This window comes from Diadema antillarum, unplaced genomic scaffold (genome assembly GCF_040938485.1).
Source record: "Diadema antillarum isolate AM-2024a unplaced genomic scaffold, OU_Dant_1.0 seq00001269_RagTag, whole genome shotgun sequence".
In the NCBI taxonomy this organism is placed as follows: domain Eukaryota; kingdom Metazoa; phylum Echinodermata; class Echinoidea; order Diadematoida; family Diadematidae; genus Diadema; species Diadema antillarum.
In genome coordinates, this window is record NW_027272051.1 from 107,863 (window position 1) to 252,041 (window position 144,179).

Consider the following 144,179-nt stretch of genomic DNA (forward strand, 5'->3'; position numbering starts at 1 on the left):
ACAGCCCAAATTTACCAAGATCAGCTTTCTAGACAACTTAGAAATCGAGAAACAATAGCAAATGTATGTCGGCGGCCATATTGGCGGCCATATTGGATTTCACTGCAATCAACATGTTTTACCAAAAAAAAAAGCATGGTAATTCTTAACCCCCAAAAACTATGTCAAAACACCAAAATCAACCTCCTAGGTGAATTAATTACTGAGATATAGGCAGTGACAGCCATTTTGGTGGCCATTTTGAATTTGGGGCTGTAAAAAAAATTCCCGTCATTTTTGTGAGGTACATAGGAGCTCATTTTCCTTCAAAATGATTAAGAATGCCAAATCCACTGAGAAAAAAAGGTTCAGAGAGGTTGGTCACGGAACCACCCAAGATGACTCTACTATTAATATTCCTTATGCAGTATCAAAGGTTATTATGTTTCCATTGGAAGTCACGAATCCCTAATGTAGTTTGTAGTGATAATGAATATTCTTTGATGATGAATAAAGTGAGTCTTGTTGGGTAAGAAAATAGTTTTTATTTTTTTACTCAGCATATCACTTCAGGTTTCTTTTGCTGTTTTTGTTTGTGTTTTGCTTACTTCCAAAAAGCTGTTGAAGTGTAAAGATGGTAATGCATCAGATTTTGCACCATTTTAGTGCAACCTGAATGATTGAAGTGAGAGAATGGGGGTGTCCTATATACCCCTCTCCCACTTTAAGGAGCCTTAGCATTTTTAAGCCTATATAATTCTCGTGATCTGGTGCATACCAAATCAGGGCTGCACGCTAACCCATTTTTTCCACTGGTCCAATCTGTCTTTGGACCAGTAGGACCCAGTTTCTCCATTTTTTACTGCTCCATTCCTGAAAAAGTTAGTGGTCTGACAGTGATTTTACTGGTCAGGGACCGTCGGACCGTTGCCAGTGTGCAGCGTTGACTAAATGTAATATTTAGGCTTATTCTGACAAATAATAATGTATACACTTTGTCTCAAAAAATGTTACTCTATAGATGGTTTGAAATCCATGTTTTGTGTGTGTGTCTGTATTTTAGGGGTTTATTTTGTGAAGCATTAGAAAAAGTTGACAGGAGTGTGAGCCAAAGAGATCCCATAGGCATGAGACTTGATGTGATAGGTAGAGAGGTCTTGCGGCCTGAAGACTGTTTTCACAGGGGCAGGAATGCGTCATTTGAACAATTACGGATTCTAGGGATGCATCATTAGAATCATTCCAATGAGGCATTTTGCGCATGTGCATGCAAACTAGAATCACAGAGGGTAATTTGAAAGATGCAATTCAAATGACGGTCAGGAGGCGTATTTTCCAGCAATGATTCTCCCGAACAACAGATCTTGAAGTACGCTATCTTCACAGAGCAGGCAAGTGCCCTGAATAGCATGGTACAATATGGTATGGTTCTGTTTGCTTTTGAGTGCTCGAACATGTCCAAAGGTTGTTTGTGAAAGCAGGTGCAAGGATGTACACTTCTGCTGAAACAGACTTATGTATTTTAACTATATTTCTTCAGTCTGATGGAATCTGTTTATCATTGTTCTTATCAGTCATGTGCTAAAATTTCATGAAGAAGAATAAAAGCTGTTCTTTCAGGTTAACCTGTTTGGTCATAAGAGAAGAGAATGTATAAAGAAACACAAATTTTCACCCATGTCATAAATAAGCAGAATGTGAACCCAGCTTTAAGAACTTGTTGCTTGAGATATTAAAGCTATGATAATGATGTAGATATAACTCTAAAGCTGCGTTTACACCATGTTGCCGTCGGCCACGGCAGCCCCATTTGCCCGAAACGTAGTGCGCAGTGGGTAGATGAGACATTCTCCTGTTTTTCCCCCTTCGCATTCTAGTCTTCTTTGATTCAGTCCTCGCCCTGGTAACCATATTGCTATCAGACGCTGTTCTCATGGTGTCTGGTCAGGCTAGACTATCAATACTTTCAGTCGTGTCCTGCTACGGACAACATACAAGTTTTGTTACGGCCTATTATGTGCTGCCCTGTTTTATGTTTACCCCATTTTATCTCTGCATACAAGATTTCTCATTAGCACCGGGACTACAGTGGCAAAGTTTTTTGACAGTCTAAAAATCTGACACTGCATCCACACGGCAATCCCGTTTTGAGGCGTTTCAAGTCCATCCTGTTTGTCCACGGTGGCCTGTAACGGGGCTGCTGTAGTCTACGGGAACATGGTGTATACACAGCTTAAGATTTGGTTTGTAGTAGGATTGTGTACAGCACTCAAGTTTGAGACAGACAATGTGGCTGTGCTAAAGTTGTCATTCCTTTTCATAGTGGCTTATAATAGTTTATGGTACATTGATTTTATCATGCAAAATGTTGCCAAAACTTAGAGGAGGCAGTTTGTGGAAAGGCAGAAAACAAACTTATAATTCTCTCATGCTATTGTGATGATAAAGCATGAATCAAATTCTTTCAGACCTCATTGATTTAGTTTTCTGGATGAGTTCCACCATGATACACAATAACAGATGTTCTGTTTGTAACTCCCTACTGTGTAATTTTAGGGTTGTTGCTCATGGCAGGGAGTGTTTGTTTTTGTAAGACTTGAACTGTAATTCCGATTACAGCAGAATCGAGTGTGTCACTGAATGGGTTGCTTGAAAAGTTCAACACTAATTTGTCAGCTAATGTAGCTCATTAGCAGTTGAAGGGCACAGGAGCTCTTTGGCTTTAATGGGGGAAGTCATGCCTAATGAGTTGTTTTTAGGGATAGAAAAACACAACAAATCATGGAAAGTTTGAGCCAGTAGGTAAACGGGATTCTCTAACATCTGTATCTGTCACCTCGTACCAAAACTCCTACCACTTTCATCTAGAGCTTCTCTCTTCAAGTTTATTCACTCTGGAGGAAAACAACCAAGCAAGATGAAGGACATTGTACATTTCAGATATCTGATTTTAGATGAGGATTAACCTCAAGGAGATAATTATGAATAAGTCAATCAAATAGAGCAATGAAGAAGGACAATTGATATAGGAATAGATATTTGATAGGGAAAAAATATTATACCATAAAACTTTTGGCTGAAAAGTCATAACTCAAGACTATCCCCAATTTGGGTATGTTGAAATACATTAAAGCAACTTTTAGTGTACTATTAATTGACACAACTTAATTGAATCTGCGTAGGTAAATTTTAGAGGTCAACAAATTTTCTGCCCTGGGCAATATTGACAGAAATGCGCTATGATGTGTTCTGGTACATGAACAGTGGCGGATCCAGAGGGGGGCGCAACCGGCGCACGTCCCCCTTTATTTTTTGTTAAAAACAAAAGAAATAAAAAGAAAAAAATTGAAATGAAACCCGGAAGTGGCACCAGAAATATTAGTCACGTCCCCCCCCCCCCCCCCTTTACAGAACTCCTGGATCCGCCCCTGATGAATGTGCAAAAAGTAATATTTCACTGTTTTCTTTCTGTTGGCTTGTGCATAGATCGTGAGGGCCCGCACTCATGCTCCTGATACTTGCTTTGTGAGTGTGTCAGGTGGCTTCACTAATAATCTAGCTTAGCAGGATGTAGCATGACAGAAAAGCATCCCTCACAGAGCTATTATTCCTGGCTCAATATATATCACCAGGGATTGGCCATGTTTCATTGCATTAGAACAGGACAGGCTTGCCACAATCCAAACTTTGATTATTTACTGACAATGCACACTCAAAACTACACTGATCAGAGTGCCATGCAAGCTGGTTACTCGATAGATATTCTTGAAGAGAAATTCAAGTCTGATATCATGTTGGTATGTATGAAAACAGAAAAAAACAGAAAAAAGCAGTATTTTTAGAAAAAAAAATTTTAGAGACATTTAGAGAGAAGGGCAAGTACTTGGTAACTCCATGTAACGTAAACTTGTACAGTTCATACCCATTAATTTTGTACTTGTCTGATTTTTAAAACCATATTTTCACTGGTTTACTTGTCTGATTTTTCTGTTTTCATACAAAGCAGCATGATTATCAGGATGGAATCTTCCTTTAATCTGCTTTGCATTTTGAGTGCTATGATACGTGACTGCCTGCCTTGATATTTCTCCAACATCAACAAACTTTATAAAATTCAAAACAATTCAAAACATTCTCTCTTGGACGAATGCCTGTAGTATACAATGCAGTCAAATAGACTAAATCATGTTCGTTCATACCGCTGTGCACATGAGAAATAATGTATTGCATATGCTATATATGCTTATAGTTTTGTGAAGGTCAACTAATTTATTTATGTAAAATTGACAAATGATGACAAATATTGCTTCTGGTGATAAAAATACATCTCGTAATGTCTGCAAGGCGGAAAATTGTTCAGTTTTTTGCTTGAATGGGATGATATTTTTTCCTTTCATATGCCATCACACTAGTTCTCATTTATGAATTGAACCACTGGTGAATCGCCTATCTGAGTCCTAATTCTCGACAACTGTGCTTTGCAAAATCTATGATGTATCAAGAATTTTAAGGTCACATGATTTAGATGAAAGTGGAGCTTTGTTTTTTAGTAGTGTTTATCTATTCTAAATAAGCATTACATATGTATTTTCATGGGTTGCCTCCTGCTGGGAGTGTTTTGACAGTATCTTGACAGATACTTGAGGTGGTCATGCAAGTGTGTACAAAACACACTAAGCCCTGATAGCAATTAGATTTTGCTCTGCATGTTGTGTATTGACATTGCCCTGCTCTCAATTTAGAAAGATTTAATCAGTACTTATCAAGTAATGTGTACTGCAGACGTTGATATTTTTTCCCAAAAAAAATTTGGAGTAGATCTTAAGGCAGTGTTTTTTATTCATTATGATAATATGGGCATAGTGCGTGGGTTTCTTATTTGTTCTTTTTATTTCTGTAACTCCTGATTCTTGTAAAGATATCAGCAAACGACTGGTTAGCACGTTTTGTATCTCAGCAACATCTGAACGGTATCTCGGAGCGGAGATCGGCGAGACGTCAAGAGGCACATCCTATAAATATGCAGATACTTCCCAACTAATTTCCCTGCAGGTGTGTGGATGGTTGGGGGGGGGGGGGGGGGCAGAGAATAGGAGATTGGAGAGGGATTAAAGGGTTTAATCTATGTTATTTCGTCAATAGATTTTGTTGCGATACAATGACTAGTTGTGATACATACAACTGATTGCAGTCTGCTTGCCAAGATCTCTTATTAATTTGCAGGAGTGTCAAGGTTTATTCATTTCTAATTCTCATGTCCTCGCAATTTTACTTTTTTTTCTCCAAATGTTCTCTTTTTGTAAGAATTTTAAAAAAAAGCAGTAATACTATTTCCATCATAATTTTGTGATATTACTATTTTGGGGGTAAGAATCCAATAAGAAGTAATTCTATTGCCGTCGTGATATTCATTTGTGAAATTATTGGGATCTAGATAGTATGATTTTGGGGATCTTAATCAATGACTCACACGTACCGTATGTCGTTTTTGAAGATGCACAATTCACTCAGGGAGTAAAGGATACTACAAGGGGTGAGTCGCAAATGGGATTGTGACCTTAAGTTGTGAATTATACAGAATTTTATATTTTCTGTTTAACATTAATGCATCATATAATTTCAGACCACTTACACATGAGACTGCCTTAGATGCAATATTTGAAATACGGTGTCCCCGCCTAAATATGGAGGAGTTGGTGAAACAAACTTTTCTCCCTTTCAAGCAGGGCTCCCACGAAATCGACTCCTACAAATTAACCCACACAAAACCCAGTATACAGTTCACGTTAAATCATGATGCCCTTTGACTCTGCCTTTGCCAAGATAAAACAGACTGTACTGCTAAAGACTCGGTAACATGGCTGGCCCGATTGAATCAATTTTCTTTTGCTGCCCACTGGGGTACATTTGAAAACCACGAATAGCACCTGTGAACGAATACCAGTATGTACATTGTAATGTATGCTCATTGGTTGACTCCAGTCAAGATTCTTCAGCTGTGTGTGTATATACTTACATAGAGATCAGTGATAAAAACATACCTGATTGGTTACGAGAATTCTCGAACATATCCGAGCCGGGCCAGCCTTCCCACTACAGAGTATCCCCACGCATTGGATCTTTAAACTTGAAACTATTTTCTTAGTACAGTTCTCTCCGCATAATCGGGTAGGCTCGGGCGGAGCGTTTCTTACCCGATTAAGCGGAGTACCCGATTAACGGAAGAACACGCGTCTCATTCAAAATTGACAAACACAATGTGTATTTATATGCATTGTACACTTCACCAAACACCTACACTGTATGCTTAACATGCGTGCTTGCATTGCACATTATGCATACCTTACACTTGCTCAGTCACGAGCAATGATTTACACTCTTTTTATGGACAAATAATCATGTCTTCAGAAAATTTTGTCGTTTGACTATAGACTCCTCGCTAATACATTTCCCGAAATGAACACGTCTCTTTGCGTGCACTATTAACGTAGAACGTCACGTTACTTTTCGAAAATTGACTGGAGAAAAGCAAAATTATGGAGCTGGTGCATGGCCTGATTTTCGTTGCAAACTTCTCGTATTGTGAATGTTGTTGCGGAGCAAGGGAGGAGTGCAAGTGTTCAACTCCTGTCTGTCTATGCAATTGCGAGTGCCAGCTACATGACTGTGTAATGTTCGTTTACGTGTGGCAAGTCCGTACGTGTACATGTGTTTTCACGTTTAATCATTCCCCAAATGATCGGTTTTCTTTGTAAATTAAGCAGAGAATGCGATTGGTCGTAGAAAATTTGACATGCATGATTTCTTAAAGGGTTATATGCGACAAAATGTGGGTAGAAATTAGATTAGAAGAAAATTATTTACCCGTTTATGCGGAGAGGCAACCCGTTTATCAGGTGATTTTATTGTGTATTGGAACTGACTCTGACATTACTACCCAATTAAACGGAGTACCCGTTTAAGCGATACCCGATTACGCGGAGAGTACTGTAACACCATTTGAGAGTGAGTAGTGGCTGATGGCACTCCGTATGGCCACCAGCACAGTGCAATCCTTCTACATGTATGTTGTCCAACGAACTACATTTTACTGCCCAACGGTGAATGTTCAGACTGCGCAATCATCAGAATCTACCTAGGATGGTTTAGAAAATCATTGTCCTTGTGAGGAGTGAAATCCCTGTGAATATTTGTCTGTATTTAGTCATCATTTTAAAGATTAAGCAGGGACATTGAAAGCTTTTCAGCCTAAGTGGGCCCTATGTTCTGATTATGTAGCTTAGTGGTTCAGTTTCAGCAGTGGGAATAACAAGTGAATAGTTTACTGGGTTGGATTTTGTTGCACTTCAGCTGTGTTCTTACTTTTATGGTCCTGATTATCATGGGAGCACTATACTGTCAATGGACCAACTTTAACATGTGATATGGAATAGTTACAAGTAAGAGCATATTATTTTGTAGGCTTTATTCCAAAAAGTCAGTGGCAATCCCGAAGTGAGACAGATTGCTCTTCCATATTACAATGTAAGATGTGAGTAATCTTGTGTCATACCGGTAATAATTATATAAATGTGTATCATGTAAATGATGGTACAGAAAAGTTCAAAGATGGTGAAAATATCCACAACTATATTTGCTAAAATATTCAGCTTTTTTTTCTTTCTGCTCTGTCTACATTGCAAGAACGTGAGCCACATGTCCAGTTGATTTAAACTTATGAATTTCACTTCAATTCCAGCCCTTTAAGACTGATCTGGCATGCCCCTGATTTGGGAAAGGTTGTGAGTGGGATGCGAAACAGAGTTTTGCAGGTGTGTTGCTGGAGTCAGCCAAGTCTTGTATGGAGAGAGTCTGTCGTTCATCGGGCCTGGCGTCCGTGCCAAGTTTTCGCCATCCCTTTAAGTCGCTCCCCTTTTCCTGTCAGGGCTAGGCTGTAGTCGGGGCTAAGAAGAAGAAGAAGAAGAAGAAGAAGAAGAAGAAAAAAAAGAGGAAACTCTGTGCTGCTCAACTGCTCAAACCAGGAGGTAAATTCAAATTTCATGTAGTTTTTGTGCCCTGAGGATATTTTTACATTTTTTTTTTTGGTTGGATTTCATTTTTTCCAGAAAAAAAAATATGAAGAGCTGATGATGTGCATAATTTCATGTATTCACAACCTACCCACTTCCTCCCCCCCCCCCCCCTCAGGACCTGTGTGTGTGTGTGGGGGGGGGGGGGTGTTGACAAATTTCTTATTGCAAACAGCAAATGACAAAAAACATTTTCATGTGAGGTGGGTGAATAAATACATCTTGCTTTTTTCCCCAATTTGCCTCTTGGAAATGTATATCTCTTTGGAAAAAAAAAAATAGAGATAAGAATTATCATTAATTTTATTTCTTGTCAAGTATAACAAAATTTCCAGTAGACATGCACAGATGAACTAACCAATCACTTTCCAGTATATTATTTGAGGTATAATGCTGATTTTAAGTCAGACTACTATTCAAGCCTATCCCAGGGACTCCAGTACTATTTTCCTTTTTTTTTCCTAAGCGCACTGCTGTCTTAACTCGAGGAGTTTCAGATTTCACTTTCTGAAAGTTGACACCAGGAAAGCAAAACTCATGACCGCAAGTGACTGATTCTCTCTGTGAAGATAATCCCTTCCTCACTCTCATATTTATTAGTAATGTTCACATGCTGTAAAGTTTAGGTAAAAAACTTTTATGTTTCATGAGAATAACAAATGTCTCACAACTTTTGAAGAGAAGAAACTCTCGATTGCATTCTCATTACGAAATTACTGTGCAAAATACCGTGGTATTTCACCATAAGTGTGAAGGGGCCTATGTTGATATCATGTTATCACTATGATCGTTTAGAATTTTGTCCGTTTGGCATCTTCATTTGGTTTTGATATGCAACCCAATACCCTCGATACCCAGCACCACGTATGATTCATGAGAATAACAAATGTCTCACAACTTTTGAAGAGAAGAAAAAAGATAGGTATTTCAGATCACTTAAATAGCCAACTTGGACTACTCTACAACTTTGCTTTGCAGAAATCCCCAAATTTGTGTGAAATACTTTCTCATTCTGTATCAATCTATTTAAAGAACAGAGGGTTACCATGTTTTAAGAAGCCCCTGCAATACTGTAAACGCCTAGCAATTTTATGCAAGAATAGTATATCAGGAACTGTCAGCAGTTGAAATCACAATCGAAAACCACAGCTCTAGGCAGAATGAGCAAATTTTATTTTTCCTTGTCTGGAGAAAAGTTGGGGATTTTTCATACAGGAGATAATTTACAAATAATTCATTTTATGGCAGACAATATTTGCATACACCTCAACTTGCAAAATTTAAAAACATAAAGCTACCACAAAATATACTAGGTATACAGTATATTTCAGTGTCTTCTACTTTCCACACATATCCAAGATCCTACAATATGAATAAAAGCAAAAAATAGTAATCTTCATAGTAGCATGTGTCAAAAACTTGTGCAATTTTATATGAAATGTAAGGAGATTGGAAGATTTCAGATCTGTGGATTTTAACTTTACTGGTTAGTCATTGTGTCATATGTCATATGAAATTTGTGCAAATTGGAGCTTATGTCTTTTTCTCGGCATGAAATTTTCGCGAATTGCCACTGGCATTCAATGCATACGAACTCATAAAATTTGTGAAATTGAAATGCACACTTCCCCTTCATGTTTTACAGTCCTTTTTCAGCTCGCTTCTACAGAAGTGTATGGTCATTGTATCAACAGCATAGGCCCTTTTAAAGGTATAAACCTGGTACAGAGTAGACGTTCAATGTGATATGTATGTTTTGCAAATTCTTTGTGCCAAATGGACTCGTCTCTGTGAGATGATGTCATCAAAGCTTCGTTTAAAGGAGGGATGCTTCCAGCATTTGAAACAAAGATAGCGGCTATGCATATTTATGTCAAGTGATTATTATTCTTTTTTAGAAACATCATAACAAATGATGGTGAGCAATCTTGTCATCAAGATCTGCAACAATTTCTTATATGTAGTCATTCTTCCATGAAGGTTGCAGGTTGCAATTTCATGTGTGGGATGCGCGACGGGAATCTATTGTGGTGCCTAAGGAGTTGGCCAAGTTTTCCATTAACATCGTCCCACTGCATAATATCTGCAGGAAATGTGGCAAATAGTTGAGGAGTTTCATGTCAGACTGAAATGCCAGCACCAGTGATCAGGCAAGAGTGCCTGCTAGCATCATAAAGGAAGTATCCCTCAGCCTAGATGATTTCATATACAGATGACATTTGGCTTTAATTCTGTCAAAGCTTCTCAAATAATAGTGTCTGTTCTTACACTGAAAATGTGCGATGTAATAGCAGACTTTACATAATCAACCACAGGAGTCTAGACAACAAGTGATTACTCAACTCGGTGGAGAGAGTATTTGTCGCCTCAGAAATTTACTTCCTGATTAGTTTGTTCTGAACAGTAAGGGTGTGAAACTGTGCCTGAAAGTAACTGTCCAAAGATAATAGTTACATTCACACAAAGATTAGATGAAACTTTTAAGCCTTCACGACTAGCTTGTAGTTTAGCCCCTTGTAGACCCACTACAAAAAACCAACAACAACAACAAAAAAAAAAAAACCACCACCAACAAAAAAACAAAACAAAAAAGCAACAATCGTAAACAGTTGAACACTAGTCCCAAGTACACTTGGGCAGGTGCTGTGGGAAATGCCTGTTACAGCAAAATCAGTTCGTCCTCAATGGGTTAAAGTTAAGATGACGATTGGAACCTCAAGACTTTGAAGAGTTTATGCTCTGTCTGCAATAAGACGCGGGGGGGGGGGGGGGGGTTCCCACTTGAAATTTAGCATTGTGTAGACACGAGAATCGACAAAATAATTAGAAAGTTAATGTGACCTCTCTGTAAACCCTGTTCCCCCTCAGCTTCCAGGTCAACCTCCAGAGCTTGTTGTACACTACTGTATTGTCGCACCATGATTGGGCTTATCGCTAGTGCTGTGTGCATGTATTTCTTTTGGTTCTGTGGCTTTATCATTGAGCGGGACTCTCACTCTAAAGTTCAGTTTTGAGAATTAGGTGTTGTATGGACAGGTGGCGTAGTTAAGGGGGCGAGATCCTATCATCGATGATTAGCTACCGTTGATGATTAGCTTCCATGTTAACCCATTGAGGATGAGTCCCGAATATACTTAGGCAGGTGTCTATGGGAAATGCATGTTGTAGCAAAATCAGTCCATCCTCTACGGGTTAAAGTTACTATTGCTTTGAAATGTTTCTCTGCACTTGATAAAGTGGATAAGTGGATCTATTCATTCATTGTTTATGATCAACCATGTGTTCATTTAGGAAGGAGCAATTGAATTATTGCATGGATTTTGGTGATTTTGTTCTTTTTACCTCATGGTATATCTATTTTTGAGAAATCCTTTATGGGCCTTAAAGAGACTGATATACCATTTTTAGGTTCTGATATGATAAAGAATTTAATGTTGTTATGAGCACATGGCAAAAAGTATCATTTAAAGAAGATAAGTATTAATTCAAGCTCACCAACAGTGACCCATACTGAAGGTCAATTTCTGTGAAGCCTTTTAAATGATATACAAAGTACATGACAAACATTGCCACATTTGACAAATCAATTGAATAAGCTTGAAAAGTCAAGTTCATATTTATAAACAGTTCCATGACAGAGTAATGTCTTCAAATAAAAGAAAAAAGCCCTATTTTATGCTTGGTCTACACATCCTATATTTTATTTTCCTCTGTGCTTAGCCTTAAACATCATTTTTTGAAGGTCAGCAGAACACCAAATTTTTACTATGTGGTGCATTATGTCATGGAATAACTGAGTTATTCAGAAACAGGTAGACAATATAATTATGTCAAGATTATTTTTCTTTGCAGCAGCTGCATGTAGGACTTGGGCTTGATCATCCAAACAACAAACTGTTTAATCCATTCATTGCAATTTTTTTTTTTTTCTAATTAGAAATACACTACATGGTTAATACACCTTTCAGTTTATATTTATCATGAACACCATGTTTTTAGATATTCATTTGTAGTCATGGGCATTTAGCCAACTGATATAAAGCGTTTCCTTGCATGGATCGATGTAATGATTTTAGTATGGTTTCAAAACCATATTTAGTTTTCAATTATTTTTGGCATTTCCCTAGCATGACAAAATGACTCTTGAATTTTTCTAAGGGGAATTACATATTGTAGATAGATATTTTGCTACATTATGGTGATAAATGACCTCATGAGCAAGTACGTTGTATGAAATTTATCAAGAATGTTGAATTCGTGGACCACTCTACTGGGCACTTACAACAAGACCCTGCACTTGATGAGATAACTTCGGCCTATAGGATAGGTGAAGGCTGAATGCTTTCAGTCGGTTGGATATATATCACAGTATATTTTGAGTGTGGCGTACACAAAGAGTCCCGAGTACTGTATATGCCAAATATTTTGCGAGGTTTTTATTTCGCGAATTTCACGAGTCAGGTGCTATTCGCGAAATTAAAGACACGCGAAAATATTGACTCTGATCCCGATGTGAATGTGATGTACGCATGTACACTTCTCCGTTACAGGCCTCCACGATCACAAATTTAACCACTCGCGAAATTGTCCGGAAGTCCCGATTTGCGAAAATTTAGACTCGCGAAATATATGGTGTATACAGTATACTAGGGCAGGTGTCTATGGGAAATGCGTGTTGTAGCAAAATCAAACCGTCCTCAACGAGTTAACCCTTTGTTTGCTTTGAGTATTGATTGGCACAGAGTATTGTACACACTTTCTGAAGTCCCTGGCACAGAAAGGATTAAGAGACAAGGATGAAATTCACAATATTGCATAGGCACAAAAAGCTGGAGGCAATTCAGTTGACAAAATCAAAGGCAAAATTGCTGGATAATTACTTCCCATAAACTTGCTGTGGACCTGCACCTGAATTGCAGCATGTGCTGATTGCGCAGCATTCTCGATTCATGAATATAGTGTATCCAGTGCAGACGTGCAGCTCGCCATGTAAGCACTGCAGGTATTGTTTGATAATGAGGTTGAAAAGATGCACCGTGAACATATTTGATTATGCAGTCAGTACTCAATATTCAAATAGCTGGCTATGATCCTGATGTCATACCGCCACCCCCCCCCCCCCTTTAGTTTGTAGTTCATGAGCATTTTCAGAATCACCCCACTTCTTACTGCATGGTGGAAGTACGTGACTGGTTCCACCTCAGTGTAGTGACTCATTCTGCACATGGTTGCTAACAGATGGGTAGGATCCTCTAACCACTTCTTTTTTCTCTCTCTCTCTCTCTCTCTCTCTCTCTCTCTTTTTTTGGTCAGAAGACACACAAACTGGTAGAAATCACTTAACACTTTTATCCATTATGCACCAAATATATATTTGTGTATGTGCTTGAGTGTGTGTGACTTGTGTGTATGGATGTGTATTTTCTCAGTTACCCTGTCCCTCTCCATACCCCAGCTATGGATGCATGCGAGAATGGAACATCCCTGGGTCAACAGTCGGCTGGTCCATGTTGTTCGAGCAGATGGCAATCGCAGAATGTATCATGATGTCATCACTTGCAGGAGCGGGAATTTTTCTAGCACAACTTGTATTCCTGTATAGATCATGATTAGAAAAAATTAGATAAATCTTGAGAAATCATCAGTCTTGTGTAAGAGCTTTCTTACAGGAAAGCTGTACATTCCAATATGAAACTTCTGTAGTTGTTGAGAGAATTTTTCTGTTCAGTAGTATGACATAAATATGAACATTTCCATATATCAAAGTTCCATTAAATCCTAGCAAATGCCTTGGAACCTAGTATTATTTTGTGTAATTAACCTATCGTGGCAATTAATTGAAAAGAGAATGTGAACATGGAATATTCAGTAATCAACACAACAACATCACAGTCCTGCTGATCACCTTACAATTTTGAAAACTTCCTGTAAAAATATGTAATTCTAAGAATTTGTGTTTTCTGTATGGTGGATGATTGTCATCTGTGTTTCATAGAAATGTTATTTTATTAGTCTGGCAACTTCAGAGTTTTTACTGAAGTCATATAATGTCTAATCCTCTCATTCGTACACTGTAGTCCGTGGGCAGAGCTAGTAGACTATTTGATTTTATGACAATCAAAATCTTTTTCTTTTCTTATCAAAAGTAAAAAAATATATATATGTTCAAAGCATTGTTTATTTCATTTTTATTTATTTTTTTTTGATTTACCACTTTGTCAACAAATAATGATATTTGCCTTTAGATAATTTGTACATCTTTTCATCTACATGTCACTACATTTACAGAAGATCAAATGGAGTGAATAATCAATGTGTTTTTGATTTTGATGATCCCAAAGTTGTAAAAGAATGACAATGTTTTCTTTTATGTATTTGTTCATCTAATCATTCTTATCTAAAAAAAAAAAAATTCAGATGCCTGAATTTCTTATTGCACAAACTAGATTTAAAAATGTGCCTTGTGTGCAGTCAAAATATGGAAGACTACTGAGACATGAATTACAAGCAAATAATGAAGAATTGAATTGCTGCAAGTAAACCATTGTCACAATGATAATAATGATAATAATGATACATTAGATGTAAATCATCATTGAATGTTTCCACACAGAATTCCTCCTCCACATAGGCCTCCAAAAGAGATTGTGAGTTGTACAGTCACGTATTTACTGTACTTTAAGTAGATAAACTGTGTCTGTGTGCAGAATTGTGTTTGAATTGAAAAGATCAAGATAAAATTGCTCAACCACAAAACACAACCACTAAAAAAACAAACAAAGAAACCTGTTTCCAATATAAAACGCACGCGCGCTCGCACACACACACACACGCACACACAAACTCATTCACGATCTAAAATGATACACTACTTTACAAAAAAAAATAACAAAATTAAATAAAAAATAAACAAAAAATCTACCTTATCAAAAGGAGATATCAGATATTGCCGTTGTTATGATGAGAAAGGGGAAAAACAAAGACGCGGGGGATGAAAGTTAGAATATTTGTAATTTTCATATGAATGCAAACACAATTTATTTCTTTTAAGAGATTTTCTTTTCTTCCTCACTTCACACACACACACACACACACACACACACACACACACACACACACACACCTACATGCACCCCCACATACGCAAAATATAATTTGGAAGAATGACGATAGACTGATTTCGAAGGCATATTTTCGAGATGTTTCCGCATGTTTTGTTACGAGAAATTGTATTAGCGGAGTAACCGTGAATACAGAAATAATGCAGGGCTCCATCTCCCCATTATACTGTTGCTACCTCGCACATCAAGTTTTCCGTTATAAATATCGATGCCAGTGAACTTTTACCCCAAGGGTCCTGGCTTCACGCAATCATTAGCCAATAAGCAGCTGTCTCTATGTGAATATCATTTTACGTGTGTTACAGTGACCAATCAAATGGCGCTGTAGTTCTACCTATTTTCCCAACTCGGCTCAGCTGATTGTTATTTGATTTATTGGACTCGCTGATTGGTGGGCTCTGAGAGGTGTGTCGGCCCATGTGCATTGCTGTTGAATATTTATTAAGAGTCGCAGTGGAAGATTACCAGCTGGTGCACAAAGATCGTCTGCTAAGCTGTGTAGGGTGCTCTGCTGCACGTACATGTAAAGCCTGCCTGTATTACATGCCTGCTCTGTGCGGGTTGCATGCTGTGTGCTATAGCTCACAGCTGGTTCACTTGCTCTGCAGTAACGGACAGAAGTAGCAGCCATCAGCTGACGGGTCAAGCTGTTTGGGGCTAATAGTCTGAAGCAAGCAATTGCAAGTGGGACATCCAGCTTATTTTATCTTAGAAGCCTGGAATTTTGTGTGGCAGAGGGTATTGTCAACACTAGCCCACTGTACGGATGTTTGAGCGAATTTTCTTTCAACACCATTCCATCAAAACCGTGAGCTGTGGTGAATGCAGTGCAGTTTCAAGGGCAAGGCTGAACAAGGCAAGGGGCAATACGACGGGACCGAAAATCATTGCATCATCTAGCCTTTATCGTCTACTTGTGACTTTGAACTTCTGACATTTATATCGTTAAAGCGCTTCCAAAGACACGTAACTACAAGTACTACTACAGTCAACGAATTTACTATTTGTAAAGCATCTGCAATATCTTGTCTGAAATACGAAGTGAAAGTACGGCAAGCGAGGACATCGACTTGCTTGCTTGAACAGCACGACTCAGCTACTACAGGCCAGGTAGCGGCAATCACAAGGGGATAAATTTCGCTTAAACCTTCATTGCTTTGTTGGCACCAGATCATTAAAGGACGTAACAACAGACTCAACCAAAGTTGTCACCAAGCAGTTGAACTTGAGACGTTTTTAAGATCTTTTTGACAACGATCTGCTCTTGTCGATTGTGAAGCAACAGTCGAACACTGTCAGTGAAACAATGACTTGCTGCCTTACCTTTATTTCACACGCTCATTCCCAGGGGCTCACCTTGGGAAACCGTCCGTTTTATTCTTTCTACCAAACAGGTATGTGCATGTAAAGTAGTCAGCCCTGGCCCTGCGTCTGTGCAAACTTGTTTTCTTCTTTTTTCCCCCTTTTTATTTGTGTGCATGTGTGTGTGTGTGGGGGGGGGGGGGGCACATTAGTGAACGCTTAGATCTAACTAAAATAGACATCTACTGTTTCTATATAAGCTTGGATTTCACCCTGTGAATGTTTGGCAGAAACTAACAGAGGCTTGATCGAGTTCTGGGCAAGTTCTGCATCGTGTGAGATCATCTTACTGTAGAATCTGATATCATGTTTTATTTCCCCTAAGTTGTCATCAATCATTTGGAATCATTCTATACAAGTGAATTATGCCCTATGGACCATGGTAGACCTGTCAGACTTTCTTTCGACTTTCTTGAGACTTTCTTGATTTTGTAAGTTAGAGGGCCAAATCGTGATATTGGTCCCCTCTCGTTCTGCGTGTGCATCTCCACTATGTGCAAAGTCTATGGAGGTTGAAAAAAGTCCCCGGCTATGACAAAATGAATGGCGGTGAATGGAGTGGTGGACTATTTCACGATAATGCCAATTAGAGCATTGTATATGACTTAAAGCCCTGTAAAATTTGTAATCATTGATCATGATATTGCCATTGGTCTTTAAAACTAACTTGATGCAAGAATGTGTAGCTCTTCAGCATAGCAATACTCAACTCTGTAACCCTGAAATATTACTATAGGTCTAGTATACACAGCCCTGTCGCTGTACAGAAGTAAAACCCTGAAATTGCTTTGATTTTTCATTGAGAAACCAACAGTCCAAATGCTAGATTATATCACAATATTGTGTCTGTCACTAGTGTCAGATGTTAATGGCTTTAATCAAAGAACAAACGTACCACTGCACTGAAGATAATATGTTGAATTCAGTTCATATTATCATACTATGAATTTCAGTACCAGGTACTATGAATTTCATATCAATTGTTTACCCTGCATGTAGGTAAACAACTTGTTGTTGTCTAATTTTACAGCATGGAATTTAGAGGAAGACTTCAAATTTAATCATTTAAGGAATTGCCCTAGCTATTCTTTGGCAGAGGTTCTGGTAAGGATGTTCAGAGTTGTCTTCAAGACGAAAATATGATTACTTATGAATCCTTGCATTTTGCTAGTTATTGTAGTGTAGAACAGTTTGGATTTTACTTAATTGTTCTAACCAAATCTGGTCAAAACAAACAGTTTTAGAAAATAATGTGACACCAGTTTCTGCCATGTGATGCATGCTTTTCCATGTGAGAGTGAGAGTACGGACAGACATGTGCATGGCTCTTTACTCTATTGGAAGAGAATCTCAAGTGTTTATTTTAGCTCTCCGTGTGTAAATGTTGATTGTAGAGTCAAATTGTGTTTGCACTTACCTATGCTTCAACTTGGCTGACACATCATATTTACTTGCATCCTTCGCTTCCCAAATTTGCATACAATATCATTTGGCTGAAATACACCCCAGTCTCTGAAGAGTCTTCTATTCTCCAGTGAAACTGAAAGGCAATAATAACCTGTGCAGTGAACATATGGGCTTCAAATAAACTGCCTTTGGATTTAAAACAAGTAAATAGGTTACAATGTGATTCAACTTTGTTTTACAAAGTTCATTTTTTTTTTTTTTTTAAACTCTCCAGAGATACATGTACATTATGCTGTTGTTTAACCCGATGAGGATGAGTCCCTAGTAAACTCAGGGAAGTGCGTATGGGAAATGCGCATCGTACATGTAGTAAAACCAGCCCGTCCTCAACGGGTTAATTGCAATATGTACATGTACATGAGGAGTCAGGAGTAATGTCAGTTGTTCAGGTTTATCTCACAAGTGTCTTAACAGCATACAATGCAATCTTGTTAAGATACTTTGAACTCTTTCAACATTGCAGCAAGATAGCATTAAACTGTTTGCACACACGTGCGCACACACACATGCACCATTACGTTCATGTACATGACAGATGCAGGGCTGAACTTTTGCCTTTCTTTAAAGTTTAATGAGACTTGAACTTCAGAATTGAGGTAATTAAATTTGTCAAGGGCTAAGGTTATCTGATATGAAAAGATGTATTGTTCCAGAGAGCAGTTGGATCCTATATATCCAAGATTACTTCCAATAAAATGGCACAAGTCCATAGCTAGCTCAAGTCTCAGTGTTGCATTATTTTTCTGCTCTGGGCAGCAGGAAATTTAAACATGCTTGCTTTACTTCTGCATCATGTGGAGTTTGGTGAGATATTCCGGCTTAGACATTTGAATGCATATCATGTTATTTTGTGAACGCACAATGTATTGAATTGAGTATGGTTGTTGGAATCTACCATGATATTCAGCAGTGTACAGTTACTACAAAGAAACAGGCTTTCCCCTGGACTTTCCTTGATTATATGATTCCCACTTCATGAGGATTCTTCGAGTAGGATAATTTATGTGTTGAAAACTTTGCTGTTCAAAATAACTCTTGTGAAGATGTAGTTGGAATGAAAATTTGCCTAATGTACATATTTGTAGTGTTGCACTCTTTTTAACATGATTTGTATTTATTTTTGTTTCTTCACAGCTGGTGGTGACTATGAGAAGATCTGGAATGAGCACTGCGAAGATGAGGAGTCACTGGGAGAGTATGCCTATGCTATGCAGCATCTTGCCCAGGAACACTGGTCTACAAAACATGCAGACGACAGAATAAAGTGGTGTAGAGACGCATGCAGAGACTATTTCTTTCTTGGAGGCATGAAGAAGGTGCTGGAGAAAGATCGGAGGAGGAAAGAGCATCATCACAAACGGACTGAGGAAGCACGATGGCTGTGCAATGGCTCAATGAATGTGAATGGCAATACCAATGGCAACAGCATATCAACTTCAATACTCTCAACACTGGAGGACTTTCATCATAATTATTATGACCTCTCACATCCTGGAAGTAACAGATACAACACAATGTAAGTACAAAAGGAATAATTGGTTTGCAATTTAACCCTTTGAGGACGGGCTGATTTTGCTACAGCACGCATTTCCCATAGACACCTGCCCGAGTATACTCGGGACTCGTCCTCAACGGGTTAAAAAATCCATTCTGTCTTCATCATAGTTTTTTTATATTGTAAGAATAAAGATTTTTCTTCTTTTTTTTAGAAAGAAATGGCTCAAAGTAGGAAAATTAACATCTATCACACATCAATCCAAGATTTTTTTCCCATCTCTGATAGACTTTGTAACAATGAGGAGACAAAAAAAAGAAGTGATTTGACATGGAAATGGAAAACATTTCTCTTGTTTCAGTCAGAATGTGACATTTTAATTACATTCAAGATAATGGTATAGGCCTACACCCCTGGGGAAGACACACAAATTCATATATTTGATGGGGTAGTATTTTTCTGCACTAAGCATGCCTGAGTAGCAGCTTTAATGTTGATATTTTTGTCTGGCTAGAACTGTAAAAGACATCCTGGCAACCTTCAACACAGGAAATGCTGTTAGCTAGCCCCTTCCCCTCCATGCAGTGGCTTGGGAGTGGGTATGCCAGCATTTTGTACTACAGCTCGCTCATAAAACTGTCATCAAGTCGGCAGTCATGCATGACTAGCCCAGTTTCCCAGGCAAGCTCCCATGCAAAGCTTTTTGATAAGTGTGGAAAACAATTATCAATTAGTCTCTCATAAAGTGAGTAGGAATAATGAAAACCCCACCCTTGCGTAGTTTCACATTTTATGATGAGAATGGCCTCTTCAATATACAGTAACAGGTACTCAGAAATCTTTTTGTTCAACAGCAGCATTTCACTTTGATTTTTTTTTTCCAGGAAAGAAAAATGACTTGTGACTCTATCATTCTTTCATTAGGGGAGAGGAGATACTGGGCAACTAATAACATCCTTGTTTAAGTTTCACCTGACTAACTAAATTCTGTCAGTGGACAGTAGTCTGTCAGCACTTCTGAGTTGATCAACTGGCTAGTTCAAATGCAAAGCTTTATTGCACCAGTGCTGCAGTGGTGCCTGGGGTTGATTGTGAGTTTTTATTGTTCGCTGAGCTCCACCAGTTCCCCCAGAAGTTCTGACATCATGCTCCTAGGCACATGACAAAGATAAGGGCTTTAGTCAACACCTCCCATCACGCCCCTAGCCCTCCACCAATCACAAGCCTACCAATGTCAGTAGGTCACCAGTGCTGAGTTCAAGGAACTTGTTTGTGCAAGGCTCTTGCTGGGTCAACACCACACGTGTCCATGTCCATTTCTTTTGCCTCTGTGTTGGTTTGAACAATGAATTTGTGTTTCTCGAGTCATATGTAGATATCATACATTTCTAGTTTATCTCCTTGTGTTCATAGCTTTATTTGTACTTACAACTGTAACAAATCTGACTATTAGTGTTAGAATTTTTCAATTCAATTTCCCTTGTCCATTTAATAATGGTGCCCTTTTTTAATCGGGATACAGTAGTACATTGTATGTTGTCAACATTATATTACAACTCAGCATTCATGGGAAGTGTGTAATATGAAATATGTTGATATGGAAGGCTTGCATGCTTTTTGTTATTGTTTAAAAAAATGGACAGGTCTCCACTGTGATCTTTCCATAAGATTTGTGTAAGATATGCACTGTTTTAGAAACTTAATACAGCACTTTTTTTTTTCTTACCTCTTACTACAGATCCCTCCCATTCTCTGGCCAGTTACGACTACTAGATGTTGGCAGCTGTTTCAACCCTTTCCTGGACTATGATGAGTTCCTGTCAGTAGGAATTGACATCTCACCTGCAGTTGAAGTGAGTTCAAAAAATTTTCAATGCATGGTTTTATGTAGTGTTCTGTATACAGGCACATATATTTCCATCTTGGTAGGGCAACTCTTTGGACCGTTGTGTTCATAGTCTATTGTCCCCCAAAAAAGAAAGAGGATATGAATTAAGACAGCTGTGCATAAACTCTGTTTTGTGTCATGTCGATGAGACTTGACTCTTTGGAGACATGCTCCTTTTTTCTGTCAGGTTCCATTTGGGAATGAGGGTACCTAGCATTGCCTGGAAACCAAGTCGGCAATTCTCTCCTTAGTGCTGAACACGTCATGTCAGGAAATGGGATCCATGCCTTTTGTCAATTCATTTCCTCTGCTTACTCGGCCTTTTTATTTAAGTAGTTGAGGCCATGAAGAGGTCTGTCTGTTCTTTCTCATGATGTACAGTTGCATTTTCTATATTTTGTCATACGTTCAGTGGCTTCACTAATATAGTATCTGCTGTATGGAATGCACGATGGGATGTAAGAAGGGGCTATATTTTCTTACAATGTGTAAATGAATACTGCAGAACTGCAGGAAAAGTGCTAAATTAAGGGAGTGAATAATACAAAAAGTTGAAAGTCAGATATGGATAGATTTGTACTCTACATGGTATCATCTCTTTTTTGTGTGTGTACTGTATAAATTAGCTCATTGTAGAAATATGTGTAAGTAGGATTTCATTTTTCTTTCCCTACTTCCTGAATGCTTACTAATGTGATGTCATTTCTCACCTCTCTCCTTTTTGCAGAGTGTCCACAAATGTGATTTCCTAAACTTACAACTTCAGCAACCTCTCCAGGTAGCACCAGACACAGTGAACAGGTACTTGAGAACGTTGAAAAGTCCAGTGGAGACCCTTCCCAAGGAGTGCTTCCATGTCATTGTGTTCTCCCTTCTCCTGTCCTATTTCCCCTCACCATACCAGAGGTGGATCTGCTGCCAGAAGGCGCATCAATTGCTGCAAATGAACGGACTTCTCCTCATCATCACCCCCGACTCGTCCCACCAGAATCGCAATGCTGGCATGATCAAGAGCTGGAGGACTGCCATTGAGTCGCTAGGCTTCACGCGGTGGCGCTACATCAAAGACACACACCTGCACTACATGGCTTTCCGCAAGACATCACACGATCCCCCGTCAGACATGTCTGGGAGTGAGGGTGGGCCGGATATGCTCTTCATCCCTCAGGACTTCAATGAGGAGGTTGAAGAGAGCTTCTTCTCAGACTGTCTCCCCAAAACAGAGTCTGAAATTGCAGACTTGACTGCTGCATTTAGCGAACTACCTTCCCTCTGTCTTGGTGACGCTTCAGAATTTTGGTAGAATTCTGACTTGAGCATTCTAAGAACAATCTCTGCGAAGACTCTGTTACATTATTTTTGTGTAGAAGCATTGCCAAATATACCATATTTCAAAAGAGTGCTATAGACTTTATCTCCCACATGCTAAAGTGCCTTGATGTAATGTTGTACCAGCTGTCAAATCTTGTCACTCGATAAAACAACATTTGTTTGTCCCATTCTCTCGTCATTTCAGTGAGGATAATTAATGAAGGAAAAAGTGAGGCACTGCTATGTGCAAATAGAGAAGGGTAGCAAAGATTTAAAATAGAAAGGTTTACATAAAAGTACTTCGATGATGATCAAAATAATGGTGTTTGTGTTATTTCTAAGAATGTAGGACACTTCCCAGATCAAAATCTATCAGTGGGAACTATCTCTCCTTCATGATGGCAATGGAAACATCTCAGTATTACTGCAGACCTTCTCTGAAGGGAATGGTATGAAGTTTAATTGTGTACCCAGTCATTTAGTATCTATTAATTGGCTGGGGGAAGTATTTAAATTGATGTTATCTATGCTATGTTCCGATGTTTTGCCCCTTTCCATTCAAATTACAACACAGCTTTTTGTGGGGTAGCACCAGGCTTTAGATGCACATTATGCTATGTTGCGAATGCAACACTGGAAAAAGTTGAACATTTGACCACATCCTATGAAGCAAATAGATATGTATTTGAAGAAAGGTGATGTTCAGCATGTGATGTTCAAAGTATCACAAGGTTAACAGCGATTTCACATGAATTGCAGTCTGTGTACTGTAAGAATGATAACGTTAGACGTCTTGTGATTATTCCAGATGTTCATTTGCTTTAGTGTTTTTGTACCTTTACTGGTGTTACATTTCTGCTGAGCAAGGAAGGTACTAGAAAAAAAATACTGTGATCCTTGTACAAACTAAATGAGATGTTGATGTCAAATGCATCTCTGTTCATGCATGGTTTGGCTTTTCTTTTTAAATCAAGAGAAATCCATACTGCAGAGATGAGAATGATATTGAGAAGAGAGCTAAAAGGAATTTCTTATTGGTGATTGGCAGTAACATCGCTGTAACATAGCTTAAAGCATGTCGGAATTGTAAAATTCTCATCCTGTCTATACAGTTCATTGTTGTCTGTGCCATTGAATCCCCATGAACATGACTTTCGTATTGATTCTGGTTTGCTGCTGTGGGCCTTATAGTTGAGGCCACTAAAGCTTCATCTGCAGATAACGCAGAAATTTTGTGTGCATCATGTGGAATTGCACAAATGTGGAGTCCATGTTCACTTCCAAAATGATTTTAACTTAAAAAGGGGGGGGGGGGATTGTGCCAATCCATCAGAAGTTCTCAGCATTTCAGGTAAAATTATTGAATGGTCATTATTCATGGATTCATTATGTAGCACTCCATAATTCCTCAAGGTTTTGTTTGTTTGTTTTTCTGGGGGGGGGGGGCATTACTAGATCTGACGTATTGTATCGCCCTTCACTCTATTATGCTCTTATCATTACTTCACAACAATTTCAAAAGCATGTTTTCTTGTCTCCCTCTCTGTGATACCAAAGATGCGTTGTCATTTTTTTTAAAGACATGCCATGTCTGCCAGTGTTTTTGGTGAAAGAAAACTGTTCACTTGTATGAACTATACAACCCATGATTTGTATGTTATATTAACTCATCTTGGCATATCATGGCCATTTTGAAAAAAAAAAGCATTCCCTGTTTTGTTGTCATAGCAACAGTTAAACTTCTTTCAATTTATTGACTATTGCCATGCTGCATCCATGTAGTAACTATTACTGTAAGTTTGTAGTATTATACAAGCGCTGTTTGACATGGGGTCCACATAATATTGATATAATATACCCTGATCAATCATAAGGGCTTACATTTTTTTTATCAAAACTATTTAAAAAACCCCAAAATTTATGTGTTTACTGAGTAAGTTTTTCACACATGAATTTTAATTGTGATGTGTATCAATGTGCAAGCCTTCAGATAATACATGTTTCAATTTCAAGATTCATGAGTCACACGGTGTCACTTGGATCATTGGGCTGGGGATGGTTATTTGTCTTTGGCATATTTTCTCAAGGCAATTGCTGCATCAATCTGGTAACTCCCTTTATACACACCTCAAAATTACAAATCGAAGCATTTTAGGTTCCTTATTTATTAGGGGAGAGGTCATTGCTCTGAGAGACCACTCTTAGCTGCAGCTATACTTGACAGTACTTGGACATGATTGGGCTTGCACTTAAAACTGACAAATACTTGTGCTGAGGGGTCAAGAGCACAGATATTTTTCTCTGCCTTCCCAACATTTTTTCATTCATTTCTTCTTTTTCTGTAGATAGCATGAGACATTTGATTTGGTGGATATAAATCAAACTTCCATACTCCCTGGAAATTCATTCATGTAGCAGCTTGAATAATGGCTCTATGTGACTTGCCACATGCGAATTGATTTGTTTGATCAATTTTGATATATGATGAGCCTTTTCTCTTTAAGGACACCTCTACCCATGCACACAAACATACATTACAGTTCATATAAATGGTAGAACACTGTATGTGTTAAGGCAGAGAATGTTTGACAGTTATCTTGTTTTGTTTACTTTAATTTTGCACTCTGTTTATACTGTTTGTATACATGCAGTTTTGTATTATGTGACCTTCAGTTTTCAGTGACAGGGTTTGCTAGCTGGGTTATCAATGTCAATCATATTGTCCACAGTGACAGTATGAAACTTGTCATACATGTGTTCGTTTGTATTTTGAATACTCAAATTTGTTGCAATTAGAATATTTTATTATGAGAAAATTAATAAACTTGGTTAAAACTCTACATCCTTCGCGTATGTCTGTGTGTCCTGCTGGCATTGTAGATAAATATATCCAGACTGGTGTACATGCTTCATACATTATGAGATTACAGAGTACAAAGGAAGTCATCAATCACGCAATTACTTTTACATTCAGCCGGAAAACGTGAAAAGTTCATGGCACTCACATTTCACAATTCAATGTGTATACAGTGTACTTGATCTTGCATGGATGGTTTGGCCCTGAATCAATGACCAACTGCAACATGCTGTGTAACACTTTACTAGACATCTTGTGGTAAAAAACAACAACAACTACAACAACAGAACTTAAAAGGCTTTGGTATACTAGTACCCCATGTTCAGAACAATCAGTAATCAAGCCCTACTCTGAGATTCATGCCATGCAAAAATGAAGAGATGAGGAAAGTTCAGTCTATCAGCTGTAGCTAATCTAAATACAAACATAATCAAATACTAATACATGTAATCACAAATATCAGTACTTGAAGAGTTTGTTTGCAAAAACCGATAAGTCCATACACACACACACACACACACACACACACACACACACACACACACACACACACACACACACACACACACACACACACACACACACACACACAACTCTTGAACGAGAACCAACCAGCATACAAGCTCTTTTTTTTAATGGCATGCGTCTCCGAGCGCATGAGGAAGACTGTAATGCAAATAGGAAAATCGAAAGATCCAAAGAGATTTTGAATAAAAATCCACCCTACGTTCAAATTGACTTCAATACATAGGCAAAAATAGGAACATTGAAAAGAACTTTCCACTAAAATCGGACACAGAATGAAATTTACGGAATGTTACAGTTTCAATGTTGTTGTTGTTTTTTTCACGTTACTTGAGTGTCGATCACAGCCCATTCTTAAATGACCTGTGATGATGTCATCTGCAAGCAAATAATTCTCTAAGTTCTTTTTTTTTCCAGAATAAATAGAAAAGATTTAATGACATTGTTTTCATCAACCCGTTTTGTAATGTTACGGTAACTTTTTTGTTGTTGAGGGGGATGGGGATAATTGTGTCTAAATATTTCACCAATCATTATAAGTATATACATGTATATTTTGTGTAAACCAGACAGATGATTAAGAGGTGATAAGATCATAGCCTTGTACTTTTATTCAATTTCTGTAATATATTTATATGTTTTGGGAATGAAAAATAAATGAATGAAAATGAATGAAATAGCCTCATCTGATTAGCTGTGTGCACACTGTGCTAGTGTGTGTGTTTGCGTTATGTGTGTGTGTATACACTGTGCCAGTGTGTGTGTGTGTGTGTGTGTGTGTGTGTGTGTGTGTGTGTGTGTGTGTGTATGTGTGTTGTATCAATATAGATTCAAAACTCCAATCCAATTAAAAGAAAAGTCCTTCCTGCTATTATTATGTTGCTTTGTATGAAAACAGAAAAATCCGAGATGAGTAAGAGGAGTGAAAATTTGGGGAAAAAAATAAGACACACACACACACACACACACACACACACACACACACACACACAATTATGAACCGATTATAGAGTTTAGAGCGTATAAAGGCAAATTGGCAACCGTGCAGTGACGCATTAGTGTTAAGCAGCTCTTCATTTTCCTCCAAACTTTCACTGATTTATTTTTCTGATTTGTCTGTTTTCATACAAAGCAACATAATAGCAGGATGGAATGTCCCTTTAAAGTTGTGCAATAGTGAACCGACACTTCATGCAATATCACAAGCTGTTGCTGGTTAGTGTCGAGCTCGAGAGAGCCTATTGGAGTTCCAGCAATCCTTCAATCCTAACGTCACTATGCAACTTTCGATCAAAGTAGATGCTCTATAATTGCCTCTTGATAGTGATAGATCTGGTATCGAAATGACGCAATTGAAGGTAGCAAAACGTATGGGGTTATAAAAAGTAGGTCTATGCTACGTGGTGCATGACACGCTTGCATGCCTGAATGGTTAGCATGGAAAATCGAAACCAAGGCATGTTATGTTTTCTGAAAGCCACCTCGATGTCTGGAAGGCAATCAGTATAAGCGTTAACATTAATTGCACAATCTAATCTTGATCATTCGAGCAAAATGTGACAGAGATTGAGAAACATAAACCCAAATGGAAAGCACTGGACTGTACAATGAAAACATACTTCGATAGATTTTTTTCGCTGTCCTTATGTTGAGAAACTACAAACAATAAACATAATTTATAAACATGTCCTTTTAATTCTGCAAAAATACCCATACTCTGATTGATGGGTCGCACATGCATAGTAAGTTAACAGCATGATTGCAATAATTAATTTCTTTATCTGTTTATTTTTACACTGCTTTAATAATGATTCGAACAGCTCTTCATGTGAGCGCAGATATGGAAAGAGGAGACCTTAATGACCTATTTTGTGTTTAATCCATACGATGCTATATCTCCTTGTCACGGTTAATCCCGTGATTTACTCAAATGACACGCCAGAAACATAAGTCAGGAAGCTAGCACGAGCTGAAAGGCGATACATCCAGTGCTAATTACGGCTAGGATTACCACGTGCACTGCATATTGAATATCGGGTACTATTATACTGGCTTTGTGAACAGCACGGCTGCTAGAACCAGTACTAAACATTAAAGCACAATCAGTCCCCAATGCGAAAAACAGTCCACCTCTCAATATGCGCAGATTAACCATATAGGAGGTGAGAGCTTGCATTACATTATCACCCTGTTAATCCGCGTCACACCCGCTATTACAAACAGGACAAAATAGGGAATAAAGAAAATAATAAGATATATTTCTTCAACACTTTGACGTGGTCTGCTTCTTAAAAGCTCAACTATAGGAGATTAAAATTCAATCACACCGCCTTTGAATGGCCGGTGATTGCCGATTCAAAAATTTGCACCGTTTCGCTTGATCAACTATCCCCACTAATGATGTTAGAAGTGAAAAACGTTATGAAATTTGGTTGTTAACATAATTGTCATTGTCAATACTATTGTTTTTGAATAAACATATTGATAATAAGAATAAAACTGATAATGACATGGTTAATTTTATCTTCATTGTCACTATCTTTTGAAAAATGAATATAATCCCTTTGTATAGTTGTATAGAGCCTCTAGCATTCCACTTATATATATAATGTACTTTTAGTGACCTCTGCTTCATGATAGTCGGTTAGCACCAAATTTCCTTTTGTTTTTTTAACCATTCCTTTTGATCCATGTCATCCCGCAGCGAGATTGAAATTCCGATATATTGCATTATCAATCAAGCGTGGCAGAACACATAATTGCAGAAAAATCTCTTCCGAATAAATCATCAATAGATAAACATTGTATACGTTATATCCTCACTGATATGTAAAAACGATAATGAATATCATAGATGTATAGAATGATGGAACAAACTAGCAAAGAGGTGGCTTACCATTGTTAGTAGGGAACCTAAGCGCCTTTGAATGAATAATTGCTCGCTTTTGCAGCTGTTCATACCGCTATGGCACCCCACCCCACCACTCCCCTTTCTTTCTCCCCCCCCCCTTTTTTTTTTAAAATCATGACAGGGTGCATAAGGATGTAGCACGCAGCCACATCGTTGCACCTCCGCGCTATGCTCCCATTATACCAAAATGCCGAATGATACCATTCAAACGCAAAATATTAATAATTATCATGAAAGTATACAGCATGCTCTTTTTTCGTTTCTACTCCCCTAACTAGACGAGTCTTCTCCCATTCTCAACTATTATGTAGGCCTCTATATATCTTTACATACACTGTAATATCATTTTTATGGTATGACAGGCGACAGGTAGAAAAATCACCCAAAGATTGCTTGACATACCAGTTACTAATGCTTGCAAAGGGGTCAAAATTTACATAATATCCTTTATGGTATGACAGGCGACAGGTAGAAAAATCACCCAAAGATTGCTTGACATACCAGTTACTAATGATTGGCATTGCAAAGGGGTTAAAATCTGATTCATTAAAATGCACTGTGCCGGTTGATGAAACAGCATGATAGGCCTACCATTTCTTCAAAAGAAACATATCCATGGAGTTCAACACAGTAGACCATCCAATGACCTGTTAATACGACTGCGAGAACATCCACATAAAAGCAAACGGAGCTGTTGTTCGTATGTTTTAGGAAGCAAAGAGAGACCGCGTAAAATCATCGACAAAGTAGGCCTACTCACATCAGATAATGAGAAAGCAGTTTCCTCAGTACATGCACTTGTTCTACTATACGGAAGTTAAACATGATACAAAACCGCAAAGTATAGGACGCGGTCTGTAGTAGTCATAAATCAGCGCCTTAAAGTCGCTTTGACAGTCTGATGCCCAAAATGTCATTTGACATGGTTGCCGATGCTCGTGACAGCTCTCCGTGCCATTATATACATGTAGTATGATATTGATCCGAGTCACAAATAAGGTGAAGCGATGATGTCATGAATTCTATCAAAGGCTTTCCATTCGCTCGCACACGAATCCCCTTCACATTTCCTTCTTGATATGAGTTCAAGAAGAAGAAGAAGAAGAGTTTATTTTGTTCACAGAACTACTGTTTTTCCCCTTCTGTCGCATACTAATTACTATGTGAAGGGAAGGGATATGATTGCCGAAGAGTTGAGAAACGCAAGTTGTTTTCTAAAATTGTAACATAAAAACAGTCTGTAGAATTGAGAGACAGTGACAGTTATCATCGATCCTTAGCTTGATTTTCATCATGTCATCGTTACCAATTCATTATTGTGTTAAATAAAATAAAAAATGAAAATATATAAATCTTTTATAGGCCCTACTAAAAAAAAAAGAATTCCACAACTTTTAAATCAAACAAAGAAAATCATGATCATGATACAGGTGTACAAGAGATTTTGTATAGATTTTACTTGCTTTTGTGTCGAACGTCCTCGTTTGAAAAGCCTATATTTTTCAAGGCTCACAAATCTGGAATTCTATACCTATTGATGTCAAATGTAATTAGACAGTAAAATGTTTGAAGAAAGTTTTCAAGAGGCTGTTAAACTTAAAAAGTAATATAGTCTCTTGAAAACTGATTCTGTGTATGTAGTGAATTGATATGACATTATAGCGTGACATAGCGTGTTTATGAATAAAAGGCATCTTTTATTGTAAATATAGTCGCGCGTGTGTGTGTGTGTGTGTGTGTGTGTGTGTGTGACAATGATTGTGTTAATTATATTCAACAGAACGAAAAAGACAAAACACTTCATTTATTTTCCCGCGGGTTTGTTTAATACATTGCCTTCTCATTAACCCCTTTGTCTTATATGTCATTTTGTCACGTCATATTTGTCCATATTTTTGTCACTTTTCGCATGTATGCATGTTTTTATTAACTGAAAATAAATGAATAAAGAAATGAATGGATCTGTGTGGACTTTATCACGCGCCCACCATGCAAAAAGCAAAGAAATGGATAACTCCCTCATATAAATATACATGAATCTATATTGTTCTGTTGATCGGGCTAGGCCTATTATAATTTTATGGAATTCCAGTGTTCTCGAAATACGCTCCCTCTTTCATCAAAGCATGCACTTTTTATGCTCTCATGCCTTATACCTAGAAACTCAAAGGGATGTAGACAGCTAGAGGTGCAGTGGATATGCCTTCGGCGGCATGATCTGTGACAAATTCATAGTCTTTCGCTCATCTTGGAATTAGCGACGGTCCATCTTTTGCTGTCATCATTGTAAACAACCTATTTGTTATTCATCATAATACTATCCAAAAGACCACATAATCATTTCCGCTTTAAGTTTGATCATCTCATAACCTATACTTCGTTGCCAGGTCTTCTCGGGGGCATGTCCTGCGGTATAACATACTTCCTGCGATTCACGGTCAAAGAGGGATTTTTACAAAGTATTTTTTTCCTCATTGTAAACATTATAGGCTACCTTCCAGACGTTTTCTCTTTTACAAGAAGGTTTCACGAGTCTTGTACAGGTAGCAAAAATGCATGGTATTGTATTTGGAGTATAGGTTACATGATGAGGGGCATCTCGTCTTTTGATTTGACAGCCTCGATTTTGTTGAGCGGCACTAAAAGAATAGTAATTTCTATGATTACTGACGATTATTAGCATTCTTGATTTTAATGATTCTTTGATTTAATGAAATAGTAGGCAAAGTGTATAATACTGCAACTAAATAATAATAATCATAATTATTGTTCTAATTACTATCATTACCATTATTATCAATATCATTTTCATCATCTATATCGTTACAATCAATATCTTTATCACTTTTATATAAAACAAGTAACCCCCTTGCTCCATCCACTTCCCTCCCCCGGGCAACAGAAGCGAGTTCAGCATCAATGTTGGTCTGCATGGATATCAGGCTAAGAGCGTTTATGATTGTTCTTTCTCAGCGAGTCGCTGAAAATGTTGTAAGTCCACGTGAGGGCTGGATTATTGCTCGGAAACATAAGAGGAAATGAAGGGATTTGGTTTTCCTATTGTAAGCATGATCAAAATAGTTTTAGTCGCAACTATGCCATCATTAAATATATGACAAGAAAAAAGTGCAAGAGCCTCTCAAACTGCCTATCAACACCCCCCCCCCCCATACACATCCACAGACACATCCTTCGAAACACACAACCCCATAGGCACATACATACTACCTTGTGTGCACGATGGGTGTAAAATTAAAACTTTCTAAAATGAATACTTACGTATTACTGAATGATAATCTAATTGGGCCTGTACGTTGTGCAGATGAATATATAAATATATATATGTATATATATATATATATATATATATATATATATATATATATATATATATTTGGGATATGTTTGTGATTCAGACTATATATATATATATATATATATATATATATATATATATATATATATATATACATATATGGTAGTAATCAACGAAACTACGTGAAAGACGTTATTTCAACGTTATTTTCGCTCATAGGGTTTTGTCAAGTCAATGGCAGATTTTATCTTTCATTTACTTATATAAATAAAATCTGCCATTGACATGACAAAGCCCTATAGGCGAAAACTCGTTAAAATAACGTCTTTCACGGCGTTTCCTCAATTACTACTGTTGTGAACTATCTTCTTATAGACTCCGAGCAGAATCAGAAACATTTTGCTGTATATATTCATAATATATATATATATAATTTATATTTAGGCCTACTTTGAAAATTGGTTCAGCGTTCACTTTCCTTCTTAATCACCCTTCCCAACAACACTATAATCCTCGTCCCCTCCTGTGTTCTGTTATACTCTTCTTCTTCTCTTCTTCTTCCTTATCATAGCTTGTAAGCCTCCTAAACAGACGTATAATTCTGAATAATCCAAGACAATAGAAGTACGTAGTGTACTCCCAAGATGTTTACATCGTACCCATCAACAGACTTGCTTCTGACACACGGCTCATCACAGTCATATGACATCACAATTTTAAATCGAACCTGAATAACACAGGTTTTTAAAGTCCCCCAGGTACGTCGCCATTGTACCCATCTCTTTTTCTTCCTCCTGTGCATTCAACCTGCATTACATAATAAACGTGTACAGTCTCTTCAGTGTTATTGCCCCCTGTTGTTGTTGGCTATAGCGGACGAACTCTTCACTTGCATAACGGATTACAGCTATTCGTAGCCATTCAACTATTCAAAGCCTGATGAGCACACGGTGGACAGCAATAATCCTTTACCTCTTCTTTCTTCCATATACGTACCTGGCTAATCTCGAATTGTAAACAAAATTGGGGCACGAGTTTGCTTATAACTATAGCGTACAGAGTTAGCCTACAGGCCTTATACCCCCGATGTTAACAATACATTTACGTGCGTTAATTTTGTTCTTTTTTTTTCTATTCGAAATATACTTGTTTGTTTACTTTCAGATGTCCCCAAATTTCTGGTGCAGGCTAGGGGGTTTGTAGTCATACTGGACGGGATTGTTATAATTATTCTTATTATGATAATCAAACCTACTTTTAATTCTACTATACTCGTATCTATTATGAATCATGAATATCATTATTCTCGTAATCCTCTCTTTTCCCGTGTACTTAAATACACAAACTCGCAGCTACAGCATTGCAGGGACATTAAAAAGGCTGAGGCATAATAGTCCAGCTCCTCGGAGCCTGCATCGAAACGTATAAAAGTGGCAGTTATTCACAATTCTTGTTATTACATGATATAATGATCATCATTATGATCATAACACTATCTCAAGTAATAACAATAATAATTTTTCTTCTATCACAGTAATAACAATCATTATCATAACAGCGTTTTGTCGTTATCATTATTACATCACCAGGAAGATTTTTCAAAAACTTCATAGAATAAGTCCCTTTATCATTTTGTGCACTCTGCGCGTTACTTTACAAGTCATTATGCGTATATTATGAAATATCTGTGATTATATTCCACTCATACACAAATATACACACACACACACGCACTCGACACACACACACACACACACACACACACACACACACACACACACACATAGAGCCGCACGTACACACATTTAATGATGGGACGACACGTACACAGTGATTTTGACAACATTAACAGCAATGTACAAATAAACACGTCATTGTCCTTATTATCGTATCATACGATAAATTGCAGTTCTTCATCGCCGTTTACTCTATAGGTACAAAGTCTGTGTCCTTCATCCAAGATGACCATGGTAAAGCATTGTCCAGCAGTAATAAATGACCAGTTAATAAAGTTCCTCCCGAGATAAGTCTAGCACTTTATATACTGTTAATTTTGCATACACCTATGTCACGGTCACCTCCTCGACACAGTTTTACAGTACCACACTTCCGCCCCTCCCCCCTGTACCCAATCAACACTAAGAAAGGCCAAAGCAATATCTTGTTTGTGTCGGTTTCAGCATTTAGTAATCTCCGTCTACCAAATATAAGATACGGGGATTTTTTTAGAGCCTTGATAACAAAACAAAACAAAACAAAACGAACTAAAAAACAAAACCCAAAACCCACAGACAAAAACACAAATATCAACCTTTTTTTTTCTTTTTTTTTTAAACGGCACGTATTTGGTTTGGTGATTTGTGACCATTAAAATGACGACAAGTTGTTTACGAACAGAGAACAAATCTTCACTTTCTAGAACTTTCCGCCTAAAATAGGTCTGAAATATCAAACATCGCATGATAATTTTTTTTTGGTATTGATATTTGACGCAAACATAGTTGCCCATGGTTGTGCATTGTTCAAGAGAAATTGTTGATTCTTTGCTTTCTTTTTACATTAGGCCTATATCATAAAAAAAAAAAATCAATCAATTGTAAATGTGCTACAATCTAATCAAAATGAGACACTTAATCACAGATCAAAGCAATCCTTTTTAATCAGCGATATCTGACATGCTGTTAATATGGTCTCTTGGTTAAACCTACAGCCGAATATTTTTTTCTTCACCACCCTTGAGGTGGTACAGAAGCTGTGGCATGGTAACACAAGAGTGTGTTCGCATGCCTTCTTAAAACTGGTATCATTTGTAGAAGATGGACATTCTCAAAATTCAAATTCAAATCGTTACGCAAAACTCATCATTCAACGAAAAAAAAAATCAAAAGCACAACATGCCATACAGATAAGCAAAAGTTTGACAAACTACGTACATGTATTAGCGGACTTAATCAGCATACAGTGCTCAGACAATAAACTGTCAACCTGACGGATAAAACTGAAACGGTATCGGGGGGGGGGGGGGGTATTCCTCTGCTCTTGTCAAACATTCTATAGGAGTGTCTCATCTCTCCCCGATATCAGCCTCTTACAAAAGTCTTGTCTGCTATAGGTATTATCTGATCAATCTATGCCTTGACTTATTTTTCGCAGACATAAGTAAAGTGTACACTGAACCACTAAAAGGCACATTGTTACGTCAGAGATTTAATAGAAGTAGAGCAATGATCTACATGTCTCTCAGCCGTTTCTACAAGGACAAGTGATGATACAATTCTGATATTGGGTGTGAAATCTGTCATCGGGGCCTTCAAAAATGCATCCAAAATTGTTCTCCTCCCCCCCCCCCCCCTTCTCAAACAAGTCTTGAGCAAAGAATAGATTTTGTTTGCAAACAGAGTAGTGGAAACCTATTGTGGGCCACACTAGCAGCCACTGGTCAAGCCACAATATCCCCGACAATAAGATAATGTTCTATGTTCGTACATACATGTACATTGTACATGAATTTAAATGAAAGCCAGAATGGAACGAATTTGCAATTATACTGCGTGGATTTCTGCTTTTTTTAATGTAATTTAGTTCTGCTTACTCTCGCTTTTCGTACTGCAAAAAGAACCGTTGCCACATAGCATATACCTTATGTGAAATACCTGTATATGGATTTCCTCTCACAATCGCTGTACTATTCCAAATACTACTCAGTGGCGGATCCAGAGGGGGTGCACCGGGTGTGCGCCCCCTGTTCATTATTATTTGTTTGTTAAAACAAAAGAAATTAAAAGGAAAAAATGGGGGGGGGGGTGGCGAGCGGGCCCCTTTAATTTTGTGAAGGTGCCTCCCGTTCACGGAATTCCTGGATCCGCCCCTGTTATTGTATGTTTATCAGTCATCAGTTTCAATCTACAAATAAAAGTGTCATTCCATTTCCAAAAATCTGCACTAAATTCAGTGATTGTGGTTCCCACAGCAATGAGTTTGGTTGTTACACATGCTGCAGGCATGTACAGTAATGTCTGTTATCTGTGCTGTGTGGTACATGTAGTTGTTGTTTCGAGGATTTATCTTACAATCAAACACATGTCCAAACAATATGTAATGAAGCTAAAATTATTCGAGCGTGAAACCTAGTAAGAGGCATACAAAGTTTATGGGGGATACATGATCTCATAAGGAACATATGAATTTTGGGGACTATGACTCAAGTGGACAACGACCCGCTGGAATTAAAGGATGACCTATAAGAGCAAACGCACGATGATTGAACAACAGAGGGCGCCATCCACAGAACTGATGACACACTCACAGGCCCAATGAACCACCGCCAGTTACACTGGAGTGATCAATGTACAGTCGTTGGAACCCTAGTTGGAACCCTAGGGCCAGGTATGGGGAGATACCTGGGGGGTGTTTCATCAAGTTAGTCAGCGCTGACAAGTTGTCAGTCTCTGACAATCACCATGGTAACAGTCAGTGACCAGAGCATCTCAGCCAATCAATACCAAGGATTTTGCTGAAATTGTCAGAGCTGACTAAATTGATGAAACACCCCCAGATCACATAACAGCATACTGTAGCAGGTTCCCTTTAAAGGGATTGTTTAGTTTTAGTTGAGACCTAATTTTACGTTTCTGACATTTTTTGGTGAGATAATGAGAAACCTCTTATGAAATATGAAAGAGCATGTAATTCCACGAGGAATTCAACATTTATTTGATGAAAATTGGTTTTGAAATGGCTGAGATACCGTATCCAAAAAAGAGCGCTTCTGATAAGTGTGTGACCCACACTTTACTACGATCGCTTTGTTTTACTTTGTTTTTGGATGTTTCGGTCATTTCCAAACCTGATTTTCATCAAATAAACTTCAAATTCCTCTTTAAGGTATAATCGTGATATAGTCCCCACCGCTCCCCCCGCCGCAGTGCGCGTGCACCCGTGCATTAGGGTTAGGGTATAGGGTTAGGTAGGGTTTTATTTAGTGCGGACACGCAGCGGTGGGGACTATATCACGATTATGCCCTCTTTAAATGGTATGCTCTGTACTATATGTATTTCACAAGTGTTTTCTTGGTATCTCACAAAAAGTTAAAAGCCCAATTTCATCTCCACCAAAACTGTACCATCCCTTTAAACTTTTATATTCTTTTATTTTCATCTCTGCTGTAAGCAGTGACGGCAGGTAGCATGAAAGAGAGGGCCTGAAATATATCTACTAAATTGAAGCTACTTTGTATACCAAAGGGTCTGAACTTTGACACTCTGCTACCAGCAGGGCTTGCATCGAGGTTTTCGCCTGAAAACTGGCATCCCTGTATTCAAAAACAAAGAAATTTCATTGGTCCCCAAAGTTTGTTTTAACAGGGTTCCCCAGTACAAAGACTATGCCCATGGGCTGAAAGACGGACAAATTGATGACCGACAAATTGAGTAGGACCCAAGACTCATGGTGCTGATGATCCTTTTGATTAGTGACCAACACAAGTAGGCCTAACGATTACTTTTGGGAGCAACTACAAACTGGACTACGAATATGTGGGACTAACAACAACTGTACAACACAAGCACACTGAAATCTACATGTATGTCAAATAAATGAAACAGTGAAGCCGGAGAGAACAGAAGATCACTGCAACGGACTAGAATCTCAGGTTTGTCTTAATGAGCTACCCAGTTGATCATTTAATTGCACTTATATTTCTTTTATTTAATCCATTTTTTTTTACATGTAAACAAATAAATAGAGTGAAGTGACACTGTACTGTGAAATACACTGTATTCTGCTTACAAGAGGTTAATTTGCGATGCCAATGAATTTTAGCCACCTTTAATGATTTTACAATGTAAGAAATGACAATGCACCAGTGGTAGTAGTACAAATATATGCAAGTGTTGCGAGTTAATGCATGGGCTCTGAAAAAAAATGTGCTTTGCAAGTTTACAACACAGCTTATTCAAATTTCTTGCATGTACCACATGTTACCTATCACCAACAAATTCCACTGGATATCTATGATGGTCACAAACAGCTGTATAGTACATGGGAAGCAGCTTACATTATCAATGAAAGTAAGATGGCGGTGGACAGCACAGCTTTCTTATCAAGAAATGAGGAGGAAATATTCTCACTTTACTTTTTGTGTTTGTGAGGCAATTACCGAAGAAAGGATTTATTTGTCTGACAAAGAATAAATAAGTTCTGAAAGAACATTTGGCATAGATATGTGGTGACATAAGTAAATATTCCCCTGTTATGTCACACTTGACCATTTGACACCGAAAATCAATATACTGTACTCTTGATCATACCTTGTTATAGTGCACTGTGATATGGGGGGGGGGGGGGGGGCAAACTTACTTCCAATGTAGCACAGTCCCAAACCTCTGTCTTTTTTTTTTGGGGGGGGGGGGGAATGCCTGAAGCATTAGGATTAAATTTCTGAGCAATACCATGAAGGACTGTAAATGCTATATATTTTCCAAGTTATTATCATTTTTATTATTTCATTTTTTATTTTGCTAACTCAAGATTTAGGCTGATCTGGCAAAGGATGCTCCAAAAGCTTTAATACATCATTACAGGTGTCCAACTTTCCATTCCTGCAGCGGTTGTAATGTTTTGCTGCTGGTTACGAGCACTGTACACTCAGGCCATTCTTACATGATGACTCACAGTACTAACAGTACTACACTGCTTCACTTACTAATTCTTGGATACCTTCATAGCAAAGGTTGTGAACCCGAACGTCTGTATTGATAACTTATTCCCTCCAGTTACTAAACATATTCAATTCTTGTTGAAGTTGCATTTGAACTGCTTTCTTCAGAGCTAAATACCTGAGTGACACATAGCCAGTAACTTGGTAGGACAAGATGCAGCAATACATTAAGATTTCTTCTCTGAAACACCCTTTGCAAAAGTATGAAATAAAATGATTCAAACCCTTCCCCCTCCCCCCCCCCCCCCCAAAAAAAAAGAAGTTTCAAGAATATTTGATAGTGAAGCAATGAGAAAACTTCTACAGCATGGCCAACACAATCAGAGTTAGGCAGGAAAAAGTTGGTTTGAATTGTAATGTAATGCATAATTGTGAGTCGCCATTATGATCGCATCTGTTTGCAACTGGGCCTAGAAAGTTTGCAACATCAGTTTTGCACAGGATTTCTCATGGACAGTCCACAGTGAAGTAGTAAACGTATCAGATACTGTGAATCCAAGCCAGTGCGCACATCAATGATTTGGAATTGAAATGTTTGGCAGTAACTGTGCAAATTGGAGTGATTTGCTAATAATCTCCAAAATGGGTAACATTGATATATGAAGACTATAATTCCATTACAAAATGTGTACCTTCATAATTTCAGTCTTTCAAGTATTGGCTAATATTTAGTTCTTTATTCAATATTTCATTCTTTTCTTCTTCCTTTTTTTTTTAAAGTCATACACTTGACTCCAGAGGGAGGATAACATACAAAGCGTAGGACTGGTAATGTGAATTGCATCCAATTTTTATGTTGCAAGAATATCATCATGTTACCACATGAATGGGTAAATATGAGCTATGCAAACATGTATTAAAATTGATCAGCACTTTTTTCATCTTTGACAGAGGAAAAATGGTTCCTCCTCACAGAGACGTGGTATCCACGTGGGTCTTAATGCAACTTGTACTGACATTCAAGGCTCATCAGGAATTGGGCAGCACAGCATTCGAGAAGAGCGAACAGCGAGAGTCGATTTTGGTTGCACAAACTGATGTATTGTAGATAAAACTCCTGTAGGGATAAATCTTGTGTGTCTTTTCACTGAATAGTAGTACCAATGGCAAAAAGGGTATAAATGCTACTAATGCTGACATCCACTGTATCCAGAACAAAGTTTTCTTCAGATTGCTTGATGACAAATAGTTCTACACGATTTTTAAGCAGAAAACCACAAGGGCACATTGCAGTACATGCAGCAGAATGTGGACAATACTTCAAATGAATGGACATCACAGTAGACAGTTTGAAATCACAATGTAGTCTGTGTTATAAGACTGGGTTTCACAACATCAAACAACCCCTGCGTTTCTGATCGAATATTCAAGCTTGTTTCAACTGCGATACGTAATTTTGATGCAAATTCAGACCTGTTTATAATAGTTCACTTTTCTGGTCAGGCATAAATAATCATCATAATAAAATAAAAAAAATCTTGTAATTTGTGCTTCTGGTGTTCATCAAAAAGCAATGATTACAATCAATAACCTGGGACATGCACAAAAATAATTAGCAAGGAATTCAATTTTAGCATTCCTTTCAGTATTAGATCTTTAGAAAGCATATTGATATACTAATTGAGAATACTATGATCACACACTGAAGTCTGCATGTACCATCTTATCTTTTTTCCCATGTTACAATGAGTTAATCTTGCATCAGAGCACTTTATAGTCACACTGGAAAGCCTGGAGATGAGGCAATGCCATGTTCCATAACAGATTTAAATTGTAGGATGTTACAGCCAAACAACATGAACTAATTGAACTTCTCATGTCTCACTGAAGAGTAATTCATCTACATTGGAAAAAGTGCATTAACCTGTGTGAAGGATGCCTCGCTGTACATCCTAACCCTTCCCCAGACCAGCATCCCTACAATGCCATCAACACACACAGAGAGACTAGTAGTGGTAATGAAGGAGTTAAACTCTTAGGGTGAAATGAAAACATGCAACAGAGGTAGGTTTGAAGAGTACAGAGGGGACCGTGGCATAGCTGGTAGCATTTGCCGCCCCATTTCACACTGTTCTTGTGCCAAGAAGCATCGTATGTACTGGACATAGAGGGTCTCGCAATCCTCAATAGCGGTATGCTGCTGCTCACACTGAACACATATTTCACATGATATCATGCATTGTTATATTGTCAGAGTAATGCGTTAGATAATCTAGCTGCCCCCACAAAAGCTGATGAAGTTGTGAAGACCCTTATGTTCTCTATCCCTTGACAGCCCCCCTAAAAAAACAAAAACAAAAACAAAACAGAAAGAAAAAAGGATAAAAAAAGAAGCAGTTCATAAACCATCTGTATTAAATTCATTCCACCAGTCAGAAATTTTATTGTCGGTTAACAGTGAGCGGGAAACTCTCAACAAAAGTTAAACTTGAACGTTGAGTCAAGATGATGGGAGGGAGCAAACATGACTTGACTCGGTGAGGCTTGACTCAATACTCTGCATTCTTACTCCTTTTTTGATTAGCTTATTACTGGGCAGGTCAGTAAGCATTCATAGGCATTCCTGTACTAATGTTAACCTCCACCTTATTTGCAAGTATTATGCAAGATTTTACACATCTTGGTCTGCGCTACGTCCCTTGTATTTGTAAGTATATGTAAAATATATTTCCCAACATCCAGTAGATTGGAATATGCATTTTGCTTTGAAGGGACTAAAGATGTTACAGTTTTGGTGGTTTGCTTGCTCTACACTTTATATAGAAACGACAGTATCGATGTCTCTATTATTATTTTTATCTTCCTTACAATACGTAATAATGATACTACTGTACTCATCTTACATGAAGAGTGTTCTTGGTGTGAAATAAACTGTACTGATAAAAGGGCATTTCCTAGAAAAAAATAATATATATATATATATGATATACACTTAAACTTCATGCTTAAGATTGGGACATTGTGCTTTTTCTCATGAAAAATATTCATGTACAGACTAAGTAATAAATTAGACATGCATTCTCCACTCAAGTAAACATTACTGCAATGATGAGGTGGGTAAAACCCCACAGCTATTCTCTCTCTCTGGTAGAACAGGTCTCACACACACATTATACATGAATGCATACTGTCTTCTACACATCAGTTCTCTACTTCTCCCTGCCGCTTATTACACTCCTCAAACAAGAGCCCCATGCTCTTCTCTTTGCCACGTGTTATGAACTTTGACATCAAATCAAACTAAAAATGAAACAAATTTGGGTTATTCCAACAGGATTGCAATCATTTCTATCAAGAGCATACATATACATATCATTTCACCACGAAGGGGACGTTGACATCTGATACACTTGCCCTTTCGTCCAGTAAGCAGCAAATCACTGGACGTTGTACAAGCAATTAGTGCGTTTGATTGAGTTTCTTGCATTAGCCACAGACTGATCAATGGGCTTGATGAGTGTTATCCCCCTCCCCCCAACAATGGCTTTCCTCTGTTCCACAATAAAAGAAAGAAAAAAGAAGCATACTGTTCGCTAGAATCTAGCAATGCAACACATATATTCCAAACTACCGAGGTGCATGCATCTTGGTGTTCCTTTGTGATGCCCCCTTTCCTAGAAACTCTTGTTGTTGCTCTTTATTCAACGCCAATGAAGACAACTGTTGTAGCTCAGGAGCGGAAAAAAAAGTCCCAAACTTCCGCTTCAATCCACTTTCCAGGCCCAGCACGGAAGTGACGAACAGACATGACGTTTTGCAGTAATGGCAGAGAGGAGGGGTGTAGGTCAATTCGATGGTTCAGGTAAGTTTCATCAATTCGTTTCCATCTCCTCCTCGCTGTCGGAAAGTCCAGCATTATGCCGTTTACTCCTCGCCCCCGTATGACTTCGCAGCTTCCTCTCGCTGGTATCCGTGGCAACCTCATTCTCATCTTCCCCGTTCTCCTCCATCTCCTTGCCCCGCCTCGCGATGGTTTGTGACAGAGAACTGTTGAACTCTTCAATACTGTCTTTCTGGAGGTAGAAAAGGACGTACGCTGCCTTGGACTACGTGAGAGAGAAAATGAGCGTACATTAAGGCATTTCCCAAGTAAAACTTGCACTGATGCAACTTCAGAATACTAAGTACATTGTTCTTTAATTAATGCACGAAGAATCACATCGGAAGCTGAGAGAGAAACGTGTAATCACAATGGCTGCATTACCACATCATAACAAAATCCAATAGTTCATGATTGTGTTGGTGCCAACTGCTGTGCAACCCCCTTTATAATAGTAAAAAAAAAAAAACACTGACAGGCTCATAATTGTTTTGCCAATTACAGTGAGTGTAGTGACTGACGATTGTGCACATGGCTATATCTCTTCTTCTTCTTAAATGTGCATACAATTTGATTATGAATGCTAACTCCTTAAATGTGCATACAATTTGATTATGAATGCTAACTCCTTAAATGTGCATACAATTTGATTATGAATGCTATGAGAGAACAAGTCAATAAAATAGAAAGGGACAACAAAATCTGTAACATGGCCAGAGGATGACCTTACATCATAACATCAAAGCGTAATCAAAATAAAAGGCAATTGTAAGCACAAGGCAGTATGCCGTAATGATCCATGTCAAACTCTGCAAATGATGAGGACAAGAAATCATCACTTTAATCTAAAGCTCGTCGCACATGATACGATCCGACCGGTCTAATGACCGTATGACCAGAAGTGTGACGTCACCAGTCTTGCCAGTTTCCAGTCGTACGACTGGGTCTCAGCGCCAGTCGTAGAGATTTGACATGTTGAATTTCCACGACCGGTCGTGGGCTTTCAGCCAATCAAGATACAGCAAAATGCAAGCGTACGCAGTGCGCATTGTCTGCACTTTAATACTCATTGGTAAATGTACTGCAGACAGAACAGTCGTATGCCTACTCGTAAGGTAAGTTGTATAGTGTGCGTTGGCAGGTCGTACGACTGGGTCTTATGGTCTTAAGGTCGTACAGTCGTGAGTTGTATAGCATGCGGCGGGCTTTACTTGCACTGCTAAAATCTTGAATACTGAGTGAACTTACCTCCACTTGGTCTCTGCTAGCATCTGACACAGAGCTGTCGTCAAAATAGTACCAATTTTGTGTGCATGCATTCTGGGCGTATGCAGTGTCTACAGTGGGTGGGAGAAAAGAAGAAAGAATAGAGGTTTTTTTCCACTGACTGACAATTTACCTTTTTACTGACGTAAATAATCACTGTTCGAGACCTACATTCTTTCTGCCACCTTTGTTGATCAAACCCTCTGAAATGGTTTGCTTACCTACAAGATATTTTTCCATTTTCCTCGAACAAGTAGTAACACAATGTTATTTCCACCAATAAATAACCCACAATCAGTTACTTGTTTCAACTCTGTGCTAATTATTGCCGCATGGTAGAAAAAAATAAAAGAATGGTCATGTATGATTGGTTGGTTCCCTGCTGCTACCATGGTAGTGTAAAAGTTCTGCAGGCTGCCCTATTCTATAATCTTGCCTGAACAAGGTTCATAAAATGATACAAAAAGAAATACAGCAAGTATGATCATATTTCTAAGTACCCAAACAACAAGACAAAGCTTCCCTTGCTCCTTGTACTGAAGAGAATGCTCTTTATGGCCAGCCCCGTGCTGAATTCATTTGCTTCATAACATTATGTGACTGCTACGGAAACAGCTAATGCTTTTATAAGCAAGCAAGTACAAAACCGAGCGATTAAGGTCCCCTCCGGATGACTATGCAATGAGGATAGAGCGTATTGCCATGGGGCACAACCGTGGCAACCACTAGACTCGAACCAGGGACCTGGTGAACAATAGTTTGTGGTCTTATTCACTGTGCCCTAGCAGTTCCTACAAACTAATGTATACGCCACATTTCGTGAGTCTAAATTTTCACGAATTGGGAATTCCCGCCAATTTCACGAGTGGTTAAATTCGCGATTGTGGAGTCCTGTACGGAACAGAGAAATGTACATTCACATCGGGATCAGAGTCCATATTTTCGCGTGTCTTTAATTTCGCGAATAGCACCTGACTCCCAAAATTTGCGAAAATTAAAACCTCGTGAAATATTCGGCGTTTACAGTACATTGCATCAAGGCAACGCTGCATGAGGAGTCCATCATACTTACAGTGTCCCCCGCCCATTCCTCCGTAGTGATTGCTTACTGCCACAAGGTCGTACACGTAGGGACCACTATTTGGACATTGGACAAAATTGGACATATCTAGATTCCTGGAGAAGAGAGATTAGGAGACAGGAAAATAAGATTTACAGAGAGATAGGTAAGAAACCATGCGTGAAGTTGCCATGAACATCCTATAATCATTCTGAGAGTTTGTAGGAAGTTCAAGACTTTGAGGCAAAGCGACATCATCATGTGCTGAATATGATTCTTTTTTTGTGTGTGTCAAAATTGAATTTTATACATGTGTACATCCAGCCAGACATTATCTCTCCCAAGAATAAAATAACAAAATACCCAAAACATAATAACTCTCAAGTGCATGTTCTACTTGAAACAAGCATTGAACAAGTGTGCTTTCAGATTAGACATAAAGGCATGTAAACAAGACATAGCATGGACATGCTGTTGTAGTTCATTGCAAACGGAAGCTCCTTCATGATAATTCCAGCATTTTGGCCTACAAGAGAGCCAATTATGATTGAATGAATTGGTTGAAAAGATTCAAACAAGTAAAGAAGGCTATTGCAAGAGTAACAGTGGAGTCCCCCTCCAAAAATAAACACACAAACAAGAACTCACTCCGTGGGAAAGGTGACCATGGTATCGAGCTTGTCGCGGAGGAATCGGTTATAGGAGAAACGCTTGAGGTGGATGATGAGTACTTTGGGTAGCTTCCACAGGTCAAACTTCTTGGTGGCCTCCTGGTGTTTCTTGCAGGCTGGACAGTACCTGCAGAGAGGACCACGAACAGAAATAGAGTTCATCACATATGTATGATTCACATCATGTTGCAATGAAGCATTATTCCTTTGGAGCAAGTTTTTTCATTCATCACCGACATTATCCAACACATGACAAGACAAACAAGAATTAGAATGATAACAATATTAACAATATGGCAGCGTTCCTGCACCTTTTACGTAAATAAATTCCATGACTTTTCCATGACTTTTTCCATGTTAAAATTCTAGACCTTTTCTGGGCTGTAACTTCAAGAAAACCTAAGATATTGGCAGATCAACAAAAATCTACTATTAGATAATAGTGTCCATGTAAAATGACAGTGTGTACCATCATATCACCCCAACACTGTCTGTAGCGAATGGCTTAGTCTGATTTTATTCAATAGCATGTTTTCCTCAAAACAAAATTACATCACAAAAAAAAAGAAGGAAGAATTTAACTAAAAGGCGAAAAATATACAAATTTCTAAATTTCCATGGCTTTTCATGATACATCTACAATTTTGCATTTTCCGTGACTTTTCCAGACCTGGAGAAACATTTTCAAAACTCTATGACTTTTCCAGGTTTTCCATGAGCGCAGGAACCCTGTTCATCAGACCTTTCGCACTGACAGGTCACATACAAGGTTGATATGTGACAAGGGGGGTGTTTCATAAAGCTGTTCTTAAAGTTACGAACGACTAAGAACGACTGGTGATCGATTCTGATGTGCTATACATATCAGAATTTCAATAATTCAGCACAAGAATGGATCACCAGTCGTTCTTAAGTCGTTCGTAACTTTAAAAACAGCTTTATGAACCCCCCCATGGAAGGCCCCGTCTGTCTATCTACTCACCACGAGTCTTCCTTCTCCAAGACCTCCTTGGTTAGGAAGAGGTTGAGACACTCACTCAGGTCCACCTGTTGCTTCCTTGACACGCTACGTTGAGTCATACTCTCATGGGTTTCCAGGTCCTGTGAGGGGAGAATGGATTGAGTGTGGTACTGGTAACGCGGAAATTTTCACGGTGTTGAAATTTTTGTGCATTTTGCGCAACCAGAAAATAGCGCAAAAATAAAAGCATGTGAATATTTTGCTTGCTACATGTTCCAGTAGTTCATGTCTTGATTTTGCGGAATTTAAAAACATGCGAAACTCATCTTACACAGCTGAGCACGAAAAATTACTCACACTAATATATCCACTTTCACAGTAAACAAATAGCGAATGGTCACGAGTGCAATGGTACAAGATTTCGCACAAGGTGAAAGATCTTTCACCGAGTGCAAAATCCTGTTCCACTGCATGAGTAAAGACCATACACTATTTGTTTTATACAACACCTCGAACGTCAACAGATGTGGTCTATACAGATTCCTGAATTTAGCACAGAAATGGCAACCATTCTCTGTGAAAGACGAATGAGTTGCCGCACAGTCACCATGTTATGTATGAACGCGAAACCGATCGATTGAAGTTGTTAACAAAAATGAGTGACAAAAGTTCGCGCTTGTAATAGTTGAGTGCGCGTGACAAATGTTTGTTTATTGTGACATCAGAGCCGTGCAATGGAACAAAAACTTCGAGTCAAATGTGAGTTTAACACGGGAGTTAATGGAAATGGGTGAAGTCAGCCATGCGCTATCCATTTTTGCTCAAACAAAATTGCACGGCTGACAACCGCAGTTCGTTCTCGAGGTTTTAAAGGGAAGAAAGTAAACCACGACATGCTCAATATACCAGCAATCTTCAATTTATCTGACTGATTCTCATAACCTCCCATTCCTGAACCATGCAACATTTATTTCAACTTTGACTCCACTTTTCAAAACATGCCAATTCATCTTGCACCTTGATTTAAAAACAAAAAGTTCAGCCACACTGATTTCCAATGACTAACCTCTGCTTTTGATTCACTGTAGAATTTCTCCTTCGCTTTCTCTTTCCAGTCTATAGCTATATACGTACGATCTGCAAGAAAATGAAACAATCAGCAAGCGGTCATATCTTGTGAATCAATAATGGTTAAAAAATTGGGTGCAGTATTATACAGATATTGCCTTTATAGAGGTGCAATTTTCCCCAAAAGATTATATTTATATACTGTATTTGGTCCAGAGGGGAAAAATAACTTCCAAGGTACTGTTCATGTTTTATATTTCAACGATGGACAAGGCAATATTTGTCATATCACACGAGATGGCATTACGACTAACCACCAAACTGTAATAAGTGGTGCGTCATCACGTTACCCATATAAAGTCGGAGAGCATAAAAGGAAGAAAATGGGTATGAAGCTGACTTTGGCAATATAACCTTCACAGTCTTCTTACTTTTAATGCTTTAAAAAACATATTTTCCTTGTTATTTTTCTTGTAATGAAGTGGGGCAAATTATGTAAGTCATACATTGATGGAAAAATAATATTTTACTTTTCCTGCAACAGTATTGTGTAGTAATACAATTTGGAAAAACCAATGTTTTCACTGAAATCTGCAGTATTTTTGGCAAAAACCAAACAGACAGAAAAAAAAAATGGTACAGAGTACTGCAAAAAAAAAGAAAAAAAGTTGGATTCCTGCATCACATCCTGGGGTGCTTAAAAATGAGCCACTAAATCTCACCAAATTTTACCTCACAATTAGAGGAGAGGACATGAACAAAAAGGAAACTGAGGAACTGTTTGCGCCTGCTGCAGCTACTCACGGCTGAACCTGAGTGGCGTTGCGTCGTCCTTGAGCCGCGCCAGCTCAGCGCTCCCGTACGAGTTGACAAGGGTCATCCTGAAGAGTAATGACCGGTGGTCCACTGGCTTGACCTTTGACGTGCTCATCTTCTTGTCTTTGGTGGGTGCATCCTCTTTGTCCCGGTGATTCTGGGTGGAGTCCTCTCCAGAGCTGTACAACTCCTTGGAATCCGAGTCGGAATCCATCTCCGTTTCTGGGTACAGCAAACCAAGAATACAAACCAAGGGGTGTGTAATCACTTCACAACCTCATTCCAATTCCATATGTACAAACACTTGCATTGAAGCACAGTTAATTTTTTTTTTTTTTTTAAATTAAGTGTACGCCTATTGATACCACAGCCCTAGTAATCATTATATGTATTGTTTGGGAATGACAACTTTGCACAAAATATCAACTGAATCTTAATTTCACTGAACACTGAAACAATGCAGAGTGATTGTCTGTGTCAGGTAAACAAAGATGGACCTGTTGATGTGATAACTCTGTAGTACATCTTTAACCAATTACAGGGGAATCCCGTTAAAACGAGATCGGATATAACGAGAATCCGCTTATAACGAGATAAATCGTCCGGTCTCAAATAAATTTGCGTGTTAGCCTATGGGGATTCGGAGTTCCGGTTATAGCGAGATAATTTTCGGGCCTAGAAACAAAGAAAAACAAAGATGAATTTGTCCGGATATAACGACAACTTTTTTTCAATTTTTTTATTTGAAATTGAACGAAACAACAGAAATCACACGCTATCTTAAAACCAGAAAAGGTCAAATCTCCGTGAATTGTCTGAATTATCGTTGCGTGCAAGCAGAGACTAAGATCTGCCAGTGACAAAGAGAACGCAATCAAGGTGACACGCCGCAAGTTCATGAAGTTCTCTTTCCGAGGGCCGTGATGGAACGGCATCAGAATATTTAGAAGCTGTAGCTTTCGCTAAAGAATATGCCTAAATGTTATCACCAAACGCTACAATTTGAATTAGCGTTCTTAAATGGTGCACATCTCCAATTTTTGTATCCGAAATGTTAAGTTAACCTTTCCGAAGATGCGTAAAGGGAGTATCTAAGGTGAGCGGGAAATGTTTACGAACATGCGAATTGTAGTAATGTTTCGGGAGAAATTTGAACATGTTTAACATTTTTTGGCGATAAGAAAAACTGGTTGCAAAAATGAAAACTGTTTTTGAGTTTGATTGCAACTGTTACCGAACCCTAACGGAATTTAAAATCTGCTATTATTCGCTACTTTTGCAAACATTAGCTGCTCAGTTAGATTCCCCATTTACGTAACTTTGATTATGAGAGAAATTGAATTAGATGTCAAAATCAAAGTATGATGAGGTCGTAAGCTAAACTTTGAATTAACTCAACTCTAGCTAATCAAAATACTATTTCAGTTCACCAGTTACCAGGTACTGGTCTTTGTTTTCATAAACGGCATGCACCCGTCAATCTCGTCGGGTAAAACATTCATGCAAAGCACGCATTCGACCTTGTGCTTCGCAACAAGCTGGCAGCACATGGCGCTCTGGCAGTAAAAGTCATCACGCATTTCGCGCATCGCACTTTACAGTAATAGCGAGAGAAAATAGCATGTTGGGCACAGTGTCCTTGAAGGAAATAAAAAATGAGAGTATAAATTGTGATGTTCACTTTCACCATAATACACGTGATTTATATCATATCAATAATTTGTCATGGAACGAAAGATAAATTCGGACTTTAGTCGCAGCTTTCATCCATGCAAGTTATGCTAAACGCAGCGTTGATAGCACGATGACCTTACCTATAATTGCGTAAATTTTCCTTGATCTCTCTCTTCTCAGATGTGCAGAATGATTAGCATGCGGATAACAAAAAGCAGGCCCCATTTACGACATGATTATATATCAAATCTAAAACATTTGATAACAATTAGGCGTCGGGGAAAAAAAGAAGATGACTGTAATAATCGCGAGAATGCTCTTACATTTTCGAGTAGCACTTCCTGTTTTGCTGTTCATCAAAATGAAGTCGTCATATTATTTGATGCATGTAAGAGCATGTTTAAATAAAAAGTGTATTTTCCACAAGTGTTCGGATACAACAAGAATCTGCATATAATGAGAAAAATCACCCGGAACCGACGATCTCGTTATAATGGGATTCCACTGAAGTAACTGAACTGCCCGAAACAGCCCTTCAGATTACTCCCTAAACTGCCCATCTGCTTTTGTATAGTTTTATTCTTCATTATTTTTATTGTTTTCATATAAAATATATAATTACATAATTTGAAAGAGGTCAAAGGGTTAACAAAAGTATGTTGGAATTATTTCTGTGACACACAAGTCCCTTGGTAAAGTCTTAAAAGGCTTTCAAATAAGCATAGTTCAAAAAAACAAAAAACAAAACAAAACATGCAGTGATCCATTTTTCATAATTTAGAATGTTGTCAAAATGAGAGTATTTGCTTTACCTTCCAGGGAACATTAGGCAATTATGTATGAAACCTTCAGTTGCTAAAGGGTGAAAGGGATGGTACAGTATTGGTGGTGATGAGAATTGGGCTTTTAACTTTTTGCAAGATACCAAGAAAACATCTATGATGTAGTACAAAGCATATCATTTTAAGAGGAATTCAAGTTTATTTGATGAAAATCGGGTTTGGAATGACTGAAACATCCAAAAACAAAATAAAACAGATTGTAATAAAGTGTGGGTGACACACTTTATTAGAATCGCTCTTTTTTGGATATCTCAGCCATTTCAAAACCAATTTTCATCAAATAAACGTTGAATTCCTCATAGAAGTACATGCTCTTTCATATCTCATAAGAGGTTTCTCATTATTTCACCAAAAAAATGTTAGAAACCCGAAATTAGGTCTCAACCCATACCGCACGATCCCTTTAAGGTGTACTCTAAGAACCAGTACCATGGTGAAAGTTGTTCTCACCTCCATTCTCTACCACTTCATTGCCCTCCTCATCCTCCTTCCACCACTCATCGCTGTCTGGTCTCTTGACGTATCGACTGCACACAGAGCACGAAGGAAACACGACATGAGCAAATACAGAATACAATCTACGGTAAAGTCTGCTCAATTGTGTTGCATACAAGACAATCAAAATTAAGTTTTTTTCTTTTTTAAAGTGAAAGCTATTTCTTGAAAAGTCACAGCAGATATTCGAGCACTGGAGGAGCACCACTCTTGTAAAGTCTACTTGTCAGACAAATGTTAGCAGTTCAGACAGTTCATTTTTTTGCTGGACTGTGCAATTTGAATTTTCTGTGGTAGCCATTTTCTCTGCATGACAGGCTAATTGCACAACCATGCAATGCTTCAGTGTCTTAGCACCTCATGTGTGCAACTGTGCAACCAAGTTGCATGCTCTAATTTCATTAAAGGCTGTATCTTTTGTTTGCCATTTGTTTACATAAACATATTCTTCCATATCAGACAATATCCGTAAGAATGTTCCACCCATGGGAAGATATTACAAATGGTCTGCTGTCACAAGACTGCGTTAAGCTTGGTATCATACTGACCAACATGACAGTTCATTCATTCATTCATTGATTGATTGATTGATTGATTGATTGATTGATTGATTGATTGATTGATTGATTGATTGATTGATTGATTGATTGATTGATTGATTGATTGATTGATTGATTGATTGATTGATTGATTGATTGATTGATTGATTGATTGATTGATTGATTGATTGATTGATTGAGTCAGTCAGTCAGTCAGTCAGTCAGTCAGTCAGTCAGTCAGTCAGTCAGTCAGTCATTTTCCATTTCAAAACATAACACTTACAAAAATGAAAATGCAATTGCTTTGGTACAATTTATACATTTTGAATGGAGGAATTGTAAAAAGCACACAAGAGGCTTGTTGGAAATGATCCCCTACAAACAATCATTACATTCTAACTAAGTCTATTCTGCTAATTTTCCTGTGTGCCTCACCTCATTTTTTTCATGATGATCTCATAGAGATCTTGGTATGTGGTGTGCTTTCGGGGCACGGCGATCAGCATGGGCTGGCCAAACAGTGTGTAGCTGCTTGACGTATAGCTGTAGGTCTTGGTGCTAGGTAGATACGAGGAAGAATAAAAACCATCACAATGTTTAACAAAATTAACTTCTTCCAACACTCTCATCAAAATGCAAGGACACATCATACATTACCAAGGTTTAGAGAAGAATAAATTGAGTTACACAGACAGGCAAAGTAATAGCAAAGTCCTCTTGACCAGCAGAGCACTATATCTGCTTCAGTTTATTTGACCATTATGAAAGAGTGGCATCACACTGACAACGACAATTCCCATCAGCTCTGCCACTTTAGGATACAGCATAATAGTACATATGACATACAGCAAATAAACAACAGCGCAGTGCCCGACATTAGCGGTGGCCCACGGCCAGTAAAACTTGATGTTGGGCCACCAAACTTAGAAAAAGATATCTTTTGGTGGTACAATCTGGCAACTTAAATGCAAAATGGATCATTACGCTTGTTTTTCTTTCGAGCCTACATTAAACTTTTTTCGGGCCATCAAAATGTCAGATTTAAAGATTTTAGAGGCCAGAATTAATGGGCCGCCATGAAAAAAAAAGTTAAATGTTGAGCCCTGAAGTGGTGGCTAAAAAGTGAAATTTACAATTAGTTCCATGTGCAGTACAAATTTTGCTGCTGCATGTCATCACAATAAGAGATGTTTCTTTATACTGAATTCCTACGGGCATGACAGCTGGTTCTATCATTGCAAGCTACCTAAATTTTCTGGGGGAAACCTGAAGCAACATTGTAATTTATTTACTGTTCTCTATAACATATTCCATCACCGCCCTACCCCTGCCTCCATAAAAAAAAGTACAACGATCTGAAACTTTTGAATCATTATTCTGATCACAATACCAAGGACTATTTCTGTATACAAGAAAGTGCAAACAAGCAAGCAAGACCTTGACCCACTTACTGACTGATAACAACAAAATTCTGTCTCTAAACAAGCAAACTACTACCTTTGTTTTTCTTCTTGCAGTATACTCACTTCCTCTCTCTGAGATAGACTGGGATGATGATAGTATCTGGGTCATCTGCACTGTTGACAGGAACCTCATATCTGGGTCAAAGAGAGGGATAGAGGGAGAGGAAGAAGAGATCAGAATATATTCTGTGCCTCCATTATACCCCAACACAAATTTTATGGCAGTTGTCCTACTGTAAAAGTGGTTCCTTTCGCGGTGGTTTTATTTTCACGCTTTTCGCGCTTTGAGGTTGAACCGCAAATTTAACATCGCACGAAAATGTTTTGAACTCGCTGCTTGTTACAACGCTATTGCGCACATGCACACACAAAGATTCCGCGCATTGAGTGTATTGATGGTCAACACAAACACAGCTATACCGCGCAATGTAGGTACAAACATGTCATAAAATACTCGAGAGACGGGATTTCAGGTAAGCCTGTGCATTAAATTCTAATTTCTATTTAATAAATAAAACAATAATTGGATTAAAGTTTTGGTTTTCATGTGCAAATTAAAACATTTTTTGCCGACTGTGAATGCACAGATTTTGCCGACCACGAATTTAAACACGCGCGAAAAAGTCGGCACCGATGGAAACCGCGAAAGTATCTGTACGCGAAAGAAACCACTTTTACAGTACATTGCAGTATCACTCTCTGATGGTTTGAATACAATGAAACATTACTATGCGTCACTCTTGACATTCTTGGAGCATCTCACAGCTTGTTTCAAATGTTTTTCTCGTTATCTTTGTTTCCTCCGATAAATGTATAATGTTCGCTTATAGCAAACTTCTGTATCATTTCACAGTTTTGGGCACTGGCGTAACCCATATGGTGCAACTATGGATTGTTTTTCATTCAACAGTTTTGTGTGTTCCAATATAACCTGTACACTGAGTGTTGGGTAATGCAATATTTGCATATTCTGAATATCTGCTACCTTGGCTATTGACATTACAGAATGTGTCATTATCATTAAATTGACTGGCTGCAATGCATACCTCTATCAGGACACAATTACTTTGAACACTGCTGCAGTTTATCATTGTTGCTCACTTCAATGTACACACTGAACAACATATGAGACACAAGACAGAAACAGAAACAAATAAAGCCTGTTACCACATTACTCTGATAAAGTCCCACACATTGAAGTGAAAAAAAAAATCAATTTAAAATAATGCAATTTGTTAGCATCATAAAACAAATATTTTTTCTACAAGATAATATCATATCTCTGGTATTTTAATTACCCTGTATCCCACTTCAATTCTCAAGTTTATTAAAATATTTTTCATCTTTCAGCTTGTACAAACCAGATACCATGGTGCTTTGAACAGAGATATTACGTCTAAATGCCTAGATGCTCCTGCGAACTTGCTTGCGTCTAACATCTAAAGCCAATTCTCTACAACCAATGGTCATCTAGTGGATACCTTTCTCACCACTTTTTGCAATGTTGCTTGCAATGTTGCTTGTATGTTGTTGTTATTGTCATCTTTGTAGTGGGATGAATAATATATCGTTGGAAGTTCTGCAATCATGAAATCACTGTTAGGAAAATTTGTCAAGATTTAGCAGTGACAAGTCACATCAAGCACTCACACAAAAATGTCGTCCCTCTCTGTAATGCTCTCTACCCTGTCGCTGGGAGTGAACACTTTGTGAAAGCGATGGTTGTAGACATCGGTTACTGCCATCTACACAAACAGAAATCAGAGAGTCCAGATATGTTTAAAAGTAGTAGTCACTCTACGATGAGACCCCTGATAAGCTGTCTGTCTACTCATCCATAGACCACTAAAGTTGGCTTCCTGCATAGCAGTCACTAGACAGTTGAGCTTCTCCCGCTATGTTAGCAAATAAATCCCACCACACAGTTACTTCTTCACAATTACTAAAGTACATTGTTTAACAATCCACCACTTAAGGTATGAGTTCTTCAATTTGTCTGCCCTCTGTTACATTACTTTACCCCTCTGCTAAAAAATCTCTTGCTTTCAATTCACCACTTGTCTGTAGCAGCATTTCTGGAACATTATCCATAATTCATCACTGTAATATTAACATAAAGATTCATTTAAGACTCTTTTTTATTACCTTTGTAATCTTATTCAAAATGGAAGGAGGAAACCTACACGATAGTTGCCAAAACATTGATCATGAAGATATACCTTCTCAAGAAAGGATTCTGCACTGCACTCCCGTTATAGCACACACAGTCATAATGAAACTCTTGTTACAACAAAAGAATATTCAGGTCCCAAAATTATTGTCTATTTATAATATGTGCTTTATCCTTAAGCTATAACAAAAGTTTGATACCACAAAAGAAAACTGTTGGTCCAATGGATTTCATAATAATGGGAGTCGCCTGAATAACCTCAAGCAAGCACACTTACCTTGTCAGGTGATATACCAGTGATTTTTGATATTGCTTTGCACAGATCAGAAACCATGCCATGCTTGGGTACTATCACCTTCATCTGCAACAAGAGTGAAATAACACATAGAATAGAAATTTATTAAAAATGTACAACTAAAATAAAAGAAAAAGGTAACAATATTAGAGTTTTCAAGTACAGCACTGTTCACAGTGTAAATATTCTGCACATCTAAAGTGTAGCAAAATTGTGTTAAACTCCACCTGCCCCCATTCTATTAACGTTATCTTGCTTTTGTGCAAACAGGCACTTTGGCGAAACATTGGAAGTAATGATGTGTAACTTAGTGTAAAACCAGAAATGTTTCAGTGGCATCAAATTTTCAACAAATTGAAGCCAATGGCCTTTTTGGCAGCATAAAACTTTCACAAATCGCCAGTGGCATTCAATGTGTTGTGTAGACATACACTTTTGCACGCATTATAAGTTTGTGAATTTTGTCTCCTTGCAAAAGTTTCAAGTGTGCAAAAATGTCTAGTTTCATCCAAAAAAAAAAAATCCACCTTCTGTCTGGTCACATTTGGCACAATCGTACACTATGTATGTGGCAACAGTGCTGACTATGCAACGTTAGTCAGCATTTCACACGGTTGGTGGCATCATTTCTGATTCAGACATGCTTGACTCTATCTGAGAGTCTCTACTCTACAGTTTGACAGAAAAACTGAAAACACTTGATGCCATCATTGGAAAGTTAATGCAGGAAATGGGCCTCACCTGTAGGGGCTTTGCATGGGGCTCCAGCCGAATGAGGAACACCTCCATGGTCCGCTCCTTTTTCGTCGGCAAGGGCAGGCTGAGGAAGCTGAAGGGGTCAAAGGTCACGGACACCTTCTGGCACTCGGGGCAGACCAGCGTGGACTTGAACTGGCCGTGGAAGAGGTCCACGATGATGGAGTCGTTGCGCTTCAGGTGGTTGCCCCACGCTTCCTCTGCAACAACCTGGATGTTCACATTAAAGAAAAGGCACAAGGCATACCAGTGGCAGTGGGTATTAATCTGACTGTTGTTGGGCTGATGCTACGAGATCCTCAAAATCTTATGTTGCCATAAAAAGCAGTCCCACTAGTCACAAGTGCATATTCATCTGCATATTCACCGAGTCGACATGCTGATGTATCTAAGGAAACACTGGAAGCTATGCTACTTCGCCAAGACATTCTTTCACATAAATATCACTTTACTGAACACAATGAACTCAATATGAACACAACAAGCTGTTCTTGATTGATATAGTAACACAAGTGGCTGAATTTGTGACATGGAACAAAGATGATGAAATGCGATATACTAGTATCAGTTTTCACGTGGGGAAAAAAATTGGGGTTTTCCACACCCTAGAGATGATACACAGCACATTGTGCTATAGGAGACAATACTAGTACTTTTGCCAGTTGCTAATTCATCAATTATTTGTTGACTCACAATGTTGAAGATCAAAAAAATATTTTAAGAAAAAAAAAAGGAATACTTTAAGTAGTGCATCCTGTATGCTACATCTCTACACACAAGACTGCACTTTTATCGAGTCTGCATATTATTTCCTCAAGTTCTAGCAAACTGTATGTTGGACAAGTATGAAACTGGGACTCTACAACAGCACTTAGTAGCAATACATAAATAATTCTGTCATACCGCATCTGGCCTTCCGTCGCTGTCTTTCAATTCTATGTACGGCTTCTTGTGTATCCTGTTCAGGTCTTCATGGAGGCCATCACAGAGGAAAGCTAGGAGTTCTTGGGAGTCGTGCTGCTGGTAGCCTGAAAACTGGGGGGCAAATCTGCCCACTTGCATCTGTGAATGAAGCAATCATGATTTTCTATGATAGGAGTTTCCGCATAATCTAATCCTGTGTTTTGTTTGCAGATTGACAAGCAAGACGGAGTGCTTTCTTTGCCAAGTGGCATGGATATCTGGACACAAATTGTCGATGAACGGAGATTACCTAATCCTCTTAATCCATATTGTGTCACCTTGGTCTACCAGTGATGACCTATGCCCATTGCTACACTTAGTGGGCTTGCTAACTTCACACCTAGGTCAAGTTCGTAAGGCTGTTGGGGGGGGGGGGGGGGGGGGGAGGGGGAGGGTGGCAATATAAGCTGAGTGCCTGAGCACATACAGAATTCAAAACATTTTCAATCTGAAGACTTCTTTTATGATGAATTTACACACACACACACACACACACACACACACACACACAAGATAAAAGAAAGATTTACTGCGGTCACAGGATTGGTAACTGCCCAAAGAGGCTCTTGGGCAAGACAGGAAGAACAACAACAGAAAGAAAATTGCTTGCATTAATGGAGAGTTATATTAGTTTGACGATTACAATCAACAATAAAAGAGCAAGGCCATGCATCAAGTATTTGACTTGAAAGGAAATATTGAACGATACCAAGAGTATGTTTACATAGCTCTTAATCATGTAAGTATGTTTCAAAGAGTAAATGCAATACATTTCAGAATGTTTACGTCACTTCCGGGGCAGGAGGTCGGGGGGGGGGGGGGGGGGGGGGGGGGGGGCAAAGGAAATAAATATGAAGAAAGTCAGAAAAGGAGACGGAAAAGAGATCTATTACAACTAGAAAGTGAAAGCAAACTCCAGACTAGAAAGGGATTTCTCACCTTGAAATTCCGTGGTACTGTGTAAGTGTGGTGTCCCGACCAAATCTGCTTGATCAAGTCTGCATAGGCTTTGGCAATTTCACCGTGCATTCCAAGGGGATTTTTAAAGTTTAACTCTTCTTTGTACTCTTCACCTGTGTTGAGTAAGAGAAATATATACAAATGTCAGAGATATAGAGATAGAGAGAACAACAGAGTCAAAGTGGGAGAGAGATATGTCACTCAATAATGAGGGCTGAGACTGTGATTTGTGATATATCTTATTCAGTTTTATATCACATTCGTTTGGTTTGTAACATATGCCAGTACAATATCACATTATCTCAAAAAGTTGTCAATTTTGTTATTTAAAAGTGTATAAGGACCTAGTAACTGGTCCTAGAACAAGGTAAAGGGTAGTCATACAGGCATGAAATCATTCATGAAGTTTTTAAAAGTCATTGTTACCATTCCCAATCTCTACAAATGTCCTCATAAATCTCTGTATTGTCAATATCTAATGTTGTCTAGTCAATCAAAAATAGTACAACAATTATACTAATGATTGCAATTGGTACTGATCTTTGGAACTATACATTACTTTCACTTTGATAACAGCATTTTCAAACAAGGAAATGCCTAACACGGAAATAAAGATGAATATAATTCATTTTTAATCAAACACTCCTATTACATGTATATTTCTGGTCCTTAAACTGTGTAGGGCATCAAATAAAATATCTGAAAAGAATACAAAAGCTGTGGCCATTATGAGGTAGAGGAAAAAGTCCACAGAGGCCCTTACTCTCTAAATATGTTAAATATATCAAGGAAACAGGTGAATATTTGAGAGACACCTATACATACATAATGCAAATAAACTATGTAAGGTTTAATTCAATGGAAACTAGAAATGTCGCTACAGCGACTGGTTATACCCCCGTCAAACAACATTTGATAAGCTTTGGTCAAAACAACATTTGATAAGCTTTGGTCAAAAAACTGAGGAAGTAGTTAAATCCGCAAGATCTTTCCTTGATCTTCTGCCATTAATATGCCGTTACCATGGCAACGTACTTTCGGGTACTGTCGAATAATGCGTTTTACACATCTACAACCAAAGGCACACGTCTGTACCAAGTTTCATGGAAATTGGGCAAAAACTGAGGAAGTAGTTTGCAACACAAAATTTTCCATCATTTTGGCTCATAATATGTGAGCTGTTACCATGGCAACATACTTTTTGTCACTGTCAAGAAATGTGTCATGCTGACCTATATCCTAAGACAAACATTCAATATGAATTCCATGAGAATTGGAAGAACACTGATGAAGCAGTTTTGCCATGAAGCATTTTGCCCTATATTTTACCAATAACATGCCGTTACCATGGCAACGCACTTTTTGTCACTGCGGAAATATGTGTCTTGCACATTAACATATTCAGATGAACATCTGTACCTAATTTCATAAAAATTGATCAAAAACTGTGGGAGGAGTTCGCGACGCAAGATTTGTACCCATTTTTGCCCATAATATGCCGTTACCATGGCAACGTACTTTTGGGTACTGTCAAAAAATACGTCTTGCACATCTACAACCCAAGGCACACATCTGTGCCAAGTTTTATGGGAATCGGTTGAAAACTGAGGAAGTAGTTCGCGACGCAAGATTTGTACCCATTTTTGCCCATAATATGCCGTTACCATGGCAACGTACTTTTGGGTACTGTCAAAAAATACGTCTTGCACATCTACAACCCAAGGCACACATCTGTGCCAAGTTTTATGGGAATCGGTTGAAAACTGAGGAAGTAGTTCGCGACGCAAGATTTGCAACGGACCGTAACATGCCGTTACCATGGCAACGCACTTTTTGTCACTGCGGAAATATGTGTCTTGCACATTAACATATTCAGATGAACATCTGTACCTAATTTCATAAAAATTGATCAAAAACTGTGGGAGGAGTTCGCGACGCAAGATTTGTACCCATTTTTGCCCATAATATGCCGTTACCATGGCAACGTACTTTTGGGTACTGTCAAAAAATACGTCTTGCACATCTACAACCCAAGGCACACATCTGTGCCAAGTTTTATGGGAATCGGTTGAAAACTGAGGAAGTAGTTCGCGACGCAAGATTTGTACCCATTTTTGCCCATAATATGCCGTTACCATGGCAACGTACTTTTGGGTACTGTCAAAAAATACGTCTTGCACATCTACAACCCAAGGCACACATCTGTGCCAAGTTTTATGGGAATCGGTTGAAAACTGAGGAAGTAGTTCGCGACGCAAGATTTGCAACGGACCGTAACATGCCGTTACCATGGCAACGCACTTTTTGTCACTGCGGAAATATGTGTCTTGCACATTAACATATTCAGATGAACATCTGTACCTAATTTCATAAAAATTGATCAAAAACTGTGGGAGGAGTTCGCGACGCAAGATTTGTACCCATTTTTGCCCATAATATGCCGTTACCATGGCAACATACTTTTGGGTACTGTCAAAAAATACGTCTTGCACATCTACAACCCAAGGCACACATCTGTGCCAAGTTTTATGGGAATCGGTTGAAAACTGAGGAAGTAGTTCGCGACGCAAGATTTGTACCCATTTTTGCCCATAATATGCCGTTACCATGGCAACGTACTTTTGGGTACTGTCAAAAAATACGTCTTGCACATCTACAACCCAAGGCACACATCTGTGCCAAGTTTTATGGGAATCGGTTGAAAACTGAGGAAGTAGTTCGCGACGCAAGATTTGCAACGGACCGACCGCCCGACCGACCGTCCGCTGATTCCTATATACCCCCTTCAAACTTCGTTTGGCGGGGGTATAAATATAAACAACACAGTGCACATCAATTTTCTTTCCCCACAGGATTACTGAGGTAGGAACATAAAAAAACTTTTTTTTGAAGGCAAACATACTCACATAAGAAGTATCTTGTAAGAGGTGGTACATTGCTCATGCACTGGAGAGCGGAGTTCATGAAGCATGTGTTGCCAAGATTACTAAGACCACACAGGCCTTCCTTGACCGACGGCTTGGCCGAGCGACCATAGTCTACGCTGGTGCTGTTGTTATAAGATGGATAGCTGTAAGAACTGGTTGGAGAATAAAACAAAATAGGCACAGACATGATCAATTCTATTACGTAATACTCGTATAAGTCTTCAGAGGTTAGCATTTCCCAGGTGTTTAAGGCAGTGAAGTCACATAATGAAATTCAAAGTAGGTAAAAATTCCAAGCAGTCCCAGTTGGCTATAAATACCCGTGTCAGTGAGCAGCAAGCATCTTTTTCAAGTGTGACGGCAGTGAATTATACCAGGGAGGTGAGACACCTCCCTGATTATACATCTCAAACTCCAATGTCTAGTGATCGGGAAGACGACGCTACCTCTCAACCCCCATCCCCGCGGGGAGATCAGGGCATGGAAGGCCGCCTTGAAGCTCAACTAAAGAAACCTTTCATCTATCCGAGATACTCTCCCGCTTCATGGATAGGGCGGCGGCACACCGTTGTAATGACAAACGGCATGCGAGCCATGCCCGCTGGTGCAGGAGAGCTCCTCCTCCCGGCGACTAGTCCGGACATGCGAGCCATGTCCGCGGGGACAGGGGCGCTGCCCCGCCCATCGAAGACTTCAGCGAGCTAGCCAACCCCTTCGGCAGCTCATCAGACGACGATATACTCATGTCAGACTCCTTCCCGGCAAAACTGACTGCGTTGCCCTGTATGGGTGGCCTTGACTCTGCCCTTGTGGTTATGGTCATTTTGACAACCGAATTGATCCGGATGCCATGCCCTACAGCCAAACTCTTTCAAAGCCTGGTACCAAAATTGATATTAACTTAAATTCTGATCTTATTTGGGCCAAATTTAAAAACTGGCTGATTTGGTAATGAAGGCAGTCACACTGCCACATCAGAAGGTAAGTCTCTAAAAAATCGCGAAGCAAATGCTCAATTGCCATCGAATGCCCAAGCAGTTCTCGCACCAAAAATCGAGAGCAAAATTGGGCGATCCTCCTTCACGAGGACTTGGGTCTTGTGAGCTCCCAACTTCTACAACAAAATGTAGTGAAGGGACTTCTACCACATGTAAATCCTTTCTGAAATTCACAGATCATGCACGGATAATCATCCATGCAACTGACACAACGAGAATTAAACAACTCATGTCACCATCGATGGCCTGACACTCCCAGGCTTTGCTTATCATATGATCTGAGCATGCACCATCGAGGTATCTTGAAACCCCTTCTCAACCCTTCTCAACAACACTTGCGCAGCAAGTCGATTCCACTTTATAGAAAGTTGTTCAGAAAGACATCTGAGAAAAATTGACAAGTGTCACATAAGCATACATCATGGGTCATGAATGTCTCTATGCAAGCCAGCAAAATGAAAAAAAAAAAAAAAGGATGAGTACTGTCCAAAACCGTTCATTGCTGGAAATCTCAAGCTTTCCAAAGATGACTGGTCAAAATAATTCCTGATTCTTGGATATTGGCCACAATATTTGGCTATGAAACCAATACACGTAGTTTCATTTCAACCCCATACCAATAAATTTTTCCTCTACAAAGTGTACATTCTACCGAGGAGGAAAAGGTAACCCATGAAGAATTGTCTCTTAAGATTCTCGCAAAGCAAGCTATTAGAGAGATTCCTCACATGGAGTATCAACTCTAACCTAGCGCTACCAAAGACTGGCGGTCTAAGTCCAATCATAAATTTGAAAAACAAATTTGTAAGATTCGAACACTTCAGAGTGGAACAGTTTCGCTTGATTAAGGCTTTAATTTTGCCCCTCCAAAGGGTGCATATTTATCGGTATCCGTTCACCTTGTTCACCTAGCAAAGTCTTTCGAATGGAAATAGTATTTTTACTGCATTCCTTCAGTGCCTTCTATCTGGCCTTAATTCGACCCCACAGATTTTCCTTAAAGTTATGAAACCTGTCTTTGCCTCGGTGAGGAGTAGCGACATTAGAACAATCACCTATTTCGAGGATATCCATTCTCTTTCTTACACCAGAGAAGAGTGTCTTGACAAAGCCAATTTTATGATCAACATGTTGTCACCCATAAAGAGTTTCAGTAAGGATTTCGACAAATCCAGTTTCAACCCAAAGCACGTCGAGACCTCCCTTGGTTCTCATATTAATTCCCAGCAAATGATTTTCAATTTTCCTCAGAACAAGATTGACAAGGTTACTGCCCTTGGAAATTCAATCTTGAATGGCAACGTAACCAAATTTCGGGATTTTAATGCCTTCCTCAAAGAAATTTACATTCTCATCACTTGTGACTAGAAAAAATAAATCAACTAATGCTCTGCGTAAAGCAGACGATGACTTTGACACAAAGTTTGGTTTCATTACCTAGTCATGCAATACAAAACATTCTTTGGTGGTGGCTGTCTCGCAAGACAAAGAATTATTTTCCACCTTCATGAGCATGATAATTTCAAGGGATGCTAGCATCTCAGTATGGAGAGTAGTTAATTCTGAACAATGACAATTCCTTTGCTCATAGAGTCGGGAGTGCCAAACAGAATTCCCCGCATAGCAATATGTGTGAACCTCTTGCAATTCAGAATGGTCTTGAAGCCCTGTGTGGCTCGTGTACAAAAAAAAAATGTGCTTATTCATAATCCGGTCAGACATTTCTACAGCTGGTAGCATACCTGACCCGAACGAATTCACAGCCAACATTGGAATTGGTGTCTAGCAATCGGATATCAGCTTCACATTCAACAGAGGTAGATAATTCTGAAGTTTTCTGCTTGTTTCGCAGAGACATGAACAGCTAATTACTATGCGTGTCTTTTCATCACATAATCCACAAACTCTACGGTAGATTAGCAGTGACGCTGACGTTGCATCTCGGTTCCCCTGACCACCAGTTCGCTCCTCATGTCAAATGAAAGCCAAGTTTTATTGCCCTGAATTTTGAGGCCTTTTTCCTTACCCTAGAACATTCTCACTTCTCCACAAGCTTCAACTGAACAAGGTGACCTGAGCAATCCTCACAGCCCCAATGGTGGCGGCAGCCATGGGTCTCAGTATTGCTCGAAATGCGAATAGCCCCACCCCTATTACTCAGCGAGAAAATTCTTGCCCCACACCCTCACCCACCGACTAGCCTCCAGCTAGCCGCCTGCATGGGTGCTCTCTGCTAGCGATGACAAGTGACAGACACATCGCAGCACGCTGCAAAGTTCCTTTCATCATCATGGCGAGACAATACCAATAAACAAAACAGATGAGGGTGCTTGAAGACAATAGCAATGATTGTATTCTGAATAATCTCGTGATCCCTTTTAACCCATCTACAGAACATGTTGTCAACTTTAAGCCTATAGCATAGCTTTTCAATAAAGCCCACTCCACGATTAACTCATAGACCTGCTCGGTCTTCTATACTACCTGAAGCCGAGAGTTATGACATAGGCAAACAGCCCCTATAGTCAGACTTATGAAGGGCGTATCTAACTCCGACCCTCGCAAGCCTAAATACAACAAGACTTGGGATGTTTCAACTGTTTTGAATCACTTTTTATCGTTCCAAGATACCTATGAACTATAGATTCCTTCAGTGCCTTGAGCCAAAAACAATTTCCCTTACTCGCACTCGTTTCGGCAAAACGTACACAAATGCTGAGACATCTTGTTCTTATGACATTACCGGAAGACGAGGCCACGTTTGCACATAGAGATATGAAAGGTATATCTCTAACCAGGTAATTAAAGTGCCTTCTCTTTAATTCCTCCAATCCTAAACTCTGTGTTCCGATCAACTCTTCACGAGTATATTGAATGCACAGAACACCTCCAACGAGCAAGTTCAGAAAGCAAAGTCATAACTTCTTCAAAACACCCCAACAAATCGGTGACGACAAGCATCTTGGAGCGGAGACTGAAAGCCAGTCCTTCGCAGCTGCTTGTATAAACACTTAAAATATAAATAATAATACTGTCAATGGCTATACGTATACATCCCTGTACACTGTACTGACTGCTGCATACAAATTATGTATGTATTGTTGCTATGGGAACATGTACCGAGTTTGTACTGTCTTCGAGATCAGTATGAAAGGGTACCACAGGACGTACCTCGTGTTCACATACATAAGGATTTTGGAGCACAGTCATCCCGCGTTCATCACAGACTCTCAAGGATGCCAATATGAAAGGGGTACCACATTCTCAGCTCATAGCTACAGAAGCACCGCAACTTCTAAACTTTTGCACATTGAGTATAAAGGTCTTAACGAAATCTTGTCCACAACTGACTGGACGAACGCTGATACATTTTGAACCTTCTAGCTTCTAACAATTGATTCCACATTAGTTCAACAATTCTCAGTTCTGCTGAGTTAGAAAGAGACATGTCAAATTTGATAGTATGTGTATACCTGTATATCAGTATCTCAATTAAGAACAATAAGACACAAGACCATAAATCACGTTACGTTGGGCATTGGAAAATGGCGACACATTATTCGGCCACTCGTTTAGGAGATTCGGTCCACCAAACTGATGAATTTAAACTCTGATATCAACCCAAAATGGCAATGGAGTTGCCTCTAATCATTGCTGCAATATTACTTTGCCGAGTATGAACTGGTTAATGTCCAATTCTTCCTTCAAATGTACGCGAATTAAGGAACATGATTATGATTATGTCTTGATTGGAAAATCGGTACAAGAGGTCCATTGTATTTGATTTGTCTGTGCGCTATCATGCTTAATCCTGCTCCAGTTAAAGCACGCAAGGTATCAAAATGATATCATACTCAATGCTATGCCTTGCACCTTATACTAATAGGTTCTCAAGCAAACTTTGCTCGAGTTCTTCTCCTGTTTGCGACAATGTGTGTCACCATCGATAGACACCCTCTACGCATGAGGTGTCATGACTAAAGTTTCAACCTTGTGAAAACTGTCCATCATCCTTCTTGTCCTCTTGCCCTCACTCATGTCACTAGACTGACTTCTGTACGGAACTTTGAACATGCTAACCTCTGAAGACTTATACGAGTATTACGTAATAGAATTCCTAAATTATACAAGTAATAACAAGTATAATTAGAATTCTATTAGTAATAATGAAGTATAAGTCGAAGAGGTTCCCACCCAGCATCTCATTTAATCGATACTCTTCAGTTCTGAACCCTCCCTTTCCAACACTGTACAGAAGTCAAAACTGCTGGGCCCTACTGTATGCTGATGTTCTGCTTATCAATTGCTTGACATGAGATGTCCATACGTATAAGAATGCTCCGTACCTTTGGAACAGCAATGATTGTGCTTTATTTATTGCTTGTCTGTATGATGAGAAGAACCAGTTAGCTAATTGTCTGCATTGCACCCAATACTGGTGTTGCTGGTCTGTCTAAAGCCGTATTCTCTTTGAAAAGATGCTTGCTGCTCACTGACACGGGTATTTATAGCCAACTGGGACTGCTTGGAATTTTTACCTACTTTGAATTTTATTATGTGACTTCACTGCCTTAAACACCTGGGAAATGCTAACCTCTTCGACTTATACTTCATTATTACTAATAGAATTCTAATTATACTTCTTATTACTTGTATAATTTAGGAATTATCCTACATACACATTGTTACAATATGGGATCCAAAAGCATGTGACGAGCACAAACACCCAAGAGAAAATAAAAGACTGAATATTCCCTGGTCAGTAAAATATATGACATCGGATTGTGCATGATACCCCATTCAGAGTCCCCCTGTCTAGGAGGACCTCTGGAGGACATGCTAGATGAAAACTAGCTATTTTTTATGCAAACTCAGTGGGTGGTAAGAGAGACCCCCGTTCAGAGTCCCCTTGTTGTCTAGAGTGAGGTCCGCATACATTTCTATGGAAATCAGTGGAAGGGTATTTTTTTTCCACTACAAACAGTGCTGGTCACTGGAAGTGTGTGCTGTGTTTACGCTAGTCTGGTTTTCAGACTGTTTTCTCACACTAATTTCCTTTTCAGAATATTTACTGCTTCTAACAACAAAAGAAGTAGCAGGTTAAGCTGATGGGCCTTATCCTTTGACAAAAATGGTGACTTCATTAAGGGCGGCAACAAAATCCGCGGAGGGTGCATTTTGTAAAAGGAGTACAGTTGGCAAAGGGTCTGAAAACCAGACTATGTTCACGCCGTGTTTGTGCCGAGACCGTTCACAGTCCCATCGTCTGGCGTGAACACAGCACAACCTCTAGAGGTTGTGCTAGACAAAGTGGGACTCTGAACGGGGTATAAGTAAGAAGGAAGAAATATATATGTAAGACAAAGAATGTATGATTGTAAAAGTTTAAAAAAAAAGTAAAATGAAAGTGTTTTACCCAAAGATGAGCAAATTATGAGAAGCCAGTGTGCACATTGAGATTAAAAAGGGGACAAATTTTGAGATATTGCAAGCCATACAAACACACTGCATGCTACTGTACCTGACAAAATACTAATATGATAATGTAAATTATTTTGGGGGACAAATGCAGATCTTATTCCTCACATACCAATCTATACACACACTGTATGCCAGTTTTGTTTTCAGGCACATTACTCCAGTCATAAGCAAAATTAATGGGTACAAAAAAATCTAAAACTTGCAGAAAAGGACAAGGTATTTCCCATCACTAAATTCAGCCCGTTTCTGTGGGTGACATTTACAGTTAGGAGCATTTACTTTTGGATTACAAATTGATATAGAACACAATATTGCCCCCTTCATTTTAATGGTGCATTCTCCCTACGCCTGTTTAATGTTGGATTCTTGATGAATCGTCAGGTAGGTAAAAAAACTACCCTTCCCAAAAAGGTGGTACACAAACCAGGCTTTCTCTTACCTTCTACTTGATCCTGTTATATATCTACTATTTGAAGTTGTGCTACTGGAGCTGTCTTTGTAAGAACTATTTGAGGTGCTGTTATTGCTTGTTGGTTGCCGTGGCCACGTGCCATCTTTGTTTTTCTGTTCTATAACAAGGACCTGCATGAGAATAATCAAACAATAATAGCATTGGTAGAGAGGAAATAATGGAAGGATGTACATACCTATCTTGTTGTGTCTCAATGGAATACTGCAGGAAACTTAAACAAGGGTGGATCCAGGAATTCCGTAAAGGGGAGGCACCTTTACAAAATCAAAGGGGGTGCACGCGTCCCCCCCCCCCATTTTTTCTTTTTATTTTTTGTTAAACAAAAAAAAATAATAAAGAGGGGGCAAGAGTCCCGTGCACCCCCCCCCCCCCCCCCCCCCCTGGATCTGCCACTGATACAGCTATAGGCTAACAATAATTCACAACATGTCAAGTCAGTGGTCATGTAATTACACAATAGCATTTTTCTGTTAGTAGGAGGAACATTCTGCTTTCCCATTACCTCAATGAAAAGTGTCAAAGGTCAATATGTCATATTATCCTCTTTCCATTCTGGTGTGTTCTGAATAAGTTCCTCTTAACAATAAATCCCTTCTAACTCAAAATATCTTCTTCTTTTTCTGACTACATGATTCAACAAAGTCATACATACTGTATCTGGGATAAGATATAATGAAACAAAAAGTAGACTATACAATTCTCATTGTTTGTAACACTTCAAAACACAAATATGACTTAGTAGGACGCACAATGAACATGATCAGTGGAAAGTCTGACCTGAATAGTGTTCAATGTTCAAAGCCAAGGGGGAAGATTTGTTAAAATAGAATTCTGGACTAGTCAAAAGTGAGTCTGAGAAGAAAAGATAATTGTACAAGCACAAGAGTGAGAATTTGATCAAATCAGGAAAAAAACAATAATGAAGTTATTTCAATTGTGAACATTAATTTCGCTATAAAACATTCACATTTCGGGCACAGTCTTATGATTAAATGCACGTAGTGGGTTATGATGGTATGATGGCATTGCCTCAAAGTTTGCAACATATATAGTTTGTAAAGAAAATCTTGACATCGCGCATTTTGTTTTCTTTTTTGTTTACAATTAATTCCGCCCCATTATCAAATCCTAATTCATATGACTGTCTTCTATTAAAGGGATAGTACAGTATTGGTGGAGATGAGAACTGCGCTTTTAACGTTTTGCAAGATACCAAGAAAACACTTATGATATAGTACAGAGCATACCATTTTATTAAAGAGGAATTCAAAGTTTATTTGATAAAAATCGGGTTTGGAATGTCTGAAACATCCAAAAACACAGAAAAACAAAGCGATCGTAAAAAAGTGTGGGTCCCACACTTTATTAAACTCGCTCTTTTTTGGATATCTCAGCCATTTCAAAACCAATTTTCATCAAATAAACGTTGAACTTCTCATAGAATTAGAAACCTGAAATTAGGTCTCAACCAAAACTATACGATCCCTTTAAGTTTCCTATTTTAGCATTTGTTTTGTACTTTTATAGTAAAAGAATTGAATTTGTCCTTTTTTTTTGCACACCATCAATGGAAAATTGTCAGATGATGACGTCAACCACTCACTCATTTGCATTTTACATTAAAAAAGCACATTCTCAACATTCTATAGCTTCCTCACTTTCAATCCAATTTTCATACAATTTTCATTATTGTGCGTGTAAAATCTTCCTTTTTCCCCCTGACTAACTTTTAACTGGTCTGGAACTCCCTTTCAAGTCCCAAAGAATTACCTGTCCTTGATACAGCCCAGCATCTTGTACTGTATTCTCCCTCTTACTGAGTTGCTCGTAGGTATTACTCATGTACTTGTTCCATATCCTCGTCTCCTTCTCCTCCTCAATGTTGAATAATTTCCTCATCTCATTCTCTATCGTTTCTGCAGGCATGAAATCAGAAAGGAAACACTTGACTGCACTTTGGGAGACAAACAGTTCAGTTCTAAAATGGACGACAAATAAGGTCGGCTTTTGTGGTGTTACATCATAATATGGTTGCATTTAGCATTCAAATACTGTATACACCATAAAGCTGGTCTAATTTTTCTCGAATTAGGACTTCCTCACAATTTTGCAAAGTTGTTAATTTGTGATCGTGGAGTACTGTAAAAGTGGATATTTTTGTGTGACTAATTTTTTTTTGCGCTTGGCTGGGTAAGAAGAGTTTCGTGCGTTTTTAATTCCACGGAATCAAGACATCAGCAACTGAAACATATGGCAAGCCAAATTATCCACATGCTTTTATTTTCGCGCTAGTTTCTGGTTGCATGAAATGTGGGAAATTTCAACACCGCGAAAGTTTCCACTTTTACAGTACAGCAATGAACGGAGATATGTAGGCGTGCATGTTGCATTCATGTTGGGATCAGAGATACTACTTTTGTAACCAAATGGCGAGATTTGCGTAAATAAAAGCCCTGTGAAAATGTATACACAGTATCGATTTTCCTCACTTTGAGTCACACCGTAAGACTTGATGCGGTGCATGATGATAACATCTATGATAATAGAGAGGTAGGCCGAGTTTGTATTTGATGATTATGAAACTGTGTAAAGAAGTTCAACACAGGAGCATCCACTACAAATTCACCAAAACACATACAGCTTTGCTATGATAATGATGTACAAAGATTTTCTGTGCTCAAGTTATTGCTTTAATACATGAGGCTCTCATAACCAGAATGTCACATGATGTTGAAATTGCTTAATGACAGAAACAGTGTAATATCTGCAACATAATACTAATAAAGGTACTGGTACAGCAGGTACCGGTACTTTCAATTTCTGTAAAGTGGAAATTAACTCCATGTAAAAAGTTGTTTTTCTTATTTAGAGAGTGAAAATACACAAACAAAATCAAAGATGTTGTATTGAACTCAGACCTTAAATGAGGACCTTTAACCTGTTGAAGACTAGTTCTGGAGTGCATTTCATAAAGCGTTTGTTAGATATTCTTCCAACAATCTGTTACAAGCTACTGAAATCCTTGCATCTGATTGGTTGAGAGCAAATTTGTCCAACAAATTCGTCAGACAAAACACTTCATGAAATGCTCCCCTGAGTATACTCCCGCAGGTGTTTATGGGAAATGCATATTGTAGCAAAATCAGCTTGTCCTCGGCAAATTAAGAAGCAACAGACACGCACATATTAAATTCTCCACCATACAAAATAAAAAACAGAGAACAAAACAAACTTACACACCACTTGCGAGACTTGTGGTAAGATAACATAATTTTTTTGTTGGTTTGTTTTCTTTTCTTTTCTTTTAAATCATAAGTTGAACCTCTCTTATCCGGCCTCCCTTTATCCAGATCTCTCTATCATACGGACGCAATCTTGCCGTGATTTTTTTTTTAAAAATAATTACGGGAGGAAAGGGGGATTCCCAACTCCTTGAGAACTCCTACACAAACACACATGAATAATTACATATTACTTCCAACACGATTAACATACATTACATCAAATTTCCTTCCAAACTGCTTACCTTCAGACATTTTAACATCCCCAAACATCCCCAAATCATCGCAAGAACATGGACAGATTATGCGCTCGAGTCCTCTCATATCGCATTGCCACATATAGGTCCATACACAGCCGTCAATATGACTAGATAGACATGCATTGTTTCGAGTCATTGGCTGAGCAACGAATGATATTGAACACTCAAAAATTGTTCACACACAGTACATACACAAAGAGAGAGGGAGAGAGAGTGTGGGGAAGAGAGCAACCCAATCGCTATGTGCTATCTATTTTGAAGCGTAGTTTCGTTGACTCGTACTGTTTATTTTCAAGATCTACTTGACATTTCTTAATAATTATTTAGGTAAATCATCCCAAGAATTTATAAAAGAAAATGATTTCATTCTTGCAAACACAAACCTCTATTTTGGGGTCTGTTACTGAGTGTAACAATGAAAAGGTTGCAGTATACACATTACTACATATGGTACTACAATGGGCTACATCAGTATTGTGTATGTATATGTACATGTATAAAGCATTGAGTCTCCCGTATCCGGACAAATCCCTTATCCGGATGAGCCCCGGTCCCGACTTGTCCGGATACGAGAGGTTCAACTGTATATTAAAGTAAACCTCTACATCGGAATAAATTTCATTTTAACTCGAGATATTCCAAGTTTCACAATGCTCATCAACTGTCATATCCATCAGCATAGCAGTTGAATACTACAACTACCAGTCACTATCCTTTTCCAGTACTAACATCTGGAATAGCATGGCATCCTTGCCACTTACTACTGAATTATTAAAGCTACAAGTAGCCTTGTGAACATCAAATTGATCTACCTACTATCAAGCATACTGTTCACCTCTTTTACGGTTTGTACAAGCCCACCCTGTGTGCACAATTGTGAGTGTGACACAAACCCATCATCGTACAGCTCCTCTGTTTGATATGATGTGTGACGTCTTTCGAGAAACAATCAAATCACTTGGTTAGTGTACATGCAGAGGATCTTGTCCCACCCTCGTGACATGTCACCCCCTTCTGAGCCACTTAAGATGTTGTGACATTACAGAGGGTGGCATTCCCCACATATCCAGGCCATTGCATCAAATGTCAGAGGTGACAGTTGCTGTATTTGTTTTTCTTTGAGGGACGACAGTCCATCAGGGGGTAGTAACCTCAATTTGACGACAATAAAATGAGGTTTCACTGAAGACTTTTGGTCTTTCCGACTTTCCATCTTTATATTGAATGTTGCAATGCTCTTATGTATATTACACTGTATCACATCATTTTCCCAGTTGGTTATGCTGCCTTTAATAATTAACATGTTAACTGAAGACAGAGTGCTAAGCTAAATAATTGATGACTGCAAACCTGTACAGGCCAAATTAAAAAATGTATTTTCCTCCCTAAATGTACATGTAATGCACCCAAGAGGTACAGAGTAATTTCAGTAATCACCTACTATTCCCATTGGGTGATTACTTATTTACAAGGAGGCTTTGAGAATACAGACACTGCATGCTGATAACTATCTCAAAATTGCATTTGTGACTGTATTTTAGGCATGAAGGCTTATGTAGCATATGACCACAACATCGCCCTGCCAGTCATATACAACTGTATCTGTTTCAAATGTCATTTCGAAACAGACTGACGTAAATTCTTCTCCTTAATCTAGTAGAAGTACAAGATCGCATAATTATCTGAATCGCATTGAATCGAGTAATCAGGCAGGAATCTAAGTCTGTCCATCTGAACTGACACACTTGTAATTGATGAGAAATTTTTTTATCACATGTACTGAGTTACATGAAACATTGCTTTGTGGATCTTTATCTGAATCTAATTCTGTCCATCTGAACTGACACACTTGTAATTGATGAGAATTTTTTTTATCACATGTATTGAGTTACATGAATCATTGCTTTGTAGATCTTTATTAATCGGGTCCACACCCCACCCCCCCCCCCCCTTCCCGAACGAACGCTGTAAAGTCAGAGACAATCATGGAATGAAACTTTCACGGATTGGAGCCAAAAGCCCCTTGTTTTGCGGCATGAAATTTTCATGAATTGTCACTGGCATTAAATGCATTTTGTAGACAAAAACTATTGCATGCATATAACTGTCGCGAATCTTGGCTCCTTGCGAAATTGGCAAAAGTTTCATACACAAGAAAATTTCTGGTTTGACAGTGAGGGTTTTGATGAATTGTGAAAGAAGTGTCAAATAGTTTTGCACAAAAACACTTATTCATTCCCTTTTTAAATACAACGGTTTGAAAGACTCACCTATCGTGTCAGCCTTGCTGAACTTCTGAGAAATGACCTTGTCCGGCTCACTGTGCTCGCACAGTTTGAACTCCATCAGGTACACCTCCACTTTGCAGTGCTTGACAAACATTCCATACTCCACAACCTACAGAGGGATGAAATTAGGAGCGAAAACAGTTCTTAGTGGATTGCCTGTCATGTCAGCGTGGCGAGTTTCTCATCCAAGAAAGGTCATCATGATATTCTGCCCTAGTGGAAGAGTGAGAACCTCAGTCTTGCAATTTCACAACACTTTTCCAGAAATTGATATTGTAAGTAGAGCTAAATGACATGCAAATGTTATACTTAACTTACATTTGCATGTCATTTAGCTCTACTAGGCGGCAAAATTTGTCACTAAAATCCCGCCTTCTCTTGGGTTGAACATACATAAATGAATTAATGAATGGAATATAGGCCAAATGCACTTAAATAGAATGAGTCTACATCATCAGGGTATGCATGGATTGTACATGTACATACATTGTATATATGACTAATCTGTGGAAGCCATTATTTCAGTCTATCAATCACTCCAATACAGGATGCTTGCAATAATTTCTCTTCCTTGCTGGTATTTCATGTTTGTAGTAATTGTATACTGAGGTTTAACAAAAACCATGGGAAAGTCACCTTTCTTGGCATTGGAGGCTGGTTGGCAACCACACCGTACCACTTGGTCAGCAGTTTCCACGCCTCAGTTGGCACCAAGACGTAGTCCAACTCATCAATGAGATGCTCCTTCAGAGTACCCACTTGACCATCTGTAGTGACCGATTGATAAAAATCAAATAGACATTTTCCAACTATGGCATCAAATATACAGGTGACTCCTATTATAACAAAGTCCTCAGGATGGGCATTTTTCCTTTGTTAAATTTAAATTTTGCTACAGACAAACAATAAAGTAGATAAAGAAGCACAGACAAAAAATTAGGGAACCTGAATTTTTACAACATCGCTGTGAAGTTGCATTCTAAACATGTTTCTTTTACATGTGAGTGCACTCTGTTATCTCTGCAAATTTTCTACAGCACTCAATGCAAATTTATTTCACAGCACTTTACATGATGACACAAAATCAGTCATCAAACAAGCGTTACAAATGAAAGGTATCTAGTAAAGGTACTGTTTGGATGGTTTTGGGTAACTGATTCCAAATGTATTGCATGGGATTAGAAAGTACTGTAATTGCTATTAAAAAATGAAACACCTGTTCTCGGAATATGGAGAAAAAAAAAATGCTGTCTACTGCAGAACAGTGTTAGGGTATAGTCAAACATCTCACCCACCAGAAATTTGCTGTCAAAGCAAACAGTCATGAGGACTATTAACTTGTGTTTTCATCTGAACATAAAATCAAACATATTTTTCACCTACATGTGTACATGTATGCCAAAGAACCCTTAAAAGGATGGTACAGTTTGGGTTGAGATGGGGCTTCAGGTTTCCAACTTCTTTTGATGATGATTTTTTTTTGAGATAATGAGAAATCTCTTATGCCATATGAAAGTGCACATAATTCTACGAGGAATTCAAAGTTTATTTGATGAAAACTGGTTTTGAAATGGCTGACATATCCAAAACAAAGCGATCCTAATGAAAGGTGGGACCCACCTTTAACAGGATTACTTTGTTTTTTAATGTCTCATCCATTTCAAAACCAATTTTCAAAAAATAAGTTCTGAATTCCTCCTTAATGGTATGCTCTGTAACATTTCATAAAAGTGTTTTTTATGTATCTTGCAGCAAGTTAAAAGCTGAATCCTCATCTCAACCACTACTATACCATCCCTTTGACATGCCTCGAGTCATGAGTATGAGAAACCAAGATGCCCCTTCAAAATTTGCTGGTTGAGGTAATGTACAATTTTATCACAGTCAGATGCTGTACATTAATCGCACAGGGGTATACAATGTATTTCAAATAAGAAATCTATGACACAACAAATGCAGACTGTTTACCAGAAATGTGATTAACATCGAAAGTTTTAATTGGGCAATATGTGATATGAATGCAGATTTCGGAAATGTACCTGCAAGGACATTTTACCTGATATCTTTATTATTTTCTTTCAAACAGTAATGACTACCATGTACATTCTTATTTTGCCATTTTTGCACACATACAAATATGATGCACTTCTTTTCTCACTATTTTCCCCCCAGTTTATCAATGTAAGACCAAATGGCAATATGATCTTGTCGTATTTTGTCAAACAATATGGATATGAGTGACAGCAAGGTTACTTGTCATTAGCTACATTTCTTACCAACAAATATCCCCGAGTTGTCCACTGGACCAGGGTTGGAGGCATCGTTGCCCATGTTGTAGACGTCCCAGCTATCATAGCCAACATACTTCTTCCACTGTTTATACCATCTGCTGTCAATCAGGTACCTAGTGTTTCAAAGGAAAAGGGGGGGGGGGGGACAAACATATTTCAAACATCTGAATAATTTAACTATGACATCAATATTGTAAATCCATAATTGAAAGAGGGTATACAGAGTCACATCAAACACTACACTAAGTCGTTCATGAACCCCATAACATAATGGCGAACATGAAGCAGTCTCCAAAGGGAAATTCCCCTGACAGATGTGCAATGGAAAACACCATTGCTATAGCCAATGAGAAATCAGTTTGGTGAGCAAGTCACTGTGAAAGAAAGTGTGCACACACATAGTGTTGTACAGTTGTGGAATCCAGAACAATCTCCCAAACGAACTGAAATTGACCAGTATTGCAAATAAAGGTCTTCACCTCTAGCCTTTCTCTGTCTCTAGAACTTGTAGAGTCCAGTATTGTCTACAGGTACAAGTTTTATGTTGGTAGATCTAATTCTTGACCAAAAAAAAAAAAAAAGTTTTGCTTGTTACTTGTTACTTTTGCAGTAATCCCAATCGCAGCTTCAAGGAAGCTATACCGGGATGCAAATCGCGTTGTGTGCCAATGGAGGTGCTAAGGTAACAAGGTTGTGCATGTCTTTCTTATGTACAATAAAAGCGAGAGTGTCCGCGCAAGTGAAAACATTGGTCCCTTTCTACAGCACGTGGGACCCAGCAGGAGGTTGCATCTTATTGATGAAGGGCAGCGCAACCTCTCTGTGAATATGGCTGGGTTTGAAGTGAGTATCACAGATAGCAGTAAATTATTCCATAGTCGAATTGACCTTGGGAAAGTTGCAAATTTGAATGCGTCTATTGTAGCTTTGGGTATGACATATTTGCCTGGGTGGTCATGTCTTCCGAAGTAGGTTGCTGGTATTGATACCCTGAGGAAAAGGCATGCAGACCAGTTGATGATGTACCGATAATCGATGGAAAAATGAGCATTGAGAGAGGAGGCGGCGAGATGGTGGCTGTCCAATCATTTGTATACACAATGTAGTTTGTTGCTGTTTTAAAGTTGTATACAAATGACGCACAGGTCTGAGTGCGTCAGTCGGAATTGTGTGCATAAGGTAACTATGGAATGCTTAACCCACGAGGCGAAGCCAAGTGGGTTTAGGCTAAATTCCATAGTTACCGCATGCACACTATATTCCGACTGACGCACGAAAAGACATGTGCGTCACCTGATTTATAGAATGGGTAATTTTCTTGTCAAAAACTCATTTTTCTATCGTGTTACACGATGACAAAATTACTGGATGCCTTTTGGCTTGCCGTAAACAGGCAGCATACCCGTACTTACCGTTTTTACTGGATGCATGGCCAGCCATGCATCAGTTTTACTGGATGCATGGCCAAGCTGAGTGCGCGAACGCTTGCTTTAGTGCGCGAACCTTTGTTACAAGTACACTTACTCTTGCTGAGTGCGCAATAACATGTTTACCACTGTGACTCAGCGTGCGGCCAGTAAAAAGGAACACATAGCTCTCGACCAATCAGATCGCAGGATTCTCGCTACCCATTCTATAACATTAGATGACTTAATGTCTGAATGAGCAATGCAGACATACATGTAGACTGGGGTATGTTTCATGAAGTCATCACATAAAAGTCTTTACACAAATTTTATCTCAAAATGGCCAAGCTGCTCATATAAAGTTATGTACAGAGGTAAAATCCACTTCATGGACTTGAGTATCTCACAAGTATGTCTTTTTATGAGGAAAAGGTCTCAAATAAGACTTTCATGATGAAACTAACCTAAAGTTTTATGTTCTACAGTTGTAGCTGCACAGCTAGAGCAGGCTAGACCAAAACTACAACCAGCCCTAGTGCGAAGCATGTTCGGGCTATACATGTAGATGTCAAGATTTGGTACTTCGTACAAGTACTGTAACACTGTACATGTTTGTAGACTTCTTTTGGAGGAACCAAATTTTGTGCAGCACGAGTTGTCAACAATCAACTACAACGTATCTAGTACGTAGTAGGCACTTGTACTAGTAGTAGGCCCTACACCTAGACCTCTACCCCTGGTACCATTCTAAGTGAAGTATGAAGGGTCCTAATCTATTCAAATTTAAAATAAATCAAATTTTGATGTTGAATTACACAGGCAAAGACACCACTGCATCTACTTTGTATGTATGAGACACCAAATCCTTACACTCGCAGTCCAAACATGCTTTGCTTTTGGGCTGGTCGCAGTTAGGAAGGCATCTACCTAAATTTGATAGCGCAAATGGCAGGGAAAAAGTCTTGTCTCATTAAAACGGTTAAGTTAATTTAGGGGGCCTAGATCAGAGTAAAATCACGTCCGCGTAGATCTACACTGCGTCTGTAACTACAATACAACAAGTATTACTTTGCTGTAGTGTAACTTAAGATGTAACATTAGACATGACTCCATTAGGCTGCGTTCACATAGAAGTATTCGGTATTCGGTATTCCGGCACCGAGTACACCATCACCCGCACCGTCAACTCACCATCCCATGCAGTGAGGATTTCTTCCTCCTACATTCCAGCAAATCTTATTAAAGGACAAGTTCACCTTCATAAACATAAGGATTGAGAGAATGTAGCAATATTAGTAGAACACATCATTGAAAGTTTGAGGAAAATCAGACAATCCGTTCAAAAGTTATGAATTTTTGAAGTTTTTGTGCAGTACCCGCTGGATGAGAAGACTACTGCAGTGTATGAATAACTTAGATGTCACATGCGTACAACAATATAAGGAAAATATAAAGAGAATTTCACAAAATTCCATCTTTTGAAAAAAGTACAAATTCCCCTGACTCGTTACCGATAAATGTTATGGGTAATATTATTCCCCCTGCCTTTAGAAAGAGGCAAGTCTATTGCTCTTTTATTATGCGAAAAAAGTGAAAATATGTTGAATTTTCTTTTATATTTTCTTTATTCTGTTGTACGCATATGACTCACAAGCTGTAGTAGTCTCCTATTCCAGCGGTTCCAACACAAAAATTTAAAAAATTAATAACTTTTGCATCGATTGTCCGATTTTCCTCAAACTTTCACTGATGTGTTCTACTAATATTGTTGCATTTTCTCAATCCTTATGTTTATGAAGGTGAACTTATCCTTTAACAATTTCTTAACTGCATCAGAATGTCAGTCTACATGCTTATTTTTGCTAAAGGGCAAATCCAGACCAAAATTGTCATTATTTCATAAACGAGAGACGGTATACGCTGCAAGAAAATTGAACAAGCTCGATTCCCACTTTGCTATACTAGTCGCAGGTATTTGGTACTTTCGAATATTGCCCTCTCTATGTGAACCGGTGTGAGGAAATCCTATCGTTCGATTCAAGCTATTCGTGTGCCCTCGAAAACGAGCCCCGAATAGTATATGGTTGGGTGTTCATAAAACTGGTCACCTAATGTTTTTCTATCAATAGGAACGTGAAAAATCTCACAATTTGCCTGAAATTTTACTCACGTGTGGAGAAAATATTCCGGATTCACAAGCGCGCACTGAAAATGCGATCTGAGGTACACGCTCTTAGATGGCGGCTTCGAACGCGTGGGGTGTCATTTTTTCCGCACTCAGTTGCCCTGCTCATTTCAACCGATCACCCTGACAATACATGTACGTAAAAGGGCACTTAAATGATTTTTTCGACAGGCCGCTGTTTTTTTTTCTAGCCGTCATTTTTCCCCCAATAATATTTGAATATATTTTGAATCCTTCGATATTACTTCTGAAGGACTGTTTGATGAATTTGAATTGATTTTCATTGGGAAACTTTTCATCGTAATTGAAATAAATTAGATGAGTCGGTTTGTTTTTTCACATTCATTTCTCGTTTCTGTATCAACTCGTACGGTCGTAGCAGGCGACAAAATGTTTATGTCATGTGTATGTGTAACGTATGTGCACGATCGTACAAGCGGCGGTGACAATTTTGCGGTCAAAATCGTCAAATTTATTACGAAAGGATACTCTACATCTAACAACGAGTCAGCAAAGGTAGGCCTAGTTATATGTAGTTACACGATAAACCTTATTCGATTTTGCTAAATTTCGGTAATTTAGAGGGAATACTTAGACTAATTGTTTTCGCCACATTTTACTCGGTAGCTTAGCCCAGTGGAGAATCGAACACCGTTGCGCGTAGACCCATGCGTACATTTTCTTTCTGTACACGCAATTCCATTAGATATACATCTATAGCGCGCGGTCGGTCGATATGGACCCGGTCGGTGTGTTGCACACCTACCATGTACTTCTATGTGAACGCAGCCTAAGAATCAGACATGATTGATTGTTAGAGGTTTCTACAAAGTCAAGACTTGTATTTGCAACCTGGGTAGACCTCTAATAATAATTGTACAAATGTAATATTTACAAGTAAGTTTAACGTTAGATTAGAGCAAATGCAAAGAGGGTCTACGTATTAACGTTACTTGTTAGTAGAAAAATAACAGAAATGTAATTATCTTGTCTCCTCCTTCTTTTCTCCTTTTTTTTACCCACAATGGATATGTTTTGAACGTTACTGCCACTGGACTCTAATCACATTAGATGCCCACTGAAGATACGACGCGACGCATGCTATGGTGTAACTTAGTATGGGAGCATAATACTGAGTGTAATTTTAATACGCTAGGGGAATAGAGTGCCGTATACGCCGGCTTGTAGCAGCGCAGCGGTCTTCTGTGACTTCACTGTAGTAGTCTACGGTAGTCGTATGCTGATTCATTCTTGTCCTGCCTGCTGTGGTTCACGAACGGACCAAGTTCCGTCTCATATGCATGCAGCACACACTCAACTCGTACGTGGAAGGATACCGGCTCTTTCTTACGACTGGTTAGAATGGAAGATCCAGTAAAACTACTACTTAACCTCCAACTTGGGATAATTTTGAATCATGGCATCTCTTACCATGTGTCCCCTTTTACCAGTGGTGTGTCGAGAAGATCACGAATCATGCGATTTTGCTGTTTCAGTTCAGGAACTCCGGTGCCTCCACCTTCCGCCATGTTGCGCGTGCTGTCAGTAGTGAAATGGCATCTTGGGAATGTAATAACAGTGACGTCATGTGCACGTCCGTTTTTATTTCCTGTATGTACCATTCACGAGAAATATGTGGAGCACCTCCGTATCTTGTGATAGAGCTCGTGTATATTTTTGCACATTTCACGTTATCAGATGTGACGATATTTCATCTGTAGGACCTACTTGCACAATCCTATGAAAAACAGGACGATTGCACTAGTTGCGTGGTTAAAAAGAGGACTTTATCGTTATGAAGTTAAGAAAGGTGATCCTTCCTGCATTTACTACCCGATATCGCATTCATTCTTTATTATTACTATTTTCATAATTTGGTTCAGTAGTGTTTCAATTTCATATATCATTCCGTCATGCCACATTCCTTTCTGGGTACACAATCGATTAAAACGGAGACGTGGCTGCACCAATGCAGACCGTGTGAATCAGAGCTCAGATTAAAAAAGACACATACGTCGGCACGAAAAAAAAAAATACTTTGCGTATAAAGAGAATCACATATATTTGTCCGTAAATAACGGTTCGATTATATTTAAATCCCCCCTTTCTCTCTCTCTCTCCATCTCTCTCTCCCTCTCTCTTTCGGGCTTACTAAATCATCGATCATCTCTATCAATACAGATCCACTAGATAGATTCCGTGAACGAATTTTACTCAACTTGTTTGTGTGTTCATGTGTGTGTGGCACTGTGTGCCATGATGTGGCCCTATTATACATCTATCGAAGTGGATGATGCGAGTTCTATATATATCGGTTTCATTGTAGGCCTGTATTTTTTAAAGTGATGTCTTGTTATGTTCTCGTCGAAAAATGAAATAAAACATTGAATTGAATTGAATTGAATTGAATTGAATTGAATTGAATTGAAATGAATTGCATTCATTTGAAGAAAAAGTTGTCTCAATGAGAGAGAGAGAAAAAAAACTAATACAATTTTCTTCTGGTTTCGGACAAAGAAAATAGCATTCCCTAAAGTACCAATTACTAATTTTGAAATTTACAGTAGCTACAAGAAATAAAAAGTGTAGACCTATATATCTCACAAATTAGAATAAAAATGCTTAGGGTGGAGGAAAAGGGGCTCTACTAGTAACTCTGATGAGTAAAATTCGTTTGTTCGAAAACATGCGCTTTATTGAATTACATTTCACCTTTGGAATGGGAACTTGAATTAAAAGGAATATCATGCTCCATCAAAGGTTCTAAGAATTGAAACTTTATAGAACGAATTATTATTATACTTTTATTTTGCCAGCTCAACACAAGATTTGTTGAAAAATAACATTTGCTGGGCCCTATGTGGAAACACATGGAGATTTTTTTTTTCAATTTTTGTAGATCGATCAGTGGGTACTTCTTATTCTCCTGTGTGATCGCGCAGTTTCTAAAAATGAAGTTCGCCTTCTTCTTTCTTCTTCTTCTTCTTCTTCTTCTTCTTCTTCTTTTTCTTCTTCTTCTTCTTCTTCTTCTTTCTTCTTCTTTTCTTCTTCACCTGCTCCTCATCTGATAGACCTGCTGTCCAACACCCCCATCCAGGGCCGGGTGCTGTTCTTTATTCCGAAGGTTTGCTATTCCAAAGGTTCATTATTCCGAAGGTTCGTTAATCCAACACACACAAATTCCCTATACCTATTGAGGTTTGTTAATCCGAAAACGAAAAAGGGTTCGTTAATCCGAACATTTGTGGCGTTATTCCGAAGCTTCGTTCGTATTCCGGAGATTCGTTAACCGAAAATTAAATTCGCAATAACGAACCTTCGGTATAACGAGCTGTAACTGCAGGGCCGGGCCAACCAGTATACTGGGGCCAACCGGACAGGGGGTGCCCTGATGTTGGTAGCGCGGAAAGAGAAGTTATACTAATAGTCGCTTTGCTCTTGGATGCAGTGATTACTAGTAGGATAAGGGCAGCTGTTGTTTGAAAAAAAAAAAAACAGTCCTTCGACAATCATGTGAATCTGGGCCTAGCTATTTTAGTCTTCTATATTTTATGTTTATATCATCCCAATCCCCACAGTTTTGTTTGCGGGGATTGTGGGCTGAAGGAAATCAACCCTTCGGACTGGACGCAGGGCTTTTTGTGCTGGGATGGATAGGCGACCCGCGAGTTGAATTTAAGAAAAGGAAAATAGATTTCGTCTAGAAATTCTGCCAGCGTGGGAAGATAATAATTAGAGAATCTACTTTAATATGAGCTTGGAATTTCTTAATTGCCCCATGTCTTATACAGTGCTCTCGAGTCAACCACAGCACGACCCACTCTTATGAATCATCATACAACATGTGCATAATGTTACCTTCTCTTAACAACGTATTTTCTAATGTACAATCTTTCAACAGCTTGATTGAACCTTTGCAGTTATTTGGTTGTTGAACTTAGTCATTTGGCACTAAATTTATTCAAATTTGGTCGTTTATAAAATGAAATCAAATAAAAATGAAAAAGCGAGGCCATTTTGAGATCGAGGGGAGGTACTTTTCTGATTCTTTGAATGATTCATAATACATGGCAACTCTTTCCGTGCTATGATGTCCTACCAATGAAAAAATACGGATTGGACAAAATATGTATTTGCAGGATTATCTGGAAATTTGTTCTGGAAGTCTGAGTTGTTTTTGTGCTGGTTGTTTGTTGTCGTTGTTTTGTTTTGTTTTCTGCTTTTAAGCAATCTGTTTATCTTTGAAATGGCCACTTAAATAGGATACAATATTTCTTATCCTATGTGATGTATTTTCCTGAGGAACCAATGTGCAAGTGGAAATATTCTACTTTTTATTTGTCAAAGCACAATTCAAGATTTCCACATAAATCTGAGGGGTTGATTACCCTGGGATAATATTGTCTCTAACCTGTTCTGTTTGAGGTCGCCTTCCACGTCGTGGCCTTCCCTCAAGTTGAAATTAAGATCGAGCTTTGAATCGAGGTGATCGACAATGATATCACCACTGATTTCATCCCAGCAAACACATAACGTTTTCATAACGTTTCCTAAACGTTTTTTCTTTTATAAGGTCCCGTACGTCTTCGTATAGAATGTATGTTTTTAAAACGTATATACGTCAAAGTTGGGACTTAGAATTTTCCGCAAAGCACAGTTTTTGGGGGTTTTTTGTCAACGTTTCACGAAACGTTTCTCTTATATGTCTGCTACGTCTTCGTCATTTATAAATGTCCACAAAACGTTTTTACTAGGTCTGCCATACGTCGACTTCGTCTTTAATGAACGTTTAAAAATGTTTAATTTGGTCCGCTACGTCTTCGTCATTGGTTTCTTTATCATAAATAATCATGCGTATTTATGAATATTCAAATAAGAAATTCTAAGATTTGAAAACTAGATAACAGACATTGAAACCTTAAGTATTTATGCTGGGTTCAAACTTTCTGTGTTAAAGATTGTGCCTATAGAATACGTTATTGTTCAGATATACAATTTCAAATTGTGTCATGAAGAGGTATTTTCGTATGTTAATAGACCTAATTTTTAGTAACCATGTCTTCATGCAGTACAACATTTTTGCCGGTATAAAGAATGTGATACAGACTCATCAACTGGAAATAGGATGTAGTACATAGTATATGTATATAGGTGGTAGAACATTAGGAACAGGATAGGATAGGACTATATAGGATAATGATTAGGGTACATTTTCTAAATCCCAGACTGTGCCTGTAAGTATAATGTCATACCTACATTTTTTTTCATGCCCCATAAAAACGAACATTAGTCGTTCTTAAAAAGTTTTCTGTACGTTTTAGACGGATATAAAAGGTTCTCTAAACGTTCTGGAAATGGTCATAAAACTTTTTTAGACGTTCTTAAAACGTTTTTGAACGTTCTAGACGGTTTTCAAAGGTTTTCTGACGTCTATAACGTCTCAAAGGTTCCTGCAGGTCTTTGAAAATTCTGAAAGGTTTTTTGTTGGTCTTTTAAACGTTTTAAAACGTTTTCATAAAGTCCATTTGAAACGCTTTATATACGTCGAAAACCTTCTTTTGATAAAACGTCCAAATAACAAACTTGGAACGTTTCAAGGACGTTCAGAAAACGTCCAAATGTTAGCTGGGATGCTTCTCTGAGTTCTCTGCCACCCTGGATGATATAATTCGAAGCATTTTCGTTTTGAGTATTGTTATAACTGTTCTTGCTAGCCCTGAGCGTTTTGGCTGTAGATGAGCTTTATCCTCCAGTTCTTTGAAGTTTTCCATGATCATTAATTCACTTTTTTTTTCTTTTTCTTCTGCTATTTTTGCTTTCTCACTCTATCTCTCTATCTCTCTTGATACAGTGCTACATAGACTACTCAGTCCAGCTAAACCTCTAAAATTCATCTAAGTGTCCATTTCATGAAAGTGTTGAAGAATTTTTTTCTTCGAAGACACACTTAAAAAATGAGAGATTTCATGAAATGGGTCTTACTTCTCTTTGAAAGTCTCTCAGTATAGCTACATTATGGGCGCCTTTACTCATTCTGAGATTTATGTAAAGACTTCATTTATGTGATGACTTCATGAAAGGGACGCCAGGCTTGGTACAAACAATATATATATATATATATATATATATATATATATATATATATATATATATATATATATATATATATGAAATACCGAAACATTGGCCAAAATAAACGGCGACACCCCGACAGGAGTTAGCCAAAACAAAACAAGTGAAATTGAAAAACAGGTTAGTCCCAATACACCGCTCTCTTCATCAGTTGCCGGGGAGCGGAAGGTGAAAAGGGTAGGAAAGAATCGTTTCAGAATCGGGCATGCTTTTGCAAACATGACCGATCCCGGCAAGACGACTCTTCTCACTAACCTGTTTGATTCGAAATGATGCACGCAGCTCACAGTACCGTCTCCAAGGTGAAAGATCGCGTATCACTATCGGCAACACAAGCGGTCTGGAGCATCCGCGCATCCCATAGTTACGTCACAATGCTTAGGCATGGGGAATACCCCACACCTGTGAATGTCTATGCAGCCACAGATGGAAGGAGGCTTTCTCTGCTACGCTACACGCTACCTTTTCCAGAGCCTTTGCCTTTGAACGTCTAGCACCCAGGCGATAGAGGGACTATATATATATATATATATATATATATATATATATATATATATATATATATATATATATATATATATATAATATTACCTGCTCTTTGAATTGCACTATAAATATGTGAATCTCATTATTAGAGTAGAAGCTCATCTGTAAGTCATTTCACAGTTATATACACTTTGCACATGAGCAAGAAAAAAAAAAAATAAATGTTGCTTGCCAGCACATCCACCTCACAGCAAAAGTGATATTTGGCAATATCAGTAGAAAGAGAGAATTAATACATTCATACATTTAGTGCCAAATACTTAAATGGATGCTTTCACAGGTGTATTAATTGAAGGATCATACTGGTCATCTGGCCGCTGGTTGATGAATCCCATAAATTGTTACGTAAGGATGCATTATGTCGCTCTGAAAACGAATGAAGTGCCCTCAATCTGAGCTGTAACTCCGAACTGGCTTATCGGAATTCAACTTCATCAGCGGAATGACCCGTCTTTGCCTTGATCACGTGACGGTCAATAAGCGGGTCATACAGACTTTCAGAAGTTTGACGCGTCTTTGTTGAGCGAAGGTCATTCCGTTGATGACGGCTGTAGCGTAAACAGCTGAAAATTCAAGAGGTAAATATCGTGTATTGAGATCAAAAGTTTAACACCATTTTCAAATGTGACTCTCGTCGAACATGACTGACGCATATCCGGAGTCGCACCATCTAGGCCTATAATCACGTCGTTTGCCATGTAGTGGACTTGCTGAGCACCAAACTTGGCACTTTCTTCACCCTCGTCTCAGTATTCTACCGGGGAGTTCCCCGTCATGAGACGCCAGAGGCTCGTCTTCCCTCAGACATAATCTTATTTTAATGAGCTGGCTTTGTTTGTTTTTCTCTGTAGAACAATTTAATGGTTTCACCGCTTGTTTTACCGTGCCCGTAATTTGATCAAAGGGAATTGATATCAATATTCAATACAACATAATCATCATTTTCATGTTTGAAATGAAAGCACCTATAAATGAAATAGTTCCGCGATATATCTGAAGTTAAATACGCAGGTAAAACCAAACATTCACGTCGCGTATAAGTGAAATATAGCAAATTACAAACATCATGAACAAGGTACCTTGACGAGTGTCCCTAGGAAGAGTTTTGACAAGTTGCTGTCAAACCGCTACCTCCGTATTTCCGCGCTACCTCATCTGTATGTCATGCACTGTTCATTAAAGGTCTAGTTTACCTTTGGAAACGGTGATTTAAAAAAAAATGTTCGAGATGTCAGTTGTGTCACAAAATATCCTACCATCTAAAATTTTGGCAATAAAGCCTAAAATATAAGGAGAAATTATTATCTTCCTCAATAAAACATAACTGAATACAGTTTAGTCTGGAAACATTTTTATTATAAGTATTGTTCACATTTTGTATAGTTAACAATATGTACTTTAACATTAATTATAAATGATCATTCAAACTTTTACATTGGTTGTTTCTATCCCTAACTCACATTTTAGAAGTACATTGTATTTTGAAGCACTAAAGCTGGGCTTGTGTTTCATCTGCGAATGGTATGTTACGTCTTTAACCTTCTTGGTAACCTATTTGCACGTAGGATGCTTTTTGCAATTGAAAAGATCCAGAACGACGCATTTTTTTTTTCGGCAGGCCTATGGATCGATAAACAACAACAACGAAACACGGCCATGTCAAAAAAGGGCACAATAACATCGAGCTGCGTAAGAATGTATAATCTGGTCGTGCTTGATCACTCAGAGTGGAATATTTGACTCTTCACAACCTACGAGTTGTCCGGGATAGTTGATAATCACAGGCCTATACGTCTTTTGTAGGCGAAGAGGTTATATGCTTGAACTTAGTCTATAGTTCTGGACCCTTTTTATCGATTCTTTTTCGCCGACTATACGCGTTAAGCCGAGTGATGGCGCAATCCTGAGAACTGCTGCACCGAGAAAAAAGGGGCAGCAGTTCTCAGAATCGCGCTATCACTCAGCTTAACGCGCATAGTCGGCGAAAAAGAATCAATAAAAAGGGCCCAGAACTAGACTAGCTTGAACTGTGTGGGCCGGCTTAAAAAGGAGATCTCCCGATGATTTTCAGATCTTACATTTGAACATCTATAAATTAGTTATACTGAGTACAGAGTTTCAGAATTTATGATAACTGGGATAAAGAATAAGAATATTTTCGAGATTTATAACAAAGTGCAATGAACAAGGATGAAGACATGGCAGGGTCACCATTAGTCTCGCGACGTATTTTTAGCCTAAATCAGTCCTTGATCGCCGGTCAATAGAGGGCGCGACAGTGTGGAAGTCAAGTCGACTAACAATACGTCTCGTAAGAAACCTGCGAGTACTAGTAGAGGCGTGGAACCGGGCGTTAAAAGACATTTGCCAGTCTTCAATATCGAAGTTTCATTGGCTGAGCACCAGTGTCAATCAAAATACATCGCAGAGCCCAAGGGAATTCTTGTCTCCTCTCCTAGGTATAATACAGATTGTCTTTCAATGAAAATAGAATTTCATCGTCTCTTTGACATTATTATAGTATTTTGCCATTCTTTCGTATTCATTTTGAGGTGTATATCATCTTACCTTACTTCAAATAAAAGACTGATCGCAGTCAATGCAACTACATGCATTTGAAAATTCACGAGGGTTTTGCACGTGGAAACTACTCCAAAATTACTGCCGAATGCAAACCTTTCACTGTTGTAAAGTCTACGAGATATTCACTGTGATTGTTAGTTTTGAAAGTGTTATTGATGACATTTCTCCCATTGGTATTTTTTTCACTTTCAAATACTTTGTATTTTCATATTAAATCTATTAAGATATTTGCTAAATATCAATAAAATCTGCCGTTAAGATAACAATCTCTATTGCCATGCACTATCGACATTAAACAGGCATTTCCTGACGTTTTCTTGGGTGATCACACTGTCATGGGAAAACCCGTCCGTGGTACATTTTTGTGAAAGGGAAAAGAGAGGATCTGCGACACAAAAGGATTCCCGCAACGCCAAAGTGCCACAGGAATATTAGTCCATGGGCCAGGCCAGATATTGGTACCATCTGAGGTGGCAAAACCTTTTTGGTGTCATTTTGTTTGTCGGGCATAGATATGCTTATCAAGCTATGATAGCATTTCCAAATGAGTAGCTTAGTCATAGTAAATGAATTTTTAACCAATTTGGTCTCGTTGTTATATCCCTATACTTCTGAATCGAAACTAACCGCTATACAAAGAAGAGCACTGTCTTCTGTATGTTCCATAGAGCTGTAAAATGCAGCTCTATGGTATGTTCACAGGTGTTCTATTGTAAACGCGGTGCGCTTAGTCTTTATTCAAGGCAGCGAAGGGAATATCCAAAGGTTATGATGTCCACAGCGCTTAGTCCTTATTCTAGACGGCGAAGGGAATATCCAAAGCGTATGATACAGTGTATATCTTTTTATCTAAAAACAACACAACAACAAAAGCAATTTCTCGTGAATTTTGCCGTATCTTTCAATATTTATCATTTTCCGACGAAAACGCTACGGTGAAAACGCTGATACCACGCCAATGTCGCTTTATTTCCCTCCAACAATATAAGATATGCAAAAACAATGTACCGGTACACTACAATACATTATAATGAATGATATTGTAAATGAACAGAGTGATTTTTGTTTAAAATTGATGTATTTGTTGATAGGGTAGTATAAAAACAGTATAGATAATCCCTTTTATGAGGAACTTTAGATATGATAACGGTACATTGGTCTAGATAAAGACTAAGCGCACCGCGTGACAGCTGTGGACATCATAACCTTTTGGATATTCCCTTCGCTGCCTTGAATAAAAACTAAGCGCACCGCGTTTACAACAGAACACCTGTGGACATACAGAAGGCAGTGCTCTTCTTTGTATAGCGGTTTAGTTTCGATTCAGAAGTATAGGGATATAAAAACGAGACCAAATTGGTTAAAAATTCATTTATTATGACTAAGCTACTCATTTGGAAATGCTATCATAGCTTGATAAGCATATCTATGCCCGACAAACAAACTGACACCAAAAAGGTTGTGCCACCTCAGATGGTACCAACAACCCATTTTTCGGGTCTTGGCCCATGGACTATATGGTACATTCTTTGCAATCATGAAATTACGAGACGCCAGTCTCACAGAAGGCTCATAGGTACATGTATACTGATTAACATGAGACGTTTTCACATCAGCCCGATAAAAATCCAAGCTCGAGATATTTTTCGCAGAAAATAGTCAGCAAAATAGCGCGCTATTTCGAAACATCGGGCTGATGTGAAAACGCCTATATTTTCTACTCAAATAATGTAGATAAGGACATCTCTTCTGGCCATTCAAAGTGCATTCCTATGTAGAAAATGTGAAGCTGAATTAAATAACATTAACGAGCTAACCTATGTCGATGGTGCACACACACACACACACACACACACACACAGACAAAATGAACACAAACACGACATGTTACGAAACTACAACACAACGCACAACGCACAAAATCTATGACCACGTCAAAAGTGCCAGAAAAGACCCATATGGCTCCAATGAAGCGTCTGGTTACAGGTACCACTTTCACGAGAAAGCCGTGATTTGTTGATAACGTATATACAAATTTGTTTAGATCTGTCAGAGATAAGCTCTGTCTGCCTTTTATGACAAGATTTCATAGAAACTGTTTTCCTTCATGTCTTTTCCCAAGTTGTTCGAAGGATCGATGATCCGAAGACGAAATAGGGTTCGTAATTCCGAAGATGAAGCAAACTGTCCCTAGCGACATATGATGTAACAAAGAAATAGGATATTACCGTGGACCTGCTACACATGGACATTCATCATTTCCTGATCAATGCATGTCCCTGTTTATGTCAAAAGTGTCATAAAAGCATCTTAAACATTCTTCCTTGCTTTGATCGTATGATCTCCGCCGCCGGCAAGTCGGGGCAAAACACAACGCAGCTTTGACAAATCTGTAAACTTAATGCGCAGAAGATCACAACTGTCTCAAATGAAGGAAAATGCATGTACAGTTGTGATATGTATTGGTATATCACTGCTGAGACATTTTCATTAGCGAAATGCAGGTACTTTTGAAGAGATAGCTCAGTTTTTAGGGAATTGATCATGATTTGTTATCTCATTTTCCACCTTTTTCGTACATTTTTCAGGGTAAAAACAGATAGCAAGGGAAGAGGATATGTCTGTCTTACTATATTAGGCAAAGTGATATGTGTGAGCGCTAGCGAGCGAATCGGTAATTTCCAATCCATTGAAACGAGACCAGTCATGTTCTGAGGTTTGCTGCTTCTCATCATTGGCTTTTATTCAAAGACGTTTCAGTCTGAAAAGGCGCATCAGCCAAATGAGACCAGAATTAGGGAAACATTTCTTTTGTCAGAGACGATGCATGATTATACAATCATCATTTTTTAGACACCTGTATGTACTCATTGAGATGGGCATAGTCAGGTGGCGGCAGATCTCGTACTTCAAAGTGGTAAGTTACGTAAAGGTTGGAAGTCCATTCGTTAGTAGGTCCATGGTAGTACACATCCATAGCAACTAGTCATGTTGCTATGGACTTGTAAATGCGTGAACTGTTTGATGTGTCTATGTACATAGACATGTACATGCGTTCTTGAACTTATGATGGACTCGAACTTCCATACTTACAACGCTACTACAATACAAGCAAGATTAGAAGGCCTTCATTTCAGAAATGGTAAATTTTAGCATTGCATTTTATAAAAATTGAAATAAAATGACTGAAAATGTGTTAAAGATCCATTTTTTTCCAATCATGCGTCCGGTATTAACCGACGCATGGCTAGCCATGCATCCAGTAAATTTGCCATGCGTTGGTAATTACCGGACGCTTGGTTGAAAAAAATTGATTTTTGGATAAAATTTGTCCACCGTTCTATAAAACAGATGATGCACATATCTTTTCGTGTGTCGGAAGGAATACGTTATTGTGTGCATGTAAAAATGTAAAAAAAACAAAAAAAAAACAAAACAGAAATCAAACATGGCGATAAAGTCTTTTAAGAGTCACCTTCACATTAACATTTGTATTTTCAAATATGAACTCTGACCATTATTTACATAACCAAGAGGGCTATGTCTCATCTCGTCATGCAGGCTGGCCTATGAATGTTACATCACACTTTCATTGAGAGATTCCATCCATTCAGTGAGACATGCATTGTTCCTTCACGATAACACTTCAACTTGGAAAAAGTGTAATTAGGTGATACGCTAACGGCGTATCACGTATTGTGTTTGCTTGAAATTCCCATTTCTTTCTGAAGAATTTTGTGAACAAATATCTCAATAATGACTTGACCAATTCACATGAAATTTTCGGTCATCATATCTCATGATATCTCAGCACAGCAACATTTTTATGACGATAACTTATCTGTGACGTAATCTAGGCGCCATTTTGTGATTTTCAATGATCGATCATAACTTCATAACTAAATGTCATTTCTTTACCTTTTTCGGTAGACATAAAGTTCAAGTCACGTCTGATCAACCTGTACAATGCTAATTACCCAGGTCACCATGACGTGCGCGCATGCGCGCGTCAAAAATTTAAAATGCTCAAAACGACTTCCCGACCGGTTTTCTCGAGGTTTCAGACAATTTTTAAGCGTTTCAAAAAATTCCGCGCGTGCGCGACCGTCCGCACGCTTTCGCGCGCACAGCGCGTAATCAACATAAAAATGCACTTTTTTTCTACTGATTTGGATTCCTGATAAATTAAGTAACAATATCCATTGAATTTCGATCGATTATGACCAATAACAAAGGAATGCACTGGCGTCAAAGTTGAAAATTCGCGCGCGCGTCTATGTGTAAATATAGTGAAAAACATGTCTTTGTTTATTTCGCCATAGCTCTTTAAAAATGTCCGGTAACCCTATGTTTTTTATTGCATATTACAAAAGCATATGAATTGTAAATAACATTTCAAGTATCAATATTTCTATGAGTACTCTATGACGTCATCATATCGTCATCTGAAATAAAAAAGTGGAATTGAATTTTTTGAGATACTGTTTCTGACATTCATTTGCTGGTATCTCTCTTGTTTTAGCTCAATATTATCCCAAATTCGGATATGTTGTACTTTGAACATTTTTTTTTTTCAATTTGATAACGTCATCATACTGGAAATTGTGATTAAAGGCAAAGACTGAAACTCAGCTAAGTTTACGTGTTATGTCTATGGGAGGTGATTTTTTTTAAACCATGCATTGACTTGATAACGTTCAAACACCTTTACCTAAGTTGATATTGCTCCATTTCCTCTGAAACTTAAGTATGTTGTAGCTGAGACAATAAGCTGCACTAATCATGCATTTTATTTTGTTCAAATCTCATCAGGTTGATAATTTTGCAGCTTAAAACTGAAAATGAGAATGGAATGTGGACGAAACGATTTCTGATTTATCTTTCACATGTAAGCTTACGTTCCTCATATTTCCTCGTCAAGACGTATAGCTGAGAGGTTAAAGGCAATATCTCTGGCGCCAGAGACGTGAGGTTGCACACGTGCGGGTTCGAACCCCACAAGAACACGAAACAAAATACTTCTATCTTCTCCTTTTTTTTCTTCAATGGCGTAATTACCCCTTCGTCCATGTAGAAATCACTTTCTTATGTAAACGCACCCACACGCACACATACACACACACTACGCCAGTATATATTGTGTGTTGTTTAGACGCCCTCTAGAGGCGATTGTATTGTAACCATGTTTCAGCCTGGATCTCCAATAAAGTGGAGTGTTCTTTTCGCATCCTAAATCCGATGTGTTATGTTTGTCTATTTTACGGTAATGGCGTGGTGGCAGCGCTCGGATCGTTTTCCGCCCATCAACCAAGGCTTGCAGGCCACTATGATGGCCGACACATCAACAGTTAGATACAGTAGCTGTCGTGATTTTTGCGATTTGAACTGGCTGTTCATCACCTCCATCAGCGTTAGCGACACACAGGTAACGCTTTGATAGCCCCACGTATACATACGATTATATACGATGGCGCGGTCAGCTGCGGATGCGCCCGCACAATGGCGCTTATGTCGGGACGAGACTCCCGAGTCCTTCCTAGCGTGGAAGAGTAGTCTCATGAGCACACTTCGTGCATACCCGGAATTCTCTCCATTCCTAGCGGAGGGGGTTTCTTGGAAAAGGAAGTCGAAGGCAAATCGTTTGCGCGGTTTCGTCGATGATTCCTCTGACTTGTCTGGCGGCAAGACAGCCGCGCAGAAAGTTCAATTGCTAGAATTGATGCTAGGTCAAATTTCAGCTTTCTGCCCAATCATTTCTCGAGGTTCAATTGTCAATAATTCAACTTCCCTGGCAGACATTTGGCACCTGGTTTGCATCCACTATGGGTTTGATAGACAGGTAGTTGATCATGATCATACCGCTGTTCCCCCTTATGGTCTAGGCCAACATGGCACGTACACTGACAAGAGGTTGGTACGGTAGTAGATAAAGTCGAGCTCCCTGATGACATTCCCAATATTCCTGGTGACCATAAGCATGTGGAGAGTGTGTCAGTGTTAGATGAGGGTATTCTCGGATATTCTCATGGTCTTGAACTCGCTCTTGGATGCGACTGCCCTTGTCACATGTTGGCTCATTTTGGTTTGTCAGACATCAGTAATGTTGAGTTTACTGCCAATGTTGACAACTGTTTTTGTTGTGTTGGGCCAGTAGAGAAGGGTGAAACTGTCAAAGAAGCGGAGTTTTGTGGTAGCGTCCCTGTATTGCAGGCTCAGTTCTCTTCTTCTTGTGTCGATGAGTCCCAGTGTTCTGTAATGCTGCACTCTAGGCGTACACACACTCGGCATTCACACTCACGCAACATGCACGCTGTATTTGGTAGCGAACATCACGATTTCGCCATCACGCAGAACACCGGTCCAGCCAATGCCTTGAGCACACATCATCCGGATCTGTACGTGGACCAGCCATTTCCACGTCAGCCATCACCGCTCGATAGTCCACCCCCCACACTAGATCTGGGTGCTATTCACGAGCACGTTACGGCAGACGGCCAACTCTATCCGTGTGTTGATGCTCCTCAGCCCCACACAGACCAGGTCCAGCTCATTGCAGTTCCTGATCATCCTTGTCTCTGGGATACACGTCCACAACATCTCTGGCGCAAAGCAGCGCAGTCGTTCCTTGATGACGCTCACATCTTCATGTACCAGCCAACCAGTCCCGTCCACCCCACCCCCATTTTGGTCGATGTCGAGGGAACTCCACTTCAGCTTGATATGAATCAGGCTCCTCCAGGCCGCCCTCCTGACACCCCCGCTGATGGGATCCACCTTCAGCTCAATGTGAATCGGGCCCCTACAAACTGTCCTGATTACCCTGCTGATGGGACCCACCTTCGGCTCGATGTGAATCGGTCTCCTCTAGGCCGCCCTCCTGACACCCCCGCTGATGGGACCCACCTTCAGCTCGATGTGAATCGGGCTCCTACAAACCCTCCTCCTGATACCCCTGCTGATGGGACCCACCTTCGGCTCGATGTGAATCGGTCTCCTTCAGACCGCCCTCCTGTATTCCTGCTGATGGGACCCTCCGTCAGCTCGATGTGAATCGGGCTCCTACAAACCCTCCTCCTGATACCCCTGCTGATGGGACCCACCTTCAGCTCGATGTGAATCGGGCTCCTTCAGACCGCCCTCTTGATATTCCTGCTGATGGGACCCACCTTCAGCTCGACGTGAATCGGGCTCCTTCAGGCTGCCCTCCTGATACCCCTGCTGATGGGACCCACCTTCAGCTCGATGTGAATCGGGCTCCTACAGGCCGCCCTCCCGATACCCCCGGCTGCCAGCAGACAAGCGGTTCTTACTCCACCCCTCCCGTTCCTGACACCATTGCGACCCATTCTCCAGGCCGCCCCCCTGATGTCTTTGACTATCACCCTGCCTGTGGTGCTACCTTTGTTGCTGTCAAGGGTAGCTGTTGTGGAACCTACCTCCTGTGTGACAACATGCCATCTCCTCCAGGTCGTCCTCCGGACATTCTGCAAAATGACATCACCGCCACTGCAGCATTAGGGTTGCTGTTACTGTATCTTTGCATACCAATGAAGATGCCTGAGATCATCTGCACTATCTTGCCACAATATCTCCTAAGTGTCTCGGTGCTAGCTCAATCCATGTTTGCTGCCTTGCACTGATCATTGTACAGCATGCTTTTGGCACTGGACTGTTAAAACATGTTTTCGTTGCAGGCTTTGCCTTTTTGCTTTGAAATGTTAACGCATTTATCAGAAACGATGATGTATTTTTGCATATTTTTGATAGTTATGGTAGCCTGCCGGCTGTTTTGTATGTTGATTCATTTCTTCATACCACTTTTGACTGAGCAGACAGTTTTGTTCAAATCCTTCTTGCTTGTTTAATACACATGCATTTGGTGCTCGGATTTATATATTATGTGTATGTAGGTTCTACATATTTACCAATCATTTCCTGTTTGTACTGAGTGTTGGTAAAGTATGACTTTATCATTTGTGCAGGTTGTCGGAATTTTTGTGTGTACTTTGTTTTATTGTCTCTTACGCTCATACTCGTACACTTGAAAAGAACTTTCTTCGAATTTGTTGATGGTTTGTTTAGAATATTACAGCACTACTGTAATGTTGTTAATGGGATTTTTTTTTTCTCCATTGGGAGGTATTTTATTGACCACTGTATTTTTGAAGGCTTTAGTGATATAAGTATTTTGGTGTACTCTTATCGTTTATGTACATGTCGTATGCTGTGATGATACAGTTTTGATTAGTTTTATGTCTGTGGTTATTTTTTTCAATTCACAGTCCTGAATAGTTCAGGGGAAGGGATATGGAACGTGGTAAAAGAAGGGAAGAGCGTATAGCTAACAACGCAGTTATACAGTGTACTTGTTTTATGGGGGCAAATATGTATAGAAGTTCGGGTAGTGAAAGAACAGAGGAGGTAAGGGAAGTAGTGTGTGTGGATAGGACCAATGAAGATATCATGACAGAAGAATAAAGAGAAGTTATGATGTGTATACAGAAGCCACAGTGTTTTGATAGGACAGAAGATTATAGAGAAGTTATGTTGTATTGATAGGATAAAATGATTAAGTTATATGTTATTAGAGGGAAAGAATGATGTTATGATTTAATGGATAGTATACAGTAATTGACTACTGTCATAGGACAAAAGAATGTCAGATGTGGTGAGGTACAATGTAATGACAGGACAGAGTAATGTACAGAAATTTCAGTGTAATGAAAGAAAATGCTGAAAGTTGTATGGATGAGAAGAAGGGAGATAATTTCATGAGTTATTCGCAGTTTTTTGATGCATTCTGAATATGTTAAAGTGTAGCATGCAGCACTTACAATACATAAGTTTATGTTGTATTATATTTTGGAGATATACAATGGTTCGGTGAATGTAGGGTTTTTTTATTTAGGGGTTCCAGTTTGGACTTACTGGATTGATAAAAACAGTTCGCATACTATCCCCTCTCTTTTTATGGAATACGGTGTTAGATGTTGTGTGATGGTACATGTGTATTGTGATGTTAGCGCTACACTCGTACTACGGTCAATCCTTGTTTTTTTGGTTTGGTTGGCTAATCACATAAATTGTCAGAAGATAGTAGATATTGGATGCATACAAGTACTGCTTGAGTTATTTTTGAACGTGTATGTATAGTATGTATGGCAGTACACCTGTAGTTCAGAATATAGTACCTCACAAGTTTTTAAGTATTTTTATAGTTTATACAATAGGCCTGTATATACGTGAAAGGTAAAAGATGACATATTAAAGAAAGTTTGGTGAAGTAAAAGGCTGCTTTGATGCCAACATCATACACGTGTGATTTTACACGTCTTATGTGAGGTTGTGGAACACGTGACATCATATTTATTGTTAGTTATTTTTAATAGAAAGTTCTGTCTCAAAAGCAACACATGTTTGCACTACGTACAATACATATTGCTTTTAGTTTGTTGGAGTACGGTACAAAGTGTTCCCATACTTGTGATACATTATTCCGCACTACGTACAGTACATATTGCTTTTAGTTTGTTGGAGTACAAAGTGTTCCCATAATTATGTATTCATTATTCATGGTATGCACATGTTTGCACCATTCCCGAGAGAGGGAGGAAAAACAGAACGAAAGAAAGTAGTCACGCCAGTATATATTGTGTGTTGTTTAGACGCCCTCTAGAGGCGATTGTATTGTAACCATGTTTCAGCCTGGATCTCCAATAAAGTGGAGTGTTCTTTTCGCATCCTAAATCCGATGTGTTATGTTTGTCTATTTTACGGTAATGGCGCTATCCTTTTGTTTTGTGTTGGAGACCACATTGCTTCGACTGCTGCAAAATTTTGCAGGCTTATAGGGTTTGTCAAACTTATCATATTATAATGACGTCGAGATGAGACATAGCCCTCTTGGTTATGTAAATAATGGTCAAAGTTCATAATATTTGTTAAAGTGAATGTGACTCTTAAAAGAGTTTATCGCTATGTTTGATTTCTGTTTTCTTTCTTTTTTTTTACATTTTGAAGACCTATTGGTAAATATTCAGTTACATAGCCTGTCTCATCGACTTACTTGCACACGCCGACACATGTATGAAATTTCCACTTGGTTGCATGACAGAAACAATTTGATCTGAATTATGTAGGACTGTATAAAAAAAAAAAAACTGGACTTCACGAATGTTTCTCAATATGACTTCAAGTCGCTATTTATCATTTTCGTTGTCGATCACCAGTGACCGATATCTGATGACCCCAACGTATCACCAAACTCGTCTTCAGTGTGACGAATTTCATATCTCGTTTGTGATTGTTGTTTTTAAAGTTCATGTGCTCAGTCATGCATGACATTTGTCGACATAATTAGGTATCAATGTAAAGAAGAAGAGTTCTTCTTTCTTCACAACTAGCATTGCACTCTCCAGAGCTGATAATTATGAAATGGTAGCCCTCCAAAGTTGGATTACCCTTTTTTTGATACGCACTGTAGATTAGTTATATGAGGGTGGGAAGGGGTTGATAATGATCAAGGGTGTACACAGTATAGTCTTTCAGAGGGTATCATCAGTACACGCATGCGTGACTTTTTTTTTTGGGGGGGGGGAGCCTTTAGATGGCCTCTTGTCATAATTGTTTCTCGTCATGTATGAGATTCGTGTACACATTTCATGGGTCACACATGCATGGCTCATCATGGGCATGTCAGAGATGAAAATGGGAGCATACGGCGGAGAGGGAGAAATTGTTTATGTTTCCATTCACAATGTAATTTGCAAATTGTACGATTGTATTTCAGTTCGCCAGTGAGTGTATCGGGGTGTTTGTGTATTTTCCACATCCTTCTCTCTCCCTCCCTCTCTCTCTGTCTCTCTCTCTGTGGTGTATATGCCTGTTTTCGTGAATTTTCACTGCGTAATATCATACCTTTTGTTATATCACAGTTTTCGGTCTCTAAAACAAGTTCATTTCATTTTTGGAATTTGAACTTTATTTCGTTTTCGGATTAACAATCCTTCAAATACCTTCGACAAAGAAAATGAAAGAACACAGTGTTCATAAATTCTTGTCAAGAAAGATGGGTAGAGTTTATTTCTGACAAATCTACACAAACAAATAAGTATTTACCATATCAGCAATGGCTTTCCTTTGAACGAGATATTTCTGGTGAAAACGGTGCCAGACGCTTCAGCAGAGCCACACGGATCACACGGCGTTTTGAACCCAGTCACAGATTTTGCGTATTGCGCCCCACTTTCCTTATAGGTTGTCACTGTGCATCATCCACATATACTTGTTGGTGTTATTCAATTCAGCGTCAGATTTTTGTGCATAGGCATGCATTCCGAATGGACAGAAGAGATGTCCTCATCTACATAATTTGAGTAGAAAATGTTAATCAGCACTGACTTCCCTTTACTGGTATACCTGTGCCGCCATCGAGCCTTCTGTAAGACTGGCGTCTCGTAATTTCATGATTGCAAAGAATGCGCCATATTTCCCCTGGGCCTTTGCCTTTGCAGGAATCCTTTTGTGTCGCAGATCCTCTGCTTTTCCCTTTCACAGAAAATGTACCAAGGACTAGTTTTCCCATGACAGTGTGATCACCCAAGAAAACGTCAGGAGATGCCTGTTTAATGTCGATGGGGCATGGCAATAGAGATTGTTATCTTGGTGGCAGATTTTACTGATGTTTAGCAAATATCTTAATAAATTTGATATGAAAATATAGAGTATTCCAAAGTCAAAAAAATTACCAATGGGAGAAATATCATCAATTACATTGTCAAAACTGACAATCACAGTGAATATCTCGTAGACATTACAACAACAGTGAAAGGTTTGCATGCGGCAGTAATTTTAGAGTAGGGTTCTAGGAACAGTACCCCCTGGAAAACCACCCTCCGGATAACTACCACCCGGATAATTACCCCCCAGGACAATTCCCCCCTAGGGCAACTACCCCCCGGACAACTACCCTCCAAGGGCAATTACCCTCCAGGGTAATTACCCCCTAGGACAACTACCCCCCGGACAACTACCCTCCTAGGGCAATCACCCCCCAGGGCAATTCCCCCTTAGGAAAACTACCCCCTGGATAACTACCCCTCGGATAACTACCCCTGGATAACTACCCCCTCGGATAACTACCCCCTGGATAACTACCCCCCGGAAAACTACCCCCTGGGTAACTACCCCCCGGAGAACTACCCCCTGGATAACTACCCCCCGGAGAACTACCCCCTGGGTAACTACCCCCCGGAGAACTACCCCCTGGGTAACTACCCCCAGGATAACTACCCCCCGGATAACTACCCCCCGGATAATTACCCCTCGGATAATTACCCCCCGGATAATTACCCCCCGGATAATCACCCCCCCCCCCCGGATAATTACCCTCCGGATAACTACCCCCCCCCCCGATAATTACCACTAGGATAATTATCCCCAGGTTAATTACCCCCTCCTCCGATAACTAGACCCCAGATAACTTCCACCCGATAACTACACCCTCCGATAACTTCCCATGGATGATTACCCCGGATAAGCAAGCCTACAACTCCCCCTCCCCTATAACTATCAAGACGAAAATTACCCCCAGGACATCATTTTATGAAAACTACATCTTAAAGATTTACGATTTGTATCGTTTGCACTTAGGACAATTTATGTAAAAGCTTAATTTCTCCCTCTGTATTTTGACTCTATGTTCATAAAAAAACGAAGCTGTCCCTTCATATCCTACCCGGTAATCCAGTAAATGTCAATGCCTTTAACCAAACTATTTTCGCTAAATCTGTATTTTCTTCTACTGTTCCGAAATTTCGGATTTCTCTTGATAGTATAGTATAAAAGAAGTTTTAAGTTTGAATGCCTTTACCATTGAACTAAAGACATTTTGAAGAAATGTTACTCTTCAGAATGAGTTAAACTTTTTGCAATATTTTTTTAACCACAATTGTCTATCGTTTACCACAACTCCATGTAACACTTCTTTATTTTGAGGAGCTTATATCTCATGCTTCACGTGCCCTGGTTTTGACCCATCATCTTCCTCTTCCCTCTCGCTTTTGACTGTCCACCGTGAAGGTAGTCTATTCCTGTCATTCATAACTCACCTTTCCTCTTTCTCTCATTACAAGGGATTTATCTCGTGTGTGTTCATGTGCAGTGCACTCCCGTTAAAACGAAATGCTCAGGACCGGCAGTTTTTTTTTTTTCGTTTTAACGAAATTTCGTTGTAACCGAACAAATATAATATGCAATGTATAACGAAAAGAAGGAAACCACGCATAAAAAAATTCTGTTTGTTGAATCCTCATCATACGCTGGAAAGCTATGTGAAATGGGAGAATACCTTTTTAATTTCGTTTAAATATTACATTTTAAAAAGAGCATAAACTTGTTTGTGTTGTCACACATGTGTAGAAAATGACGGTGTAGGATTTGGTTACAGTTCGCTATTCCAAAGGTTATTTTCTTACTAAAGTACGTTACTCCGAAGACTCCTTATTCCGAAGTTTCGCCATTCCCGGGATTCCGATGGTTTGTTTATGTGAAGGTTCGCATTTCCGCAGAATCATTATTCCGAAAGTTCATAATTTAGATCAAAATAATATATTGTTCATTTTCCGAAGGTTCGTTGATCTGAAAATGAAATGAGGTTCGTCATTCTGAATGTTTATAAATCAAAAAAAGAAAAAGGTTCACTATAGTCAGAAAGTCCGTTGTTCCGAAGGCTTTTTCATCCGAAAATGAAATAAGGTTCGTTATTCCGAAGAAATTTTGTTAATGAAAAAAAAAATGAGAAAGGTTAGTTATTTCGAAGATTTATTTATCTTAAGACGATTATAAAGATTGCAATTCTTAAGTTTTGTTAGTGTACTCTCCTTTTTCTACCATGGATTAACGATACTTTTTGTAATGTTCCGATTAACGAACGTTTTGAATTCCTATCATTTTCGGACTAACGAACCGTATAACAATAAGAATAAGGACCATATTTTATTATCGAATTAACGAACCTTTGGAATAACGCCAAAATGTGCTTAATAACAAACCCTCTTTCATTTCCGAACTAACGGACATTTAGTTGTATCAGAATCTGTGTGTTTTGTATTAAAGGACTTCGGAACAATGAAACAAACCTTATCTGAATTCAAATTCTTTTATTACAACAACGCAAGTTCCCCTCGGAAACTTTGCGTGATACACGGAGTGAACATTCAATGATGCGTTCGCTCATGCAGAGACGCTTTAATAATGCTTGTTCCGCTACGCATTTTTTGAATGCGATCCGCATTTCGTTATAACGGAGCGCATTTCTTTTGTTTTTCTTTGTCAGTGGCGCTCAGAAAAGACTTCGTGATAACGAAAATTTTGTTATAACCGTCTTCGTTATAAGCGAATTTTGTACCATAGACTTTAATGGCGATAATTTTGGGACCAGAAGTTTTGCTTCGTTATAACGAAATTTCGTTATAACCGTTTTCGTTGTAACGGGAGTGCACTGTATCTTTATTTGTGTACTTCGTCTCTGTCTTAATTTGCTTTCTTTGCATTGTTTCATCAATTTTGTAACTATTTTACTGTTATACCGTTAACGCTCATTTCAGAATTGCCCTACTGCATTATTGGGCATATTAACAACTAGTATATCAAGGATGTGGGAAGAGATTGTCACCTCCTTGGTATGATCACTGCAGAGCATTACCTCCCTTGACAATTACTCCCTATTAAGATTAGGCTCCAAACAATCACCCCTCTTACAATAACTCTCCCCCAGAAAATTACGTCTCTCATTGTTATTTTCGAACACGTTTGCTATTTGAATTGGAAAAAAAAAACAACATTTTTTTCATATCGTCTGGTTTTGGTCGAGACCTAACTTCAGGTTTTAAACATCTTTTGGGTGAGATAATTAGAAACCCCTTACGAAATATTAAAGAGCATGTCATTCCAAGAAGGATTCAATTTTTTGAAAAAAAATACTCTTGAAATGGCCGGGATAAAACAGAGCAGCCCTATAATGTAAAAAGGATTCTGTCAACTACAACTCTCCCTAGATCTATTCAAAAAGAGGGTGCAGGACAAAAGACTTCGTTAACAACTAGGGGTGTTTTGTAAAAAAAAAAAGAAATACCGTTAAACTCGTAATATTTTACTCTTTCTAATGAGACTAACTTATATTTAAACTGGATTTCCTCTTAAAGTGTCGAGAACATTTAATTTGAAAACTAGCACAATTCTACTTGTATGTAAAACAAGCTGTAATCTTACTCTCAGGACAGATTAGGGCACCTTTTGATAAAAGTTGCCATATGATATCTTGTTAGTCTCTAATAATTTCAATAAAACCATGGGTTCTGCTTGATTGATAAGCTCGAGTCACTGACTTGTTACCATGGACCTGCTTTGATCGACCTACAACGATTGGTAATTGTGTGGAACTGACAGCTTGTCAGGACTGATAACTTTCATAAAACCGTGCCCGGATCCTATCAAAAATTATGGCTTTATATCGAAGAGTCCCTCGCTAATGTTAAGGGAATATGAATTGCAGTGAAATCAACTCTCCTTTTCTTATGTTTATCGTCTATCATGTGTTATAACGGTAGAAAATAAATGACAAGCCAAAAGAGTGATGACAGTGTAAGAGAAAGGTGCATCTTCTGATATGGTGTTATGAACTTATGGAAAATATACGACGGGTGGTAACTTTCGGGGGGCGGGGAGGGAGGGTTGTCCAGTAGGTAAGTATCAGGAGGGGGCGGGGGGGGGGGGGTTCGGGGTATGGTTAAAGGGGGGGGGGTAGTAATCCGGGTGGTAGTTATCCTGGGGGTAGTTATCCGGGGAGTAATTATCCGGGTGGTAGTTATCCTGGGGGTAGTTATCCGGGGGGTAGTTATCCGGGGGGTAGTTATCCGGGGGGTAGTTATCCGGAGGGTAGATCTCCGGGGGGTAGTTACCCAGGGGGTAGTTCTCCGGGGGGTAGTTACCCAGGGGGTAGTTCTCCGGGGGGTAGTTATCCAGGGGGTAGTTATCCGGGGGGTAGTTATCCAGGGGGTAGTTATCCGGGTGGTAGTTATCTGGGGGGTAGTTATCCGGGGGGTAGTCATCCAGGGGGTAGTTACCCAGGGGGTAGTTATCCGGGGGGTAGATGTCCTAGGGGTAATTGCCCTTGGGGGTAGTTGCCCTAGGAGGGTAGATGACCGGGTGGTAGTTGTCCTAGGGGGTAATGGCCCTGGAGGGTGATTGCCCTAGGAGGGTAGTTGTCCGGGGAGTAGTTGCCCTAAGGGGGAATAGACCTGGGGGGTAATTATCCGGGTGGTAGTTATCCGGAGGGTAGTTGCCCAGGGGGTAAGTGCACGGATACGTAGAGGAGTGCACTTTCCACATGCTGAACCCTCATGACTTTTCAAATGCATGCAGTTGCATTGACTGCGATTAGTCTTTTATTTGAAGTAGAGATATAAAGCACCTCAAAATGAATGGGAAAGAGTGACAAAATACTATAATAATGTGAAAGAGACAGGGATATTTTATTCTTATAAAAAAACACTCTGTATTATACCTTGGAGAGTAGACTGGAATTCCCTTGGGCTCTGTGATGCGTTTTTATTGACACTGGTGCTCAACCTATGGAACTTCGAGATTGATAAGAGACATCTGTCTTTCTGCGCCCGGTTTCACGCCTCTATTCGGAGGTTTCTTACTAGACGTATTTTAAGTCCACTTGACTTCCACACCGTCGCGCCCTCTATTGACTGGCGATCAAGGACTGATTTTAAAAACACTTCGCATGCTAGACTAGGTCACCATGGAAGCAGAACAAAAGAAGAAGGCATGCATGAACTCGCAAGCAAGCGGTATCATAACGGAATTTAACTGCTATATGTCAGAAATATGTCAGATTCTATGTTATCATCCTTGTTCGGTGTAATTTGTTTAAGGTTTTTTCAAAGTATTGTTTCTCTGCTCAAGAACCACAATAAATTCCACAAATCTATACATGGAGCTGTTGATTTATGCACTACATGATGTGAAATTATGAAAATTGTGTGGAATGTCCCTTCTATCGATCGATGTTGTGAGGTTACATTATACGTGCTGCGTAATCCCAACACTCTCTTGTCTGCGTATTTTCCCCTTCTCACATGCAAACATCACACATCGAACTGGTGACACGTACGATTTTCAGCCATCAGTATAGTTGCTAATTTCCTCGTAGAAACCTGTCGTGCATGTACTAGGAATGGTTGCCCAAATAGTATTCTCTTTGATTTGGCTAGTGCTGTTGGGATCCCACCTCCACGCACATAATAATGGAGCCCTGGCGGCCAATGTCTTGATGTCAGCTAGCTTAGGAGAAGGAAGTCATTTCTTGGCGGCGTCTGCCATAGGTCGCAGCCTAGTCGAACGGGGACACAACGTGACTTTCCTGATCGGCAAGGCGTTCGCTCATCGGGCGCTTGCCCCAAAGTATTCCATGTTTTCCTTTGAGATCTTCAATCATTCTGTCCCTGAAGAAGAGGTGCATGAAACCTTTGCCGGACTCAACAAACTCGCCTTCGGAAAGGGCAATGATCAATTACTGAAAACGATAGATATGACGTTACATAGACAGGTAGATGACTGTCTGGTCTTGTTAGCAGACACAAGACTAATACAACGACTCGAAATCATAGACGCGTTTGTCGTAGATATCGCTTGGGAATGCGCTTTCCACCTTAAGGCGTTATTGGACCAAACGAGACAGACGCCTAAACATATCACGATGGTGGCTACAACCCCAACCCCAGGGTGTAATGCATTTTTTCAGCTAGCTGGTTACGACTTAAATCTCGCGTATCAGCCCGAATATATGACTGGGTTTTTCGACAGAATGACTTTCTCGCAGAGAGTGATGAATCTCGTCCAATACGTGATTACGCGCATGATTCTCAATTTTTTGTATGCACGCAAATTTGAGGAGATTGCGAAAGGAAAAGGCTTTCATTCTTCATATTCCCATTTCTACGGCATGTCTGAATGTGATTTGTTCCTCTTCGGCGCCGATATGTCCTCTGACTTTCCCATACCTCTGTCGCCAAATCTCATCCGTGTCGGTGGTTTGACTGCACGCCCTGCTGCGTCTCTGGACGAGGTGAGAATACTATAGCAATTTATATCTATCGGTACCTATATACCTGAAACTTTTTAGCGATAAAGATGATCAAAATTATTCCATGACACACCGTGTAGTCTAGTTCTGTGTAAAATTTAGATGAATTGCGAGAAAAAAAAACTGAAGATTATTTTAACTAAAACTAACATGAAACCTTATGTTAACTATATAGCTCTCTTATTATGATCATTCATAAGTCACCACCCTTACAAAAAATAACCATGAAATTTAAGGTATTACCATGGTAAAACCTCAATTACCGTAGTAAAACCATGGTATCGATGGTATTACTACGAGTACCACAGAAAAACCATGGTGATGCATGGTGATACCACAGAAAAACCATGGTAAAACCTCAATTGCCATAGTAAAACCATGGTATCGATGGTATTACTATGAGTACCACAGAAAAACCATGGTGATGCATGGTGATACCACAGAAAAACCATGGTAAACTATCATTACCATGACACAACCATGGTACTGATAGGTATACCATAGAATAACCGTGAAGTCTATGGTATTTACATGGTCTTACCATAGGCGCCACAAAATAACCATAGTAATGGTATGTTATAATTTTTATACCATAGCACTACCATGGTATTACTACCAGTACCATGGAAAAACCATGCCATCTACTGTATTTGCCTGGTATAACTATACAGGTACAATAAAATAACTATGGTGATGCCGGGTTATGGCCATCATACCATGGCATCACCACGGCATTACCACTTTTACCGTAAAATAACCATGGTATATAGGGCATTTCCTCAGTATCGCTGCACTAATTAACCATGGATATACCATGTAATAACCATCATACCATAGCACGGTTATGGCACTACTAGGCCTATTATACTTGTACCATAGAATAACCATGGAGATACCATATAATAACCATCATACCATGTACTACAACCACAGGGTCTTTAATTGTACCGCAGCATATATAACCATAGTCTTTATGTTATCTTCTGTATTTCTAAAGGTACACAAAAATACCCATGGTGATACCGTGGTTCAACAACAAAATATCAATTATGATATTCTTGTAGCTGCAAGGGATTGTACAGTAGGTACTGGTTGAGATGAGGATTCAGATTTATAACTTTTTTTTTCATTCAGATGATAAACCTCTTATGAAATATGAAAGAGCATGTACAGCTGTAATTTCAAGAAGGATTCAACGTTTTGAAGAAAATTCGTCTTGAAATGGCTGAGATTACCAATCCCTTCCCCCCCCCCAAAAAAAAAAATATCAAAATGAAATTGACAGGCCCCATCTTTCACTAGGAGCTCTTTGTTTTAATTTGTTTTTAGATATCTCAGTCATTTCTCAGCCTGTTTTCATTAAATAAATGTTTGAGTCCTCTTCTGCTCTTTACCATTTCAAAGAGTGGTTTCTAAATATCTCGCAAAACGTTACAAGCTGAATCCTCATCTCGTCCAGTATTGTATACTCCCTTTAAATGTCAAATAATGACAAAAAAGGTACATTCTCTACTGGTATCACAAGGAAAAAATGGTCCCATTATAGCTATCCGTTTGACCCAACTTGTTCAAATAGTTGCAAACTGGAAGTAGGCCGATACTCGTTCACATTACCATGGTGTGAATTACCATACAGTTAAAGATAAAAATTAATACCAACTCACACCATTCCAGCTGACACTAAATTGAATGAGCTGGCACACTCTGAAAAACACCAATCAATTCCAGCTGAATATATGGCCTGGCTCTAAATCATTGATTATGACGTTTTATTTGTACCAACTGGAAAACATGCCGCTCAACTGGCAGATTCACTAGTTGACTCCACTTAGACAAGTTGACTCCAAACTAACATTTCATTCCAACTGACAGACTGAAACAAATGAAATAAACTGCGCAATTGTCTACCAATTAGAATTTATTGACATAACCTACAGATTCACCACTGGATTCCAATTGCAAGAAACGGAATAAAGTGTCATACTGAAATATCAACTACCCGATTCCTGTATAGATACAGCTGGACATAAACGGGCCCTTAATAATTGTATTGAAATTGACTATAAGACACAACTGGCAGATTTACCAGTTGATTCCACTTGATAGCGATGGAATGGACTGGTACACTGAGAAAACATAGCTGACTCCAGTTTGAACAAATGGATCAAACTGTGATGAGTGAGTTAATTATAACACACGTAATAGTAGTAGCATAGTAGTACTGGTGATAATAATAATGATGATGATAATAATAATAATAATAATAATAATAATAATAATAATAAGGTCTTATCCAGGAGAGCCTCCCCACTGTTGCCACTGCTCTATACCACAGGGCCCTGCCATACCACTAACAGTTGAACTGTTCTAATGAAAATGACAGATTAAAAAAATTAGATCTATTGTGTGAACTGGAATATTAAAGCCTATTGGTTGATTCCAGTAGGAAGAGATAGACCAAAGTATGCCCTTTGACAAAGTGGGAGCAACTGGACACAACAAGCAGATTTTTCAGTAGATGATCCACTTGAAAGAAATTGTGTGAAATGGCATACAACAACCAGTTGATTCCAGTAGAAACAATGAGTGCACATTCGAGTTCAACACCCACAAATCATACAGCCAACAAATCAAACAACCCATAAATTTGACGCCTAGCGAACAAGGCCCATATGACTGCGACACTAGGTAAATAAGGCCCACGACACTTTTACAATAACGTAAGCCCCATGATGCAATGTCGAGCTTGTGGGCCTTATGACTTGTGGGATGACCCCGAAAAATTGGACCAGTTTGGTGCAGGTTGAATCGACTGGACACAACTGGCAGATTTACCAGTAAAAACTGGCATACTAAAACATCAACTCCATGATTCCAGCAGATTCAGCTTTTTTGAACCAGGCTCTTGTATACCTGTTGCAATTGACTTGACACAACTGATAGATTTATTCAACTTGAAAGCAATGCAGATTTAACCTACATGCACTTTGATAAAGTTTAGGCCGTAACAGTTAGTAGAACCAAGCCGGGATAAATGGACCAAACTGGCATGACTGGGGAAGTTCATATATACCAGTTCATCAAATCTGGCAGTTTTACCAGTTGATTCCACTTTTTAAACGATTATAAACGTACCAATACATTACAGTCAAAACTATTGGACCATTATGAGTATACTTGCAACAAATGGGAAATATCAAAATATATATCAACTGATTCTAAAGGTAAACCCCTTAAACTCTAAGGGACGTGGCAGGAGAGGGAAGGGTGGAATCCACCCTCAATGTTTTGAGTCTGCGATGGAAGAGACCCTGTCATGAGACATTTTGACTTTTTTTCAAGTTCAACTTCAAATTCATTGTTGTTTTTTCCACAGCAAAATAATATATTTGGTGAACATAAATCTCGCTTTCTTCAATGAAAGTATAATGCATGTAATTTGTACAGAGAAAGCAATAATTGAAAACCTAAAGTAGGGGTACAATGCAATGGTTGCTGAGGTAACAAAAGTTAGTTAGTAACCATGCCTTAAACCTTTTCAGATATCAGCCCATATATAAAGAACTGATACACTAGCAATGTATCTAGGAATAGGAAGTATACTCTAGGTATACAGATAGGTAGACCTGTGTAGAGTAGGATGTAGGTCTTGTATAATAGTGTAGAAACAGGTGTATGCGATTCGAGGCCATGTTAAGTAGGTGACATACTAATACTGCATGTTGGAAATACACAATCATTAATGTTATTTTTCTTTTCAAATTGTAATATCATGGTAATTTTACCATGGTAATTTTACCATGGTAATACCATGGTATTACCATGGTCAAACCATGGTCAAATCACCACAGTACATGGTAAATTCACCTCAGAAATACCATGGTACCGGTACCATGGTATTTGGTAAGCACAGTAATACCATGGTAATATACCATGGTACATGGTAAGAGCAGTAATACCATGGTATTTTGCCATGGTAATACCATGGTAATGTACCATGGTTTTACTAGGGCAAAATTACCAGGTTTCCATGGTTCATTACCATACCATGGTATTACCATGGTAAAGCCATGGTACTTTTTTGTAAGGGCAAGCCTCAGGTCAGGTCAGGTCAACCCTTTACGCCCCCTGGCTTGTAGGGCAGCGACGAAGGCTCTCCACCCGTCTCTGTTGCTGGCCATCCTCTGTAGATCAGCCCACGGGTTCATGTGCGGATGATCTGGCTCTGTTGTCACATTCGCATGGTCACATCCAAGAGAAGACTAACCGTCTGTCCACATTTGGAGGACAGGTGGGACTGAAAGTGAACCAAAGGAAAACGGAAACAATGATTCTTAATAGTGACAACCCCACTCCAGTCAAGGTCTATGGTGTCAACCTTCCCAGCACAGAGCAGTTCACATACCTGGGCAGCATAGTACGAAAGGATGGTGGAGCAGAAACTGACATCAGGAACAGACTGAACAAGGCAAGAAATGTTATGAGAAGTATGAACAATATCTGGAAATCACAGCAGTACACCTTGAAAACCAAAATGAAATTGTACAATAGCTGTGTGCTGTCAACCCTTATGTACGGATCTGAATGCTGGCGAATGACCAGATGCGATGCTGCCAAGCTATCAGCATTCCACACCACATGCCTGCGTATAATCCTGCGCATTTATTGGCCCAACAAGATATCCAACTGCTACCTCTTCTTACAATGTCGCATTGAGGACCTGGAGACTCTAATCACCAGGAAGAGATGGAGATGGATTGGACATGTCTTACGAATGGACGCAAACTCCATCCCCAGAGTGGCTCTTCGTTGGACACCTGAAGGGAAAAGAAGACGTGACAGACCCAAGCAGGCATGGAGAAGAACAGTAGAAGGAGAAATATCAGATCACAGACAGTCACCAAGCCTAGTACACAAATAATAGGGCCTACGCATATAAAGTATGATAAGCAAACGTTACAGTTTGCGTTTTCTAAAACAAACAAACAAACAAACAAGCATTTAGTACAAAACCTCCTACTGACCGTACCCTTATTGACCCGAGTACTTTCTGGTGTACAACGTACGTTTTCAAGCATAAAAGTGAAGATTCTTTTTTCCCCCTCCCTACCTTTAATGTATCTGCCATAAATAAAAGTATCTGACAATTCTATTGTCTATATGCCTATATTCTGAATTATTCACACGATGTTAAAGGGATGGTACAGTACTGGTGGAGATGAAAACTGCTCTTTAACTTTTTTCCCGAGATGCTAAGCAAACACTTATGAAATAGTACAGAGCATACCATTTTAAGAGGAATTCAACGTTTATTTGATGAAAATCGGATTTGGAATAGCTGAAACATCCAAAAACAAAGTAAAACAAAACGATTGTAATAAAATGTGGGTCCCACACTTTATTAGGATCACTCTGTTTTGGATATCTCAGTCATTTCAAAATCAATTTTCATCAAATAAACATTGAGATCCTAATGGAATTACACAAAATCCTCGTGGAATTAACAGAGGTTTCTCACTATCTCACCAAAAAAAAAAAAAGAAAAAAAGAGAGAAGAAGATAAAAACCTGAAGTTAAGCCTCCGCCAAAACTATGCGATCCTTTTAAGACTGAGAATTCAGCATCATGATAGATTTGTGCTGGTGATGATGTCAACCACATCTACTACTACTAAAAAGCAAGCTTTTGTAGCGTAGGTCCAAATCAAATTCGAGCTACAGATTGAGATGAGGAGCACGGGTACAACGAATGACCGAAACATGGAGAAAAAGAAATAGAAAAAAAAATACAAATATACAGGGATATTGCAAATTCTTCTCTCATGCAGGTCTGGGGTCGGAGAAGCCACATGCTGTAATGTATAGTAACAATGGTATACGCTTTAAATAGTATTAGAAGATCATACATTTCGCGTCTTCAAAAGAGACGGGGAAGTATAGAGAAGAGAACATATGCACCTGCAAATCCAGAGCAAAAAAAAAACAAAAAACAAAAAACCCAAAACAAACAAACAAACAAACAAACAAACAAACAAAAACAAGTCATCCAACAACCAGTTGTGCAGTGAAATAAAATACCAGCTGTCTTTAAAGTGTCTTTGAAGAACGTAATAACCCAGCTAACATTTGGACGTTTTCTGAACATTCTTAAAACGTTCCAAGTTCGTTATTTGGACGTTTGTCAAAACGTTTTCAGAACGTTTTTGTGTGGAAGGTTTTCGACGTATTTAAAACGTTTCAAATGGACGTTATAAAAATGTTTTTTAAACGTTAAAAAAACAATAAAAAAAATCATGTCAGAATTTTTAAGAACCTGCAGAAAACCTTTTGGCCATTATAAATGTCAGTAAGACCTTTTAAGAATATTCAAAACGTTCTGTGGACGTTCTGAACGTTTAGAGAACCTTTCCTATGCGTCTAGAACGTCCAGAAAACCTTTTTAAAGAACGTCTAATGTTTATTTTTTATTGGGTATTAAAGAAAATATAGTTATGAGATTACACAGGCATGTTCTCAGGGATGAATGTACCCTAATCCTAATCCTACATAATCCTATCCTAACCTGTTCCTAATGTCCTGCCACCTATACCTATATTACATCCTATTCCCAATTGATGAATTTGGGAATGATGAATCTGTATCACATTCTTTTATATACCAGCAAAATGTTGTAATGCATGAAGACATGGTTACTAAGGTTAGATCACACACACCTTAATTAGTTCAAGTAATTTATGAAAATACCTCTATATAACACAATTTGAAACTGTGAATAACAACTATAACGTACGTAAGTTTATTTTTAACACAGAAAGTTTGAACCCAGCGTAAATCTTTAAATTTCAATGTTTTTTTAGTCTATTTCCACTATAGTTTTCAAATCTCATATTTTCTTATTCGAATATTTTTAAATATGCATGAATATTCATGATAAAGAAACCAATGACGACAACGTAGCGGACCAAATAAAAACGTTTTTTCAAACGTTGATTAAAGACGAAGTCGACGTATAGCAGACCTAATAAAAACGTTTTGTGGACGTTTATAAAGGACGAAGACATAGCAGACATAATGAAAACGTTTTGTGACGTCCATTGACGTTTTTATAACGTTTTCCAAAAAACCTGTGCCTTGCGGTAAAGGCTTAGTCCCAACATTGACGTTGTATGTACGTTTAAAAAACGTACGGAACCTAAAAAAAAAACACGTTTAGGAAACGTTCTGAAAACGTTATGTGTCTGCTGGGCAGATATCTTCCACGACTAAACTGGATAGACATCCTGACGTCAGACCAGCGTTCCATGTGCACAGACACTGTATGCGATCATCAGTCTTCCAATGGCAATATCTAAACAGTTTAGGTGAAGACAAGTTTGTCGCTGTGATGGGTGCATTGCACGTAGAGTACGGGATCCACGAGACTCGCGGAGTAGGCTACATTCGGCTTATCTCGAAAGGAAGCTGTCCATCCCATAATACTTTTAGAGAGGTCTCGTGGGTAAATTGGGAAATCTTGACAGCACGCGTTTCTTAAATCAAAGGACTCATAATTTCACGAGTTACCTCTCATCCGATCACCAGCGGCGTCGATTCATGTTTGGGATTGGGATGGGAAGGGGGGGGGGGGGGGGGGGGCAAAGTTGAAAAAATGTATTCCATGTAAATTTCAGTGGCTTTGTAGTGTTTTTTAACGTATATTTTTCGCATCGTGTTTATTGAATTTTTACGTTGCCGAAATTATCGGGGCAAAATGATACTTCTACTCCCCCCATCGACGCCTCTGCCGCTCACTCGTTCTTACAGATGTTTAGAGGTAGTAATAAATACCGTGACCACAACAAGTCTTACCACCGTCGTGATGACCGTTGACCACGCCGCAAAAGTACGTTTGACATTTTTATATATTGTTTGTTTGGTACTTTTTTTTGGTTTGGTTTGGTTTTCTTTTGTTTTGTTTTTTAGATTAGAAACAAATACAACAAAATTTCATAAGTGATTCAGCAAATTGCACGGGGTGTTTGTCCCCTCTGTGTAGATTCCATCACTGACATAAATTTGCCTAAATTGACATAATTAAGTTAGAACTCTGTGTAGACGTTTGATAGCTCCTACAATGCCCTATCAGATAAAACAGATACAATGAAAATCCACTGTAAAATGGTGTGAGAAGTAGCATTTTCATGTTTTTGGAGAAATTTTCATAAGGCCTAATGAATTTTAGAATATGTGTTACTCTAAGTTTGGTAGCTCCCAGCAAGCCCTGTCAGATAAAACAATCAGAATCGATTAGAAGTAGCATTTGTGTTGTGTGTGTGTGTGTTTGAAGAAGTTGCCACACACGTGTCTGTGTACGGAGCCTGTTTCACATACAACCCTCGCGAACTATGACGGGGACAAAAGTCTGGCTAGCTTATACGCGTACATTCGAGACTAGCCCCCCCCCCCCCCCCCCCCCCCCCCCCCCCCCCTCTTCCAGTTGTCTCGAATGGATGCGTTCATCGAACATCCACTCCCTGGCCCAACGCACCCTTTCGAGACAATAAGGGGGGCTTGTCTCGAACGGGTGCGTTGAGCGCTCTGCTCCGCTACACTCCCTTTCGATATAAGCCAATCCTTTCTCAGGCAGAGGTTCTGACGAATTATCGGGGTCGTGCTCAGTCTGCACACAGTGAGCTTAAAGGCATAGGTTACCATTTGCAGATGAAACAAAAACCCAGCAGTAGTGATGTGAGTTAGGGATAGAAACAACCACTGTAAAAATTTGAATCCACATAATCGATGTTAAGTATTGTTAAATACACAAAATGTGAACAGTAGTTATAGTAAGAATACTTCCAGACTACTGTCTACAGTTATGGTTTATAGAGAAAAATTCTGATATCTCCTTGTATTTTAGGCTTTATTGTGAAAATTTTATATGGTAGGATGTTTTGTGACACGACAAACCTACACATACGCATCAAATGTGATATCTTGAACAATTTTGAAATAACTGCTCCCAAAGGTAAACTGGACCTTTAAAGGTACTGTTTACCATTGGGAGCAGTGATTTTAACAATATCTGATTTGAATTATTTGATACATGTAGGTCAGTTGTATCATAAAACATCTTACCATATAAAAATGTTGCATCAAAGCCTAAAATATAAGGAGATATCACTATTTTCTCACTAAACCATAACTGTAAACGGTTTAGTCTAGAAACAATTCTATTATAACTATTGCTCACATTTTCTATATTTAACAGTACTTAACATTGATTATATTGATTAATTTTTTTACACTGTTGTTTCAATCCCTAACTCCAATATTAGAACTATTTTGAAGCACTTAAGCTGGGTTTTTGTTTCATCTGCAAATGATAAACAATGCCTTTAACACCATACGTACGCTGTATGCCTAATGGAGTCATAATAGTCTTATTCGCTTTGATCCCATGCTCGAAGCCGCCACTCAAAAATATTCGAAGTATGTGTCAAATTGGACCTGCCGCTCAGATGCGAAGACAATTGACTCGTGTCTCATTGTATAATCACCAGCCCCTTTCCAAGGAAGATATGTCTTTGTGATTGTAATTACTTTTCGCTATCCCTACTTACAAATGATGGGCGGTAGACAATGGTAAAGACACGGGGGTGCGCGAACAGAAATTGCCCAAATATTGCTGAAATAGATATCAAAATTACTCGACTGTACGTGTCTGTACGCTAATCTGACATATTAATTTATAAAGAACTATACTTGAAGATGATACCATATTAGTTTCATTTGGCGGAAATAAGGAGAAAAGTGATAAAACCGGCTTTCTATGAGGGTAAAATTTCAAACACTTTGACAAGATACAGCTCAGATTTACACTTTTGCACATATTTTCGAACGGAATTGACTTGTTTTTATGCTTTATCATAAGGTAAAATTTCATTGCATTTGATATATAAACGAGCAGAATATACCCAATATTATGTTAGCGTTAGAAATGAATCATCAGATTGCTCAGAAAGATGGCGGCTTCAAGCATCGAACATCAAAGGCACAAATGCACCTGTGGAATTCTTTTGTCCATCCATAGAAAACTGACAGCTGATTGTATAGTTATAGTCAGTTGTAACTCCATCTCTCGAACCTCCTTGGCCTAACTGTAGGACCTGTACGGCCTACAGTGTTAGTTCTACAGGCAAATATACGGGGCCGTCCCATGAGACCATGGGCGTAAATCCCGGGGGGGGGGGGGGGTGGGGGGCTGGAGGATATATCCCCCCCCCCCCCTGAAATGGAGGAAAAAATGGAGGACGCAGAAATGTGATTGTATCAATTTTGGCATGTGCATGACGTTCGTACGCCCGCCTTCAGACAGGTAACAGAGCTGAACAGTATTCTATCTTGTAGGATAATGTATACATAATTTTCTCTAGCGCTCGCTCGCTTCGCTCTCTCGCGAAGGAAGTAATATCGATATAAGCTATGGTCCAGACGTTGACAACGTCAAATAGCATAGGCTTACATGTAAACATGCTATGACGCGAGCGACTCGGGACCATCTGAAAATTATGTACGAAAACAAACAAACAAACAATAACAAACACTATACCGCCATTATTGAACCCACTCCATTTCCTGAATCATTCCTGAAACGATGATGACTCTAATACATCTATGGGCATACCCAATGATCAGGGGCGTCGAATCTATCGGGGGGGGGGGGGGGGGGGGGGCAAAGGGCATTTGCCCCGCCCCTACGGAAATGTTGGGGGCAGACAAAATTTTTAATCATTTGTCCCCTAAGCAATTTCCGAGATGAGGACAAATCTCGAACTTTCTTTATGGAAAATTGTCCAACTACCGCCAGAATTATGCACCGAATCGTTAAATTGCAATCATAAAAATATGCAGAAGCTCCGCTACTGGGTCCCTTTCGATAGACTTTGTACACTTTTGAGATTGACGTATTTCCTTATATTTTATCAAAGAGTGTGCAGCAGATCTTTCACTTACAAAAGCTCCCTCATATGCAGAGGCGTCGATGGAGGGGGAGGGGGATGGTTCCCCCATAAAAGTATTGGGGACAAACATATCGTTTTGCTCCTCCTCGTAACTCCCTAGATGTGGAAATGTTTTTACTTTTTTATAGAAAAATGTCTTAATATTTCACCCAAAGATGGCTGAATTTCATTTCTGAAAACACAAAATCTCCCTCGCGTAAGAGGGGGATAGGCCTAACCCCTTCCATACCCTCCCAGTTCAGTCCTTTCTATTTAATACACTTTAGATTGATAGATTTTAAAATGTTTCATCTAAAGTGTGCACCAGGTCTGTTACTTCAGTTTAAAAAATGCAAATGTTCCATGGATGGGAGGAGATATCTAGATACTTTTCATTAACGGAGGGTCTCCCCCCCCCCCCCCTAAAAAAATAGTGAACACTTCTGGGATTAAAATTTTCCCAGATTACATCATAAATGTGTTTACGAGATATTTTCATTTGAATTCTAAAAATGCAAAAGCACCCTCGTATGCAGGGGCGTCGATCCTGGAGGACGGGGAGCGCGGACGGGGGAAGAGGGGAGGGGCAAACATATCATTATGATCCCCAATGATTCCCGAAATGAGGAAAATTTTCTTGAGTTTTTTGATAGAAAACTGGATGGGTGGTGGTAGCACTCGCCCTCGCCTTCTCCCTCCTCGCCCGTTTGAACATAGACAGTTTTCCAAATATGCCACAAAATGTGTGCACCAAAACGTTTAAATGCAATCAGAAAATACATAATCTCCCTCGTGTAGGAAGGGAGAGTAGGGAATAGGGCTTATCCCCTCCCACCTTCTCTGACAAATTTCCAGATATTCCAACAAAAGTGTACACCAGATTGTTGAATTTCAGTTCTAAAACTGAAAATAAAAAGCTCCCTCGAATATGGGAGACGTATCTTGCCATTACCCTCCCATTGCTTGGTCCCCTCTATAGACTTTGAGGAATGACAATTTCCGAATTTTCCACAAAAAGTGTGCTTCAGATCGCTTTATTTCACTTCTAATAACGCAAAAGTTCCGTCTTGTGTTCCCCTACCTCACTAGACTTTGTACATATAATACAAAGATGGTGCACACTCGGAATACGAGCTAAATTCCATGATTTCAACGCTTCCCTGAAAAAGCCCTATTTATTTCTTCAATCTTTTTTTTTGGGGGGGGGGGGGTGCTGGAAAAAAAATCCAAGTATTGCACCAAAAGTTTGCACCAGATCGCTGAATTTCAGGTCTGAAAATGCAAAATCACCTTAGTGTGGGAGGAGAAATGCCCCTTATCTACACCCTCGTGTGCTTGCTTTTTCTGTTTGAATCGCTTAACAGACAGCGTTCATGATAATTATTCATCGTAAAAATTAATACAATGAATTTATTCAAATAGGCAAATTGTTCATTGTAATCTACATCAAAATATTCTGCTACCTTAAACAAGTGGGACTGTCTCAAGTCGATAAAACACCCAAACATGCATAAAATTGCACCATTTACAACATCAAAATGCAAAAAAGTTCTCACCGTGGGAGGGGGACACAGCTCTTCTTCTTCTTCTTGCGTATGAGTCAGCTACGCAATTTGGATCAGGCGTTGCAGCCAGCTCACTGTATGCGGGTCGGGGTTAGTCAGGTTGATGGTGGTGCTTTCTGGTGGGCTGAGGGTAGAGCAGTTGTGGATTACATGGTGTGCAGTCTGGTCGGGGTGTTCACAGATACAAGCTGCCGATGGGCGCAGTCCCCAGCGTTTCATGTTCTGATTGAAGCGCCCAACACCAGTTCGTAAGCGGTTCAGGGTAACCCATTCTCTGCGGGCTAGTTCTACTAGTGGCAATAGTGTATTTGGGTGGACTGAAAATTGGGTGGGATATGTTGGATTTCCTGCCAGCGTGCTATCCACGCTTCGAGCATGTTGAAGTTGGAATGGTAAAGGGTTGCGGCATGGCGAGAAAAAGGGCGGCGGGAAGGTAGTCGTTGGCGATCATGGTTGGGAATTTTGGCAAGGTTGTGAAGGGGGTGTCCTGGGTCCAGTGAGGCTTTTTCCACCAGGCTGTGGGTTAAGTGCTCTCTGCGCAGGAATGCGGGGACTATGCCAGCTAGCACAGGGAGGAGCTCAGACAGCCAGTGATGATCCTCAGTGTTGAGTTGAGTTTGAGTTGAGTTTATTTTATTTATACACGGAAATAAAAGCCTGCTTTCAGCTGGACAGCTGTTTTTCAGCAAGGCCGTGTTTCACATCGAATAACAAAGTATACATACATACACACGGCGAAAATGCAAACATATGCAATGATATACAATAAATAACAAACACTGAACAAGTTACAAAGAAGATCAATGAGAAAAAAAGAAGAAAAAATTCAGATATTAAAAACAAAAAGGAAAATCAATATACTTCTATGGACACATTAAGGGATTTCCGCTAACTTCATGATCTCTCTCGAGAAACTTTTGATGTCACTAATTCTTCTTAAATGAACAGGAAGGTTATTGAAAGTTTTACATGCAACATATAATGGGCTATTTCGGACAAAATTAGATCGAGGTTTTGGCATCACAATTTGTATTTGAGTTTCGTAGAGTGTAATTTTCAAATGATCTGAGTTGAACACTAGAGGACAAAGTTGTTGGAGCAAGGTTACACAACAGTTTGAATATAAAGATTAAGGCTTGCTTTCCTCTTCTTTCTTTGAGTCGGTCGACCTGAAGAGAAGAATAAAGAGTTTCCCTATTGTAACGGGTGCCAACACCTTGTACCATTCTTAGGCATCTGTTCTGAATAACTTGCAATCGATGTAGTTGACCGAGTGACCAGTCCTCCAGATTACACTACAGTAGTCCAAATGGGGTTGGATTAGAGTTTTGTATAACAACAGGGAGGTATCCTTATCAATGTACTTTCTTATACGCTTGACTGCATGAAAGACTTTAAGCGTTTTGCTTCTAACGTTTTCAATTTGTGGGGTCCATGTTAGGTTTTCATCGAGAATGACCCCGAGATATCTGCATTCTGAAACTCTTTGCAGAGGTGTATTTTGAATGTTAAGATGAACATTCTGAAAATTTCGCAAATTCCGTTTAGATCCAATCAACATAAACTGACATTTGTTTACATTTAACAATAATTCGTTACTTTTAAACCATTCAAGAAGTGACAATAGGTCATCATTGATTGTTTTCTGTAAACAAGACGGATCCTTTGAAGGAAAATATAAACAAGTGTCATCTGCATATAGGGAAAGCGCACACTTCTTGACAGATTTATGCAGATCGTTTAAAGCTAAGATAAACAAAAGGGGCCCAAGAATGCTTCCCTGTGGCACTCCGCTTGTAATCGTCCTACTTGCTGACAAGTTTCCGTTTACCAAGGTTGACTGCTCTCTGTTAGTGAAATAATCACTGAACCAATGCAATGCTTGTGAGTCGAATCCAAGATATCTTAATTTCTCAATGACAACATCAAAGGAAATCAAATCGAACGCCTTTTCTAAATCCAGAGTAACGACACCAATTACATTTCCATTATCAATTTGTTTACACATTTCATCTGTTAAATACCACAATGCGGTTAAAGTGGAATGACCAGGGCGGAAACCATGTTGATGCGAGCTGAGTATGTCATTTTGACACAGGTAACAATATATTTGATCAAATACAATTTTCTCTAATATTTTGGACATTACTGGTAAAATTGATATCGGTCTATAATTTGATGGGTTGTCTTTATCACCACCTTTGTGGATAGGTGTTACACGTGCCCTTTTCCATATACTTGGAATTTTACCAGTTTTCAATGACAGATTCAGAATGTGGGTCAAAGGTTCGACAATAAAATCAATAGTATCTTTTATGATACAGGCAGGAATTTGATCCAAACCAGTAGCTTTGTTCCTCGAAATATTTTTTGTAACATTCATTACATCATTTGGAGAAATTTGAGTAAAAGTGAACTGAGATCTAATCCTAGATAAATATTGTTGCATATTTTTACCAAATTTCGTATTAGACTTCTGTTTTCTTCTAGCAGCCAAGCTTACAAAATGATCATTCAAAGAGGCCGCTATTTCTTTTGAACCTTTAACTTCATTTCCCTCAATGATCAACTTTTGAATGGGAGTATCACTGTTTTTCTTTGGCATTATACGTCGTATTGATTTCCACATTGCATTTGTATCACCATTATTCCTTACAATGCTTTCAGACACATAAGCTCGTTTTGCTCGCCGTATCATATCAGTTACAGAGTTTCTCAATCTCTTATATAATTTCCAATCCTCGTCGATTTTAGAGCGAAGGGCTTGTTGGTTTCATGTGATCTCTTTCACGCATCTTACGTAATATATCAATATTCATCCAGTGTCTCATTGAGCGTGGTGTCAAGCTTGTATGTATGTACGCTCCTGCACCATTCTGGTGCAGCATACTCTGTGACAGCGCTATATACCAGGGCAAGGGCTCCAGTACGAAGGGTGGGTGTGTTGGCTCCCCAAGATGACCCTGCTAGGCGACGAAGGAGATTGTTTCTGGATGACACTTTGGCTCTCAGTGACTCAAGGTGATGTTTGAATGTCAGCTGCCGGTCTAGCTTTACCCCGAGGTATGTTGGGGTGGGGTTGTATGGCAGAGTGATCCATTGAGTGGCACTGTAAGCTGATGGCGAGCTTCCTTGGTGTTTAGATGGAAGGCTGTGGTAGTGGTTTTTGCCATGCTCAGCTTGAGTCTCCATGTCTCCAGGTAAGTTGCGAGGTCTGCCATATCCTTCGTTAGTACATCTTCTACTCTGGACCAACATTTGTCAGAGTAAAGAAGAGCAAGGTCATCAGCGTAACCATACTTGCGTGATGTTGTTCAAGGTAGGTCGCTGCGTAGATGTTGAAAAGCATGGGGGCCAGGACTGAGCCTTGGGAGACTCCATTCCTCAGGCGTCTTGGTCGGCTAGACTGTCCATCACTAGTCTTGAGGATGAAGTTGCGGTTAGCTATGATGTTGGCGATAAACCGCACAAGTTGGCGATCAGGAATGGTCCTGAGGAGTTTGAGGATGAGGCCCTGATGCCACACAGTGACATATGCTGCTGTTAGGTCCACCAAGAGTACACCTGCCTTGTGCCGTTTCTCAAAACTGTCTTCTATGTCCTTCGTGAGCTTCACGATTTGGTGAACATTGCAGCGTCCTCGCCGGAAGTCTGCCTGCTCGTCTGGAAGTTGGGGTTCTATGACTGGTTCCATCATATTCAGTGTTAGAATTAATACAAGAAGTTTATTTTAATGATACCATTTTATGCCGAAATTGTATAATAATCATCGACATCAAAATATATTGCTAGTACCTTAAACAAGTGAAACTGTTTCAAGTTGTTTTACATCAATCGACATAAAAATATTCTGCTACCATAAACAAGTAGGACTGTTTCAAGTCGATAAAACACGTAAAAACATGCAACAAAATATTGCACCATCTACAACATCAAAATTGAATTTTCGAAGCACATACTTTTGGGCATAACATTGAGTTTTTTCTACCTAAGATTTCATTAATTTGTCTCCATGGTTTTTTTTAGATCACCCTGCGTTGACAAAAATATTTCATTGTAATACTTATATTTTGAACAACGAATAATATTTGTGAGTTTATTTTTATGCTTCTTATAACTAAATACATGTTTAGCATCAGGATATTTAAGACTTGCCTTATATAATCTATTCTTAAGTTTTATGGATTTGAGCATGCCTTGAGTAATCCAAGGTTTCCTGCATTTGTTTTTCTTTTCACGAATAATCTTTAAAGGAAAACATTCACAATATATCATATCAAATTTCTTAATAAACTTACTATAGCTAGCATTTACATCTGAACACTCAATAACACAACACCAATCAATACACTTTAATTTATTCTTAAACAACAACAAATTTTTTCATTAATAATTCTTTTCTTCACATATTTTTCTTTACTGATATATAATTAAATTGTCCACCTTTCAATATGACATATATTGGAAAGTGATCAGAAAGATCGTCGTATATAATTCCATCAGAAATATTCTTATTGATAATGTTAGTATAAATGTTGTCAATTAAGGAAGCTCTGGTTGATGAAATACGAGTCGGTTTTGATATCAAAGGAAACACATTGAAAGAAAACAACATATCCAAAAAGTTTTTTGTTTTACTATGACTTCCATAATTCAATAAATCAATATTAAAATCGCCCATCAAATAAAATTCCTTCTTTTCACTTTCCAATTTTTCTACAATATAATGCAATTTAGAAGTGAAATCTACAATATCGGTACTTGGAGGACGATAAGTACATGCTACAATAAAGGAGTTATCATTTTGAGTAAGTTCAATAAAAAGCATTTCATAATTGTCTGTAATACATGACAAATCATTTCGTATAACATATTGATATTCATCTTTTACATGCAAAGCAACTCCACCACCAACTTTACCTGGAGGTATACATATAGAAACAAGAGAATAATTATCGATATCATACATATTATAGTTTGTTTTTGAAGAAAACCAGGTTTCAGATACTGCCATAATGCTAAAACTGAAGTCTAGTGTAGCAAGAAGGGTATTAAATTGATCAAAGTTCTTATGCAGACTTCTTGCATTGATATGAAAAAAAAAGGTCAGAGTTAATATGTGCATGCTTGGCATGAAAGTCCTCACTGAAAATATACTTACAATCAACATCAGAAAAAGCGGAAATAATTTCTTGACTATCATCAATATTGAGTGATTGATGATTCACTGAATTCATATTAAAAGGATTGATCTTTAATGATTCGATTTTATTTACATGTATATTGATTTCTGTCGTTAAATTAAAATAACTATAAATTGTCAACAGAAATTAGTTATCAGAAATGTGATTAAATGGCAGTGCATCTGAAGCACAGTTTATACAAAGCCATGACTGAGTAGAAGAAGAAACATTGCTACTTTCACACTCACAAAGTCACAAAAAATTGATGATTTAAATCTACTAGAACGTTGATATCGTAACAAAACAATGAGTGGAAGTAAAAGAACACTACCTGGATATCGTTATTCGTTGCAAAGAACAAGATAATGAAGTACAAAAGGTGACAATATCAAGCAAGGTACATAGTATTAACCAATGTTCAGTGGAGTTTCAAAAGATCTTCCGTTGTGTGTCTCTTCACACTATTGTTGTTTCCAGACTTCACAGAGACGATGATTATACCATCTGCAGACCAGGCCGATTACACTCTGCTTTCTTTTTTGCTTTCTCTCATAGCTTCCCAGAGGAGATTTCTGTTGGTGAATGTCAATAGTCCTCGTAGATGCTGATTCCAGCTTTCTATTCTTTCAGTTTCCTTCTGTTTACCAACAGGTTCTGGCGCTGTCTGTACGAGGTAAGTTTCAAAATGATTGGTCGTGGTTTGCGCGTAGATGGGGTAGATCCAGCTGGAGGTTCTGGACGATGGCCGACGCGGTGGTTCCTGTCTATGTCATCCATCCTGATGTTGGTGCCGAGGTGGTTGTTGGCGATGTCGCATACAAGTTTGTTGGTGTCCTCTCTTTCTCTTTTAGGCACACCGAAGATCCGGACGCAGTTTCTTCTGGAATATTGTTCCTGATGATTGAGTGCTGATTCCAGCTCCTTGTTTTTTCCTGGAGAATTTCATGTTTTTCCTGTAGTTTCACGTATGCCTTTTCCATTCTCTCCACTTTGCTTTCCAGATCCAAGATAGCTCCGTCTTGTTTGTCAAGACGGAGAAATAGCTGATCCAGTTTCATGTCAAAGGCTTCAAAGAGGAGCAATCTCAGAGCACAGATTACCTCATCATCCATGAGGGCTTCTTTCACCATGTTCTTTGCGGCTCTTGTTCCCACAGCCATCGTGTACACAAAAGCAAGCAGTGACAGAGAACTTTGGATGAACTGAGATTCCAGCAGGTTAAGAAGCTCAGTAATCCTGCCTTTCAGAAGGAATTACAGGGAACAATACCGAGGGACTGAGAAGAGTGCAAGGCAATGTCAGAGACCAAAGTTGTAGTTGATGAGCACCAGCATGAGGATGATAGTATGGGACTGTGAGTAAGATTACCTTGTCAACAGAGTGATTTCCAGCAGATCATAAAAGTCAGTTTATCTTTGAAGATTGTCACCAGAAATGTTCCAGGTAGCTGCAGGATGAGCTAGAGATATCTACATGTCTCTCCACATCATGAATTTATGACAAAATGTTCCAATGCAGAATATAAGGTCACGTAAACTGGAGAGAGTTGACAGGAGTGTCACACACCAGGTGCCATGTTACTTAAACAAGTGATAAACACAGTTTATCAGAAAAACTGTATTTATCAACAGATAAACATTGTTTTTCAAGAAAAACTCTCTCAGAGAAAAATAGAGTTTATCGGAAAAACTCTGTTTATCAACTGATAAACACAGTTTTTCCGCTAAACTCTGTTTATCAATGATAAACTGAGTTTATCAACTGATAAACACAGTTTTTCTGATAAACTCTGTTTATCACTTGATAAACTCAGTTCATCAGAGAAAAGCAGCGTTATTCAAACCTTCTCGGTAGTGGGCGCTAGCAGCATTTAATACGCAGAGCCGTCTGCTCTGTTAATACGTACATGTACGTAGATCTACAGCTAGTGATATATATACACGGCACTGTATGTACGCGGGGCCAGCCGGGAAGCGAGCAGCTGCCGGGAAGTGGACAGCTATATGACGCGAGTGTGATGCGTGATGGCCCTACGTCGCAGGCCAACTTATCGCACATTAATGTATGTTCTTGCTCTTGCGTTTCCTGCCCCCTCCGGTGAGGTGCTTGCGGAGATTTTGGCGACTCAGCGGTCTCAGCCCGCGCATTTCATACTGGTACGTTCTCGAGTACAGCTAACGATAGATGCAAGCGCTAGCGCTGCGATTATCGGGGTCATCCCACGAGACCGACACCCACGAGTCATACGGTCCACGAGACCGACATCAATAAAAGGTCCATGAGTCATACAGCCCATGAGTTATACGGCTCAGGAGTCATACAGCCCATGAGTTCGACACTAGGCACAAAAGGCTCATGAGACCGACACTAAGCAAACACAGCCCACGAGACCGACACTAAGCAATAAAGGCTCACGAGACCGACACTAAGCAAAGAAAGCCCACGAGACCGACAGTAGGCAAAGAAGGCCCACGAGACCGACACTAAGCAAAAAAGGCTCACGAGACCGACACTAAGCAAAGAAAGCCCACGAGACCGACAGTAGGCAAAGAAGGCCCACGAGACCGACAAGATAAACAGCGCCATCTACATGTCAATTACCTGTACAGGGTGTTCCACGAACGGAAAAATAACATACTGGCGGGTGCAATTTCGTCACGCTATCAAGTGAAAGATGGTAACCATCTACATAATGAACGACATCAAATATGTATTTCCACATACTTCCAGGGGGCAGGTATGTCAGGGAGCGACATTGTTATCAATTAGAAAAATAGAATTGCATTCTTCATGCCCCCCCCCCCCCCAAAAAAAAGGAGAAGACAAAAAACACATGGTCAAATGAATTGATAAAAGAGGACAAGAACGATGTATGGATTAATTTTAGAGCTTTGATAATGCCACCGTGCTACTTTTAATAGGCTTTCCTAGTTTTTAGCTAGAAGATGGACACGATGTACTTTTTACCTCTTCTCTTTCTCTATTCACTATTTTCTTAGGCTATATTAGATATCCTACCCCCGTGCTTAGACGTTTTGGAGTAAGATCTATTTGTAATTTTCTCTGTAACTATAATGTATGTAATTCAACTGATTAAAACGTTTCCTATCGCAGGGAGTCACCTCGATTTGTGGCTTGTGTTATTCTCCTCCAAAACAGTACATTTTTCGTGAAATACAATAGCTGTTTTCATGGATGCATCTTTTTTTTTTCCGAATCCGAATCGAATATGTGTATATTATATAGGACCTAAATGAGAAATTGTCATTTTTTAATCATTTACTGCCATCACATTTCGTGATATGTTTTTCCTTGATAATCTGATTTTTCGAGCCAATGCAGATTAACATCATAGTACAACAGAATCTCATAAGATCCCAGCATCCGTGAAGTATAGCTAAGACCACTTATCTCTCATCAATTCAATGTATTGTATTTGCATTAAACAAAATGTATATGCTTTATTTTCTTCCTAATTCGTTGACTTGTATTAAATTCTTGTCTGCAGCTCCACCTTCTCATCATGTAATTTAAGTGATGTTAATTTGCCAGTTCTGTGACGAGTTTTCCACAAGCAACCACCTACAAGAATAAAAACGTAATGATTTTGGTAGCCACTTTGTTTATACAGATTAGATTGAATTGCACTAACAATTTTTCTTACAAGCCGTTTTTTTCTCTATTCAAATCATAAGCATATTCGAATCATGCCGATTTTTACTCTATAAAATGCCTCCCACTAGAATATAATAACAATCACCAAAGGCAGATCTCCTTCTCTCTCTCTTTTATTTGGGGGGGGGGAGCTGGGAGTAGGAATATATGAAAGAGGTCAAAGGGTTAACACGCAAACGAGGGTGTCTTGGCATCTTTAGTTAATGTGGAAAGATCCGTTGCACGCTTTTACTGAATTTTGTTCACTTTTTTCACAAACACACACCCACGCAAACACAATTAAAGATCCCGATCATTTCGGGGGGGGGGGGGCAACTGAAGGGGTAACACCCTGGCAACTCTTCTTTTCCATCTCTCATATCTTCCTTATGCCATTATCAGGACGCGCCTTTTTTTCCCGTACTACAGCGAGGCAGGAAACCAATGGGGCTCATTAATATTCATGAAAAGTATTGCTTGAAAGTAGATGCGCATGCGTACAAGCGACTTACGTACACAAATTAGGCTAGTTTACGCGAAGGGCATTCAGACGTCATTGAAAAACTGCCTGTGTCATTCCCACTAGACAGGAGGGTTGATGCGTGCACACCCATGCAAATGTGCACTTGGTTACCACAATACAGCTCTCGTTTATGTGAGTTTTATGGATAAAAATAATAAACTGTGAATGAATCATAAAAAATATTACGCTTATGTGTATTTTGTTCATAAATCCTCTTCATTTCAACCCGTTTGTAATCATACTTTCCCCTTTTGCAAATCGGCGTGTCCATAACGTCCTCGAGCCCCCGAGATAGCTCTGGGACATTCCACTCAATGAAGGGGTTATTATTTTGCAACGTTGTCAAATAACTCTAATGTAAGCAAGTTCTTGGTATGGCTAATCTATTTTATGATGTATCAAAATCTATCTATGCTTAGATAACCTAATTTGCAGAGACATAGAAAAAGATCTGCTTTACAATCGTGATACGTTCAACTACTAATTTACCTGTGCTGAAATCCGCATGTATGCTCCGCACGTGTTATCGCCATCGCTCAAGCTTCGATCGCGATGGCGTGTGTGTATGACATAATTATAATATGTGGGGAAACATGTGGCTGAAAGAACCAAGCAGCACGAGGCATGGTTCAAACGAATCGGACGTAAGAAGTCGTACATTCAAGAGCTAAAACAAACAAATAGCGAAATCAAAATCCACTGAAAAGATCTTGACATTGTATTATATGTTCCAAAATCATGTTTGGCTTAGTTTTGAGAGGAAATTCTACACTTTGAAGGTTTTCCTCGCACGAGATCAGGAATGAGACCGGTGAACTAGCTACTCATACAACATTGTGTGTACTCTATATGCGAACATGTGCATGATGCACTATGTGGATATGAGAGCGTAGCGTTAGGAATGCACCAAACAAATACGGTGGGCTGCAGATTCTTGGGGCGAAATTAGCCTTTGTTATACAATTCGTCTAGTATCTATATTTGTGTAATGATTCTAATTATCTATTAAATCACGATTAAAAATACTTCATCGCTATATTCATTATATATTTTGGAAAGCATAATCTAAGATATTTTGGGTTTTTTAGTCCAAGGAATCATTTTATTTTGAATAAAAAAGTAATGATATACGTATAGTTCTTGTCTCATGTCTAATTTCCATTCGCCTTGTTGCAGTTACCCCGCAGTTGCCCATGGATACAATGGATAAGTAATCAGCTGTTAGGGAGTCGTACTACCCTATACTGCTCCTGTTAGAATGTAATTGGCGTTTATGGTTTTATAACCCTACCCAATAAAAAAAGACAAATTCAAGAATCATAATCAGTTCATGATGAAAGAAGAGTTATATCATTGGAGACATTTAAACAAATGATTATATGTTTACATTAGATTGCAGATTGAACCTGCACTGCAGATGTTGCACGGTGTCTTTATTGGTTTGTATGGTTATGTCATCAGTGGTGTCAGGGGTAAGGCTTTTATATCTAAGGCTATTTCTCTCCAGAATCCTTAGTTACCAACTATTTAGTGCACATGCTATGCATTATGGCATCTCTATGGATGGAATCCATTTTGCATGCATTACTTGTTGCTATGTCAGGCAATCTTCGGGCAAGCTTTTGAGTCTTCAAAAGAAACTTTTGTTCAAGAGGTAGGGCCTATGCATGAAATTAGTAAACAGGTCTATTCCTTAGACCAATACATGCATTCATTTTATTATAGGACCATGCTTGGAGAGTCAGAGTTCAGAGTGAGAGATGGGGAGAAAGAAGGGGGATCAGAGGTTGGAGGGTTGGCGCGGAAAGAGGGAGGGAGAGAGAGAGAGGGAGAGAGAGAGGGAGCTACTGTACTAGGTACTTGTATGACGAATGTGTATGTGCGTGTATGTTTCATGATATGCATTTCAGTCTCAAAACACTGTATTTGTAACTCATGTCGGCCATAATAAGGAGGCTTACAAAGAGGAACATAAGGTGATTCATTGCGTTATGTAATGAGCCAGGTGCGTTGCTATGTCAGTGCATAAATCTTGTTTTGTTAGGCATACATATAGCCTCCCAGTTCATACAGCCATGCTATTCCGATGCTCGAGCACCAATCATGTATATTCATGAGCAACGGGACTTTTGCTAAAGGTAGTGCGCATGTGCAAAGAGTGCTAATCATGAATATTAATGAGCCCATTAGTTTCCTGCCTCGCTGTAGTACGGAAAAAAAAGGCGCTATCAGGACACCCTATACAATTTATTGGTCTATAGGTGGCGCTGTTCATCCTGTCGGTCTCGTGGGCCTTCTTTGCTTAGTGTCGGTCTCGTGAACCTCTTTTGCGTAATGTCGGTCTCGTGAGCCTTGTATGCGTAGTGTCGGTCTCGTGGGCTTTGTTTGCCTATTGTCGGTCTCATGAGCCTTCTGTGCGTAGTGTCGTTCTCGTGAGCCGTATAATTCCTGGGCTTATTATACTTGATGTCGAACTCGTGGGCTTTATTTACTCAGTGTCGAACTCGTGGGCTGTATAACTGGTGGGCTGTATGACTTGTGAGCTGTATGACTCGTGGGCTGTATGACTTGTGAGCTGTATAACTTGTGGGCTGTATGACTCGTGGGTGTCGGTCTCGTGACGTGCACCCCGATTATCATCAACGAGCAGAACATTATCAAACAGTGAAAACGCCCTTTCTTGTGGAGAGATAAATAACTCTGCTTATCAAAAGTGAAAAACTCTGTTCATCAACTGATAAACTAAGTTTATAAGAAAAACTGTGTTTATCAACTGATAAACTCTGTTTTTCACTGATAAACTATTAACTGATAAACTCAGTTTATCAAGTGATAAACTCAGTTTATCAAATTGATAAACTCTGTTAACTCTGTTTATCAATATTGATAAACAGACTTTATCGATGATAAACACAGTTTATCAGAAAAACTGTGTTTATCAGTTGATAAACTCAGTTTATCAGTTGATAAACTCAGTTTATCAAAGAAAAACTCTGTTTATCAGTTGATAAACACTGATTTTCAACAGAGTTTATCACTGAAAAACAGAGTTTATCGACTTTTCACACAAACGGCTTGCCTTACACGTGCGTGCATAGCCCATGCTTGCGTACAGGCACGCGTGTAGTTCAAGTCAAGTTCAAGTACTGAATGCAAGCACTGTCCAATGAGAGAGCTCTTTCGCGCCACTGTACACTACTTTTGTGTGGAGCATACTTCCGGCTTAAGAGTGAATTTTACAGACATTTCAAAAGGGAAAAACAAGTATAAATCATGCTTGCGTCTCCTTGACTTTTTAAAATATATGATGAGCATCTCAGTTTCCTCTTTACGAAAAAGCCGTGAAAAGCAGGTAAAATTTACACAAATTCAACTGATTATATCGTCATGATAAGAAGCGATATTATACTCAAATTTGGTATCAAAATAAAGATCAAAGTCTGGAAAACAATATACCGTGACTTGTAGCCATGACGAATGTATGTACAAGTCGCTACACTGTGAAAACCATAGCCCTGTCAAACTCTCGCCAAAATCTCGCACGTACGAGACACCTTTCGAACGCAAAGATCGTCAACGAGAGTGCTGAATAAATCTTGCCGGATCGGCTCGTTAGCATACGTGCTGCGGTCTGACTGATCTTATTGAATCTATTTGGGCATTATTCCGGGCTGCGCTACGTTTTTGAAAGGGGGGGGGGTGTCAAAATCGCCTGTCAGTCAAGAAGAAAGAACATCTAAAGACAAGAGAAACAACAAAAAGGTCCTCATACTTTTAAGTTCTGATTTTCCGCCGAAAGTCGGCTGACAAGCAAAAAATAAAACAAAAACAAACAAACAAACAAACAAAAACAAGAACAAAAAGTCTTCATATTTTTGCTGCCACTTCCCTCCCACTTTACATGTAAAAGAGTGGGACATTCGATTCCTGTAAAGTGTGTGTGTGTGTGGGGGGGGGGAACCAAGCTTCTCCCCCCCCCCCCCCAAAAAAAAAGGGCTACCCCGGTCCGGTTATGGGCTTGTAATCGTGGTGATGATGACTATCGCCGATCAACCCCCCACTCCTCAGTACGGATTTACGCCGTTGCATGAGACCGACGCCCACGAGTCATTCAGCCCACGAGTTCGACATTGAAAAGAGGTCCACGAGTCATACAGCCCATGAGTTCGACACAATGTAATACAGCCCACGAGTTCGGCATTACAACAAGGGGCTTAATGTGTCGGTCTTGTGGGCCTTGTTTGCTGTGTCATGACGGTGACGTGCACCCAAATACACTCCCCAGCCATGTCCAAGCACCTCAGAATGTTAATGGACCCTGAATGACCTCCAGCCTAGACATCCGTAGGCGTTGTGGTGTAGATCTTTCATGAAGCGAGACTTCTCTTTTCTTTTCTTTTCCCCACTAACAATGTGAAACAAAGTATTGTTCTCTTCAAAAGATAGCGTGCCAATTAATCTGCACGTACGGTTGGTGCTCGAAACAAGACATTCCAATCTACCTCCAGGCGTTGTGGTGTAGAGCCGGATCTTAACATCTCTCACGAAGAGAGACTTCTCTTTTCTTTTCCCCACTAAAACATAAGTTTAGCAGGAAACATAGAAGCATTCGCACATACTGTTTACACTTCCAATCACATGCTTTTAACATCGAGATTTTCATGAATACATATTTTGCCTGCCCCCCCCCCCAAAAAAAGAGAAAATATACCAAGAACCTTTCAACACAATACGCGTTTAAAAGAAACCATTTTGTTCATACATAATTTACTCGACAGAGTGATTTTATACTTATCACCATCCACGTACTCGAACAGTTATCGCTAGAAATACAAGTCAGATGTTTATACCCGATATTTACCAAATTCAAAATCTTTTCATTTAGCTGGAACATCGAGAATCACATCAGAGCACAAACGACTACTGACTAGTTTTATAAGATACATTCATAATGAAACTGGCATAATCTATCACTGCACGTTTGAATTATGATATCTTAGCCATATATAGTGTTCCAGCTCCATTATACCAAGCCAGGACAAAAGTATGGAATCTTACATGAGCAATGTTACAGGTTTTTTTTTGTATTTTCTTTGTACCGATAACTCAATGGGCACCTGACAGAACAATGATTGCACCTGCCATGTACTGCAATTGGTGTGTGTGTCTATGTGTGTTCGTGTGTGTGTTCGTCTGGGTGTCGTGTGTTTGTGTGTTTATTTGCTTGAGTGTTTTGGGTGTGGTAGGTGTGCAGCATATACCGTTACTTACAAAAGTCATAATCATAAAATTTGTCAGAAATTGTACACTCTTTTGTTACGTTACTCAAACTTTCAACATTTTCTATTTCAATTGCACCTACATATTGCGAACTAGTGTTGTAATCATGTCATAAGGCATTACAACTTTTTGCCCATTTTATAAGAAACATGATACAACAGTGTTGCAAATAATTATGTAGGAATAAGTGGTAGACGTATAGGTACAGGATTTAGGATATTATAGTGTTAGGGTCGGTGAGATTCGTATCATGGTTGTCCCTTGAGTTACAGCTTTATTAGATCTTGGAATGAAATACTAGTACTACTTAGCCTTTTAGCATAGCGGTCATAATTTAAAAATGTACATCAAAATTGTTTATTTTCGTCAAAAAGGCGTCTTTGAGACGTCTATCTTTTTTTAGGTTCTAGGAACAGTACCCCCTGGAAAACCACCCTCCGAATAACTACCACCCGGATAATTACCCCCCAGGACAATTCCCCCCTAGGGCAACTACCCCCCGGACAACTACCCTCCAAGGGCAATTACCCTCCAGGGTAATTACCCCCTAGGACAACTACCCCCCGGACAACTACCCTCCAAGGGCAATCACCCCCCAGGGCAATTCCCCCTTAGGAAAACTACCCCCTGGATAACTACCCCTCGGATAACTACCCCTGGATAACTACCCCCTCGGATAACTACCCCCTGGATAACTACCACCCGGATAATCACCCCCCCCCCCCCCCCCCCCCGGATAATTACCCTCCGGATAACTACCCCCCCCCCCCGATAATTACCACCAGGATAATTATCCCCAGGTTAATTACCCCCTCCTCCGATAACTAGACCCCAGATAACTTCCACCCGATAACTACACCCTCCGATAACTTCCCGAGGATGATTACCCCGGATAAGCAAGCCTACAACTCCCCCTCCCCTATAACTATCAAGACGAAAATTACCCCAGGACAGTGCACCACGCCAATTACCCCCTGGGTAACTACCTCCCGGGTCATTGCCCCCCCCCCCCATCTTACCTTTAATAAAAAGAATATCATTACTACAGGAAACGAAGTTCTTTGTATTATTTGCCAGGAATCACGGAGATGCCATACTGATGCATCATTTTATGAAAACAACATCTTAAAGATTTACGATTTGTATCGTTTGCACTTAGGACAATTTATGTAAAAGCTTAATTTCTCCCTCTGTATTTTGACTCTATGTTCATAAAAAACGAAGCTGTCCCTTCATATCCTACCCGGTAATCCAGTAAATGTCAATGCCTTTAACCAAACTATTTTCGCTAAATCTGTATTTTCTTTTACTGTTCCGAAATTTCGGATTTCTCTTGATAGTATAGTATAAAAGAAGTTTTAAGTTTGAATGCCTTTACCATTGAACTAAAGACATTTTGAAGAAATGTTACACTTCAGAATGAGTTAAACTTTTTGCAATATTTTTTAACCACAATTGTCTATCGTTTACCACAACTCCATGTAACACTTCTTTATTTTGAGGAGCTTATATCTCATGCCTCACGTGCCCTGGTTTTGACCCATCATCTTCCTCTTCCCTCTCGCTTTTCTCTGTCCACTGTGAAGGTAGTCTATTCCTGTCATTCATAACTCACCTTTCCTCTTTCTCTCATTACAAGGGATTTATCTCGTGTGATTCATGTGCAGTGCACATGAAAACGAAATGCTCAGGACCGGCAGTTTTGTTTTTTTTTTCGTTTTAACGAAATTTCGTTGTAACCGAACAAATATAATATGCAATGTATAACGAAAAGAAGGAAACCACGCATAAAAAAAATTGTTTGTTGAATCCTCATCATACGCTGGAAAGCTATGTGAAATGGGAGAATACCTTTTTAATTTCGTTTAAATATTACATTTTAAAAAGAGCATAAAGTTGTTTGTGTTGTCACACATGTGTAGAAAATGACGGTGTAGGATTTGGTTACAGTTCGCTATTCCAAAGGTTCTTTTCTTACTAAAGTACGTTACTCCGAAGACTCCTTATTCCGAAGTTTCGCCATTCCCGGGATTCCGATGGTTTGTTTATGTGAAGGTTCGCATTTCCGCAGAATCATCATTCCGAAAGTTCATAATCTAGATCAAAATAATATATTGTTCATTTTCCGAAAGTTCGTTGATCTGAAAATGAAATGAGGTTCGTCATTCTGAAGGTTTATAAATCAAAAAAAAGAAAAGAAAAAGGTTCACTAGTCAGAAAGTCCGTTGTTCCGAAGGCTTTTTCATCCGAAAATGAAATAAGGTTCGTTATTCCGAAGAAATTTTGTTAATGAAAAAAAAGATGAGAAAGGTTAGTTATTTCGAAGATTTATTTATCTTAAGACGATTATAAAGATTGCAATTCTTAAGTTTTGTTAGTGTACTCTCCTTTTTCCACCATGGATTAACGATACTTTTTGTAATGTTCCGATTAACGAACGTTTTGAATTCCTATCATTTTCGGACTAACGAACCGTATAAGAATAAGGACCATATTTTATTATCGAATTAACGAACCTTTGGAATAACGCCAAAATGTGCTTAATAACAAACCCTCTTTCATTTCCGAACCAACGGACATTTAGTTGTATCAGAATCTGTGTGTTTTGTATTAAAGGACTTCGGAACAATGAAACAAACCTTATCTGAATTCAAATTATTTTATTACAACAACGCAAGTTCCCCTCGGAAACTGTGCGTGATACACGGAGTGAACATTTAATGATGCGTTCGCTCATGCAGAGACGCTTTAATAATGCTTGTTCCGCTACGCATTTTCGAATCCGATCCGCATTTCGTTATAACGGAGCGCATTTCTTTTGTTTTTCTTTGTCAGTGGCCCTCAGAAAAGACTTCGTGATAACGAAAATTTTGTTATAACCGTCTTCGTTATAAGCGAATTTTGTACCATAGACTTTAATGGCGATAATTTTGGGACCAGAAGTTTTGCTTCGTTATAACGAAATTTCGTTAAAACCGTGTTCGTTGTAACGGGAGTGCACTGTATCTTTATTTGTGTACTTCGTCTCTGTCTTAATTTGCTTTCTTTGCATTGTTTCATCAATTTTGTAACTATTTTACTGTTATACCGTTAACGCTCATTTCAGAATTGCCCTACTGCATTATTGGGCATATTAACAACTAGTATATCAAGGATGTGGGAAGAGATTGTCACCTCCTTGGTATGATCACTGCAGAACATTACCTCCCTTGACAATTACTCCTTATTAAAATTAGGCTCCAAACAATCACCCCTCTTACAATAACTCTCCCCCAGAAAATTACGTCTCTCATTGTTATTTTCGAACACATTAGCTATTTGAATTGAAAAAAAACCCAACATTTTTTCATATCGTCTGGTTTTGGTCGAGACCTAACTTCAGGTTTTAAACATCTTTTGGGTGAGATAATTAGAAACCCCTTACGAAATATTAAAGAGCATGTTATTCCAAGAAGGATTCAATTTTTTGAGAAAAAAAAATACTCTTGAAATGGCCGGGATAAAACAGAGCAGCCCTATAATGTAAAAAGGATTCTGTCAACTACAACTCTCCCTAGATCTATTCAAAAAGAGGGTGCAGGATAAAAGACTTCGTTAACAACTAGGGGTGTTTTGTAAAAAAAAAATACCGTTAAACTCGTAATATTTTACTCTTTCTAATGAGACTAACTTATATTTGAACTGGATTTCCTCTTAAAGTGTCGAGAACATTTAATTTGAAAACTAGCACAATTCTACTTGTATGTAAAACAAGCTGTAATTTTACTCTCATGACAGATTAGGGCACCTTTTGATAAAAGTTGCCAGTTATGACATCTTGTTAGTATCTAATAATTTCAATAAAACCATGGGTTCTGTTTGATTGATAAGCTCGAGTCACTGACTTGTTACCATGGACCTGCTTTGATCGACCTACAACGATTGGTAATTGTGTGGAACTGACAGCTTGTCAGGACTGATAACTTTCATAAAACCGTGCCCGGATCCTATCAGAAATTATGGCTTTATATCGAAGAGTCCCTCGCTAATGTTAGGGAATATGAATTGCAGTGAAATCAACTCTCCTTTTCTTATGTTTATCGTCTATCATGTGTTATAACGGTAGAAAATAAATGACAAGCCAAAAGAGTGATGACAGTGTAAGAGAAAGGTGCATCTTCTGATATGGTGTTATGAACTTATGGAAAATATACGACGGGTGGTAACTTTCGGGGGGCGGGGAGGGAGGGTTGTCCAGTAGGTAAGTATCAGGAGGGGGCGGGGGTTCGGGGTATTGTTAATGGGGGGTGGGGGTAGTAATCCGGGTGGTAGTTATCCTGGGGGTAGTTATCCGGGGAGTAATTATCCGGGTGGTAGTTATCCTGGGGGTAGTTATCCGGGGGTACACACAGAGAAATTACGGTTCTAATTTGCACCCTACAGGGTGCATATCGTTGTAACACCAGCGGCTCCATTTAGGGTTCTATTTTTGGGGGTGCTTATTTAGCACCCTATATTTAACACCATATATGGTGCATATTTGCACCCCTCCATTGGGTTCCCTTTCTGCACCCAATAGGGTTCATATCGTTGTAACACCAGCGGCTCCATTTAGGGTTCTATTTTTGGGGGTGCTTATTTAGCACCCTATATTCAACACCATATCTGGTGCATATTTGCACCCCTACATTGGGTTCCCTTTCTGCACCCCATATGGTGAACAAAAATTCAGGTGCAAATTTGCTCCCTTTCTGGTTCATATCGTTGTAACACCAGCGGCTCCATTTAGGGTTCTATTTTGGGGGGTTCTTATTTAGCACCCTATATTCAACACCCTATAAGGTGCAAATATGGACCTCTATACAGGGTTCCCTTTCTGCACCTCATACCTGCACCCATTATGGTTCATATTGTTATTGTTGTAATTTTGCACCCTATGGGGTGATAAAGTCACCGCAATATAGGATGCAATACAATTTGCACACGTCTCTATATAGGGTTACCTTTCTGCACCCCATATGGTGAAAATTATAACTTTTTTTTTAAACCAAAATAATTATATACTGGATGCCTTCACTGACTTCACAAACAATTACCTAATGTCTACTGGATGCCTTCACTGACTTCACAAACAATTACCTAAAGGCAACACTCCAGACATGACGCAAAATAGCATGCATAGATTTACACACAGTTTCTCAGTCAATTAAATCCACAATCTTTCGAAAAATGAAGTCAGAGACTTCAATTCAACAACAAATAGAACATAAACATGATGAATACAGTGCATACTTACATATAAATTATTAACATTTTAATATATGTCTAATGGAAGAGGGACAAGTTAACAGCGATTTTCTTTTTCATGGTTTACTTTAAAGTGAACATCAAATATACATTGTATTTCTACAAATTCTAATACGAGATGCATATTTGTCATAAAAAGGGCAATGTAAATCAAAAATGTATGAAATTTGGTCAGTACATTGAAAAAGAAAAAAATATTTGTTCTTTCCATCAAATGATTACTTTTTCTTCTTTTAAAGGAAGTTACCACATTGACAAAAAGCACTAATTCTTTTTATTTAAAAAATCTCTGAAGCTTGTGCAGAGTAATAGTAAACTATGTGACAAATATCTTTCACATTGTCCTTCTACTTCTAGAATAGATCATAGATATGTACCTTGAATTTACCGGTACATCTTAAGCACCTTTATGACGCTCTTAGACATTAACAGCGATATGTCAACTCTGATTTCTCGTACACAAGTTATTGCCAAAACAATGAAGGGTATGGCAAAGTTCTGTCATATATATTTGAAACTCACTACTTGTACTGACATATTCCATCCAATTCCAAACTTGAGAGCTAGCGAATGTGCGCCATTATACAATTAGTATACTTCACATTTTGTTTTTCATATACAATTACACCAATGATAAGAAAGGTGAAAAAAAGAATCAAAAAATGAAGAATGCACATCTAAATTTGGTTTCTTTTTTATGCACACAGCTAAAGATATGTCCCAGTTATAAATCTTGGGCAGAATAGCACATCTGAAAACACTTTTCATTGCATCAAATTAACATTAACAATTCCACAGAAAATGTAACCTCAGAAAGGGAAAATAAAGTTAACCAATCAGTGGCATGACAAACTGGACATAAAGAGGAAGGAATATGTCTTGTGAGACAAGTTTAAAAACAATTTTTTTGATACATTGTTGTTGTTTTTTCAAGCGATGGAAACAAGAAGCACATTGTACTCAGTAGACCATAAATATAATTACACAATGTATGCAGTTTAGCCCCAACATTCAAAATATTGTAAAGAGCAGTCGATTTTTCACATTCATAAAGCAGGTATTGGTATTGGCACCATCACAAGCATAATGATCAGAAGCAAAATATATTATTATGACTATCATCATCATTATTATTACTATTATTATTATTATTATTATCATTATCATTATTACTACATGTATTACCATCAATATTTTACAGAGATTTATGATCATGCATGAGAAATACCTCAAGTGTTGATGTTACAGTCTCACAACTCTTCCAATCATTTTAACACTTAATTTTCACCAAACCTTACACAAATATATCAGCACTTTATACAACCTACTTAAAGAAAGCTTAAAATTATAATCAGAGTTAGAGGGCAAGTCCACCTTCATATAGACCTACATGTGGATTGAGTGAATGCGCAGCAATAAGCCAGTCCGGAGATAGCTCATGTGCACATAGGTACAACTGACCTTTCATTTTTCTCAGTTGGTTAGGCACTTCACTCAATTCAAAGTGACATAATGCAGCAGCTTGCCCACCATAGCCATTTATGGAACTCATATTCAAACAAAGAATGAACCTAACCAGTGTAGATGAAGTGACCAGTATGGTTCGTCAATCAACACTTAGGGAATCATCTATTTTATTAAGTGCTGTTTTGAATATGTTAACAAACTTTTTTTGTGTGTTAACATTGCCAAATACCAGGCTTGCTGTCAAGTGGATGTACTGGCAGGCAATATTTATAAGGATTCCATGAATAATCCTAGCATTACAGATGCTTATCTCAGTGAAATTAAAAAACCAACCTGTCTCTCGGTACAAATAACCTTTTTCCGCACATGCTCAAACTGGTACCCCGAACTCGCTTATACTATTAGAACACATCAGTAAAAAAAGTGAAAAGGGGACATTCAGTTCAAAAGTTAATAATCTTTAAATCATTTGTGCAGTCGCAGCAGAGTGAGAAGAGTTTATGATGTCACATGCGTAGAACAATTCAAGGAAAACCTAAAGAGAATTTCACTTTTTTTTTCTTTTAGGTAAAACATGCACATTTCCTCAACAAGTCACTGACGTATGTAAGGGCAATGATAATACATGTAGTTTCTGCCTTCTTAAAGAGTGAAGTCCAGTGTTCTTTTATATGCAAAAAAGTAGATATGATATGTTGAGTTTGCTCAGGTTTTGGAACAAACTCTATTTTTCAATCCTTATATACATAAAGGGTTTGTGAGAAAATCATGCTTCTGTCAAGTGTCACAAAGCTACTCCACTTATGACATTGCATTGCCAGAGATTGCCCAAAATTGACATACATTGTGTGGCTGTCTACTACAAAAAAACAGCAGGCGACTTATTTTTTTTTTGTTCCCTACTTAAACAATCAATTCAAAGTGTGCATGTGTTATTGAAGCACTGAGGCTATCGATGGTGAAGAAATATCTAATATATGAACAATACAAACTAACCCCATCTAGTATGAAATATAATGGAAAGCATAATTTGAGTATTTCATATCCATTAGCAGATTCATATTTTCATCCATAATCCACCCCCCCCCCAAAAAAAAAAGAAAAAAAGATAAAAGTGAATAGAAGTCAAGTTCTCTTTAGGTTGTGTTTAAATTTGTAATTTTGCCAGTTCGTTCTCTTGTATTTTTCTATTATATATTTCTTTAGAGTATTCTTGTAAATATTCAAGCCCAGTGCATTCTAAGAAAGGGAATAACCTGACAACAGTTTAGAAGACAGAATAAATAGTAATCGTTATCTATGAAATTAGACATTTTCACATATATTTTGCAAAAAAAAAAAATGCTAATCTTCATTTCATGGAGTGGCTTCATGCTCACCCTCGGCTAAAAACAGGGAGGTGATTACTTTCTGGATTAAAATGGAAAGATGTTTCTAGAGCCGTGGTGTTTAGCAATTCTAATGGGGGGGGGGGGGGGGATTCAATGTGACCCGTCTCAAATTTTATATGGTTTAAACATACATGACATAGCCTATGACATAGGAGTCTCATTATTATGCCTCCGCCCTGAATGGTGCCGGAGGCATATGTTTTCAGGTTGCCTGTCTGTCTCCCGGTCTGTGCGGATGTATCTACAGAAAAATTGATGGGCTTTCATCAAACCTGGTTCAGGGATACTACATGATGCTGATGATCTTATTGGCTTTTGGACTATATCTGCTAAAAGTCAAAGAAAATTTGAAAATAACGTTTTTGCTACTTCTCTAGTCAGGGAAATCGGTGTACTCGTGTGTACTGGTTGGTTGGCGCATTCAGTTGGGTACAGCAAGGTTTCATCCTCTGCTTTCAAAGGAAAGCCGACTCCCAACTTCTTGTTCTCGTAGTCAAGGTATATCTGATCCTCTGCTTCAGCAACCTGCAGCTTGGTCTTCATAGCTAATCTCATCTTACGCTGCATAAGTCGAAACTCCTCGAGCTCTAGTTTTTGATGCGTTTCTATAGCACCTGCTTCAGCTGCCAAATAGTATGCCCTTCTGGCCATCACTCTCAGAAGGACTGGCATGGCTTCCACACTGACTCAACGAGGAACCAGGATTGACATCCTGAACATCTTCCATCTCCAGCTCTGGCATCCTATATGGCTCACCAGTCTCTCGAGGTTGACCTGCATCACTCATCCTGAAGACCATTATTGAACTTGATGCATAGTGAACTCGATGATGAATAATCACAGGTCCCTTTGGCCCAGTATGAGACCAAGCTAACATCATGCATTAGCATGGATCAGCAAGGCTCAACCTGTAATTGAATAAAACAAAGTTCAACATACAATCAATATTGGAATATCTACCTGCTAAAGTATGGGATCAAGTAGTTGTACTTCTGAAGTGATTTACCGT

General features: G+C 38.9%; 2 protein-coding genes across 2 annotated transcripts; one reads left to right on the forward strand and one right to left on the reverse strand.

Moving 5' to 3' along the window:
* Window positions 1-15,627: 15,627 nt before the first annotated feature.
* Window positions 15,628-25,468, forward strand: LOC139745483 (S-adenosylmethionine sensor upstream of mTORC1-like). The gene is made up of 4 exons (XM_071655876.1): window positions 15,628-16,563; window positions 19,133-19,514; window positions 21,232-21,346; window positions 22,109-25,468. Exons 1-4 carry the CDS (start codon window positions 16,476-16,478, stop codon window positions 22,682-22,684), a joined length of 1,161 nt encoding a protein of 386 aa, XP_071511977.1. The 5' UTR covers window positions 15,628-16,475; the 3' UTR covers window positions 22,685-25,468.
* Window positions 25,469-42,782: 17,314 nt separating this feature from the next.
* Window positions 42,783-81,980, reverse strand: LOC139745469 (ubiquitin carboxyl-terminal hydrolase 4-like). The gene is made up of 22 exons (XM_071655859.1): window positions 81,860-81,980; window positions 76,823-76,950; window positions 75,183-75,313; window positions 74,529-74,655; window positions 70,488-70,633; window positions 68,685-68,827; window positions 61,746-61,918; window positions 58,819-58,952; window positions 57,820-57,978; window positions 56,902-57,126; window positions 56,143-56,226; window positions 55,346-55,440; window positions 53,759-53,830; window positions 52,668-52,790; window positions 51,649-51,725; window positions 48,671-48,904; window positions 47,865-47,935; window positions 46,820-46,938; window positions 45,815-45,964; window positions 45,179-45,282; window positions 44,089-44,177; window positions 42,783-43,066 (listed from the first exon to the last, which is right to left on the reverse strand). Exons 1-22 carry the CDS (start codon window positions 81,955-81,957, stop codon window positions 42,833-42,835), a joined length of 2,916 nt encoding a protein of 971 aa, XP_071511960.1. The 5' UTR covers window positions 81,958-81,980; the 3' UTR covers window positions 42,783-42,832.
* Window positions 81,981-144,179: the final 62,199 nt, after the last annotated feature.

Excerpts from the sequence above, each read along its gene's own strand:
- LOC139745469 (XM_071655859.1), bottom strand. The coding sequence starts at position 81,957 with ATGGCGGAAGGTGGAGGCACCGGAGTTCCTGAACTGAAACAGCAAAAT. Across the intron at positions 57,979-58,818 it reads CAGTACCACGGAATTTCAAG|ATGCAAGTGGGCAGATTTGC; the intron begins GTGAGAAATCCC and ends CTTCATTCACAG. Across the intron at positions 44,178-45,178 it reads AGGAATGGGCGGGGGACACT|ACACTGCATACGCCCAGAAT; the intron begins GTAAGTATGATG and ends CACCCACTGTAG.
- LOC139745483 (XM_071655876.1), top strand. The coding sequence starts at position 16,476 with ATGACTTGCTGCCTTACCTTTATTTCACACGCTCATTCCCAGGGGCTC. Across the intron at positions 16,564-19,132 it reads TTATTCTTTCTACCAAACAG|CTGGTGGTGACTATGAGAAG; the intron begins GTATGTGCATGT and ends GTTTCTTCACAG. Across the intron at positions 19,515-21,231 it reads AGTAACAGATACAACACAAT|ATCCCTCCCATTCTCTGGCC; the intron begins GTAAGTACAAAA and ends CTCTTACTACAG.